At 44.5% G+C, this 121,896-nt stretch overlaps 1 protein-coding gene across 1 annotated transcript; it reads left to right on the forward strand.

Moving 5' to 3' along the window:
• Window positions 1–64,304: 64,304 nt before the first annotated feature.
• On the forward strand, window positions 64,305–112,986 carry LDLRAP1 (low density lipoprotein receptor adaptor protein 1). Its single transcript, XM_077481893.1, has 9 exons — window positions 64,305–64,509; window positions 91,139–91,281; window positions 93,260–93,372; window positions 95,993–96,107; window positions 99,250–99,322; window positions 101,603–101,695; window positions 107,737–107,861; window positions 109,171–109,205; window positions 111,564–112,986. Exons 1-9 carry the CDS (start codon window positions 64,425–64,427, stop codon window positions 111,706–111,708), a joined length of 927 nt encoding a protein of 308 aa, XP_077338019.1. The 5' UTR covers window positions 64,305–64,424; the 3' UTR covers window positions 111,709–112,986.
• Window positions 112,987–121,896: the final 8,910 nt, after the last annotated feature.

The following is a 121,896-nucleotide window of genomic DNA, read 5'->3' on the forward strand; positions in this document are numbered from 1 at the left end:
GGCAGTGCTGGCGGGGAGTTGGGATCAGTGGCAGTCCTGGGGGTAGTTCTGATCAGCCAACTTGATTAAGGTCATCTGCTGATCTGAGAACTGTAGTGGGGACTTTTAATGGCAACTGTAACAGGTATTGTTACTCAGTATTCTCCGGATTCACTGTCTCTGACTTTGTGGTGTCTCGTAGCAGTGACACCTATGCCGAAATCAAGAAATAGGGTCTTCTCCAGTCCCTCCCACTTCACATTCCTCAGTTGACCTCTGGTCTCTACCCCCCCAACCATGCCGTGAACTGAATAGGTGGCTGAAAAGAGGTTGAGCGGGCGGTCGCGGGCTCCAGGAATAATCCAGCTGGGCGGCCACAGGCTCCAGAGACAGCCCTGCTAGGTGGCCACAGGTTCCAGGGACAGCCCTGCTGGGCTGCCGCAAAAAGGCTGGGAGAGTGGTGCAGGCTTCAGGAACTGCCCAGGATTCGGGGACTTCTAGCAAAACGTCATTCGACCCACAGGTTGAGAACCACTGTTTTAAAGTGACCACACACTGCTGAAGAAACCCATTCGCTGTCCAGCTATGTGGATTTAAAACATATTTCTTGCAGATTTATATTATTAAACTTTGAACATTAAATTAGCCTAATCTGTTGTTTCCCTTTCAGCAGCATAAAGTATTTTATCAGAACGATATCTATGCCAACATACTGTATAAACCATGTAGCGGTGTGTTGCCACTAGTTAGTAACATCATACCACTCTACTGCAAGACCTCCATATATTACCTCTGAGACAATGAACAGTCATTTTCTTTGTTTTGTTTTTGTTTATGGGGGGGGAAAATAACTTGGTTGGGGTAAAGGGATATACATAGCCCCCAACTGTCCCTGATTTCGAGGGACTGTCCCTGATTTGAAGCAATGTCCCTCTTTCCCCCTCATTTGTCCCTCATTTTGGTCTGATCTATATAGTTGTAAATAAAATGCACTTTTTGTCTTTCAAAAAGTGTTTCCCAGTGCTAAACGTTTCATCCAAATTCTAAATTGTAAATTTTAAAAGCCAATATAAAGGAATAGTAGTGGTAAAAAAAGGCCTTGTGTATTTTATTAACCTTTTTTTTTGTTACTTCTCCTTTAAGGGGGTGTGGCAGGGGTAGTGTCCTATGCCTACATACATTTGCTAGTAGGTGTCCCTCATTCCCATCTTATTATGTTGGGAGGTATGGGTATATGGGATGCCCATAGATCAAATTACTTTGCCATCATATTTATCAATTACAACTTCATTTGAGCCTTGAAGAAATGATGCACATGTATAACATCTACAGCCTTTTCCCTGCATCTCCATGCAGATTATTGCTCCTCCTCTGTGTAACTCCTGCAGACTATTGCTCCCAGGAATCCTTCCCTCCTGCACAAACTTATTCTGTAGCACATTATGTTTCCTGTCACATCCTCTGCTATATGCAAAATATCCAACTCTGAATAGTCTCTAATGCTGACTCTGATTAGTTGCTGCTACTAGGCCAGAGGTCTGCAGTACCTTTCCCCAGAGGCCTAGTAGATTAATGGCATGTGCTGAACGGTGGACTACTGTTCCCAGCTAGTCCAGGCTGTAAATCATCTATTTGACACTATTCCCCACAGTCTCTCTTCTGCTCCAGGACTCACTCCTCATCAATGACCGAGTAAAGATGAGGACTTCATCCATGACCGTGTAAGGATGAAGTTCCCGTACAGACTCCCTGGCACGTCTCCACATCTAGCACTCCGCTGTGGCACACTCACCAACCATTCTCTGCCCCGAGTTCATGGTGAAGAACTTAACCAGATCGTATGTTCCAAAAGCTTCTCCTGCTCCTCTGCTTCAGGAACTCATCGATGACCGTGCAATGATGAGGACTTCACCCATGACCGTGTAAGGGTGAAGCTCCCTCACAGTTCTCCCAGGCCTCCTCCCATGATTGGCGCACTCCCCCCCAGATGCCCTCCTGCTGCGACAACTCCTCCCAGTGGCCTGTTACTTCAGCTTATATGGGAGGCCTGCCCCCTGTCAATTATAGTTGGGGATTAGTCAGGGCTCCTCAGATGAGCTGCCTGCCACTCCAGTTCTGGTCCCTGCCCCTCTTCCAGAACATTCTCACTAGAAGCAGGGAGGTGCCTCAGAACTAAAGTACAGGTGGTCACACCCACTGCTACACTAACCACTCCCTGCCCCCAGATCAAAACAAACAGGCCTAGCTTGCAGCATAGGCCTGCTTAAATTTACCTGTACTGACAGAACCAAAAATCCTCACCCTAGCACCTACCTATGGTAGAGGGTGCTACATTCATATTCTATATACTGTATTTATTGGCATATAACACACACCTTTTCACCCTGAAAATTGGGTGCAAATAGTGTGTGTGTGCGTGTTATACGCCAATACTTCAATTCTAGCTTCCTTGGAGGGGACAGGGAGGGGGGCGGGACGAGCGCCGTCAGATTATATAAAGTGAGAATCTCCTATTCACTTGGCGGCCTCTGTAATAGGAAGTCCCGTCTCCTGGGCCGCCATTGGACCACTGTTCTGTTTATCATAGGAGATTCTCATGGTATGTAATTGGTCAGGGCACATCCCTCCCCCCCCACCCCGTCCCCTCTAGGCTGCAGATGGGCATCGATCAGGCTGCACTGATGGCAATGGTGAGGCTGCTGCATTGAAGGCAATGGTGAGGCTGCTGCATTGATATCAATGGTGAGGCTGCTGCATTGATGACACTTGTGAGGCTCATTGATGTGGACTGATGAGGCTGCATTGATGGCACTTGTGAGGCTGCAGATGGGCATTGATCAGGCTGCATTGATGGCAATGGTGAGGCTGCAGATGGGCACTGACCCTTATTTTGCTTCAAAGTTCCTACGTACATATACTGTGGCAGGGCAGCCCTTAAGCGCGAAATCACATACCTGTACATGGTTCCTGTCATCACCACCAGAGTCACGCTCCTGCTGTGATTGTACACAGTGGGAGCCAATCAGCAGGTCCAGTGGCCTCGTACACAGTGGGAGCCAATCAGCAGGTCCAGTGGCCTCAATGGCTGCCATGACCCGTCATTCGTTTACAGGAGAGGCAGAGTGGCGGTCTGCCTATGTAAACAAGGCAGACGCCAATACTTAAATTTTAGCTTCCTTGGAGGGGACAGGGACGAGCGCCGTCAGATTATATACAGTGAGAATCTCCTGTTCACTTGGCGGCCTCTATAATAGGAAGTCCCGTCTCCTGGACCACCATTGGACCACTGTTCTGTCTATCATAGGAGATGCTCACTGTATTTAATCTGTCTGGGCTCATCCCGCCCCCTTCCCTGTCCCCTCTAGGCTGCAGATGGGCATCGATCAGGCTGCACTGATGGTAATGGTGAGGCTGCTGTATTGAAGGAAATGGTGAGGCTGCTGCATTGATAGCAATGGTGAGGCTGCATTGATGGCAATGGTGAGGCTGCTGCATTGATGACACTTGTGAGGCTGCATTGATGTGGACTGATGAGGCTGCATTGATGGCACTTGTGAGGCTTCTGATGGGCATTGATCAGGCTGCATTGATGGCAATGGTGAGGCTGCAGAGGGGCACTGACCCTAATTTTGCTTTAAAGTTCCTTATTTAAAATGTACGTATTTTTCCTGAAACTTCCCTCTTACAATGAATGTGTGTGTTATACGCCTGTGCGTGTTATACGCTGATAAATATGGTATGTAGTTGTCTGGATGACGGTTGATCCAAGTCTCCTGATCTGCCAAGCAGTAATGTTAAAGCTGAACTTCAGACAAACCGATAAATGCACAGATAAAGTATATAATGAAGTTGTTTTACTTACCAAAGTATTTGTATTTCTTTCCATCCTGTTCTGAGATAGCAATGGTGAGTCTGTTGCATTGTTGACACTTGTGAGGCTGCATCGATGTGGACTGATGAGGCTGCATTGATGGCACTTGTGAGGCTGTAGATGGGCATTGATCAGGCTGCCTTGATGGCAATGGTGAGGCTGCAGATGGGCACTGACCCTTATTTTACTTCAAAGTTCCTACGTACATATACTGTGGCAGGGCAGCCCTTAAGCGCGAAATCACACACCTGTACGTGGTTCCTGTCATCACCACCAGAGTCACGCTCCTGCTGTGATTTTACACAGTGGGAGCCAATCAGCAGGTCCAGCCTCAATGGCCCGTCATTCGTTTACAGGAGAGGCAGAGTGGCGATCTGCCTAGGTAAACAAGGCAGACTGCCATTCTGTGAGGGCGGAACATGGATATCTTGTGTTTCTACTAAGCCAGTGTATTTTTTGTAGCACTGATTACTGTATTGGTGTCACGGGTCCCCAAAAAGTGTCACTTAGTGCCAGATTTGTCCGCCGCAATGTTGCAGTCTCGCTAAAAATCACTGATCGCTTCCATTACTAGTAAAAACAATAAAAAAATTAATAAATAAGTACATAAATCTATCCCATAGTTTGTAGATGCTATAACTTTTGCACAAACCAATCAATATACGCTTATTGGGATTATTTTTTTACCAAAAACCATGTAGCAGAATACATATTGGCCTAAATTGATAAATAAATTAGATTTTTTTACATATTTTTATTGGGTATGTTTTATAGCAGAAAGTAAAATTTGACAGTCTTTTTAAATATATCACCAAAAGGAAACTCTATTTGTGGGGGGGGGGCATTTATTTGGGTACAAAGTCACACAACCACGCAGTTGTCAGTTCAAATAATGCAGTGCCATATCGCAAACAAATGGCCTGGTCAGGAAGAGGGTAAAACCTTCCGGAGCTGAAGGGGTTAAGGAAAATTCACCAAAAATGTAGGACATAATAGAAGTCTATGGGAAACTGGCAGGAAAACCATGGGTACACCTGTGCTGCAGCCAAACCGCAGTCTGGTAGTGTGGAACCAGGCTAACAGCTTTGGACTGTAGAAGGATTACAGAGGTGTCCTTTTCCCACACCCAACTTCAAGGCGACCTGTCCATTAAGGGAGCACGGGCGCCACCCCCTCTCTCCAGCTACCCCCTATATGTATCATGGATAGGTTCATGCAGTGTTTTTTTGAAACACCTGATTAGCACCATAGGCTCTAATATGCTTCAAAAAGGATGGACTCATAGCGCAGAGCATTGCGTTCGGAATCCACCCAGATGTATTAGAAAAGCAAATTAATATTCACTTTTCTAAAACTGAATTGCCTTTCAGCCAATCAGGAGGCGTGGGTCTAATGCCGCGTACACACGAGCAGACTGTATGACGTACTTAGTCTGGTGGAAAAGTCCGCCAGACTGTCCGTCAGACTTTCCGAACGGGCTACTTGCCTACACACACCACTTTTTGAGCGGACTAATACGGCGTACTAAGTCCGCCATACTATCCGTCCTACTTTTGAAATGAACGGACTCGCCCACACACGCGGAGGAAAGTCCGCTCATTTCGAGCGCGTCTCCAGATAGGCGGGGCCCGCGAAGGAGACTTCGCTGACCCCGCCGCCTGGTATGGACTTAAAGGGGAACCCCAACGCCGAAAAAAATCAGCGTGGGGGTCCCCCCCAAGTCCACAACAGACCCTTGTCCGAGCACGCTACCCGGCCGGCCAGGAAAGGGGGGCGAGCGAGCGCCCCCCCCTCCTGAGCCATACCAGGCCCATACCCATGTGACATAAAGCCATGTGACACCGCCCCTTGTCCCTATATAAGTGGCCGCGCAGTGTGTCCCTGGCATTCCGGCCGGAGAGATCGTCGAGGCAACATCTCCTGGAGAAGAAGAAGAAGAAGAAGAAGAAGAACGGAAGGCGGCGGCGGCGGCAGCGGCGGCGACAGAAGACCGGGCCACCGCCTGTAAAAGAGCTATAAGAAGGCGCGGTGGCCCGGCAGAAGAACCGAAGAGGGGGACAAGACCCCCGAAGTCGGGAGAAGAGGCCGGCGGCGAGGAAGAAAGCCGGACTCCTCCGCTAGCAAAAGAGCTACAAGAAGATAGCGGAGGAGTCCGGCGAGAAGACCCCCGAAGACGGAAGACCCCCGGAGCTGTGCAATAAAGTATTTTATCTCGTGTGTTGTGTTTTTTTTGTACTTTTATTTTACAGGTGAATGGGTAGGGGTACATTGTACCCCATACTCATTCACATAGGGTGGGGGGGCCGGTGTCCGGGGGCCCCCTTATTAAAGGGGGCTCCCGGATTCCGATAAGCCCCCCGCCCGCAGATCCCGACAACCAACGGCCAGGGTTGTCGGGAAGAGGCCCTTGTCCTCATCAACATGAGGACAAGGTGCTTTGGGGTGGGGGGGCCGCGCGGCCCCCCCTTCCCCAAGGCACCCCCCCCCATGTTGAGGGCACGCGGCCTGGTACGGCTCAGGAGGGGGGGGGGCGCTCGCTCGCCCCCCTTTCCTGGCCGGCCGGGTAGCGTGCTCGGACAAGGGTATGTTGTGGACTTGAGGGGGACCCCCACGCCGATTTTTTTCGGCGTTGGGGTTCCCCTTTAAGTCCATACCAGGCGGCGGGGCCAGCGACGTCTCCTTCGCGGGCCCCGCCTACCTGGAGACCCGCTCGAAATGAGCGGACTTTTCTCCGGGCGGGAAAAGTCCGTTCATTTCAAAAGTACGGCGGACTGGCACATACACGGCCATACTGTCCGCCGAAATGCGAGTACGACGGACAGAATTTCGAAAAATCCGAAATTCTTAGTACGCCGGACTGCACGCTGAAAAAGTCAGCTGAAGCCCACACACGAGCGGACTGTCCGCTGAAATGTGTTTCGGCGGACTAAGTAGGCCATACAGTCCGCCCGTGTGTACGCGGCATTATACCCGTAACCTGATTGGCTGAAGGCACAAGCGATCCCATTGGCTGCCTAGCAGAGGGCAAGAAGAAACCCAAGGAGGGCACAGGAGCCGCCACCTGACTCGTGCTACCCGTCCCACAGCTTGCCACCTTCACCCACTGCCTGACCCGCTGGGGTAAGTGCTGGGCAGACAGCGAGCGGGCGGCTATCAGTGGCTGCATATAATGGGGCACAGTTGGCTGCATATGATGGGCACAGTTGGCTGCATTTGATGTTATTGTTTCAGTATTTTTCAGAATTTTTCAGCTCATTTGCGCCCCTCCGAAATTTTGAGCACCAGCTGCCACTGCCATACTTGTTGATTAGCCAATAAAAAAAGAGTATCCTTAAACTGATTGCCTGACCCCTGTGTTCAACACCTCCTATCAGCAGGTCTCTTGTCAGCACCTTTGATTGAAACACCTCATTGCCTCCCTATTGTAGCCTCCCCCCGCTCCCAGTCTAAAAGCTACTGTAAAGAAGATTGCTAGAGGCTGATTTTACATTAGCTGCATTTAAAAAAAACACGTCATTATTTATTAAGGGATATCTACCTGCATTCATTTTTTATGTGCCTACAGTTCAGCTTTAATCACTGTTCTGCTATGTGAAATGATATGTTTCTGCAGTTTATAACAGTTACATAATATATTATTTACCATAAATAGAACAGTGTTTGTAAAAAGGTAGATATGAATCTCTGATAATTTCATTTTCTGGGGAGAGGAAGCAAGCATCTTTTCTTATGGGATCAAGGAAGGAAGGGCGGTGAACTCTACAATATACACAAACTCAGGTTCTCACAAGAAACATTTATTTTAAGAATGAGAACTCTAAAGAACAGTATAATCAAAAACATTTCTGCAAATCTGTAATAAATAAAAACCTAGATCTATAATTGATACTATGCTATACTATAATTGATACTATTATCTAAAGTTGTAATTTCACCATATAATTAGACACTGTATAATGATATGTTTAAAATATTTTAATCTATTTTCATTCTTTTTAGCTAACCTAGAAATACATAATTAATCAGTTTTTCTTCAGCTATGGAGAACTAACATCAATAAAGTGCATTCCACCAGGAACTTGATCACAAGAGTGGCATTTAGTTCTACCATACAGTGGTGTATTTTGGTTTGTGCTGCCCTAGACAAGACTAAAATCGGGTGCCCACCATTTGAATTTGGCACACCCCTTCCTGTTTAAGTGCCACCCCTTCATCTGTAAACTCCACCCCTTCCTCTTTAGGCCCCACCTCTTCCTATTAGAGCTCCACCTCAGGAGTTGGTCAAAGACTGCAGACATGATACAAGAGATGGACAGAGACTGTAGACATGATCAGAAACTGCAGACACGATACAGGAGATAATCAGAGGCTGCGGGCATGGTCAGAGACTGCAGGCATGGTCAGAGGCTGTGGGTATGGTCAGATACTGCAGACATGGTCAAAGGGTGCGGGCATGGTTAGAGACTGTGGGCATGGTCAGAGACTGCAGACATGGTTAGAGGCTTTCTTCTAATACATTTGTTGGTTATTACTTACATTACAGTGAGTGTCCCCTCAGTGAGCCCAGCCAAGCTGAGGTGAGTCAAGATCGCCCACTCCCCTGCCGGAGCACAACCAAACCCAGCTGAGGTGAGCTGAGAACCGCCCTCCTGTCCAAGCACAGCTGAGGTGAGCTGAGACCGCCCCCCCCCGCCTGAGTACAACCGAGCCCAACTGAGCCCAACCAAGGTGAACTGAGAATTGCCCCCCACCCCGAGCACAACCGAGGTGAGCTGAGAACTGCCCTCCCGCCCAAGCACAGCTGAGGTAAGCTGAGACTGCCCACCCCACCTGCCCAAGCACAGCTGAGCCCAGCCAAGGTGAGCTGAGAATCGCCCGCGCCCGAGCACAGCCGAGGTGAGCTGAGAACCGCCCCCCTGCCCAATCCCAGCCGAGGTGAGCTGAGAACCAACCCCCCCGCCAGAGCCCATGGGGGGTGAGCTGAGAATCATCCCCGCCCAAGCACAGCCGAAGTGAGCTGAGACCTCCCCCCCGGAACTTGATCACAAGAGTGGCATTTAGTTCTACCATACAGTGGTGTATTTTGGTTTTGTGCTGCCCTAGACAAGACTAAAATCAGGGGCCCACCATTTGAATTTGGCACACCCCTTCCTGTTTAAGTGCCACCCCTTCATCTGTAAACTCCACCCCTTCCTATTAGAGCTCCACCTCAGGAGTTGGTCAAAGACTGCAGACATTATACAAGAGATGGAAAGAGACTGTAGACATGATCAGAAACTGCAGACATGATACAGGAGATAGTCAGAGACTGCAGGCATGGTCAGAGGCTGTGGGCATGGTCAGATACTGCAGACATGGTCAAAGGGTGCGGGCATGGTCAGAGACTGCAGACATGGTTAGAGGCTTTCTTCTAATACATTTGTTGGTTATTACTTACATCACAGTGAGTGTCCCCTCAGTGAGCCCAGCCAAGCTGAGGTGAGTCAAGATCGCCCACTCTCCTGCCGGAGCACAGCCAAATCCAGCTGAGGTGAGCTGAGAACCGCCCTCCTGCCCAAGCACAGCTGAGGTGAGCTGAGACCGCCCCCCCGCCCGAGCACAACCGAGCCCAACTGAGCCCAACTGAGCCCAACCGAGGTGAACTGAGAATTGCCCCCCGCCCCAAGCCCAACCGAGGTGAGCTGAGAACTGCCCTCCAGCCCAAGCACAGCCGAGGTAAGCTGAGACTGTCCACCCCACCTCCCCAAGCACAGCTGAGCCCAGCCAAGGTGAGCTGAGAATCGCCCCCGCCCGAGCACAGCCGAGGTGAGCTGAGAACCGCCCCCCCCCGCCAGAGCCCAGGGGGGGTGAGCTGAGAATCATCCCCGCCCAAGCACAGCTGAAGTGAGCTGAGACCTCCCCCCCGGAACTTGATCACAAGAGTGGCATTTAGTTCTACCATACAGTGGTGTATTTTGGTTTTGTGCTGCCCTAGACAAGATTAAAATCGGGCGCCCACCATTTGAATTTGGCACACCCCTTCCTGTTTAAGTGCCACCCCTTCATCTGTAAACTCCACCCCTTCCTCTTTAGGCCCCACCTCTTCCTATTAGAGCTCCACCTCAGGAGTTGGTCAAAGACTGCAGACATGATACAAGAGATGGACAGAGACTGTAGACATGATCAGAAACTGCAGACATGATACAGGAGATAATCAGAGGCTGCGGGCATGGTCAGAGACTGCAGGCATGGTCAGAGGCTGTGGGCATGGTCAGATACTGCAGACATGGTCAAAGGGTGCGGGCATGGTCAGAGACTGTGGGCATGGTCAGAGACTGCAGACATGGTTAGAGGCTTTCTTCTAATACATTTGTTGGTTATTACTTACATCACAGTGAGTGTCCCCTCAGTGAGCCCAGCCAAGCTGAGGTGAGTCAAGATCGCCCACTCTCCTGCCGGAGCACAGCCAAACCCAGCTGAGGTGAGCTGAGAACCGCCCTCCTGCCCAAGCACAGCTGAGGTGAGCTGGATCTCTGGACAATTAAGTATCCTTATATTGGGACATGCCCGCATTAGTATCATTGGCTCTCAGGTCTAGGCATGCACAAGTGTCTTTTTTAAGCTGGGTTTACACTGCTGCAATACCATTTTTATCCGACTTTCAGTGCGATTATTTAGTGCTACTTGGATGCAGCTTTGATTAAACTTTGATAAGGTTCCTATATTCTATGGGGCTAAAATCGTACTGGAATGGCGCCAAAGTGGTACAGGAACCTTATGCAAAATTGCTCCGTGCTGAGTCACATTAATGTGAACGGTCACCTTTGAAAACAATGTTATTTGCATTGTCATGCGATTCTGTCGACTCATGTCTCATCTGAAATTGCACTGGTGTGAACCAGGCCTTAGGCACAGGTACATAATTAACTCAAGGCCTATTCTGACACATCTCTCATATATGTAAAAAAACTTTTTTTTGCTAGAAAATTACTTAGAGCCCTCAAACATTATATATCTATATTTTTTTAGCAGAGACCCTAGAGAATAAAATGGCAGTCATTGCAATTTTTTATGTCACATAATATTTGCGCAGCGCTTTTTTCAAATTAAACTTTTTGGGAAAAAATACACTTTAATGAATTTACAAAAAACAAAGCACAGTATAGAACCTCATTTTTGTAATATGAAAGATGATGTTACAGAGTCGTGCTTTAAAACTTGCTTCCACACTCGTGGAACGGCGGCAAACAGTACTCCATAGGCGACACTTTAAACATTTCTATAGGTTACCAGGTTGGAGTTACAGAGATTATCTAGTGCTAGCATTATTGTTCTCGCTGATGTTTGCGGCGATATCTCACATGTGTGGTTTGAACACAATTTACGTATCAGTTCACCACTGCATGCAAACACTGGGAGATGGGAGCTCTTTAACCACTTTAGGACCGGAAGGATTTGCCCCCTTAACCACTTAATAACCGCCCTATAGCCAAATGACGGCTTTAGGGCGGTTTCTTAACTGTGGGAGGCCGTCATATGACGTCCTCCCAGAATTCCGCTCTTGCGCGCCCCCTGGGGCGCGCACTCGAGAGCATCCGTGACAGGACCCGGCGCATCACGGATCACGGTAAACGGCCGCTCGTCGCGGCCGTTTACCACGTGATCGCTCCGTCAAATGACGGAGTGATCACTTGTAAACAAACCGGCGTCATGTTATGACGCCGGTTCCTCCCTCCCCCTCTCTGTACAGATCGGAACAGCGGAGGGGGAGGAGATCGGTGTCAGCAGCGATGTGGGCTGCATCTGCAGTGCCCACATCGCTGCTCACCGAAAATCAACCCCTCAGTTCCCTGCAAATACTCTGCCATTACTCTGCAATACCCTGCATTACTCTGCATTACCCTGCATTACTCTGCATTACTCTGCATTACTCTGCAATAGTCTGCATTACACTGCAATACTCTGCAATACCCTGCCATTACTCTGCATTACTCTGCAATACCCTGCAACACTCTGCAATGCTCTGCAACACCCACCAATACCCTGCAACACTCTGCAATGCTCTGCAACACCCGCCAATACCGTGCAACACTCTGCAATGCTCTGCAACACCCTCCAATATCCTGCAATGCTCTGCAACGCAATACTCTGCAACACCCGCCAATACCGTGCAACACTCTGCAATGCTCTGCAACACCCTCCAATATCCTGCAACGCTCTGCAACACTCGCCAATACCCTGCAACACTCTGCAATGCTCTGCAACACTCTACAATGCTCTGCAACACCCACCAATACCGTGCAACACTCTGCAATGCTCTGCAACACTCGCCAATACCGTGCAACACTCTGCAATGCTCTGCAACACCCTCCAATATCCTGCAATGCTCTGCAACGCAATACTCTGCAACGCCATACTCTGAGATACCCAGCCATACTCTGATATACCCAGCCATACCCAGCCATAGTCGGTGATACCCTGCAATACCCAGCCATAGACACACCCCCCCCCCCCCTCCCGCCGCCCTCCGGTGCTTCTACCGGCTCGCCAATACTATCAAATCCAGAATCTTTTTTTTTTTTTTTTTTTTTTTTTTCAGGCTTCCCAGCTTAGAGGTGAGATGTGGGGTCTTATTGACCCCACATCTCACTGTAAAGAGGACCTGTCATGCCATATTCATATTACAAGGGATGTTTACATTCCTTGTAATAGGAATAAAAGTGATCAAAAAATGTCAAACTAAAATAAATAAAGTAAAATGAACAATAAAAATTTTTTTTTTTTTTAAAGCGCCCCTGTCCCCATGTGCTCGCATGCAGAAGCGAACGCATACGTAAGTCCCGCCCACATATGAAAACGGTGTTCAAACCACACATGTGAGGTATCGCTGCGTACGTTGGAGCGAGAGCAATAATTCTAGCCCTAGACCTCCTCTGTAACTCAAAACATATAACCAGTAAAAAAAAAAAATTAAATCGTCGCCTATGGGGATTTTTAAGTAGCGACGTTTGGCGCCATTCCACGAGCCTGTGCAATTTTGAACAGTGACATGTTAGGTATCGATTTACTCGGTGTAACTTCATCTTTCACATTATGCAAAAATTGGGCTAACTTTACTGTGTTTTTTTTTTTTTTAAGCACAAAACAGTTTTTTTTCCAAAAAAAAGCATTCGAAAAATTGCTGCGCAAATACCGTGCGAGATAGAAAGTTGCAACGACCACCATTGTATTCTCCAGGGTGTTTGCTAAAAAAACATATATAATGTTTTGGGATTCGATGTAATTTTCTAGCAAATAAATGATGATTTTTACATGTAGGAGAGAAATGTCAGAATTGTCCTGGGTGCTCCAGAACGCCTGATGGCACTCCCTGCATGTTGGGCCTCTGTATGTGGCCGCACTGTGTAAAAGTCTCACACATGTGGTATCGCCGTACACGGGAGTAATAGCAGAATGTGTTTTGGGGTGTAATTTGTGGTATGCATATGCTGTGTGAGAAATAAACTGATAATATGACAATTTTGTGAAAAAAAAAAAAAAAAGTAAAAAAAATCTTGATTTTGCAAAGAATTGTGGGAAAAAATGACAACTTCAAAAAACTCATCATGCCTCTTACTAAATACCTTGGAATGTCTTCTTTCCAAAAAGGGGTCATTTGGGGGGTATTTGTACTTTTCTGGCATGTTAGGGTCTCAAGAATTGAAATAGGCCGTCAGTCCTTCAGGTGTGATCAATTTTCAGATATTGGCACCATAGCTTGTGGACTCTATAACTTTCACAAAGACCAAATAATATCCACCAATTTGTACTTATTTTTACCAAAGATATGTAGTGGTATAAATTTTGGCCAAAATTTATGAAGAAAAAATTACTAATCTGCTAAATTTTATAACAGAAATGAAGAAAAATTCATTTTTTTACAGAATTTTCTGTATTTTTTCTTTTATAGCACAAAAAATAAAAAACCCAGCGGTGATTAAATACCACCAAAAGAAAGCTCCATTTGTGTGAAAAAAAGGACAAAAATTTCATATAGGTCCAGTGTTGCATGACTGAGTAATTGTCATTCAAAATGTGAGAGCACCGAAAGCTGAAAATTGGTCTGGTTATTAAGGGTGTTTAAGTGCCCAGTGGTCAAGTGGTTAATGACCAAGCCATTTTTTGCGAATCGGCACTGCGTCGTTTTAACTGACAATTGCGTGGTCGTGTGATGCTGTACTCAAACAAAATTGACATACATTTTTCCTCACAAATAGAGCTTTCTTTTGGTGATATTTAATCACCTCTGTGTTTTTTTTCTTTCTATAAACAAAAAAAAGGAGCGATAATTTTGAAAAAAACATTTTTCCTGAAAGGCTCCATGGCAGCATACGTGTGGGTAGCCCCGCCTCCACGATTACCCAATAGGACCCAACTCCCATAAATCTTTGCTCCTGGCCACTATCAGTGTTCCTTTTTTGTCCTCCCCAGTAGGACCAGATGGTTTCTTTCCTGGAAATAAAACTTCACGACGATCGATTGGCTGATTGACTGAGAAATTTTCCTCCGATAGGCCCTGACTGTTAAGCAGGGTATGGAGAGTATTTGCAGAGTAGCGCTGAAGAAAGGATTTCCTACCTGAGTGCGCACGGTCTGTGTCCCGTTGTTATGGGTGACCATTATCTGCTGGAGGTATGGCGTGTGTGTTCCAGTCCGTTCGGCCAGGTGATCGTTGGTGGAGTGGTGAGCCTTTTATCTATCCATGGCAGCATTGTATTTGTGTGTATTTCTTTTGTTTGTCTTGCGGTCTCCTCCATGCCGTTTGCGTTCGCTTCCGCGTTCCAGCAAACCTCTCTCCTACTTCCGGGTTATGCAGGCGTTCTGCGCATGTGCGAACCCGGTATGAGACCGAGGCTTGGTTCCCGCGCATGCGCGCGAGCGCCTCGCGTCTGACGTCGGCGATGATGTCACGGGCGCCAAATTTAAAAGGCTTTGGAAGCTGTCAGAACCCTGGGAATGTTTGCAGTGGTCGCAGCGACTTCCCGGGGCTGTCAGCGCGGCGGTTTAAGGTAAGAGCGTGTCCCTTAGGCTGGGGAAATGCTTTTAAAAAAAAAAAAAAAAAAAAAATGTGTGTTTTATTTTTCTCTTTAGTTGCAGTGTTTCTTAAACTGTGGGTTTATTGTGAATATGGACGCCTTACTGCCTCCTAGTGGCCAGCCCGCTCATGTTAGGTAGGTCTTTAGTATTTATGCTTTTTATATATTGGAGAGAGTGTTTGGCATAGGTAGGATTGACTGTATATCCTTTTCTCTCTCTGTCTGTTTTACCCTTACAGCCCTTCTGGGTCTGATCCACAACCTAACACTTCTAGACGCAGTGGATCATCAAGATCACACCGCCATAAATCCTCCTCAAGATCTAGCCAGCATAGGTCAAGATCTGAACAGCATAATAAGAATTATTCTCACCCCCCTGCTGCTCACTCCAGCAAGCGTACGGAAAAATCATGCTGGGGGTGCAGGATGCCTGTTCCTTCGGACGTATCCTTATGCGATCATTGCTTCTCCAAAGCTGCAGATGAAAGGGATGATGCAGACCAGCGTTTGGAGTCAATAGTAAGACGGGTTGTGAAGGAGTCTCTGCAGGAGAGGGACGCTCTACAGCTGTGTGAATCCCCGTCAGAATTATTGGCTCCTCCACCTGGAGAGAACCCATTGCAGGAGACATGGGAATCCTCTCAGCCAAGCCGCCTATCTGCTCCCATCTCAGATAGTGAATCTGACTGTGAGGATCCTGGTTTAGGTTTTGACTATGGACTGGTGCCTTCATTGGTCAAAGCAGTGAGAGAGGCTCTGAAGTGGGAAGACCCTGTTACTTCCCCACCAAAGCAGAGAAAGTTCTTTAAACAGCTCAATAAGGAGCGACAATTTTTTCCCTTCCTTTCAGAGTTGGGTGACATTATTACCGAGGAATGGAGCAAGGTGGATAAAAAGGGTTCCATGCAGTCAAAAATCCTGAAATTATATCCCTTTAAAGAAGAGGATGTGAAGCACCTGGAGTCAGCACCACTGGTGGATGCAGCGCTCATGCGTTTGGTGAGATATGTAACCCTACCCTTAGAGGATACGGTATCCTTTAAAGATCCTTTGGAAAGGCGGATCGATTCAGACCTTAAGAGGATATATCTGACTTCTGGAATGGCTTGCAAACCAGTGCTTGCAATGGCAGCGGTATCCAAGGCCATAGAATCCTGGGCTGATTCTGTAGAGGAATTCCTGAGGGGTATTTCTATTGAATCAGCAAAAGACTCCCCTATTCAAGAAATCAGGATGGCGTCTGCCTTTTTGGGGGAGGCATCTATTGATGTTATCCGCCTGATATCTCGGGATATGTTAGCAGCAGTCTCAGCTCGCCGTGCGTTATGGCTCCGTCCATGGCTGGCGGATCCAGCATCCAAACAGGCCTGGTGCCGTATTCCCTTTGAGGGGTCATCTTTGTTTGGTAACAAGCTGGATACTGCCATATCCCGGGCTACAGGTGGGAAATCTGGGTGTCTTCCCCAGGACAGACGTCTTCAAAATCAAAGGCGTCCATTTCCTAGAAGACAAGGCCCTGATCGTGCCAGGGAGGCGCGGAGCTATAGACCTGGTCGAGAATTCTCAAGGTCATGGAGATCCAGGCAATCTTCTTTCAAAAATACCTCAAAAGGGGGTTCGTCCGGCAAGCAGGATTCCGCGAAATCCTTTTGAAATTGGGCCCGCTCAAACTTGTCAGGTGGGGGCTCGTCTTCTCCACTTCAGGCATGTTTGGGCGGCCTCAATTCGGGATTTTTGGACTGTAAAAACAATTTCCTCAGGTCACAAGTGGGGTTTTATCAGCACCCCAAAGCTAAGATTTATTCCCACAAATCTTCCAGAATCAAAAGAGAAGAAACAAGTCCTATTGACCTACGTGAACTCTTTACTGGATCAAGGCGCAGCCGTTCCCGTTCCAGAAGAAGAACGTGGAGAGGGCATGTATTCCCCTTTGTTTCTGGTTCAAAAGAAAAATGGCACATGGAGGCCGGTAATAGATTTGACCCATCTCAATTCCTTCATTCGCAAAGAGAAGTTCAAGATGGAATCTCTGCTTACCATCCAGCAGTCCGTGTATCTGGGGGACTGGATGATATCAGTCGATTTGAAGGATGCTTACTTCCATGTTCCCGTGGCAAAGGAGTTTCAACAATACCTCCGCTTTGCAGTAGGCATTCAACATCTTCAATTTACATGTCTTCCCTTTGGGTTAACAACGTCCCCACGGGTCTTCTCCAAAGTTCTTTTGGCAGTTGTGGCCTTTCTCAGAGTCAAAGGTGTTCGTCTCCATCACTATCTCGACGACCTTCTTCTGCTATCCCAGAACAAAGATCAGCTCTTGGAGCACAAAGACCTAGTCATCTCCACTCTACAGGAGTTCGGGTGGCTTCTGAACTTAGAAAAGAGTCACCTAGATCCAACTCAGTCTCTTGTTTTCCTAGGGGCGCAGTTCAACACAGCAGAAGGTACTATCGCCCTTCCAGAAGAGAAGGTTGGAGTCATACGAGACAGGATTCATGCAGCCCTTGCAGCATCCCATCTCTCGGCTCTCCAATGTCTGAGGGTGATTGGCACAATGTCAGCCACCATTCCCATGGTAAAGTGGGCCCAGTGGCACACTCGTCCCTTTCAGAAGGGGTTTCTACAACAGTGGGACTTATCCAGCCAGACACAGCGCATATTCCTCACTCCAGCCATGAGGACGTCTCTTCTTTGGTGGCTACAGGGGAAGAACCTGCGCAACCACCATTCAATCATTCCCATCTCATGGGTCACGGTAACTTCAGATGCCAGCAACCGAGGATGGGGCGCTCACTGCCTTTCGGAGGTCGCTCAGGGCAGGTGGACGTTTCCATCACAGAGAGTCGTCTCCAATGTTCTGGAGCTAAGAGCGGCCTTCCAGGCGCTTCGGTCATTCCATCATCTGACAGCGAATGCCTCGGTCATGCTAAGGTTGGACAACACAACCGCGGTGGCTTACGTAAAGAAGCAAGGGGGAACTCGCAGCTGGTCCCTGTTACAGGAGACGGAGCCAATAATGAATTGGGCTCAGAAGAATTTGTCCAACCTTTCTGCAGTCTACATCCCAGGGGTGCAGAATGTTCAGGCGGACTTCCTATCGCGTGTCGAGTTGGACAACAACGAGTGGTCTCTACACCGGGAAGTATTCGATTGGCTCCTGACCTTAGGATTGTCCCTGGAAGTCGACTTGTTCGCTTCCCCGTGCAATCGGAAGCTTCCGAAATATTACTCAAGGTTCAGGGATCCCCAGGCATATGGGATAGATGCCCTCACAGAACATTGGAAGTTTCAGACAGCTTACGCCTTCCCTCCAGTTCCGGTGATCCTGCAATTCCTTCGGAGACTCAGGTCAGAGAAGGCGGAGATTCTCCCAGTAATTCCTTTCTGGCCCAACAGACCTTGGTTCCCTCTACTGCTGCTCCTCAGTTATCAAGAGCCAGTTCCCCTGCCTCTCAGGTCGGATTTGCTATCTCAAGGCACAAGGTTACATCCATGCCCATCATGTCTGAACCTCAAGGTATGGTTTTTGAGAGGGAAAGGCTAGAAGCTCTTGGTTGTCCGGAAGAGGTCATCCCAACCCTTCTCAATTCCAGACGCGGGAGTACTAATAGGGTATATGAGCGTATATGGTCCAAGTTTTCGGCCCATATGTCCTCCAGAGAAAATTCTTGCAGTTCTCCAACAATACAAGACATACTAAGCTTTCTTCAAACAGGCCTTGATTTACCTCTAGCTATCAGTTCATTGAGAGTCCAAGTATCGGCTATTTCAGCCTTTACGGGTATTTCCTGGGCAAACCATGCACTGGTACAACAATTCTTCAAGGGAGCTACTAGGCTCAGACCCCAAAGAAAACCAAGGTTTCCTAAATGGGACCTCCCTTTAGTGCTGGATTTTCTCTCAAACCTTGGAAAGGATTCTACGGAGCCTCTGTCCATAAGGGATCTCACTCTCAAGACCATCTTCTTGGTAGCTATAACCTCAGCCAAGAGAGTTTCTGAGATTAGGAATCTAGGTTCGGAAGAACCCTTTCTGACTTTCTTTCCAGATAGGGCAGTATTGATTCCCATGTTGGGATCGCATCCCAAAGTAACCTCGGTCTTCCATGAGAATCAGGAAATTGTGCTTCCCACTTTCAAAAACTCAGAGAGTCAGGATGTTCATCCTCTGGACGTAGGACACGCGCTGAAACAATATTTGGAAGTCACAGCTCCCTTTAGACAAACGAAATTTCTTTTTGTTCTCCCTCATGGCAAGAATAAAGGATTGCAAGCTTCGGCTAGATCTATCTCTACCTGGATCATTCAGATCATTCAGAGGGCGTACAGAGCAAAGGGCTTGGCTCCTCCTGAGGCATTAACAGCTCATTCAACACGGAGTATTTCAACATCGTGGGCAGCTTCTCGCCATGTGGCGCCTGAAGTTATTTGCAGAGCGGCCTCTTGGTCTTCTATTAATACCTTTGTTTCTCATTACTGTGTAGAGCCAGCGGCTCTGTCTTCTGTTAATTTTGGTTTGCAAGTTTTGTCGGTTGACAATGCTAAATAAACTTTTGTTCTTTGCTCGACATTTTGCCCACCCGGGTGTGTTTGGCGAGTTATTTCCCACACGTATGCTGCCATGGAGCCTTTCAGGAAAACGGAAAATTTATATCAAATACTTACCGTAATTTTCCTTTCCTGATAGGCTCCATGGCAGCAGGAGTTCCCTCCCAAATGTCTGGAGTCGGCTAGTTACGGAACACTGATAGTGGCCAGGAGCAAAGATTTATGGGAGTTGGGTCCTATTGGGTAATCGTGGAGGCGGGGCTACCCACACGTATGCTGCCATGGAGCCTATCAGGAAAGGAAAATTACGGTAAGTATTTGATATAAATTTTCCGTTTTTTCACTTTTTGCTATAATAAAATAGCCAAAAAAAGTCTTCATTTTACACCAATATATATATATACTTCTACATATTTTTTGCAATAAGAAAAAAAAAAATCACAAAAAGTGTATATTGATCGGTTTGCTCAAAAGTTATAGCGTCTACAAAGTAGGGGATAGATTTATGGCATTTTTAATTTTTTTTTACTAGTAATGGCGGTGATTTTTAGCGGGACTGCAACATTGCAGCAGACATATCGGACACTTGACACTTTTTTTGGGACCAGTGACATTTATATATCGATCAGAGCTAAAAATAGCCACGATTAATGTATAAATTTCACTGGCAGGGAAGGGTTTAACACTAGGGGGCAATCAAGGGGTTAAACGTGTTCCCTCATGTGTGTTCTAACCCCAAACTCGCTCATCCATGTCTTTATGGACCTTGCTTTGTGCACTGGTCCAAATCATTTTGTGCAGGGGGGATTATGGTGTGGGGGTGTTTTTGGGCTTGGCCCTTAGTTCTAGTGAAGGGAACTCTTAAAACGTCAGAATACCAAGACATTTTGGACAATTTCATGCTCCCAACTCTGTGGGAACAGTTTGGGGATGGTCCCTTCCTGTTACAACATGACTGAGCACCAGTGCACAAAGCAAGGTCCATAAAGACATGGATGAGCGAGTTTGGGGTGGGAGAACTTGACCTGCCTGCACAGAGTGTTGATCTCAACCCGATAGAAGACCTTTGCAGAGACTGCGAGTCACGTCTTCTTGTCCAACATCAGTGTCTGACCTCACAAATGCGATTCTGGAAGAATGGTCAAATATTTACATAGACGCACTCCTGAACCTTATGGAGAGCCTGAAGAGTTGAAGCCATTATAGCTGCAAAAAGGTGGGCCAACTCAATATTGAACCCTATGGACTAAGCCCTTGTACACACGGTTGGAAATTCTGACCACAAAATCCGTCAGATTTTTTCCGACAGATTTTGTGCGAAACTGGTGTTGCATACACGCGGTCGGACAAAGTTGTCGGAAAATCCAATCGTTCAGAACATGATGACGTTAGTTTGTTACGACGGGACTACGTTCAGCCTAGTAGCCAATAGCTTTGCTCTCATACTTTGATCTGAGCATGCGTGGCACTTTGTCCGATCGGAATTCTCTACAAATGATCGGAAAAAGACAGATCGGATTTTGTTGTCGGAAAATTTGAGAACCTGCTCTCAAATTTTTTCCGTCGGAATTACAGACGGAAAAAGTCTGATAGAGCCCACACACGATCGGATATTCCGACAATATAATCCGATCGTACCTTTTCCGTCAGAATTTCCGACCGTGTGTAAAAGGGCTAAGACTGGGATGCCATTAAAGTTCTTGAGCGTGTAAAGGCCGAGTGTCCCAATACGCTTGGTAATATAGTCTATATCAAAAAGATTGCTATGATGAATTTCACTTCTGCTTACTGTATATGACTGTGTGTAGCCATTAAAGTCATTTTCGACAAGCAAATTCACATATATTTTTCTGCAATTCAAACTAATGAAAGCAGCAATATCCTGAAAGCATACATTTTATATCAAGATGTACTTTACAAACCCCAACACGGGTAACAAAAGCCGTGTTTGCTTAACAGTGACTGGATAGCTAAGAGGCCTCTCATTCTTTTGAACCTTGCTATTTACAGTTCAGTAGGGTAAAATTACAATAACAAGAATTACTAGACATTACTAGACTCAAAAGTTTACTTTGTGCCAATGGAACAACTAGGAAAGCTGGAAAAAAAAAAATTCTGCTGATCTAAAAAAAGATAACATTAAAATGTACTTGGCAATAGCTGCTGAACTCAGTTCTTAAAATGATACGAAAACCCAACAAAAATAGAATGAAACATATGTAGTTTTTGTTAACTGAAATGAATATATTCATGTGCTGAAAAATGAATGCTATAATCATCCCCTGTAGGATCCAAACCACAAGAACAATACAGCTTTTATAATAATAGACAAAGACAGGATTCCAATGCAGGATGCTGAATGTACAGAGACATCATTGATAATGGGAAGACTATTTCTATTGTATGCATTGCAAAAAAAAAAAAAAAAAAGCACATCACAATGTACAATCTGTTACAAATTCACCAGTATACAATGTACTCACCCCTTTAATAAAAAGGAAGGTAACCATAAACCTTTACTGCATTAAAGTGGTTCTAATGTAAAAACATTAAACTAAAAAATGTCCCACCACATGGTATGCCCCACCCTCCCTTAACACTTACCTGACTCCTCCATCGATCCAGCACTTTCTCATCCACAGTATCACTCCTTTTCTTCTCCAGAGGCCCCTGCTACTGTCAGTCAAATCCTGAGGAGGGGTGGGTGGAGCCATGCTGTGTGTGTGTCTATGGACACAGACAGCCCGGCCCAGGAGAGTGCACACACGGATGTCCCATAGATCAGCTGGCTTAGCTGAGGGGTACTCAAAAGAAGATTAACGAGGGCTGGCAGGGGACTTCCAAAACAGAGTTAAAGGATTGCTCTGTGCAACTGTGCAATATTGTTGCACAGAGCAGGTAAGTATAACATTTAACAGGCTACTGATGCACATTTTTTTTCTGCAAAGTTATGTCCATTTATTATTTTTTCTGTAAAGATCAGCTATTGCTATGCAAGCAAGTTATAGCAAGCTAGCTATAGCTTTATAGCCATCTGGCTATAAAAAAAAAATGAATCTGATTTTCTTTTAGCATTAATCATTGTAAATGCCTCATGCAGATACAATTTTTTATTTTTTATGCAGGAACCCTGCTCAGTGTCAGTGTGTGAGAAAAATAATCTCAAATAAATCAGCAGCAGGGTAGAGAATTTTTTTCCCCACAAGTGCAAACTTCAGTGAAATTGCAAAAAAGGCTGCCTTGGCCGCCGCAGTACAAAGGCAAGCAGCTGACATGGCTGTTAATTAAAGGTTTTGAAGAAGGTTTTTTTGCTTTCTAAGTTTAAAGGGGTTGTAAAGGTTCGTGTTTTTTCACCTTAGTGCATCCTATGCATTAAGGTGAAAAAACATCTGACAATACCGGCCCTCCTAGCCCCCTCGTTTTACTTACCTGAGCCCATTCACCTGCTGCTCTCGCCCGATGTCTTCTTTCGCCGCTCAGCCTGGCCGTTGATTGGCTAGAATGGATGGATTGAAAGCAGCACAGCCATTGGCTCATCCAATGACGCGGTGCGCCGTGGGTGGGGCCTAGTGATACAGTGAGCAGCTATAGCCGCCAGCCGTATCACAGAAGCGCGCCCGCAAGAACTAACCACCATGCGAGAGAGCGAGCATGAAGGTGATTAGTTCTTGCGGGGAGGAGCTGAGACAGCCGCCAAGGGACCCCAGAAGACCAGTTTCGGGGCCACTCTGTGCAAAACAAGCTGCACAGTGGAGGTAAGTATAACATATTTGTTATTTTTAAAAAAAAATTGTATTCTAAAGTCTGTTGAATGTTTATCTCATGTAGTTTGGGATTTTCTGGTCCCTTTGGTCCTTCCCTTTAATTCCAAAAGAGTATATATATATATATATATATATATATATATATATATATATATATATATATATATATATATTATAGGCTTGTTCATAATGTACTGTATTTTTTTCCAAGAGAAAGAGGAGCTCCAGTCTCCTGTGTAAAAATTAAAAGTCAGCAGCTATGAAAAATCCAACGAGGTGCTCACCCCAGCTGTTTTCACCTCTCATCTTTTGTGTTCAGAGCTGGCATTTTAACTGTGGGCGAGCAAATGAGCCACGCTATGCATTGTGAATGGTTCCACAGGCTTCTGGGACCTGTCACGTGTCCCAGAGAATAAAAGTTTGCAAAAAAAGCACTATGGTTCTCCCTTTTTTATCTCATGTTATGTACTAATGGATGAGGAGCAAGTATAAGGGTACACCTGAATTGGATCCAAGAGGAGGAAGGGTGGTATTGAGACACCCACAGGAGCAGTGTAAAAAAGGCAAATGAGACTCTGTAGTGGGGTCTGATTCTGGAGGTGAGCGGACATTTTGTACAAGAGTGGTGGGTTACAGGACACACTTGACAAATATTTGCTTGGTCATGAGTTTTGAACACAGCGGTGTGATCTTTAAAGATATTATATACATAGACATTTTAGAGACTATTAGAGACACACATTTATTTATTTTAATTTTAGTTTAGTTTTTTTTCTTGTGCAGTGATGATTAGTATGTTGATGGAAGGAATTGCTGTGCACTGTATTAATATAAAATATGCATCACTTGGGGTGGATTAACATAGGGGCTATTGGAGCTGCAGCTCCAGGCCCCTTACCTAAAAATAAATAAATCACAAAAAAAAAAGAAAAAAGGATTGACTTTGAGGGTCGTGGCTCGACGACCAGGAGTCACATAGAGCCCCAATTTAGGAGGTATGTAGCTGAAGGTCTACCCCATTACTGCTCAAAATTTGGAGCTCCTATCACCTATGGTCCTGGAGATGCGGGGCTCCTTGCGCAGCCTGTCAGAAGCTACATACAGAGCGGCCAGTTTAAATACAAGCTGGCACACTCTGTTTGCAGCAGACTGAGGATGAGCTCACAGTACCTCACCAGTACCTCATCTCACTTCTTGTCAGAGGCACTGAGCTCTATGGACAGCATGGAGCCTGCAGAGTTTTACAGGCAGCACCGCCTATCAAACTCGGTCGCAGTAGCAGCATAGTCCAACAATGTAAAACTGCCATTCAGCAATGTAAAAGAAAAAAAAAAAGGAGGCGGCAGTAGCACCTCATGAATGCCTGTCAGCTGCTGCTATACTACTCATTGAAAAGCAATACACCACAGATTACTTTTCAGAGGGCAGTAAGCATTACTGCAAATGTGAAAGAAACTTGAAACACATCATCCATTTCACACTCACCACCAACCAGGTCACTCCCCAGCCACTTCCCATGTTAGCCACCTCCCTTCAACTTATATCACAGGTGACCATTTCCCAACCCACAGATGACAGTCCCTACTCCAAAAGATATCACTCCCAGTTACTCCCCCCACCTGCTGATTGATATTCCTCCATGACCACCTCACACCCCCCTGCTGACAGACCTCTCTGCCCAGCCTGTCCCCACACACCCTCTCACCTGCTGACCTGTGGATGGGGGAATCACTCCTGCAATGTTATTGTGTTCAGCCAGTGGGGAGCCTTCCCTACCCACAGAATACAATGTGTTGCTAACTATAGCTGGCAGCACTGATTGTTTTGGGAAAAACCTGACAGGCTTGTTGTACTCAAGTTGATTAATAGAATGACTTGAGTACAACCAGCTAGACCATACATAGATCAACTATGGCCCTAAACATCCTTTCACAAACCTTTACATTTTTTCCTTCCCAGATTCCCTAATCCTCCTCTCCTATACATAGGTGCCCATGGTCATACTCTCCACACTCCTCTCCTGTGCATACTGCTCATTGTCATACCCTCCACATTCCTCTCCTGTACATACTGCCAACTATCTTTTTTCCCACACTCCTCTCCTGTACATTAGACATGGGCGCCGTCAATAAATTAGTTTCGTTCTGTTCCGTTTCGATTCGTAATAAAATTATATGTACTTCGTATTTCGTGTCCGAAATTCCGTTCTGTCTCGTACGAAATACGAATTGTCGTTAGGTTCATTAACGTGTACGAACGTTTTTTACGATGAATTTAAAGGCAAAAACATTGCTCATTATGCTTATTATGACTTGCAAAAGACTTCTGTAATAGAAGTCAATGTAAGTTGCCTGAAGACATCAGTGAAGGACTTTCCTCCTCTCTGGGCAGGCTGCCAAGAAAAGATCAAAGTGATACAATGTTTCTTCTTCAATGGGCTGAACTCCTGTGTAGAAGTTCTCAGTTTAACCATTTAAAGACTAAATCTTTTCTGACACTTGTTGCTTACAAGTAAAAATCCAGTATTTTCTGCTAGAAAATCACTCAGAAGCCCCAAAAATTATATATATATTTTTTAGCAGAGACCCTAGGGAATAAAATAGCGGTTGTTGCAATATTTTCATCAGCAGCGTGACATACATACATACAGTGCTCTATATCACGGTGCTGGTGATCATCTCCTGCACCCTCTTCTTTGCCTACCCTCACCTTCCCTCGCCTCCATTGTCTCAAGAGTCCTGAATTGTCAGAATTTCACATATAAAAAAAGAATGCTTGTAGTTGTCGATCCCAGATTCACCTCATACATGTGTTATGTCATTGGCCATGTGGTGGGACTATGTGTGCACAGCTAGTAATTATTTTGTGGCTGCAAATATGACCTGTAGGTTTGTAAAGTTCACCATCCCTGTGCTGTGCTGACTTCCTCCTGGGGCTGCTTATTATGAGGGGCTACCACCATCCCTGTGCTATGCTGACTTCCTCCTGGGACTGCTTATTATGAGGGGCTCCCACCATCCCTGTGCTGTGCTGACTTCCTCCTGGGGCTGCTTACGGTGCAGGTGTCAGTGCTGTATATCACGGTGCTGGTGTCAGTGCTTTATGTCACGGTGCTGATGTCAGTGCTTTATGTCACGGTGCTGATGTCAGTGCTCTCTATCACGGTGCTGGTGTCAGATCACTCTATCACAGTGCAGGTGTCAGTGCTCTATATCACGGTGCTGGTGCTGGTGATCATCTCCTGCACCCTCTTCTTTGCCTACCCTCACCTTCCCTCGCCTCCATTGTCTCAAGAGTCCTGAATTTTAAGAATTTCACATATAAAAAAAGAATGCTTGTAGTTGTCGATCCCAGATTCACCTCATACATGTGTTATGTCACGGTGCTGGTGTCAGATCACTCTATCACGGTGCAGGTGTCAGTGCTCTATATTACGGTGCTGGTGCTGGTGATCATCTCCTGCACCCTCTTCTTTGCCTACCCTGACCTTCCCTCCCCTCCATTATCTCAAGAGTCCTGAATTTTCAGAATTTCATATATAAAAAAAGAATGCTTGTAGTTGTCGATCCCAGATTCACCTCATACATGTGTTATGTCATTGGCCATGTGGTGGGACTATGTGTGCACAGCTAGTAATTATTTTGTGGCTGCAAATATGACCTGTAGGTTTGTAAAGTTCACCATCCCTGTGATGTGCTGACTTCCTCCTGGGGCTGCTTATTATGAGGGTCTCCCACCATCCCTGTGCTATGCTGACTTCCTCCTGGGGCTGCTTACGGTGCAGGTGTCAGTGCTGTATATCACGGTGCTGGCGTCAGTGCTGTATTTCACGGTGCTGGTGTCAGTGCTTTATGTCACGCTGCTGATGTCAGTGCTCTCTATCACGGTGCTGGTGTCAGATCACTCTATCACGGTGCAGGTGTCATTGCTGTATGTCACGCTGCTAATGTCAGTGCTCTCTAGAGGTCGACCGAAAAAAAAGGGCTAACTTGCGTTTGAAAGACCTCTGCGCAAATACCGCGTCACATAAAATATTGCAACAACTGCTATTTTATTCCCTAGGGTCTCTGCTAAAAAAATATATATAAGTTTTGGGGCTTCTGAGTGATTTTCTAGCAGAAAATACTGGATTTTTACTTGTAAGCAACAAGTGTCAGAAAAGATTTAGTCTTTAAATGGTTAAACTGAGAACTTCTACACACGGAGTTCAGCCCATTGAAGAAAAAACATTGTATCACTTTGATCTTTTCTTGGCAGCCTGCCCAGAGAGGAGGAAAGTCCTTCACTGATGTCTTCAGGCAACTTACATTGACTTCTATTACAGAAGTCTTTTGCAAGTCATAATAAGCATAATGACTGAGTCGTCGTCGATTCGACGACAACTGATCCGAAATCCGAAATCCGAAAGACGCACGGCAATTTGTATTTCAGATCTTCCCGAACGTACGAATTTTGGGAAATTCGTACGAATTTGAGATTCGTACAAAACGAATCGCACATGTCTACTGTACATACCGCCCTCATAATACCTTCCACACTCCTCTCCTCTACATACTGCTCCTATCATACCCTCCACACTTCTCTCCTGTACATACTACCCCATCATACTCTCCACACTCCTCTCTTGTACATACTGCCCACTGGCATACCCTCCACACTCCTCTCCTGTACATACTGATCACTGTCATGCCATCCACACTCCTCTCCTGTACATACTGATCACTGTCATACCCTCCACACACCTCTCCTGTACATGCTGCCAACTATCTTTTTTTTTCCCACACTCCTCTCCTATACATAACTCCCTCATAATACCTTCCACACTCCTGTCCTGTACATACTGCCCCTATCATACCCTTCACACTCCTCTCCTGTACATACTGCCCCATCATACTTTCCACACTCCTCTCCTGTACATACTGATCACTGTCATACCCTCCACATTCCTCTCCTGTACATAGTGCCCACTGTTATAACCTCCACATTCCTCTCCCTCACCTGCACATACTTCTCACTTTTATCCCATCCATACTCCTCCCCTATGCCTCTTACCCACAAAAACAGTTCTTTACAATTATATTGAATATCCTCAATGTTACCAGCTCTAGAATGGCCACACTTTTGTTCCATCTTCACCCTGTCTTCCTTCCAGGTTCTGTACCTTCTATCACTTGCCTTGGCCGGGCTGTGTTGCTGTCACTTCCACGCATGCTCATTCGCATCCTCGCTCTCTCTCTCTCACCCCCCTCTCTCTCTCATCCTCCCTTCTTTAGCCCTCACCCCTCTCTCATCCCCTTTCTCTCTCTCTCTCTCTCTCTCTCTCTCTCTCTCTCATCCTTCCTCTCTCTATTTAATTTAATTTGTTATAACAAAAAATTGTTTGCAATTTTAATTTTTTTTTTTAATTATAAAAAGCCCCACCATAATCCTCAGCACTAGGCCCATGATGTTCTTAATCTGTCCCTGGGTGGAATAGTGGAAACACTTGAGTGTGAGCGGCTGTTCATTAGCCTTGGAGATTAGGCATGAAAATCATTTTGGAGAAGTTGTTTTCACATATTGAATTATGTTTTAGTTATTGATTGCGCTGATTGTGTTACACTATTTTCATTTTGCAAAGCTTAGTATATACCTGGCAAGAGCAAGGAGCTTGCTCTTCCTTGTTTGCAGATGGATCATTTCTAAATGCTAATTCCAAATGAAGACGAGAAGGAAATATTGTGTCCTCAGCAGCACCTACCTTTGGGAATAGATTTAGGCTTCATCTCTGAAAGTATTAAGAGATCAGTTGCACCTTCTATGTGGGATGGTAATTATCTGTGTGGTTATCATGGCTGTCTGTAGCCTTTTATGCAGCCTTATGGATTTCTGGGATTATCACTGGAAACAAGGATGATAAGTTGGGTCTTTTCTTTAAAGAGGTATTAGTGGAGGCTAAAAAGGGTACGAATTTTTATTAGACAGGAAACAAGTGACCAAATTGGTAAAGGAACTTGGCTTTGTTTAAATTTCTTTTGTGTTTCTGACATTTCCCTGTCTTATTATTAAAAGAATTTTTAAAGCTTAGGCACAATGTCAGCAAGGTATTTTTTATTCTTGAACATTGGCTTCCTTTAACTAAATATCAGTTTAACAGTATTTTTTAAAAATGCTTATAGGCATTAAAACTAGGTCACATTCATTTCTCATCTTTCTTTGTATATAGGAGCAGCTACTTGAAGCATCTATATTGGGCTTCGAGACAGAGAATATTAAAAGATTAGGTAGGTGGCGTTCAGATAGTTATAAGCTTTACATTTGCCCTAACTCACATATTTGAATTGTTTCTGTTAATTTTCTTTTATGGATAATTGGATATTCTTACATATTATGAACCCAAAGTAAAGCTCCAGGAAAATCTTATACTTAAAATGTATCTTTAAATAAATAAATATATATATATATATATATATATATATATATATATATAAAGACTATTGTATAAAAATTCTTTTGGATTGGCCAGAGGTCAGGGGAGGGAGGTGTGGGGAAAGGCTAGTTTTGTAACAAGTTCAGCTTATAGGGACAGTTATGATAAAGTGACTGGGCTGAGTTTGGTATTCTGACACAGGTTTAGTCACCTTGTTATTTGTTTAAAGTTTTATATTTTTAACAAAATGTAAAAAATAATTAAAAAAGGAATGAGGCCAATTGATTGCAAATCATTGTTGTTTGTGTTTATTTCTTATGGTATGTTTGCCTGCTTTGTTGCTTATGAACCCCTAAACAAAAGAAAGGAACTTGCCTTAAAGCTCTCTGCCCTCTTGGGATTGTCACAGCTGGTAGTTTCCTTGACCCTCCCTTCTTATGAACTGTTTTACCTGTAATTTGAGAGAAACTCATGGCTTTCAGCTGATTTGATGGAAAGATCTAGAGGAGGTTTGGGACCCTTTATAAAGCCCATGACGATCTGCTGAGGGCACCAGTCAGCAAAGATGTACAACTGTGAGCACCCTACCACCTGCCCTGTCACCGCCTTTATTATTTGATCTGCCACCTTTCTTGTAAAGGGGACAGTCATATTAATGTCAATGATGCTGTTTACAGCATGAGACATGGCAACTAGCCTGGGTTTGATATTTTGCCAAACTTTGGTCACATGGTTATTTCATTACTTGTTAAAGGTTTTATACTTCTAAAAAATGTAAAACCATAAAAATATAAAGTCTGCCACCAATTTATTGCCTAATGTCTGTTTGTTTATTTCTTATGATGTACCTGCTATGTTATCTACCATTCCATGATTGTGTTTTGATACAATTCACATACAGGTAAATAGGGATGCACCGAATCGTTTTTTTGGTGCCGAAACCGATACCGAAAATTAAAAATACACTAGGCCGAAAACCGAAACCGATACCGAAACAGCACTGATACCGAAAATGACTGTTTTTAAAAAATATTTTTAAACAGGAGGGGGTCAGAGACTGGGGACATGGTACAGGAGGTGGTCAGAGACTGGGGACATGGTACAGATGGTGGTCAGAGACTGGGGACATGGTACAGGAGATGGTCAGAGACTGGGGACATGGTACAGGAGATGGTCAGAGACTGGGGACATGGTACAGGAGATGGTCAGAGACTGGGGACATGGTACAGGAGGTGTTCAGAGACTGGCGACATGGTACAGGAGGTGGTCAGAGACTGGCGACATGGTACAGGAGGTGGTCAGAGACTGGCGACATGGTACAGGAGGTGGTCAGAGACTGGCGACATGGTACAGGAGGTGGTCAGAGACTGGCGATATGGTACAGGAGGTGGTCAGAGACTGGCGATATGGTACAGGAGGTGGTCAGAGACTGGCGACATGGTACAGGAGGTGGTCAGAGACTGGCGATATGGTACAGGAGGTGGTCAGAGACTGGCGACATGGTACAGGAGGTGGTCAGAGACTGGCGACATGGTACAGGAGGTGGTCAGAGACTGCATGCATGGTATAGGAGATGGTCAGAGACAGAGGACGTGGTACAGGAGGCATCCCCCATTGCAGGCCAGTGTCCCCTATTGCAGCCAGTGTGCCCCATTGCAGCCAGTGTGCCCCATTGCAGCCCATTGCAGCCAGTGTGCCCCATTGCAGCTCATTGCAGCCAGTGTGTCCCATTGCAGCCCATTGCAGCCAGTGTGTGCCATTGCAGGCTGTGTGCCATTTTGCAGCCAGTGTGTCCCATTGCAGCCTGTGTGTCATTTTGCAGCCAGCCTGTGCAGGGAAGAGAGCCGCCTCCGCCGCCTGTTTGATCACAGCGCCGGGAACATCACAGCTTTCATTTCAATAGCTGTGTGTTCCCGGCCGCGCGCCGTCACAAGCAGCCCCTCCCCCTTGTCGGGGCACTTTGATAGACAGATCATCCGTCCAATCCTGTGGATGATCTGTCTATCTAAGTGCCCGGACAAGGGGGAGGGGCTGCGTGTGACGGCGCGGCCGGGAACACACAGCTATTGAAATGAAAGCTGTGATGTTCCCGGCGTTGTGATCAAACAGGCGGCGGAGGCGGCTCTCCTGCGCTATACACCCCCCATGATGGGCATTACCAGGGGCGGGGGGCAGAAGCCCAGGCCACTCCCCATTTTCGGCTCCATTATCGGCCGTTTTTCTCTTTCGGCAAATTGCCGAAAAGGGCATTTTCGGCCGATATGTTTCGGCAGCCGAAATTTCGGTGCATCACTACAGGTAAACTAACAGGCTTGTCAAAAAAGGCAAACTATAATTTGCAAATAACAGTAGCCTAGTACAATATTAATAGCTCACCTGGTATTGATGTTCAGTGTTTACTTACCGGATCACCTGCTCCCACAATGAGCTCTTTCTTCCAGTCAAGCTGCGACTATAGTTCAACTGTTGGGTGGAGATCACTCTGCTTGACAATTTCAGCTTCTGAAAGTGCCATGTGCTAGAATGTAGAATGCTTTCCAACATCTGGCACATCATTGCTGATGCAGCTGGCATCCAAATCGAAACACCCTTTAAATGATTGTACCCAATGAAGACCAACCCTCTTTCCCAGGTACTCAACTGCTGCTGGGAACAAGCTCATCTTTAGAAATTAAGGGGCCCTACACAGTCTATCTTACAAGGCCCTTTCCCTTGGTCCACAGGAAGCTCCTGCTAGGCTCACATGCTGTATGCCTACTTCTTTTACATTCAGTACACAGCAGTGTTGTAGTGTTTATCCTGAATTAGTACAAACAGCGCTACACTACAGCAGTGGAAAAAACAAATGCTCCCATTACCAGATAATTCTGTAGCTCACTTCCCAAAACACTGCATGGGTCTACCTTCTCCTGATGTCAGCTCTACCCCGAACCCCCTCCATGGGAGAGTGTAGTGGGGAGATCAGAAAGCGTAATTTGCAGTATTCAGGTTTCTCCCATGCTCATGATGTGCAGAATGAATGTTGAGTGCCGGACCCAGGGTCATTGCTGGCAATGTTTGTTGGCTGGGGACAGACCCCACAAAATAGTGATAGACCTCACAATTAGAGACAAATGATAACCTTAAGGGGACCAGGTGTCAGGGCTGGGCTCAGCCCTTCCTTCTCTCAGCTGTCAGCTAATTGCCAGCTCCTATCTCTCCACAGTGACTAACCTGTTGATGATATCCTGCTCGCCAGTCCTGCCTACTTAAGCCGTCCAACCCAGATAGTCTCTGATGTTGACCAAGGCAAAGGCAGAGATCATCTCCTGCGTTCCTGTTAAGACTTGCTTGGCTGACATTCCTTCTGGCTCCAGATCCTGCTTGCTGTTCCACTATGCTGTTCCCTAGCTTCCTGACTTTCTGTCTTGTCTGACTATCTGTTCCGGTTAACAAACTTTGGCTATGTTTTGACTAAGTTTGTTCTATTTACTTTTATTAACAAGTGTGATTTGACTGTACTTCTGTCTCAGTCTGATTAATGGTTTCTGACACCAGGACTTGGTGAGTGTAGAAGGGAATAAATACTAGTGGTGGTTGGGTGTGGGGGAAATTCTGAGTAGAAACAAGCTTTAAAAATGTAGAAACCGAGTCTAATGTATCAAATGCATCATAAAAGAAAGTAGTTAGTGTGGACAATTCCTTTAATTTTACAGTTCTTTCTAGGGAAATTACTTTAGGAAATAGATTAATCACATGACATAACACAGAAATTTTCCTTTCAAACAGTCTTCTACACAAAAAAAAAACGATGAATGGAGAGCTCTGGACAGGTTACTATTTTCAGATCTGGATTAGTCAGAATTTGCAGTTCAGGAATAAATGCTATGTTTATAAATTGTCACTATTATTGCTTCATCTCATATAAAGAAACATGTTCACCATATGTGACTCATAAAGGAGCAGTGCTTTAGTGTCTGCAAAATGCAAACTGAAAACTGAGGTTCAAATCTCCTCAGTTCCCCAACAATCTTTTAGGTGTATTTATGTTAAAGGGGTACTTATCCCCCCCCCCATCCCTCTTACCTGTTTTGCTGAATTCTCTTGAAAATACAACCCCAGAGGATCCAGTGTTGCACTGCAGTTATCCACTGTTCAGCTGTCTGTGCCTGTGACCTGCACTGCCATCTTGGTCCTCAGTCAGCTGCTCAGACAACTTGTCCTCCAATGACACATGAGGCCTCCTGTCTGCTCTGTGAATGGGCTCCCACAGTCACCTTGTATATATGATGGGGTCTCCCTGGGGGCTGCAGGAGCAGGACATATCTTAGTGGCCTAGGCCAGAATAGCGATGGGAGCGTGGAGCTGGAATAGTTCCTCCAGAGAAAAACAGGCGGCTATTATTATCACACGGGGGAGGGGGGGACGGAGGGGTGTCAGAGAAAGAGACTAAAAGTGTATTTAAAGTTTCAAATTCCACAATTAGCACACTGAGTATATTATAATAAATGCATAGGCATGTGCACAAGGTGTGCTGAGTGTGCCTGGGCACACCCTAATCACCCTGTGCAGTGCCAATTCCCCCTGCTTCCTGGTGTCCCCTGTCTCTCTTTTTTTTAAATAACAAAATGTAAAAAATAATAAAAATAAAAACTACTGACACCATTCTACTGCTCTAGTGACACCAATCTCTGCTCTACTGACACTGTCCACTGCTCTGCTGGTGTACACACATGTGTTTGTGCTCTTGGGTGCACACCCTAATAGGCTGTGCACACCAATGAATAAATGTTTTTTTACTTTGTGATGTGCTGTTCACTTTATGCCGCCATTCTTTTATGAGTGAAAGAGAAAATGCACCTCACTTGTGTTTGTGCAATGTCGTGCCATTTTTTCGAAATTGCAGGCCAACACACCTTGATGTGCATGCGCGCCTGCACTTAGAGACATTCAACATGCATCGGTTCTTGGAAATTTCTGGTGCATCAGGTAGCCCAATCAAATGAATGGCTATCCTACTGAAATGAACATTAACACAGGTGTGCTAAATACAACGCAATAGGCTGCCCCGAAGGATTATGCATCACCCTGCTAGTGCATTTAAGAGCTGCCTTTTTTTTAAAAGCTTATTTTTACATGTAGGGCTCCATCACACCACACAGTGGTGAGTGCACAATGTTTGTGATAACCCGAAACAGTGCTTGTTTTTTTTCGTGTCTTTTTTTAGTATTTTTTTTGTAATTTTAGATATTGCAATGCGTTGTAATATGTTATAGGACATTGGTACATGCAGCACAAAAATGCTTTTTTTTCAGCTCGAACCAACACAGCAACTTGGTGTGAACTGCAGACAAAGCATATAAAACAAATAAACAAATTGTCGTGTTCTTGCATTGGCACTGTGCTTGGCAGCACTGCCCAATGCAGCTAACTGCTACTGGGGGTGAAAGAGCAAAGATCTCAAGCAGGTTTGCATAAGGTTCTAAAATCTGACTGCATCCTGCAGCAATTTTCCAGCCTCCCACAACTCATGTATTATAATTGCATTCCCTATTTCTTCTAGTATGTCTGAAGTCAATTTTCTGTAGCATTACATATATTATGTGTAGCCCTTTGGTGCTTTTAGTAGCCACATTTAGGGCAAACATAACATTTCATATTTATATTCAATTTTTATATCCTTCATATGTTTATCAAGTAGTATTTAATTTGTGCAAGTGGTTGTAAATATTCCCTGTGATGTTATCCAGATTGATCAGTGAGTTTTATAATAAGTTAAATACCGGTAGATGGTTTGAAGTACCCCTGTGGTCACACATTTAACAGAATGGGAAATCGTTTACTGCATTATTAATAGCAACTTGATCTTTTTCAGAAACCATGAATCAGACTGAGACAGAAGTACCGTACAATTAAATCACACTTGTTTATTAATAAAAAGGTAAATAGAAAAAGCGTAGTCAAGCATAGCCAGAGTTCAGTAACCAGATCGGTTAGTCAGCCAGGCCAGAAGTCAGGGATACAAGTAGAGCAACAGCAAGCAGGATAAGGAGCCAGGAGGGATGTCAGCAAGCTAGTCTTTAACCACCTCAATACAGTGCAGTTACACCCCCTTCCTGACCAGACCAATTTTCAGCTTTCAGCGCTCTCACAGTTTGAATGACAATTACTCAGTCATGCAATACTGTACCCATATGATTTTTTTCCCACAAATAGAGCTTTCTTTTAGTGGTATTTAATCACTAGTGAGTTTTTTTATTTTTTGTGCTATAAATAAAATAAAACGTAAATTTTGTGAAAAAAAATGCCTTTTTCTTTGTTTTTGTCATAAATTTTTGCTAATTAGTAAATTTTTCTTCATACATTTTGGCCAAAATTTATACTGCTACATATCTTTGGTAAAAATAACCCACATTAGTATATATTATTTGGTCTTTGTGGTGCCAATCGCTGAAAATTGATTACATCTGATCAGGCCTTCAGTACATCAGGTGAGTCTCATTTCTTGAGACACTAACAAGTCAGGAAAGTACAAATACCCCCCAAATGACCCCTTTTTACAAAGTAGACATTCCAAGGTATTAAGTAAGTAGCATGATGAGTTTTTTTAAGTTGTCATTTTTTCCCACAATTCTTTGCAAAATGAAGATTTTTTTTTATTATTTTTTTTTTACAAAATTGTCATATTATCAGGTTATTTCTCACACACAACATATGCATACAACAAATTACACCCCAAAATACATTCTGCTACTCTTCCCGAATACGGCGATACCACATGTGTGAGACTTTTACACAGCCTGGCCACATACAGAGCACCAACATTGATGTAGTACCTTCAGACGTTCTACGAGCAAAAATGACGCATCTCATTTCTCAACCACCTATTACACTTTTGAAGGCCCTGGAGTACCAGGACAATGGAATTGCCCATAAAATTACCCCATTTTGGAAAGCAAACACCCCAACGTATAATCTGTGAGGCATAATGAGTCTTTTGAATGGTTAATTTTTTTCCAGAAGTTTTTGGAATATGTGGAAAAAAATTAAAACGCATTTTTTTTTTACACAAAATTGTCAATTTATGAGATATTTCTAACACATAGCATGTATATAGCAAAAATTACACCCTAAAACACATTCTGCTACTCCTCCCGAGTATGGCGATACCACATGTGTAGGACTTTTACACAGCCTGACCACATAGAGAGGCCGAACATTGAAGTAGTATGTTCAGGCGTTCTAGGAGCATAAATGACACATCTCATTTCATTCCTACCTATCACACTTTTGAAGGTCCTGGACCACCAGGACAGTGAAATTACCCACAAAATGACCCCATTTTGGAAAGCAAACATCCCAACGTATATTCTATGAGACATGGGCTGCAAATAGGTACTGGGGTACTCTGATGGGCTGGAGATAGGTACTCTGGTACTCTGATGGCCTGGTGACAGGTACTCTGGTACTCTGATGGCCTGGTGACAGGTACTCGGGTACTCTGATGGCCTGGTGACAGGTACTCGGGTACTCTGATGGCCTGGTGACAGGTACTCGGGTACTCTGATTGCCTGGTGACAGGTACTCGGGTACTCTGATGGCCTGGTGACAGGTACTCGGGTACTCTGATGGCCTGGTGACAGGTACTCGGGTACTCTGATGGCCTGGTGACAGGTACTCGGGTACTCTGATGGCCTGGTGACAGGTACTTTGATGGCCTGGTGACAGGTACTCTGATGGCTTGGTGACTGGTATTTGGGTACTCTGAAGGGCAGTGACAGGTACTCATATGGACTGTGACAGGTACTCGGGTACTCAGATGAACTGTGACAGGTACTCAGATGAACTGTGACAGGTACTCGGGTACTCAGATGAACTGTGACAGGTACTCGGGTACTCAGATGAACTGTGACAGGTACTCGGGTACTCAGATGAACTGAGACAGGTACTCGGGTACTCAGATGGACTGGGACAGGTACTCGGGTACTCAGATGGACTGGGACAGGTACTCGGGTACTCTGATGGGCTGTGACAGCTACTCGGGTACTCTGATGGGCTGTGACAGGTACTCGGGTACTTTGATGGGCTGTGACAGGTACTCGGGTACTTTGATGGGCTGTGACAGGTACTCGGGTACTTTGATGGGCTGTGACAGGTACTCGGGTACACTGATGGACTGTGACAGGTACTCGGGTACCCTGATGGACTGTGACAGGTACTCGGGTACCCTGATGGACTGTGACAGGTACTCGGGTACTCTGATGGACTGTGACAGGTACTCGGGTACTCTGATGGACCGTGACAGGTACTCGGGTACCCTGATGTGCCGTGACAGGTACTCGGGTACCCTGATGTGCCGTGACAGGTACTCGGGTACTCTGATGGGCCATGATAGGTACTCGGGTACTCTGATGGGCCATGACAGGTACTCGGGTACTCTGATGGGCCGTGACAGGTACTCGGGTACTCTGATGTGCTGGGACAGGTACTCGGGTACTCTGATGTGCCGGGACAGGTACTCGGGTACTCTGATGGGCTAGGACAGGTACTCGGGTACTCTGATGGGCTGGGACAGGTACTCGGGTACTCTGATTGGCTGTGACAGGTACTCAAATACTCTGATGGACTGTGACAGGTACTCTGATGGACTGTGATTGACAGGTACTATGAGGGGTGGTGACAGGTCCTCTTTATTGGGGGGGGCGCAATCAGTGTGATTGGTGTACACTAGGCGGTAACAAGATGTTACCGCAATCTCCTCCTCACACACGATCGGTGTGTGAGGAGGAGAACAACCCGGTAACATCTCGTTACCGCGGTTTGTTTACATTTTTGTGATCGGCTGTGATCGTTCCACAGCCGATCACATGGGTAAACAGCTGGCCAATGGCTGTTTACCAGCATCGGTGACGAGCAGTGTTCCCGGGGAACACGCCGCCACCGACATGCGCTCGCGATCGCGCGCATGCGCCGTGCACAGCCGGGGTGTGACCATCTGTGATTGGCCGTGACTTCATCACGGCCGATCACGTGGTAAACAGCCATAACCAATGGCTGTTCACCCCCTTCGGTGGCGAGCGGTGTCTCCGTGACACGCCGCCACCGAAGAAACAGGGATGCGCGCGCACGATCGTGCGCATTCCCTGTTTAAACGGGAGGCCATCATATGACGGCCTCCCGCCACAATAGGTGCGCCGCCTGGCCGTCATTTGACGGCCGGCGGTCAGCATCTAGTTAAACAAACCGCAGGAGATGGTTTCTAGTGATGTGACCAAGGCGAAGGCAGAGGTGAAGTGAGCTGGAAGTAGGCAGGTCATACGAGCATCATCAGGAACAGCTGGTAACTGTGGAGAGAGAAGAGAGCTGGCATTTAGCCGACAGCTGAGCGGCCAGCCCAGAGAAGGAAGGGCTAAGCCAGCCCTGACAATCTTTTTCTACTTTGAAGTACAGAGAAGGGAATCTTTTAAAACAGGAATGTGTGAGAATTAGTTGGGGGAACTACAAGTTCTAGTGGGCTCTAGTGGGCTCTGCCAAAGATGCATAAAAGTGTCTAGGATCTGGGCAGAGGTATTCTGAAAGATTCTAAGGAAGCCAGACTAAATTTGAAGCCTAGACCCTGTACAAATACATAGTTCTGCCTCCTTACTTTCCTTTTTATGGTGGTGAAAACGAATTTTAGCCAAAGCTTGGTGTTTCTCCACACCCTGGTGACCCAGCTAAAGAACAATATCACAAGTGATACAATTACGTAACGTGTAGGGAGTGTAACAACTGAAAGTGTGCGGAATGCCATTTTGGGAGCGGTACCATAGGCTGCCTTAAAGGAAAGCATGAGCTTTATATTATTGTATTTATGTGAGTGGTATTTTCAGCATTATGCTCAAAAATAAAGTTTAACACACAGTGAGCACTATTAGCACTATTCCTTTTCAGGTGAAATGTGCAACTATCTGGTATGATGGCCCAAGATGGCAATTGATTGACTTTCCAGACTTTCATAAATGAAAATGCGCTATTGACCTAATTTTGAGTCATATTTAGAAGGTGAGAGCAATAGTGTATCAGTGGTGAATTGTAAACGTATTGCATAAATGCACCACAGGGTTAATCGCCATTATTAAAATAGATTATCAATAGTTCACAATAAAGAAGTTAGGAAAAATAACTAATAGTTTAATGCACTATAATGAATGTGTGAACCGGCCGAGATTCGAACTGTGTGTGGGCAGGCTGAATGTGCCAATCTGATTGCTCCTTGTATGGCCGGCCTTAGTCTACAGATATAATGTCAACAGAAGGTGGGTAATCGTATAATTTAAGCTCTGTACATTCATCGTACTTAGCAACACTCGCTTGACCAATTACTGGTGATCCTGATCATACTTAGCAACATTTCCTTCTCCAATTACTATGAATGTAGTTTTAAATTCATTTGTTTCTGCTCTGTTATATACATCTTCGATGATGTTCGCTGTTACAATACCATAGCAAACTGGAGTGAGCATTGTGCACCATATTAACTAGGCAGATATATATGTTTCAGGACTATCTGTTCCACTAGAGCCAGTTTCTTTAGAGTGATGATGTAGAGCCTGCACCTAATTAAGGAAGAGAATGCGGCAGTTATCAACATAGAAAACTGCCGAAGAACCCCGCCAGGTTGGACCTCTCTCTGTATGAGTAGAGCTTGCAGTTAACAGCCCTCCTATACCCTTCCACACTTAGCTGAGCAGAGGGACAGGAAAAGAGATCCAGAGAATGCAGCTCCTCCTGTTGCACTTCTCTATGTGCTGCGACTGGTACAGACACATTATAAAACAAGGCATAGATTGATCCTAATTAACAGAGGGACTTGTGCCCCTTTTGTTAATTATGAGTGGCACTTACTGGGTTCTCTAAGTTTATTTCCCCCATGTTGTTGGATGAAGACTATAGTTAGTGTTCTGCCCCACTTTATGCATTTTTTGTGTTGTATTAACCTGCATCAGATTATGCTTGTTTAGTAGTATGCTGACATCTAGTGGCAGTTTTGGGCCACTAACTTGTTTACTATGTGATTTTGATTTCTCTCTATGTCTGTTGCTCCTGTGTAGTGTTAGTTTAGTACTAGCTAGACCCCCCTGTTTCTTCCATATTCCCTCTGTCAGTGTTAGCACTTTGCTTAGAAAACTTATTGTGTTCATATACTTAAAAAAACTGCAAAAACATCCTCTGTACTGCAATTAGCAGAAGTAGAGTTGTTTCAGTTTAAACTTCTTATTGAAGAGTTAAAAGAATTGAAATTAAAGTACCATGCCACTGCTAAGAGGTCCAGACACAACTTTTTTCCATTAAAGGTCAAGAGTACAATTCAAAAGAGAACTATAGGTGGGAGGCAATAATTGTACTGTTTTGTGTGCCACATCCAAAATTGTAGACCAAAAAATTGAGGGACCCCTAGTGGTGGATTTTTAGGCACATACAATAAATATCAAATTCATAAAATACAAAAAGATTTTTTATTAAAGAAATATATTAAGAATACATATAAAATAAGGAATGTACGAACACAAATTGATAATCAATATACACACTGGTTGCTCAAGATACCATATGCGTTTCGGAGAGACTGAACCTCCTTCTTCAGGGGTGTGTATAGATATGTGAAACAGGTCTATTAGAGAAGAATAGAATATATAATTAAGAAAGGCTATTTATCTTAACAGATATATATATATACATTGTACATAATTCAATATTATGGTAAACACATATTCAAAACAGTGTGTTGGGTAGACATTCCATAGAGCTTATAATTAAAAACATAACAGGATACCGGGATGGATGTTACCGATGGCTGTTTTCTCTTTCGGATACTTCTAGTGTGGGCGCCCCAGCAAAAACGGCTGAAGAAATTGCAAGATGGAACAAAGAAACCAACCCCCTAATACAGGTGGACAAATGGGGGAGAAAACCTCCCCCCCCCCCCCAGGAAGAACACTGGGGCAAGGCAGTCGGTCAAAAGAGAACTAACGTGTTTTAGGAGTCTAATCAGGGCTTGACTGGCAACAAAGTGAACAAACCAGAACTTAAAGTGTTTGTACAATCTTGTTTTTTTTTTTAGTTAAAAATAACAAACATGTTGTACTTATATGCTCCGTGCAGTAGTTTTGCACAGAGCAGCCTGTATCCTTCTCTTCTCAGGTCCCTCTTCTGTGCTCCTGGCCCCTCCCTCCTGTTGACTGCCCCCACAGCAAGAAGCTTGCTATGGGACACCTGAGCCGGGTCACAGCTCCCTGTGTCCATTCAGACACGGAGGCACGGCATGGCCCCGCCCTCTCTCTCTCTTCTCATTAGCTGACTGACTTTCATTGACAGCAGCGGGAGCCAATAACGCCACGCTGCTGTCTCAGCCAATGAGGAGGGGAGTCCCAGGCAGCCGACACACCTCACTGGAACTAGATGGGGCTCAGGTAAGTATTAGTGGGGCTGCTTTGCTCAGAAGGTGCCTTATATTAATACATAATGCATTAAGATAAAAAAACCTTCTGCCTTTACAATCACTGGACCTACATTTTACTTGGGGTGCGTTCAAAGCACAGGCCTAGCCAGCAGCTTGTTTGGCAGCCTATTATTGAAGAGGTAAGCTTCCTGTGAATGGTGCCAAATCAGCAGGTGACTATACTGTCTGGATAGACTGAGTCTAAGGACGTATGTCAATGCATAAAGAGTTATTTGAAACAAGACAGTTGTATTAGGTTGAAAAAATGTGATGGGCTGGCAAGGTGGGCCCCCCAGATCCTACCTTTCTCTGGTAGCCCCCAGAGTCCTGGTATACCCCTGGCTAATATTATTCAAAGCCGACTGCCCAGGTCTCAAATACAGTGCCTTGAAAAAGTATTCACACCCCTTGAAATTTTCCACATTTTGTTATGTTACAACCAAAAACATAAATGTATTTTATTGGGATTTTATGTGATAGACCAACACAAAGTGGCACATAATTGTGAAGTGGAAGGAAAATGATAAATGATTTTCAAATTTTTTTTTTCAAATAAATATCTGAAAAGTGTGGTATGCATTTGTATTCAGTCCCCCTGAGGCGATACTTTGTAAAACCACCTTTCGCTGCAATTACAGCTGCAAGTCTTTTTGGGTATGTCTCTACCAGCTTTACACATCTAAAGTGACATTTTTGCCCATTTTTCTTTGTAAAATAGATCAAGCTGGGGGAGCGTGGCCTGACACAGTATGGAGTAGGATGTGTGTGCCCTGAGCTCTGTCCATTACTCCTGTTCTAATTGATCCTGCACTCCGCAATCTACAGCATCCACCTTGGAAACCTTCCTGGGGATTCCTAGCACACCCTGCATTAACGCTACAGGCCTCCAGGCAAATGGCGGCCTGAACAGAGCAGCAATCCCCCACACGGTGGCCGCATTCTGGAAAGTCCGTGGCTTTGGCCTACTCCCGGAGGTCTGTGGCCATCTTGGTACACCCAAACCCCCAGCCTGCATTATATCCTGACCCTGCTGCCTTCTGGATCTGCTACCACTTTGGAAACCTCCCTGGGGACCATCAACACATCCTACCCTGGCCTTGCAGACCTCCGGCCATACGGCGGCCCAAACAGAGTAACGGTCTCCCACGCTGCGGCCACACTTAAGAAAGTCTGTGGCTTTGGCCTACTCCTGGAGGTCCGCAACCATCTTGGTAATCCTAAACCCAAGGCCAGTGCTATATCCTGCCCTGCGGCCTACTAGATCTGCCCACACAAGACTGGAGATCCACAAACTGACACCCCAGACTCCCCCAGCATGTCACCAACAAAATCTCAGAAAGTGGCGAAACTCGAGCAGTACCACTGACAAGACAAGGAGGACATGGAGGAAGATGGCGCCCCTGAGAAGGCAGGGGGGGAAAAAGAATGGCAGGCAATACTGACAGATTACTCAAAGCGATCACTCTCTGCAGAACTTCTGTCACGGTCCCTACTGTGCCATGCTTACCGCCAAGTGTGTTCACACCCCAAGTAACTCAAAGAGGTATTGAACCTATGACTACATGTTTGGTGCTCCTGTTACCTTGCCTCTGAGCCGCACCACAGTTCCTTTCAGTCTGCTTTCCAGCTTTGCACAGTTCTGCATAAAATACTAGGACCATACTCTGGATCTTGTTGCGATTAGTACCTTTCACTCCTGGTTCAGCTGAGGCAGTTTATCCAATCAGCTGGCTATAAAGCACTGCCTCACTCTAAGGGCTTTGTCAGTTCATTGTCTCTTGTCTCCTGTTTTGCCTAAGGCTCCAGTATTCCTGTGCTCCAGTTACAGCGCTCCAAGACTGACTCCGGCTTCTGACCCTGGTTCAGCGTATCGTTTATTCTGACTTCTGAAATCCCTGACTATGGCTTTACTTCAACTATTCCTTGGCTATTCCTGTCAAGCAGAAAAAAATATAAACCGCGCTGGGAAAAATAGTGAAAAAAACAAACTAACAATATGTAATATAGGCAGCAGCAATAAATGCGATATGGCACTCAACAACAATACAAAAATAAAAAGCTGCGCCAACCCTCTAATTAATTATATACCAGAAATAAGATATTAAAATATGTGAATAATTAATATATGTATGATTAATACAATCAGAGAAACACCTCAAGTGCATAAAAATCTCAAAAAGTGCATAAAAAATGATACAAACAAAAATCCAATCATAAAAAGTTCATATGTGTGTCCAGATAATAAACGTTTATGTTCTTAAATGGCAGCACCCCAGTGGTTCAACACACTCCGAAAGCGCATGAAGTGCCCGTCACCATATAGTGAATGCGCTTACCAGAAAATATATAAATTGAAGCGTTTGTATATAGTCGGTAGGTCACATCAAAGATATCCTCCTTTCAGTGGGTCAGCACTCCATCTCTTAACAGTACTCCCCAGACAGTGATCTGTTCCGTGGTCCCAATAGAGAACTCAGTGGTCCACAGAGAAGAAAGGAACCGACATAGCATAATATCGTAGAGACAATTTATTAAAAGTAAAAGTAGCACACTTACATGTGAGTAGATAAATCACAGCGTATAAGAACAACATAAAAAGCCGGCCGGCAAACAAGAGCCCGTCCTCCTCTCCTACAACGTGGTGGCGTCACTGCGTGCTTTCCCAGACGCGTTTCGTCATAACTGACGTTGTCAATGGGGAACGGGCAGCGCAGTGACGCTCCGCCTAATAAAGCTAGTAATGCGTACCAAGCCTCGTTCTGAGATGCAAGACTTAGTCTCAATGCGCCATTGAAAGTAATGGCAAATAGCCCTAAGACAAGCACAGTCTATCCGATGCTAATAATGCAACAAACCCGCTTGTAATATGGATCGCTAAACATCTTAGGCAATGGCTATATCCCTCGGATGTGTCTAATAATCAAAACAAAAATAACATTAGAATGGTGCACATGTGTGTTGGTGCACCGCAGGCGCAAAATAAGCAATGCACCGACCGTACATCACCACACAATATACAAAAGAACAGAACAAAAACCAAAAAAAGGGGAATCAACCTAATTATGGAATGAACAACATCTAATCCTTTAAAAGAATTGATGCAAAAAACATATACAAATTAAATGTCATATGTCTATCCTATGTGTATTAATAATGATTAAAAAATATATATCACAAAAAAGGGGATTATTTAGAAGAATTTAATTCTTATTAGCCTATGGATATAGTGTTTTTCCTAGTGAGTAGAAAAAATATGGGAAGTGGGGGATGTTCTATGCGTATAGATCCAACCAAATAATCGCATAAAATTAATATCCCAATTAATACCCAAAATTCAATCAGAAAAGTGAAAATAAATAAAAATAAAACTAAAAATAAAAATAAAATTAAAATTAAAAATAAAAATAAAAATAAAAATAAAAAATAATAATAAAAATAAATATATAAATATAAATATATATACATGTGTAGTGAAAATATCACACATATCTAGATTCTATAGACCAGTCTAGCATCTCAAAACCGGCAGGGCCAAAAAAAGTTAATAATGCATATGTAAAACAAATTAGACCCACAGGATACAAAGAATATATATGAGTAAAAAATCAGACTCAAGTACATGAAGTAATAAATGAAAAAAACTAAGAATTGTCAATAAAAGCATTGACATCGGTGTCAATATTGAGCCCAAAAGGGGCATAGGTTTTAAGGCGATGGACCCAAGACATCTCAAGTTTTGAGATTTCTCTCACTAAAGAGCTACCCCGCCAGTGAGGTTTATATTTATCAATCCCCAGGAAGAGGGTCTTAGAGGGGTCTTTATTGTGAAATCTCAAGTAGTGCTTAGACACAGAGTGGTTGGGAAAACCAATGATAATATTAGTTACAGTGGTGTGAAAAAGTGTTTGCCCCCTTCCTCATTTCCTGTTCCTTTGCATGTTTGTCACACTTAAGTGTTTCGGAACATCAAACCAATTTAAACAATAGTCAAGGACAACACAAGTAAACACAAAATGCAATTTGTAAATGAAGGTGTTTATTATTAAAGGTGAAAAAAAATCCAAACCATCATGGCCCTGTGTGAAAAAGTGATTGCCCCCCTTGTTAAAACATACTATAACTGTGGTTGTCCACACCTGAGTTCAATTTCTCTAGCCACACCCAGGCCTGATTATTGCCACACCTGTTCACAATCAAGGCATCACTTAAATAGGAGCTGCTTGACACAGTAAGGTCCACCAGAAGATCCTTAAAAGCTACACATCATGCCGAGACCCAAAAAAATTCAGGAACAATTGAGAAAGAAAGTAATTGAGATCTATCAGTCTGGAAAGGGTTATAAAGCCATTTCCAAAGCTTTGGGAATCCAGCGAACCACAGTGAGAGCCATTATCCACAAATGGCGAAGACATGGAACAGTGGTGAACCTTCCCAGGAGTGGCCGGCCGCCCAAAATTACCCCAAGAGCGCAGCGACGACTCATCCAAGAGGTCACAAAAGACCCCACAACAACGTCCAAGGAACTGCAGGCCTCACTTGCCTCAGTTAAGGTCAGCGTTCATGCCTCCACCATCAGGAAAAGACTGGGCAAAAATGGCCTGCATGGCAGAGTTCCAAGGAGAAAACCACTGCTGAGCAAAAAGAACATCAAAGCTCATCTCAATTTCTCCACAACACATCTTGATGATCCCCAAGACTTTTGGGACAACATTCTGTGGACCAATGAGACAAAAGTGGAACTCTTTGGAAGGTGTGTGTCCAAGTATATCTGGCGTAGATGGAACACTGCATTTCATAAAAAGAACATTATACCAACAGTAAAATATGGTGGTGGTAGTGTGATGGTCTGGGGCTGTTTTGCTGCTTCAGGACCTGGAAGACTTGCCGTGATAAAAGGAACTATGAATTCTGCTGTCTACCAAGAGATCCTGAAGGAGAATGTCCGACCATCTGTTCGTGTACTCAAGCTGAAACGAACTTGGGTTCTGCAGCAGGACAATGATCCTAAACACACCAGCAAGTCCACCACCGAATGGCTGAAGAAAAACAAAATGAAGACTTTGGAGTGGCCTAGCCAAAGTCCTGACCTGAATCCTATTGAGATGTTGTGGTATGACCTTAAAAAGGCCGTTCATGCTCGAAAACCCTCTAATGTAACTGAATTAGGACAATTCTGCAAAGATGAGTGGGCCAAAATTCCTCCAGGACGCTGTAAAAGCCTCATTGCACGTTATCGCAAACGCTTGGTTGCAGTTGTTGCTGCTAACGGTGGCCCAACCAGTTATTAGGTTTAGGGGGCAATCACTTTTTTCACCTTTAATAATAAACACCTTCATTTACAAATTGCATTTTATGTTTACTTGTGTTGTCCTTGACTATTGTTTAAATTGGTTTGATGTTCCGAAACACTTAAGTGTGACAAACATGCAAAGGAACAGGAAATTAGGAAGGGGGCAAACACTTTTTCACACCACTGTATGTGTTCATTAAGTCTCACCTGTAGGGGGCGTTTCGTACGTCCCACATATTGCAGCCCGCAAGGGCACTGCAACATATAGACCACTCCCGTAGTAACACATGTAATACACGGTTTAATAATATGGTCTAATCCTGTGGCCGTACTCCGAAAGGTGGTGGTCCGTCTCTGAAGACAAGAATTCAAAGAACAGACCCTACACTTTCCGCATTTATAAAATCCAGTGAGTTGATCAAAAAAAAACCTACCCCCTGACTGGAGGGTCAATAACATTTGGTGCTAGACGGTTAGGCACTGATGATGCCCCTCTAAACACCACTTGAGGTTTCTCGCTCACCACATTTTTCAATGTGGCATCGCTATTGACAATGTGCCAATGTTTATTTATCAATTTTTTTACACTCTTCTGTTGGAGAGAGTAGGTAGTTATGAAGGGGACTTTTCCCTGAATATCATTTACACGTGGGCCCCTTTCTACCAACAAATCACCACGATCGATGTTAGTTACTTCATTAAGGGTCTTGATCAGGAACTCCTGTTGGTACCCCTTTTCTAAAAATCTCAAAGTGAGAACCTCGGCCTGCGCCTGAAATTCATCGACTCTAGAGCAGTTGCGCCTCAGTCTGATGTATTGACTCTTAGGGACTGCTCTAAGCCAGGGAATGTGATGGCAACTATCGATAGGGATGAAAGAGTTCCTGTCTGTGTCTTTAAAGAACGTTGAGGTGACAAAACGGTCCTTTACCACAGAAATATTCAAGTCCAAAAAATTGATTCTCACCTGGCTTATCTAATAACTAAGATGTATGCCCCTTTCATTGTTGTTCAAGGACTCCAGAAAATTCCTCAAATCTCCCTCTTGGCCGTCCCAAAGGAGGAGGATGTCATCTATGTACCTAGCCCACAAACCAATCTGAGGTATATTGTGGGCATAGATGACATCCTCCTCCCACTTGGCCATAAAGAGATTGGCCAAGCTGGGGGCATATTTGGCCCCCATAGCTACACCCATAGTCTGTCTATAGTACTGGTTCCCAAACCAAAAATAGTTATGGGAGGCCGCAAACCGCAGAAGAGACATAAGGAAAGTCACCTGCTGGGTGGAAAGCCTAGGGTCTCTACCAAGATGTAAATGGACCGCATCAAATCCCAGGTTATGCGGAATGCTCGTATACAGGGAGGCCACATCTGCCGTGACCATCCAAGTATCAGGCCCTGCAGACAGATTTTCTAGAAGATTGATAACATGTCTCGAATCCTTAACATAGGAGGGGGTCCTTTGGACCAAAGGCTGTAAGTATGAATCTATATATCTGCCCACCCGGGAAGTGATAGAGTCAATACCACTAATGATAGGTCTTCCCGGGGGGCAGACAGGATTCTTATGTATTTTTGGCAAATAGTACAAGATCGGTGTACGCGGAGCTCTAGGAATCAAAAAAAGGCTTTCCTTATGATTCAAAAAACCCGCCTCCTGTTCTGCCTTTACCAACTTGTCCAGTTCTTTTGTATAGGTAAATTTTGGATCAGAAGGTAGTTTGGTGTATGTGTTGGTGTCGCTCAGAATTCTATTGATTTCAGCCTCATAATCAACCCGATCCAACACTACAATTGCGCCACCCTTATCAGCTGGCCTAATGACAAGATCTTTATTCTTGCAAAGGGAGTCCAAACCTTCTTGTAAATCCTTCTTCATTTTACATTTTTTCACTTCCATTGCGTCTAAATCCCTTAGGACGACATCCCTAAATACACATAATGCGGCAGGAAGAGTGCCAGGGGGGTTAAAAAGTGAGGCATATTCCTGTCAAGCCCCTGTGCACAGATTCACAGCCCAGATAGCTTATCTCTTTGTTACTGTGGGCTGTGTGTATTAGCAATGGTGAGCGTACATCTCTGCACCATGGACTCCAACCTAGGTAAGCCCTCACAACTTCCCTCACAGCACAAATTGAGGTGGTAAAGATGGCTATTTCCCATATCAGGCAGGACTTCCAAAAGCTCAGGGACCAGGTGAAGGGAGCTGAGACCAGGCTGAGCACAGTGGAGGACGCCATTCCACCCCTACAGACATCCTCAAACCGCATGCAACAGCAAATACACCAAATCCTCACTAAACAAGATGACATGGACAACAGGCTGAGAAGATGTAATTTAAACCTTATAGGTCTGCCAGAGGGGACTGAAGGCAAGGACACTACCACGTTCTTGGAACAACTCCCAATTAACACCTATGGGAGTGAAGCCTTCTCCTCCATGTTTGCAGTGGAGCGAGTGCACCGCATGCCAGTCAGATCCCCCCCACAGGAAGCCCCCCCGCACATTTATAGCTAAACTCATCAACTACAAAGTCCAAGATGCAGCTCTGAGAATGGCGAGGGAGAAAGGAAACATCCCAGTGGAGAATGTTAAAGTAGCCACTTTTCCAGGCTTTTCAGCAGAGGTACAACGCCGCTGCCAGAGCTTTATGGAGGCCAAACGCAGGCTGAGGAACCTACATTACAAACATTCCATGGTCTTCCCTGCCCACCTCAGAATAGAACATGATGGCCGTGCGGTCTTCTTTGAGGATCTAGAAGAAGTGATTTCCTGGCTGGAGCACCGTGCTATCCCTGAAAGAGCCGATTGACCAAGTCCCAGGTATACAGCTATAACTATTTGTGCCCACAATCATTTATAGTGCAATTCTTCTCCAGAGTCGCATGGCCGCATTGACCCCTGAAGTCGTATGGTACTTTACTTGAAACCACCCACTTCTGCACATGGAACGTCTTGTGCCACACACACAGCTAGCTCCTGCGTGCGACATGGAACCGATTATGCACCAACGTGAGTACCAAACACAAACCCCAGACATTTGCCATACAGGAGACCAATTACTCATGCCCACTATATCACTGGAACCTTACACACTACTCCAGACCACACTGACGACAGGAGCACCAGAGACACAGAAGTCCTACCAGCTGCATGTATTGTACTGTGAGACTTTGTCCCACACACCACTGGGAAACAATATCATGTTTGCTGGAGTTTTTTCTGGAGCACAACCGATGCCTTTTGCAGAAAACAAGAGGATTGAATAACTTTGACCCACCTTGACCTATTAATATAGGAGTTATTCCTTGCCCTAACCAGACCCCAGAGACTCAACCAGTTGTACTGCCTCTTCTACACAATTTGGAAGATGGAGGATTTCCCAGTTGGAGCACACAAGTTAAGGGAATACGCCCGCACCAGTTTGGAAAGATGCAGGGCAGGGAGGGGGTGGGGGTTATTTCGTTTACAGTTTTGTTGAACTTGATTGGGCATACTAACTTCAGAAAACAGGTAACATTTCGAGAGCTATGTTTATGTGAGTGTTCATATATATGTTGTGTGATACAATATTGCTACATCCATGTCTGAATATTGGGAACCTAAGTACTTCACGCACAGAGGAGAAATTGCCTAACATAACTGTGTCATTTGATTCCAAAAAGTTCTGCCCATGGCATCTTTAAAATTTCTTACGTGGAATGTGAGGGGCATGCGTGAGAAAATTAAGCGTGCAGCAGTCTTCACATTCCTCAAGAAACAACATGCTTATGTAATAGCCTTGGTGGAGACACATGTTGAAGGAAGCATCCAGATGGCACTTCGCCGCCCATGGGTTGGATGGGCGTTTCATTTTACCCACACATCTCATGCCAGGGGATTCTAAATCTTGATAACTAAATCTGTACATTTTGATTTATGTGAACTATCCACTGATTCACAGGGACGATACGTATTTCTCCTAGCTAAATTATTCAGGGAACCCCTCCTCATACTGGCCTTTTATGTGCAACCTGTTCAACATTACCAAAGAGGGACTGTTGTTTTTGGCCTGCCGCCCTGCAATATCTGCAGTCTGGCTGGGGGACTTTAACACCACACTAAATCCAACCCTAGACAAGTTACAACTGACTCCACCCACCCCAGACACTCCCAACGAAACTACATTTTATAAGCTCATCTCCACCTTTCATTTAACAGACACATGGAGCCACAAGTTCCCAGATACAAAATTGTACTCTTGTTTCTCATCCACTCATAATTCCATGTCCTGCATAGACTTTATACTCATGTCTCACAGACTGACACTGCGTCTGCTAGAGGCCGCATTCTATCTCAGAATACTTTCAGACCATCAATAAACCACCAAGACCCTGGCATTTAAACCCATTTTGGCTCTCACTCCTACTAGAGGATGATGAGCTTGCGAATAAATGGAAACTATACTTTGTGGAGAATGACAATTCAGCATCACCCTCTGCAATATGGGACTCCTTTAAGCTATTTGCTCACTCAACGCTAACTACCAGTATCAATAAAATTAAGGCAGACTCCGCCACTGCCCTCGATAAGGTGATGGAGAACCTGTCCTCCTCTGAGAGAGACTTTGCCACCACCCGACTCCCGCAAAAGCAAACCAGCTTAAACTACAAACCAGAGTAGTCACCCAACTCCAATTTCAAAAAGCAAGACAAAAACTTTTTTTCTCTCGCAACAAAAAATTGAACATGGGGGAAAAGCAGGCAAGTTATTGGCATGCTTGGTATACCATGAAGATAGGCCCCCGGTGGTTATCACACTATATGGCCCTGGAGGACAACAAATAACAGACCCACCTATGGTAACTTCCATGTTTAGAGACTTCTTTGCTGATTTGTACAAAACGACAGCTCCCACTGAGACACAATTGATGTCCCTCTTTCTTGAGGAGGTCACTTTCCCACAGCTGACAAAAGAACAGATAGACCTTCTAGAGGCACCCCTCACCACAGACGAAATCACAATTGCCATTGCCAGTTTCACCAGGTCTAAATCCCCAGGATCAGACAGACTCCCAATTGAATTCTATTCACAATTTAGCGAAATGCTCACCCCTAAATTACTCGTTTTGTACAACCATCGATTCGAGTCTGGTACACTACCTCCATCCATGATGGAGGCAACAATGGTCCTCATCCCCAAGCCAGGAAAAGACCCCGGGATACCCATAATCTTTCCACCCCATATCCCTATTACAGGTAGATATCAAAATACTGGCCAAAGTACTATCTTTCAGGCTCAATCAAGTCATCTTATCCCTAATACACACGGACCAAGCAGGCTTCAGGCCTGGTTGCAATACCTAGTTTAATCTCAGGAAATAATACATAAATATACAGGCCACACATGTGGAGGTTGGTTCACGAGTTGTAGTGACATTGGACACAGCAAAAGCTTTCGATTCGGTGGAGTGGAGGTATCTCTGGAGATAAAGAAAGAAAGAAATAGAAAAAATCTGCGCTTAGTAAAAAAACAATAAAGAAATCAGCAGCTGAACACCATAACCAAGATACTAGGCACAAAAAAAAAATCTTAAAAAAAAGTGCAGCGCTTAACCAATAAATATTACTGTGACCATTGAAAGAAAAAAAAGAATGCCAAAAAAACAATGAAAATGAAAACACAAAAACTATTAAAGATGAATCAAAAAATATGAATTCAAGTGTCCATATATAAATTAATACAAAAAATATGTGAAATATAAATTCAAGTGTCCATATATGAATTAATACAAAAAATATGTAAAATGTCCAGTGTATGTGTAGTAATAACTGAAGCTTGATTGTTCAATCAAATTGTATTTGACCACCTGGACCCATCACCTCTAAACACCACTATTAGATGGAGGCTTACCAGATCCCCAGTGACCCCCCTATTAGGGGAGGTCGAACTGCACAAATTCGATCTCAGGTCCCATAGACGTCCAGATACCGGAGATTATCCCGATCATTCAGATGTCTCAAAACCTTTGGATTCGCACGACTGCTCTCAGCAGGCCTCCAAACAAAGTATCGCCATAAAAAACAAAAATGCGCTAAATCGTGTGATATGGTTTCAACAAAAATTAATTAGAGCCGAATGCTCAAGCGCACATAAAATGACTCCACCGAGTCACAGGAAAAATGTACAAGTGCCGTTTAAAAACAAACAGAAATGCTAGCAAAAAAAACACCAAAAAAAAACAACTCCTCAATGTGAGTTTGTATTGCGATCGCATATGCGCAATGTTTTCTTTCAATAGTCACAGTAATATTTATTGGTTAAGCGCTGCACTTTTTTTAAATAATTTATCCCTGGAGATGCTTGGAGGGCTATGGCTTTGGTCCCAAATAAAGTGGGTTCAACTACTATACCAGGCGCCCACAGCCAAGGTGCTAGTCAATGGGTGGCCGTCTCGGATATTTGACCTCAGTAGAGGCACGAGACAGGGCTGCCCTCTATCCCCACTCCTAAATGCCCTTGTGGCAGAATCCCTTGCAATTTCCATCCGATCAAACCCAGAGATTAAGGGATTGAGAATGGGCTCCTTAATTGAAAAAAATCAGTATGAATGCAGATGACACGCTGTTATATTTAGCAGACTCTACATACTGCACTCCACACGACTGAACAATTTGGAATATTTTCAGGATTGAAAAACAATTAGAATAAGTCCCAAATTCTGCCAATCAACAGCTTCCCACCCTCAGAATCCCAAGCCAGACTACCATTACAGCAAGTGGATGTCATTAAATACCTAGGGATTCATATATCGAAATACCCTGCAGACTATATTTCCCTCAACATAGAACCTCTCCTCTCCCTGGTTAAAACTAAAGTAAGGATCTGGTCCCGACTCCCACTTGGGATCTGAGGCCGCATAAATTTAATTAAAATGGTCTTACTCCCTAAGATACTATATGTTCTGTGGCCTATCCCAGTTTACCTACCCCTGAAACATTTCAAATCTTTGGAGGCCCTCCTTAAAACCCTTTGTGTGGGGAATCAACAGACACAAACAAGCGTGGCAAACTCTCAAAAGAACCCAACTGACCTTGGAGGCACAGCTCTCCCTGACTTCAATCTATATTACATTGCATCATAATTGTCACAGCTATTTCACTGAGATAAGATGGATAGCGAGAGATTCCTCACGCTCTTATGTTCAAAATGGGCACAACACACCAAGGACTCGATATACACAATAGCATCGGGCTCGCGAGGAATGGAACCAGGGGAAACTAGACAAACAATACTATATCACTAAAGGAAAATATGGGACTTAGCCTCTTCGAAACTTGAAATTCTACAGTACAAAGATTAGATGCCGATATGGCATAACAAGAACCTCCTTGAGTTCACCAAAATACATGACACAAACATATGGTCCACGCAGGGAGTATTTTATCTACATCACCTCCTAAAAGACGGACACCTCAAAACTTTCGACTCACTTAAAGAAGAATACAATTCAAAATCAAATGTTTCTTATATTTTTGCAACTTCTGCAACTCTGTCCCACACCCTATACCCAGTGTCATTATGGCAGTAATTAAGAGCACGGACCACCACAAACTAATTGCAGCATTTTACAATATGCTCTCCACCCCCATCTCTACCAAAATAGCATACGATCTGAAACCCAGATGGGAGAGAGAGGTGGGACCAATAGAGGATGAGGAGTTGGAGGAGGCACTGGAGTTCAGTAAGGCTGTATTCCCCCAAACTATCTGATCTACTATCACAACTATATATTCTACATAGGGCATACCTCACACCCCTTAGAGTGGCAAGATACAAATGCACCCAATCTACAACATGCCTGATGTGTGGACATTTTTCCACCTGATCTGGACATGCCCCAAGATACAGGGCTTGTGGAAGCAAATCATTACATTTCTACACTATACAATAGGTTCACCCCTAGCATTAGACCCAAAACAATGCCTTCTTGGTATATTACCAGACACAATTGATAAATATACAAAAATATTTCTTCATGAGACGCTGTTTGCAGCCAGGAAAAATATAGCTTAAAAATGGATGAGACAAACATCTCTCAAGATAGTAGAAGGGAAAATAGAAGTGAATACTATCCTGCTGTATAAGAAATGCATATATATTAACAGAGGTTGCTACAACAAATACAACAAGGTATGGGACTGCTGGCTACAATAGTCTGATACCTGTGTATAATAAAAACGTATCAGCTTGGAATGACTACTCAGACACATGTCTCACTATGTAGTCTTTATTTACAAAATGTGTACTTATAGAACATATCCAAATAGCAAAAAACAATGTACCTGTTCTCTTAATTACAAAATGTATAACATTCAATGTATCCAGTTACCAAGTTTATATGCAAAGGAAACATAACATGTATGCATCATTTGATCAATAAAAACCTTTGTTCAACGTTAAAAATAGATCAAGCTGTGTCAGATTGGATGGAGAGCATCTGTGAACAGCAATTTTCAAGTCTTGACACAGATTCTCAATTGGACTTTGACTGGGCCATTTGAACACATGAATATGCTTTGATCTAAACCATTCCATTGTAGCTTTGGCTGTATGTTTAGGGTCGTAGTCCTGCTGAAAGGTGAACCTCCACCTTGGTCTCAAGTTTTTTGCAGACTCTAATGCCGTGTACACTCGGTTGGACTTTCCGGCAGAAAAAGTCAGACGGAATAATTTCATCGGATATTCCGATCGTGTGTGGGCTTCAGCAGACTTTTTTTTTTTTCGAAAATTCTGACGGACCTAGAAATAGAACATGTTTTAAATCTTTCCGGCTGAATCAATTTCTATCGGGAAAACCGTTTGTCTGTATGCTGTTACGATGGACCAAAAATGATGCAAAGGCAGCTATTCGCTACTGGCTATTGAACTTCCTTTTTCTAGTCCCATCGTACGTGTTGTACGTCACCGCATTCAAAATGATTGGACTTTGGTGTGATCGTGTGTAGGCAAGTCCGTTTCAGTGGAACTCGGTCGGAAAAGTTTATTCTGACGTAAAAACGGGTCGTGTATACGCAGCATAACAGATTTTCTTCTATAACTTCCCTGTATTTGGCTCCGTTCATCTTCCAATCAACTGTGACCAGCTTCCCTGTCCCTACTGAAGAAAAGCCACCAGCATGTTTCACGGTGGGGATGGTGTGTTCAGGATGATGTGCAGTGTTAGTTTTCTGCCACACATAACATCTTGATTTTAGGCCAAAAAAAAAAACAACTTGGGTTTTACCTGACCAGAGCAAAATAGGCAGGGTCTGGAGGGAAAATTGCACAAAGCGGAGTGGTTTCTTCCATGGCAACGTCACTAACCACCGACTCCACTGGCACATGATCCTTTTCCAGCCACTGACCTGATACCTGACCATTATTACATACACCTGTGCCATCTGGCACTTCTGCCCAGACTTCTGTCCTGTCCAACAGTACTCCAGAGTAACTCTCATACATAACCTCTGAATGACACAATCCAGCCCACAGTGAGACCACTTTTCACATGAACACGAGACTTGCATTACATGCTTCCGCCATTGGCAATCTCTGCACAACGTACAATTGCGTGGTCATGCGACGTGGCTCCCAAACAAAATTGACGTTCTTTTTTTTCCCACAAATAGAGGTTTCTTTTGGTGGTATTTGATCACCCCTGTGGTTTTTTGCGCTATAAACAAAAAAAAGAACGACAATTTTGAAATAAAAGCATTATTTTTTACTCTTTGCTATAATAAATATCCCCCAAAAATATATAAAAAACATTTTTTTTCTCAGTTTAGGAAGATACGTATTCTTCTACATATTTTTGGTAAAAAAAAAATCGCAATAAGCGTGTATTGATTGGTTTGCGCAAAAGTTATAGCATCTACAAAATAGGGGATGGCATATTTCTGAATATTTTTTTTTTTTTTTACTAGTAATGGCGGCGATCAGCGATTTTTATTGTGACTGCGACATTATGGCGGACACGTCGGACAATTTTGGCAAATTTTTGGGACCATTGGCATTAACACAGCAATCAGCGCGATTAAAATTGTATTGATTATTGTAAAAATGTCACTGACAGTGAAGGGGTTAACACTAGGGGCCAGTGAAGGGGTTAATGTGTGTCCTAGGAAGTGTTCTAACTGAAGGAGGATGGGGACTGTGTAGGGAAACTAACAGATCGCTGTTCATACACCGTATCGTGAGCTGGAGACACAGAAGAGGGACAATTGTGTATAAACACACACTTCCCTGTTCTGACAGGAGTGACAGATCGTGTATTCCTATTAGCTAAGAACCACGATCTGTCACTTCCTGTAGTTAGTCCCCCCCCCTTCAGTTTGGATCACCTCCCAGGGAATACAGTTAACCCCTTCACCCCCCACCCCCGTGTTAACCCTTCACTGCCAGTGACATTTTTACCGTAATAAATGCATTTTTAATCGCACTGATCGCTGTATTAATGCCAATGGTTCCAAAAATTTGTCAAAATTGTCCAATGTGTCCGCAATAATGTTGTCACAGTAACAATAAAAATCGTAGATCGCCGCCATTACTAGTTAAAAAAAAAAAATGCTATAAATCTATCCCCTATTTTGTAGACACTATAACTTTTGCACAAACCAATCAATATACCCTTATTGCAATTTTATTTACCAAAAAATGTAGAAGAACACATATCAGCCTAAACTGAGGAAAAAAAATTTTTTTTTATATTTTTGGGGGATATTTATTACAGCAAAAAGTAAAAAACAATGCGTTTTTTTCAAAATTGGCTCAAAAAATAAAAACCACAGAGGCGATCAAATACCACCAAAAGAAAGCTCTATTTGTCGGAAAAAAAGGACTTCAATTTTGTTAGGGTCCAACGTCACACCACAGCGCAATTGTCATTTAAAGCGACGCAGTGCCAACTTGCAAAAAGTGCTCTGGTCAGGAAGGGGGTAAATTCTTCCGGGGCTGAAGTGGTTAATGTAGAAAAATGTAAAATAATGCATTCGGTTGGCAAAAATATCAATCTATACACTGCGGGAGAACCTATGGAGGAATCTAGGATGGAAAAGGACCTGGGGGTCCTAGTAGATGATAGCAGCAGCTTGGCATTGAATGCCATTGCTGAGCCTAACAAAGCAAACAGAATATTGGCATGCATTAAAAAGGGATCAACTCCAGAGATAAAACGATAATTCTCCCGCTCTACAAGACTCTGGTCCGGCCACACCTAGAGTATGCTGTCCAGTTCTGGGCACCAGTCCTCAGGAAGGATGTACTGGAAATGGACAAAAAAGGGTAACTAAGCTAATAAAGGGTCTGGATGATATTAGTTATGAGAAAAAGGTTGCGAGCACTGAACTTATTCTCTCTGGAGAAGAGACGCTTGAGAGGGGATATGATTTTAACTTATAAATACCATACAGGTGACCCCACAATAGGGATAAAAACATTTTGCGGAAGAGAGTTTAACAAGACACATGGCCACTCATTAAAATTAGAAGAAAAGAGGTTTAACCTTAAACTACATAGAGGGTTCTTTACTGTAAGAGCAGCAAGGATGTGGAATTCCCTTCCACAGTGGGGCGCATCCATAGTTTCAAAAAACTATTAGATAAGCACCTGAAACGACCGCAACATACAGGGATATACAATGGAATACTGACATATAATCACACACATAGGTTGGACTTGACGGGACTTGTGTCTATTTTCCTCCTCACCTACTATGTAACTATGTAACAGTCACTCCAGACCAACTTTGCACAGTCCAGTAAAACAAAAAACAAAAAAATTAGAACACGTTGCTTTTCTCTTGCTGGTTCACCCAGATCGTGTAATCTCATGCACTAACACACAGTTCATATAACAGATGAACATACTTGATTGCAGGGATCTCAGATTGTACCCAAAGCACTCCTCCACTAACTGTAAAGGGTTCACTCCAAGTGTAGAGCTTTAAGGACATTGCCACATGTTTTTCCTTTGTTTGAGGGCTGGTTTTGCCCATTTTCATTTAAAACAAAGTTCAACAAATACTGCAAATCCCCTTGCAGGGGAATTCAGCATTACAATTTTGCTACACAAATAAACGACATTCAAACCATTTGGCTAATCACCACAGCTCTCCTGCTCAGGCCTTGTGCTTTAGACCTTGGTCTGTCTCCCACAGACCATGCGCTCAGCACCTCCGTGCGTACAGCAAGTATCCTCGTGCTACACTGTCTCCCACCTCTCATCTAGGTGGAGCCCTCCTGACTCCTGTGTAAGTACTTCCTATCTGCCAGGATGGAGCCATCTCCAACTGGGAGCCTAGAGCCTTGGTCTGGCCATTACTTAAAGCCCAGAATAAAGCTGACTCATTAGTAAACTGGCTATTTACTAGACCTGGACCCTGGCAGGGTACAGCCCTGTTACTATATATATATATATATATATATATATATATATATATATATATGTGTGTGTGTGTGTATACAGTATCTCACGAAAGTGAGTACACCCCTCACAGTTTTGTAAATATTTTATTCTATCTTTTCATGTGACAACACTGAAGAAATGACACTTTGCTGCAATGTAAAGTAGTGAGTTTACAGCTTGTATAACAGTGTAAATTTGCTGTCCCCTCAAAATAACTCGACACAGTCATTAATGTCTAAACCGCTGGCCACAAAAATGAGTGCACCCCTAAGTGAAAATGTCCAAATTGGGCCCAAAGTGTCAATATTCTGTGTGGCCGCCATTATTTTCCAGCACTGCCTTAACCCTCTTGGCCATGGAGGTCACCAGAGCTTCACAGGTTGCCACTGGAGTCCTCTTCCACTCCTTCATGATGGCATCCCAGAGCTGGTGGATATTAGAGACCTTGTGCTCCTCCACCTTCCGTTCGAGGATGCCCCACAGATGCTCACTAGGGTTTAGGTCTGGAGACATGCTTGGCCAGTTCATCACCTTTACCCTCAGCTTCTTTAGCAAGGCAGTGGTCGTCTTGGAGGTGTGTTTGGGGTCATTATAATGTTGGAATACTGCCCTGCAGCCCAGTCTCTGAAGGGAGGGGATCATTCTCTGCTTCAGTATGTCACAGTACATGTTGGCATTTATGGTTCCTTCAATGAACTGTAGGTCCCCTGTGCACTCATGCAGCCCCAAACCATGACACTCCCACCACCATGCTTGACTCTAGGCAAAACACACTTCTCTTTATACTCCTCGCTCCTCTGGTTGCCGCCACACATGCTTGGCACCATCAGAACTTAATAAGTTTATATTGATCTCATAAGGCCACAGGATATGGTTCCAGTAATCCATGTCCTTAGTCTGCTTGTCTTCAGCAAACTGTGGGCTTTCTTGTGCATCATCTTTGGAAGAGGCTTCTTTCTCGGACGACAGCCATGCAGACCAATTTGATGCAGTGTGTGGTGTATGGTCTGAGCACTGACAGGCTGACCCCCACCCCTTCAACCTCTGCAGCAATGCTGGCAGCACTCATATGTCTATTTCCCAAAGACAACCTCTGGATATGATGCTGAGCACGTGCACTCAACTTCTTATGTCGACCATGCCGAGGCCTGTTCTGAGTGGAACCTGTCCTGTTAAACTGCTGTTTGGTCTTGGCCATCATGCTGCAGCTCAGTTTCAGGGTCTTGGCAACCTTTATGTAGAGCAACAATTCTTTTTTTTCAGATCCTCAGAGAGTTCTTTGCCATGAGGTGTTGAACTTCCAGTGACCAGAGTAAGAGCGATAACAGCAAATTTAACAAACCTGCTCCCCATTCACACCTGCGCTGCATTCATTCCCAAAAGTAGTTTCTGTACTACTTTTTGCAACTTCAGTGTGCAATTTCCATTGACATCTGTGCAGCAACTCGCACAGATGTCTCTGAAATTGCCCCCCGAAGTCGGAACGGCAAAGAGGGAATGAAATTGAGGGAGTTCAGCTGCACTCGCACGATTTAATTCTCGCTATCAGTGTGAACCTGGGTTAAAAGGGATTTATATTGCTTCTTATAGGCATGCACAGGGGATGTGCCGTGTGTGCCTGGGCACACCCTAATAGCCTCATGCGGTGCAGATTCCCCCTGCTGATATTTCACCAAACCATTACACACACATGCGCGCACACGCCTGTTTGAGCTTTAGGGTGCACACTTATGTTGGACGTCATATGACGTGATCAGAATTATGAGCCGCTGCGCGTCAGTCTGACACCCGGCAACTACGATCTCGGTAAAGAGTCTCCGATGGAGACTCTTTACCACGTGATCAGCCGTGTCCAATCACGGCTGATCACAGTGTAAATGGGAAGAGCCGGTGATCGGCTTTTCCTCACTCGCGTCTGTCACACGCGAGTAGAGGAGAGCCGATCGGCTGCTCCTCTGACAGGAGGGGTCTCTGCTGATCGATTATCAGCACAGCCCCCCCGAGGATGCCCACAGGGGACCACCAGGGACGCCACCAGACCACCAGGGATGCCCAGAAAAAGGTAATCCTCCCTAGACCACCAGAGATGCCAGTCAGCACACTGGATGCCAATCAGTGCCCATAATGGATGCCAATCAGTGCCCACAATGGGCATCACTGATTGGCATGCATTATTGTTTGGCACTGATTGGCATCCATTAGTACAGTATAACACCAATGCCGCCTATGAGTGCCCACCTGTGCCGCCTATGAGTGCCCACCTGTGCCACCTATCAGTGCCCACCTGTGCCGCCTATCAGTGCCCACCCATGCCCATCTGTGCCGCCTATCCATGCCCATCTGTGCCGCCTATCCATGCCCATCTGTGCCACCTATCCATGCCCATCTGTGCCAATTTGTGCCACCTATCAGTGTCCATCCGTGTCGCCTATCAGTGCCGCCTATCAGTGCCGCCTATCAGTGTCCATCAATGCCACCTCATCAGTGCCACTTCATTGGTGCCACATCATTGGTGCCCATCAGTGCTGCCTTATCAGTGCCCATCAGTGTAGCCCCATCAGTGCCCATCAGTGAAGGAGAAAACGTACTTATTTACAAAGTTTTGAAACTGAAACAAAAAAAACATTTTTTTTTTCAAAATTTTCGGTATTTTTTTATTTGTTTAGCAAAAAATAAAAACCGCAGAGGTGATCAAATACCACCAAAAGAAAGCTCTATTTGTGGGAAAAAATGATAAAAATTTCATTTGGGTACAGTGTAGCATGACCGCGCAATTGTCATTCAAAGTGCGACAGCGCTGAAAGCTCAAAATTGGTCTGGGCAGGAAGGTGTTTAAGAGCCCGGTATTGAAGTGGTTAACCACTTACCGACCAGCCACTGTATATATATCTATATATATGGTGGCAGGTCAGCTCTCATGCGTCAACCGCCGTACTCGTACGGGGGTCTGTGCACTTGTAACTGTGAGCGCATGCGCCCGTGGGTCCCCTGGGCTCGATGTCCACCAGCCACCTGCGATTGTGGTGAGGAGAGGCAGAACCGGGATCTGCCTATGTAAACAATGCAGATCCCCATTCTGACAGGGGACAACTCTGAGATCTTCTGTTCCTAGTGATCAGGAACAGGATCTCTGTGTTGTCCCAGAAAGCTCATCCCCCTACACAGTTAGAACACACCCAGGCAACACAGTTAACCCCCTAGTGTTAACCCCTTACCTGACAATGTCATTTATACATTGATCAGTGCATTTTTATAGCACTGATCAATGTAATAATGTCCCTGGTCCCCAAAAAGTGTTACTTGGGGTCATATTTGTCCGCTGCAATGCTGCAGTCCCGCTAAAAATTGCAGATCGCCCCCATTACCAAACAATAAAAACAATTTAAAAAAAATAAAAGTCACAAAATCGTTCCCATATTTTGTAGACGCTGTAACTTTTGCACAAAACAATCAATATTATTGTTCTACCAAAAACATGTAGCAGAATACATATTGGCCTAAACTGATGAATAAATTAGTATATATATATATATATATATATATATATATATATATATATATATATATATATATATATATATATATATATATATATATATATATATATATATATATATATACATTTGGATATGTATTATAGCAGAAAGTAAAAAATACTGTTTTTCTTTTTTTCAAAATTGTTCTTTTTTTGTTTATAGCGCAAATTTGGGTACAGCGTCACACGACTGCGCAACTGTCAGTTAAAGCGTCGCAGTGCCGTATTGCAAAAAATGGCCTGGTCCTTAAAGCGGAGTTCCACCCAAAAGTAGAACTTCCGCTTTAAGCACTCCACGCCCCCTTACATTTGGTTTATAATTTTTTTGGAGGGGGTGGTTGCTTCGTTTTGAGTGGTACTTCCTGCTTCTGAGTACGGGCCGCCTAGGCGATTCCTTCTCTTGGCAATCTTCTGGTACACGTCACAGGTCCCAAAGGAATTGCCTGTCCACTCGGAGAGCGCAGCGCGACTCGTGCATGTGCAGTGCAGGTTCCAAGCTGTCACGGCTGGGTGCCCACAGTTTCAATGCAGGTGCTACGGAGAGGGAGAGGAGCGAGGCTTTGTGCGGCCGCATCACTGCACCGTAGGACACGTGAGTGGTTGTTTATTAAAAGTCAGCAGGTAAACTTTTTGTAGCTGCTGACTTTTAATAAACAATAAAAAAAAGTCTGGAACTCCGCTTTAAAGGGGGCAAAGCCTTCTGGGGTTGAAGTGTTTAATAAAATGCAGCCTTAATTTGATAATAGTGGCAAGAATAACTGATGTTGGGCCAGTCTTTTCCCATATATGCTGTTTATTAGCAGCAATGAATGGACTAGACTAGAAGCTGCAGAATGCGCCCGGAGGGTGACACGTGACCTACTAAACTTGAACGACAAACTTGTTGTCAGAGAAGTAACAAAGAGGCGTGGTCGAGCCGTGTCAGCTGACACCATTTACATTAAATATCCCCGCCCCGTACAGACGTGATCATTCATCGACTCCTCTGCCAAGGAAGGTGGGAGGGGGGAGCGAGAGGAAAGTTTTGGTGAGCTGGGAAAAAAAAAAAAAAAAGTTGGAGCCGGGGGCTGTGGTCGCTGGTCGGGGAAGATGGACGCACTCAAGTCTGCGGGACGGGCAATCATTAGGAGCCCCAGTCTGGCCAAGCAGTCGTGGGGAGGCAGCAAGCATAAAAGTAAGTGGACGAGTCCGGCCATTCCCATGGGACGTCCCCGACAAGCCGCGTTCTACAGCTGATGGCTGAGCTCAGCATACTTCTTACTGACAGCCTGCTAATGGCTGGAGTGTGTGATCAGTCTGACTTCTCATTGTACAGGAAGGGACACTGACTACACACCTAGGGATGGCCTAATACTGTACAACCTACCTCGCCACAAGCGTGACTTACCTATGCATCGAAGTTTGTCATTGAAACCTACCTGAAATGAGAGTTGTAGAATGCTGGCTCAGCAGTAGATTCTATAATGCCATAGGTAGTTTCATCAAGAAATATTGTCCAATTAGGTAGCCACACAGTTAAGAGTAATGCCCCGTACACACAGTCGGATTTGCCAATGGAAAATGTTCCATGGGAGCTTTTTGTTGGAAATTCGGACCGTGTGTAGGCTCCATCGGACATTTTCCATCGCGCAAAATTTGAGATCTGGTTCTCAAATTTTCCGACAACAGAATCCGTTGTCGGAAATTCCGATCGCGTGTAGACAATTCCGACGCACGAAGTTCCACGCATGCTCGGAATCGAGCAGAAGAGCTGCACTTGTTATTGAACTTCAATTTTCTCAGCTCTTGTACGTCGCCGTGGTCTTGACGTTTTGGCATTATCGACATTGTGTGAGCGTGTGTATGCAAGACAAGTTTGAGCCAACATCTGTTGGGGAAAAAATCCCATCGATCTTGTTGTTGGAGTGTGCGATCGTGTGTACGCGGCATTAGCAGGTCTTGGTGTATTTATCCCTTAAAGTGATATTGAAGCTTTGGGACCCTTTCACACATGCCGACTGTCCATCTGTTGCTGGATGAAAAGACATCAATGCATCTCTAGTGAAAAACTGATCTAAATGGGTGAACATTGTGTGTAATAAAATGTATTTTTTTTTTCCTTCTCTCCAGCATTACAAGCTGTGCTGTAGATATGTCAGAGGGTTAGGACAAACCATATACCAATGACAGGTGCTAACAATCAGCAATTTATTTAAGTCCCCCTTTTGACACAGATGTTCCAATCAGATCTGCCTGTTTGTTAGTTTTTCAAACCCATGTGATTGGACCCTGCAGGCTCTTGTAAGGCACGGTGGATGTCAGCAGACCTGCCACTCTGGCAAAAACTGACAGATGGGATGACATTTGGATGGAAACTGACATGCAGTCCTGTTTCCATCCGAATTGCCCAACAGAGGACTGGGTTGTGTCCGCTTTGCATAGCGGAGAGGACATGAACCTGTTATCCACCTGCTCAACAAAGACACACTCGCTCACTCTGAGCAAGTGGAGGTGCCTGTAATATTTACTATAGTCCCAAAAGTATTAGGATGCCTGCCTTTTCACGCACATGAACCTTAATGACATTCCACTCTTAGTCTGTAGGGCTCAATATTGAGTTGGCCCACCCTTTGCAGCTAGAACAGCTTCAACTCCCCTGGGAAGGCTGTCCACAAGGTTTAGGAGTGTGTCTATGGGAATGTTTGACTATTATTCAAGAAGAGCATTTGTGAGGTTAGGCACTGATATTGGACGAGAGAGCTTGGCTTGCAGTCTTCACCCTAATTCATCCCAAAGGTGTTCTATTGAGTTGAGGTCAGGACTCTGTGCAGTCAAGTTCCTTCACCTCAATCTTTCTTGTCTTTATGGCCTTTGTTTGTGCACTGGTGCATGGTCCTGTTGGAAGAGGAAGGGACCATCCCCAAACTGTTCCCACGACATTGGGAGCGTGAAATTGTCCAACACATTTTGTTATGCTGACGCCTTTAAAGCCTCGTACACATGATCAGATTTTCACACGGGTCCTAGAGACAGCAGGGACCATCCGGATTGCGTAGCGTGACTCGCGCATGCACAGTAGGGAACCAGGAAGTGAAGCCACAAGGCTTCAGTCCCTCACCGAAGATGGTGGCGGCAGCACCCATGAGTTGAGTGACAGATCGGCTTCGGGTGCCGACATCGTGGGCCCCCTGGATAGGTAAGGTGTCCCTATTTTAAGTCGGCAGCTGCAGTGTTTGTAGCTGCTGACTTTAAAAAAAAAAAAAAAAAAATTATAAAACATTTCGGCAGACCTCTGCTTTAACTGGCTTGCGGAGTATATATTTCACTGTTATTTTGGTTTGTCTGTGTTGCCGCTGCTGAAATGCATTGGCTGTATTGTGAACAATTAGTGGCAATAAGCCCAAAAGCAAACCCTTTTATTTTGCAGATTACCATTTCTTGGATGTAATGGTTACATCTGTGTGGGTTTTATTTATTTTTTCATCTGGTGGTCCATCCAGTAATTCTCTTTAATCAAAAGAATAAGCTCTCCAGAATGTATGTTACAGAGATCTACTGCTGACAGGGAGCTTACAACGATCAGTTTTTTTTTTTTATTTCTGTAAAACCTTTTATCCCAAATGGGGAAACCGTTTTCTGGAACTGATTTATAAAGGGTAAGATGGCGTTTGGCTTCAATTTGTTACTCTAACCCGGCACCCCATCCTCTCCAAGACTGACTGCTGCGGTCCAAAGGTGCCCTCTGTGCTGTTTCATCTAGAGTGGGGGACTCTAATACAGGAGTGTTACTGGCCAGATCACCAGGTGAAAGCTTAAAGCAGAAAACTAATGCGGCTAACACATTTAAGCATTAATAAGCTGCAATATTGCATTTTTGGGTTTAATTCTTTTAAAGGCACATTAGTATGTATGTTCTATATCTAACTGTCCCTAAAATTTTCTAAATCACTGATCGTTTAAATTACTGCACCTTGCTTTCCTTGTAATCAAAAAAATGTTCAGCCCCAGTGACATCATAATATATTCACTTTACGAATTCTCACCTTAATGCATTGAGGTGAAAAACCTTCTGTGCTGTAGTGGTGGTGATTAAATGCCCATCCATGCTGTCACCAAGTAGACCATGGCATGGGTTTTGCCTAGAACAACTGTTCCTACCCTCGGCTGAGGCTGGCCATACACGGCGCAAATTTCTGTGGTTGCAGGAAAATTTTACACCATTTGCAAGTCATGAGGTACATCCTTATGAGACCATTCATAAAACATGATTCATGCCAAGTAGAACGATGTAAACCAGAGTCGCATGTTCATGCTATGCGTCCGATCCTTCCCATCACAGCCCTATCTTGAGTTGGGTTCAAATCAGGCTGGGGAACTGCCATCCACAGAGAAATGCACTGCACTTTAACAGATGGCTGGCAGGTGCCATTAATTCTTAGCGAAGCATTTTATTTAAAAGAGGGTTAAAGAGTTGAAGACTTTTCCTGTTGCTTACGGGTATGGTAGCTCAATAAAATACATGGTCTGCCTTACCTATGGCGTAGGAGGTGCGATTCAGCATCCTCAGTCACTCCTCTTCACATTAAAACCCCCCCCCCCCCCCCCCCATTACTGTCTTTTTGCCCCTCCAACAGACGGGGAGGGTGGGAGCTGAAAGCTGCTAGGACTGTTCTGCATTCTAGCAACCAAACCCCTTAACTTGGGCAGGCCTCCCCTCCATTCAGAGCTGTCCTGATTCCTTTTGGCTCCTAAATGGCGGGGCTGCGATACTTGGTCTGGATAGAACACTAACCTGGTCTGCCACTTGGTTGTGCTCATAAGTTTACATACCCTCACACCCTGGTTGACAAATTTGCTTTGAATTTAGGAGCCAGTTTTTTTTTTTTTTTTTTCCTTCTCCAGCTCCCGGGGGTAAGGCCACTCATTTTCACCCCCTATCCCTAACTCACAATGGAGCACCCAGTCAATAACTCCATTGAAACGCTGTTACATCAGGGTTATGGGCTGACCAGAAAGAGTAAGGCTGGCAACAGATGGAAGTGGCAGGTGGCACTGGTTGGTGGTGGCAGATGGCACTGATTGGCGGTGGTATTGATGGTGGCACTGATTGGTGGTTGCAGGTGGTATTGATTGGTGATGGCACTGGTTGGCTCTGGCAGGTGGCACTGGCAGGTTTCACACGGAGCACTCTGTTACTGAAATGTAACAGAGGACCTGTCAGAATTGAGCTTAATGTCGGAATGGGCGGGACCCAGCCGGGGTGTGAAACTGACAAGTAACAGAGCGGATATGTCAGATTTCAGCCTGATGTCGGGGTGGGCGGGACTCGGCTATCAAACACCAGCCAACGATTGGACTGCTTAAGAAAAGGGGCGGGCCACATACACGTAGCGGCCTGCCCAGATCCCATTGGCTGGTGTTTGATAGCTGCTGGGTCCCGCCCACCCTGGCCGGGTCCCGCCCACCCCAACATCAGGCTGAAATCTGACCGATCCTCCTCCGTTGCTTGTCAGTTTCACACACTTAGCGCGGCGCCGCTGAGTGTGGAGGAGGACGGCAGTCAGTGTTCATGCGCTGCATGTCTGGGGCATGGATAGTGAGTGGGCTGGTGGCAGCTTAGGCGCCAGGTTGCGACTTCTGGTCGCATTGGCAACCTGGGGTTTGTCGAGCCCTGCCCTGGCAGAAGATCATATGAACCACAAACTTTTCTTTCACTTATGTTGGTTTGGCTGAAGACATTTATTCAACTGTGTTTTACTCTTTAAATCGTCACAACAAAAACTACCCAAATGACCCGATCAAAAGTTTATATCCCCAGTTCTTAATACCATATATTCCCCCCTTTAACCTCAATGACAGCTTGAAGTGTTTTTGTGGATGAGTCTCTTTTAGAGGTCGACCGATATGGGTTTTTCTCTGGCCGATGCCGATATTTAGAAATCATGGCGGCCGATAGCCGATATATGATGCCGATATTTTTTATTTTTTATTTTTTGGGGCCGATATGTTAGGCCGATTTTTATTTATTTTTTTTCCTTTTTTATTTATTTTATTTTTTTTTTTTTTAATCCCCCTTAATCTAACACACCTTTCCCATTGGGGCATTTTTCAGGCGCTTTTGGGCTAAAAATAGCGCCTGTAAAGTGCCTGCAAAATGGCTCCCCTGCAGTCTGTGTGAAAGACAGAGTGCTTTCACACTGAGGCGATGCGCTGGCAGGATCTTAAAAAAAAAAAAAAAAAAAGTCCTCCAAGCAGCACGTTTGGAGTGGTGTATACCGCTCCGCCACCACTCCTGCCCATTCATATGAATGGGCACCACTGCCGAAGCGCATGCAATGCGATTTGGCAACAGTGCTTCATGGGTGCATTTAACCTCTTCCTTGGCCGCTAGCTGGGTTATATGTGCCCCACTAGCAGCCAAATAGCACCGCTAAAATGACGGTAAAGAGCCGCTAAAACTTGCGTTTTACCATCAACGCTCCAGTGTGAAAGCAGCCTTCATAAGTGATACAGAAAATTTCTTACATTTTAAACATTTATTAAACAAAAAAAACCTCCAATCAGTTTACTTGTATGTATGATTTAGATTTAAAAAAAACAAACAAACGTATGTATTAAATAAAAACAGGTAGTCAAAACTTTAGGACGAAAAAAAAAATGGGCTAACTTTACTATTTTTTTATTTTATTTTTAAATAGTGTATTTTTTTCCCAAAAAAATGCATTTGAAAGACCTCTGTGCAAATGCCGTGTGACATAAAATATTGCAACAACCGCTATTTTATTCCCTAGGATCTCTGCTAAAAAAAATATAATTTTTGGGGGGTCTAAGTGATTTTCTGGCAGAAAATACAGGATTTTTACTTGTAAGCAACAAGTGTCAGAAAAGATTTAGTCTTTAAATGGTTAAACTGAGAACTTCTACACACAGAGATGACCTCCTTCATTGAAGTGTAAACATTGTATCATTTAGTTCTTTTCTTGGCAGCCTGCCCAGAGAGGAGGAAAGTGTTGCTATGACGACTCAGGCAACTCACACTGACTTCTATACAGAAGTCATTTCAAAGTCCCCCTGTAGTTCTAAATCGGCTTTTTATCAGCACAATCGGCCGATGCCGATTATTTAAACGGCAAATATCGGTCGACCTCTAGTCTCTTTATCTTGGATAGTAAAGCTGCCCATTCCTCTTGGCAAAAAGCCTCCAGTTCCTGTAAATTCTTGGGCTGTCTTGCATGAACTGAACATTTGAGATTTCCCCAGAGTGGCTCAATGATATTGAGGCCAGGAGACTGAGATGGCCACTCCAGAACCTTCACTGTAGTCTGCTGTAGCCAATGACAGGTCGACCTGGTTGGCCTTTGTTTTTGGACCATTGTCATGTTGGAATGTCCAAGTACATCCTATATGCAGCTTCCTGGCTGATGAATGCAAATGTTCCTCCAGTATTTTTTTTGATAACATACTGCGTTCATCTTGCCATCAATTTTGACCAAATTTCCTGTGCCTTTTGTAGCTCGCTAGTTGGTGATCCACCTCACCTTTCATCATAGGCCTTGTTGACTCCTCTCCCAAATATAGCATTTGGTTGTGGCCAAAAAGCTCAATTATTTTGATCTCCTCACTCCAAATTACTTTGTGCCAGAAGGTTTGAGGCTTGTCTCTGCTGTTTGGCGTATTGTAAGCGGGATGCTTTGTGGCATTTGTGTAATGGCTTTCTTCTGGTGACTTGATCATGAAGCCCATCTTTGAGTGCCTCCTTATTTGTGCTTCTTGAAACAGCCACAACACATGTTTTCAGAGTCCTGAAGTTATTTATGTTTTTTTTTTTTTTGTTCTTCTCTCTTCGTCCTGGCACTTGTGGCAAACAGGTTCGGCTTCACTTGGCCACCTGACAAGTAGTGCCCCGTTCTGTACAATGGAACCGTTCTAATAGGAGCAACCTGCATTGACTTCTTTACAGAAGTCGTTTTGCAAGTAGTCACATCGGTTGTGTCCAGGTCGCTCTGCAACTCGTGCTGCCTCAGTGTGAACTGAACCTAAGGCCCCTTTCACACAGGGCGGATCAGTAATGATCTGCCCCATGATCTGCTCGCTCAGCGGGGATCGCTCCGTTGTCCCCACTGAGCCGGCGGCGGACGGGGCGGTCTCCGCACACTGTGCAGGGACCGCCCTGTCAGCTCTCCGCTCTCCTCTGTGGGGATCGGATGAGCACGGCCCGTCTGTCCATGTTCATCTGATCCGCTCTGCAGACGGATAGAAAAATAGGATTTTCCTCCGTCTGCAGAATCGGACAATAGTGGGTGTCTGCATATGCTCATCCGCAGACACCCGCTATCCCATAGGGATGCATGTATGTCTGTATTTCATCCAAAAACGGATGGATGAAATACGGACATACTGTCCGCATGTGTGAAAGGGGCTTTAAGAGGGATGGTGTAGAAATGGTGCTAAACCTCTAAAAGACTAAAAATCGATATTGGTTGTTAAATGATGCGCTTATTAAAAATTAGTATCTATGACTGAAATTGCCTGATGGGGTTCTGCTATAAGAAAAATAACGTGAGATCAAAATGCTAAAATCCAAAATCAATAAATACCAAATTTGACTGTGGTGTTAGACCCTCCTGTCTAGTGTGTGAACGTTATGACCAAAGGATTGGCTGAAGAGAGAAGGAATAATTAATGTGCTTTACCTCCAAAAAGAAGAGAAATGGAGATAAGACCCTTTGGAATGTGTTGGACCCTCTGTCTCAAGTTCGTGTTGAAGTAATAAAATGGTGGTGTCTGTGTGAAAATGAGGTGGCTTTGTTGTCTCTCCACCCAACTGTTTGAACCTCAGTAGTAAAACTTATTCTGATTTGCCACCTATAGAAAACGTGTGAGAACGAATCGAACCACGTTAAGGAAAAAGGGAAAGAACATCCTTTATTCCTTATTGGATATACTAGAGGGGGGGGGGGGGGGTGTGTGTGTGTGTGTGTGTGTTTCCCCTGAGTGTTAAATGGTGTCGAATGGAGTGAAATGACATAAATAAAAACATTTTTATTTTTTGTGCCGAATGTCTAAAATATATATATATATATATATATATATATATATATATATATATATATATATATATATATATATATATATATATATATATATATATATATATATATATATATATATATATATATATATTAAAAAAAAAATTCTGAAAAATACCTGATGCTACTATGGCGAGTTGTGGCAAACGGATCACAGGTGAGGATGGTTCATTCAAACCCCTTTGTGTCAACTTGTGTGCATGTTATCAGGCCAAAATCATCAGGGTCGTTGCTGTTGTGATTCATGATATAGGCCCCTTTCACATGGAGGATCAGTGTACAGATCCGCTTGTGGGTGGGGGGGAGGGGGGGTTTGCGGACTTGAACTGACACTCCATAGAGGTCTATGGAGAGAGGAATGTCAGCGGTGACATGTCCGCTGACATCCGATCTGAAAGTGTGACGGAGCAAAAACCTTAAAGAGGAAGTAAACCCTGATGGGTGTTACTTTCTCTTTGATTCCCTGCAAAGGTAAAGCATAATGGACTACTATGCATCGTTTAGTCGTCCATTATGTGTCACTTACCTGACACAGGAGCCAGCGATGTCACCGCTGTCCCCTGTAGTCCGGAGCATCCATCTTCTCGGTGGGTCTCGCTGCTCCGCCGCTGTCATTCGACGAAGCCGCGATGACGTCACTCCCGCGCATGCGCACAGGAGCCGCCACATGCGGCATATCGCCGTTAACAGCGGCACACTCAGTGCGCCTGCGCGACGCTGTGTACGGTGCATGCGCCGTAGACGGCGGTGCCTGTGTTTTGGCAAATATTGCCTAAACCTACACGGTTTAGGAGATATTTCTTGGACCTACAGGTAAGCTGTAATCTAGGCTTACCTGTAGGTCAAAGTGGTTTGTAAGGGTTTACAACCATTTTAAGGGCTCTTTCACATGGACATGTCCATGTACGGAGCCCGTTCTGCTCAGTGGGGGAATCGCTCTGTCGATTCCCCCGCTGAGCAGAAAGATGACAGGTCTGTCTCTGCACAGTGTGCAGGGACGGACCTGTCAGAGTGCCGATCTCCTCCTCTATGGGAGATCGGATGAGGACAGACCGTAGAGTCCATTGTCACCCGATCCTCAGACGGATGGAAAAAATGTTGTTTTCCTCTGTCACACTTTTTTTCGTATCGGAGTGGGTTGGATGTCAGCGGACATGTTACCACTGACATCCATCCCTCCATAGACCTCCTATGGAGTGTTTGTTCAGGCCCACCAAAAAAAAAAACACCTGACAGGCGGACCTGAATGGATTGCCCATGTGAAAGGGGCCTTAAAGAGTAAACACAGTTGATTAAGTGGCTTCAGCCAAACACTAACCATGAGTGAAAAATGGGTTCTGTGTTTATCATTCATGTTCTCTTAAAAATGGCCAAGAAATCACAAATTATGCCAGGGTATGTAAAGTTATGAGCACACCTGTATATGTTGTAAGTTGGGGGAGCCCTACAATGAACACATGGTCAGTGGTGGATATAGTCTTAAAGCGGGAGTCCGCCGGGACGTTTTTTTTTTTTTTTTTTTTTAAAAAGACTTTTAAAATAGTGACACTTACCTGTCCAGCGCGCCCGCGATGTCGGCACCCGAAGCCGATCTCTAGATCGTCTGTCATGTGCTGCCGCCGCCATCTTGGGTATGGGAATCGGGAAATGGAGCCTTTCAGCTTCATTTCCCGGTTCCCTACTGCGCATGCGCGAATCGCGCTGCGCAATAAGGACGGTCCCCGCTGCCTCTGGGATCTGTGTGTTTCCCAGCAGGCAGCGGGGCACTTGCGGAAAGGGGCGTAATCTACGCCCCTTTCCGCAGAGAGCTATCCCGGAATGGGTGCAGAATACCTGTACTGTACAGGTATCTGCACCCCCCCTCCCCCCTGAAAGGTGCCAATTGTGGCGCCGGAGGGGGGGAGGGTTCCAATGAGCGGAGGTCCACTTTAGGGTGGACCTCCGCTTTAATATTTGCAATGTCATTGCAGTGTCCGTATCCCGCATGTTATAGCTGTCATTGTATTGCTGTCATGACCTGCACTACAAATTGAACAAAACCAGTATTTGACTACACATGTTACACCATGTTGTCATGCTTGTTCATGAATCTGAACAGACCTCGCCCAATAAACAATCAAGTCTTATCTACAAGTTCATGTGGATCCAAGAATACATTTAATTCAGTAGGGCTCGGAGCCAGTCAAATGTTTTAGATTGGGGAAGGGGAGCAGTATCCTTAGTCAGTTGGCAACTGAACATTTTCATTTTAAAAACCTATTCACATGATACCACACAATATGTGGATGCCGTTACACAGCCATTTGTGTAAATAAAAAAAACTGCACCTGATTAAACAGGGTTATGTCGAGTTGAAATGCCTCCTTCATTTAGTCACCCCCCCCTATGTTTTACATGTTGAGTAATGCGCTGTCATTAATTATGCAAGCAGCCCAAAGCTTGGCAGACTGGCTGTAGATTTAATCAATCGGATAAAGTGTAGCGTTGCTCTTGGTACAGATGATGGATAATACAAAAGAAGCATTTTTGATGTCTTTGTAGTTGGGACAGTGCATCGCAAAGACAAGTGGATACTATAGAACAGGATCGAGGAATGCTGTAAAAGTTAACCATTTTAAATGGGGAAACTTGTCTTTTTGTAGGGATGATCTTGTGACTGGCACTCCAGAATAGATGACTTGTACCCAGAGTCCGCCTGTCGCAACCATCGTTTGTCTTCCAACAACTACATACAGTATGTTTCCAATTTTTATTTTGAAGCCCCACAATGGTACAACTAATTGACTGGAACACTCTTAAAGTGCTACTGCATAATTTTTATTTCTTTATTTTTTTGGGGGACTGAGTATATAGACCAGGGCTCGACAAACCCCAAGCACAGGTCGCCATTGCGACCAGAAATCGCAACCTGGCGCCTAAGCTTCCACCAGCCCACTCACTATCGATGCAGCAGCATTAACACTGACTATCCTCCCTCCTCCACACTCAGCAGGGCCGCACTGAGTGTGTGAAACTGACAAGCAATGGAGAGAGGAGGATCTGTCAGCCTGATGTCGGGGTGGGCGGGACCCAGCAGCTATCGAACACCAGCCAATGGGATCTGGGCGGGCTGCTACGTGTATGTGGCCCGCCCCTATTCTTAAGCAGCCCAATTGTTGGCTGGTGTTTGATAGCTGCTGAGTCCCGCCCACCCCGGCCGGTTCCCGCCCACCCCGACATCAGGCTGAAATCTGACATATCCGCCTCTGTTACTTCTCAGTTTCACACCCCGGCAGGGTCCCGCCCATTCCGACATTAAGCTCAATTCTGACAGCTCCTCCGTGTGAAACCTGCCAGCGCCAATCAGTGCCACCGCTAATCAATGCCACCGCCAACTAGTGCCACCACCAATCAATACCACCTGCAACCACCACCCAGTGCCAGCGCCTGCCAGTGCCACCGCCAATCGATGCCACCGCCAATCGGTGCCACCTGCTAGTACCACCTGCAACCACCAACTAGTGCCACTTCCAAACCAGGGCCACCTGCCGGTGCCATCTGGCAGTTCCACGTGCCACCTGCCAGTCTTAGCCAGTTCCATCTGTTGCCAGCCTTACTCTTTCTGGTCAGCCCATACCCCTGATGTAACAGCGTTTCAATGGAGTTATTGACTGGGTGCTCCATTGTGAGTTAAGGATAGGGGGTGAAAATGAGTGGCCTGACCCCTGGAGGTGAGAGAAAAAAAAAACTGGCTGATAAATTCAAAGCAAATTTGTCAACCCCTGATATAGACCAAGGATATGTAATTGGCAGACCTCACAGCTGTTGCTAAACTACAGGTCTCATCATGCCTCTGACAGCCACAAGCATGACACCTAGAGACAGTCTTGCTATGCCTCATGGCACTTGTAGTTTTACAATAGCTGGTGGTCTGCTAATTGCATATCCCTGATATAGACTGATGGACCTTTTTAGGGGTGGTTGAATTTGGGCTGCTCTGCTGCAAGACTGTGTGTGTGTGTGTGTGTGTGTAGTTTATTTCCTGCAGCTTTGTCAAATGCACCCACCATATGTTAACTTGAAGCCTAATGGTCAAAGCCTGTGTGAAGCTGGAGGCCAGCTTTTAGTTCCCGTTTGCCAGCTAACATTTCATACTGCTCGGAGTAAAGCCCCGTACACACGATCAGATTTTCTGCTGATTTTTGTCTTCAGATTTACCAAAACCATGTAGTGCAAGGGCCTGCCTGATTGCATACAAATTGAAAATCCTAAGGTTTGACCTGGTTTTGGTAAATCAGCAGAAAATCTGTGTATGAGGCTTAACAGCAGCATTTTAGTGTTGCACTTTCTCCGCTTGTAGAACAGGTGCCCCTATGAACAAGCTGTGATTCCCTGTCATGGAACCAGCCTTGCTAAAACTGAAGTTCAGCTTTACACAATACTTCCTGTAAGCGGATATGTGAAATTTTATGAAAGATTTTGGTGGGGACAAGAGTCCCCAGAAAGCAAAATAGAAGGGAAGGATCAACCACAGCTTATGGTACAAAAATATATATAATGGGCATTATTGAAGATTAGGGGGAGGGGTTGGTAAATGCACAAAAGTTAAAGTATATGCAATGAAAACAGTGTATCCTAATTTAACACAATTTTATCTTGCTATACTCAACCAAAAAAATAAAAACAAGGGTTCAAGAAGGAGACACTCAAGCTCAATTCATGGTTCAAGCCTATCTGCTGAAGGGTCCTAAACCTGAAAATCCAGGTCTTCTTTTACATAAGAGCACCGTGCCGAAATCGCCTCTACAGTCTGTCAGAAAAGGAACGAAATCCCTTAACTGTCAGACCTGAGGTTTTACCTTGATGAAAATCCAGGAAGGGTTGGGCCACCGGGGTTTCTCCCCTGCCTTTTTTTTTTTTTTTTTTTTTTTTTTTTTTTTTTTTCCACCGAATGATCTTCAGATGTTCACCAAATCAAACGCGTAGCTGTCTCTTCGTTTTACCCACATGAAGTTTATGGCATGGGCATTCAAGGACAGAGTATTCTAGTTATGGCACAGTTTATAAAAGGACCTGATCTCAAATTCTTGACTACCATCAGTTTCTAAAATCTTGGGGCGATCAACGTATTTACATGTGCCACAGTGGCCGCATGGAAACATGCCTCAAGTCAATGGCATATCTGTTGGCCAACTTCTATTTGGGGGGGGGGGGGGGGGCTGTACAAATTCAGATTGCATGTCGTTAAGATTTTTGGCTACCATTGAAGGTCTGTCTCCAACAGTTTGCCTGGAATCAACAGCATGCATCAGTATAGGCCAATGTTTGGTTAGAATTGTGATCACTTGGTGCCATTGGGGTAATGAACCTCACAGGTCCCTCAGTCTCTTGTTGCATCTTTGTCTGGGGTAGGAGTAAATCCAACCTCATGCTTTTTGCTCTCTTTAGGACACGGTGAGGGTATCCCCTTTCTCTGAATCTCCGATGGTGGTTTTGATTCAGACACGGGAGACATCTCTGCATTGCAGTGGAACAGAATTTTGGAACTGGTCTCGCTGGCTCCCTCTGAGGTTGTCACATTTGTTGCTCTATAGAACCTATTATACCCCTCAAACTTTGCCAGTCCAACCGTCGGCTAGATTCAAGATGCCCTAGGTGTGGGGAGTCAGAGGTGAATGTATTCCATATTTTTTGGAGGTGCCTGAAGATCCGTTACTGAACAGGGGTGACGGGAATCGGATGACGTTTTGGAACCTCCCCTCAGCTGGAGAAACATTGCTTACTGGGCTTTCTGGTGGGAGTTGGATACCCAGGAAATACTCGGTTGCCAATTTTAAGACGCTTATTCCAAGCTAGGAATCTGATCACCCGGAGATGGCAGTCGCTGTCACCACCATACAGTGGGGAATGGCTAAATAGTATGAACGGGGTAATTCTCAAGGAGAAATCTGTGTGTGTGGCATTCAAGAAATAGTACTCGCCCTGAAAACCCTGGTGGAAAGCAAAAGGGTCTTTATAGATTTTTCTCAGCGCAGTAAACACGCAAATGGTGGCCTATGACCCTAAAGAGTCAGTTTTAGAGATTGCTAGATGAGTGAATGAGGAATGGGATGAGACTTGGATTATAATCCAAACTTTAGACAGGGCCCCCCCCCCCCCCCCCCAAAATCCAGAAACTACCCATAAAGTGCCTTTCATACCATCTACACTGCATATCTTTAGGATGGGGGAATACTGGTAAGGGAGGTGGGGGGCCTTGGAGGTAATGTCTGTACTGTTTCATGGTGGGCTGCTTTTATTTTATTTTTTACTTTAAAGCAGTTTCTCAACTCCAATCCTCAAGGCGCCCCGACAGGTCATGTTTTCCATTATTTGGCACAGGTGATTTGATCAGTTTTACTGCCTTGGTAATTACCACAGCCATTTCATCTGAGGAAAATCATGAAAACATGACCTGTTTGGGCGCCTTGAGGACTGGAGTTGAGAAACACTGCTTTAAAGAAATAAAGTATAAAAAGGTCAATTTCTGAGGAGAATACTTGCTTTTGCTTGCGGAGTGCGTTGGGTTCTGTACTCTGAATAGTGGCGGCCAGCTTGGATTTTTCCTCAACCCTGGGACTTAAACTAAGGTCTGGAGTCCTTCCTAAATGAAGTTTGGCTATTAACCACTTAACGACCGCCGCATGCCATTGTACGTCATCCCAATGGCATGTACAGGCACAAGCACGTACGTGCTTGCCTTCCAGCGGGTGGGGGGTCCGATCAGACCCCCCCTCCCGCTGGATGCGGCGGTCTGGTTCGTTTCAGGAGCGATCCGGGATGAGGGGATGGCCGTTGGTTTCTGGCCATCCCCTCTCGATCGCTCCTGGCGAATGGGAAGCTTCCTCCCACTGTGTATTGTATATAAGGCAGGGAGGAAGTGATGTCATTCTCCTCGGGGCGGTCTTATTGACCGGACTACGAGGAGAGGACACAGTAAGTCTGCACCAAACACTACACTGACACTAACTAACACACAGGGGTGTCTACTTTCCAAAATGGGGTCATTTGGGGGGGGGGGGGTTGTACTGCCCTGCCATTTTAGCACCTCAAGAGATGGGCAGTCGTAAATTAAAAGCTGTGTAAATTCCAGAAAATGTACCCTAGTTTGTAGACGCTATAACTTTTGCGCAAACCAAAATATATACGCTTATTGACTTTTTAGTAATAAATAAAAAAAGACATGTGGCTGAGTACATTTCGCCCTAAATGTATGACTAAAATTGAGTTTATTCGATTTTTCTTATAACAAAAAGTAGAAAATATCTTTTTTTTAATTTATTTTTTTCTCAAAATTTTCGGTCTTTTTCCATTTATATCGCAAAAAATAAAAATCGCAGAGGCAATCAAATACCACCAAAAGAAAGCTCTATTTGTGGGAAGAAAAGGACGCAAATTTCTTTTGGGTACAACATTGCATGACCGCGCAATTACCAGTGTAAGCAGTGCAGTGTGAAATTGTAAAAAGACCTCTGGTCCTTACGCTGTTAATTGGTCCGGGGCTGAAGTAATTAAGGGGTGCTCCCAGGTTAATACGGAGTCTGCCTGTAAAATCTTCAGGTTTGTGCGTTTGCTGGTCTCTGCCACAGGTGCTGTCATGCCAGGCTGGAGCTGAGCTCTTGCCTCAGGCAGCCATCCTCGGAGCTCTGTGCATGCGCACCCTCTGCTGTATATGTATTTTGATGTGCGGTCTGGGAATGTAGTGATCTGCCCGTGGACATCCACTTGCTTAGCAGGGATCGCTCCGTCGCTTCCCCACTGAGCAGGAAGCGACAGCACACTTGGCACACTATGCAGGGACGGACCTGTCAGAGCGCCGCTCTCCCCTATGGGAGATAGGATGATGGACCGCAGAGTCCGTCATCCAATCCACAGACGGATGGAAAAGTAGGTTTTTCCTTGTCACACTTTTTTTGTATTGGAGCACCGCTGACATCCGATGCTCCATAGTCTATGGAGCATCCGTTCAGGTCTGCCTAAAAATCAAAAAAAAAAAAAACTCAAAGGTGGACCTGAATGTTCGTGTGAAAGAGACCTAATTCTTTTAAAACATGCAAGAAGAGGAGAGAGAAATCGAGTTCGTTTTCTACCTTTTTTGTCTTTGACACAACACAGCTCTGAATTTCTATGCAGGTGGTGTCAGCCCTGCCTACTTAATTTCTGAACTACAAAAAGAACATCTCATCTCCATTATGTATTCTGTACCAGAGAGCGGTAATGTTATCAAGTCACAAGATGCATATCAATGGACTTTAAAAAAAAAAAAAAAAAAAAAAAAAAACATTTGCCGACCGTTGCATGCCGATATGTCGGAACAATGGCAGTGCTGGGCATACCTGTACGTTCCCCCCTTTAGAGCTGGGGATGGCAGGTGTGCGCCCGTCACGTACAGTGTGACTGGCAGACTCTGTCTGGCAATCGTGACACAGCGCCTTAGAACAGTGAAGTGCCTATGTAAACAAGGCACTTCCCTGGTCTTGCTTGTGTCAATACAGATCACCACTCCTTGTCATCGGGAGCAGCGATTGCTGTCATGTGACTTGAAGCCATTGCATATCAAAACAACGCAGTGCCGAATGGCAAAAAAGTGCTCTGGTCAGGGAAAATTATCTTCTGGGGCTGAAACAGTTAAACTACACACTTCTCAAACCTAACTATTGAGCAAGCCAAAAGATCAGATAAGAGGAAGAATGGGGTTTACAAACAAAGCTTTCTGGCCTTCATGTACATGGTACTTCCAGGTTCGAAGGGCCTATCTAGTGATTTGCACATGTATAGCATTAGGGCACTAATTGGGCTGCATTTATGGGCACTGACCCTTATTTTGCTTCAGTTCTTTATTTACAATTTAAGGTGGGGGCTCCCTAAAACTTCCCTCTTAACATGAAGGTGCACGTTATATGGTATAGCTAAATAAGGTTAATGCTATACTAAAACAAAAATATATATATTTTTTTTTGATGGGACACTTGTGTTGGATGATGGGACATATTAAGGCTATCTTCACACTGCAGTGTACAGCACATTAGCCACCCTTTTACTGCATGTGACTGTTGGAGAAGATGCTTTGTTTGCATGTGAAGTGTGACATGTATACAGTAGTGTATATAACGGTCAGCTGAGCGCAGCAAAATGCACTGAGACCTTTTTAAGAACACTTAATGCTTTTAACAGAGCAGCTTTATGTAGTTGATGCATTGCAAATGTAGACTAGTAAAATGTGACCAAGAAATCTGAGGTGTGGGTTATTAGGCATATTATCATTTTGCAGCAAAACGGCTGAATTGCTTATGGTTAATGAATTTGGTTGCCACGATGGCTGCCTCAAATCCTTGTCTATTCATGTAATCCCAGACACTCCATGATGTGGTACAGGCTCCCTGGGAGCCAAACCATTACTTCCAGAACTCCTTGGTCTTTATGCTGAAGACTTCTCAATGACATTGGCTGTAGGCTTTCAGGGGCCATTGGCCAGCCGTAGAATAAATGTGGGGCCAATCGCATGCCTCCCTGATGGTGACATGATGGATAAATATCTGCTTGTATTTCACACCAATGAGGACCCAATTGATCCTGACCAAATCCCCCAACTCCATTAGTAGAAATGCAGCCCCAAACTTGCAAGGAACCTCAACCACTGTCGCTGTTGCCTGCAGACACTCATTGTACCTCTTTCCAGACTCCTGCTACAGCCAAATATGTCAAAAATTGGCAACCGATAAGCCCTGAGCAGGAGGCTGCCACGTTAATCACAGCTTTCCACAAGTGCAAGCATGCCCCATTCTGAGTCTGTATGTAATTTCTAGTTGCTCTTATTGAATTTGTCTGTGTTCAAGCAGGGTAGAAAAGCCAGCAGAATTGATGAGAACAAGAAATTGCTATTTTTGTTTGCTGTATCATGTCTTTGTAGATGTGTTCCTAAATCTCCATCAAGGTAAATTCTATACAAATACTTGCACTTTGGCCCTCTTTCTGTTTGCATCTAGTTAAAGGTCATGGCTAGTCTGATGCACATTCCTGTTGGCTGACCATTGTGCAAGTGCTTTAAGACCCTGTCACCAATTTAATGGCAGTATGTGCCAAAATCTGCATTTTGTGTTATTTTGACATCACATTTCTATTTTGGGTTTTGATCAGTCTTTTGACTAAAATGCCATTTTTAGTTGGCTAGTATCTCCTTTTTTTTTTTTGGTGTAATTTGGCATTCTCTAGAATTTCCAAACTCCTTATACAGTATGCTGAAGTAAAAATCAAATCTGTTTTGTGGTTGTAAAGCCTTAAGGTTTTTCACCCTAATGCATTCTATGAACCGTGTGTGTGTGTGTGTGTGTGTGTGTGTGTGTGTGCGTGCAGCAGCTCCCGCTGCTGTCTCTCGCCTCATTGGGCAGATTGACAGCAGTAGGAGCAAATGGCCCTCTGCTTCAACCAAGCTATGATACTGGAGCGGGGGGCATGTGTCGAATCGTGATGTCTGTCAATGGATGCCCGACCGGGTGTCCCAATGGAGAACACCCAATGAAGAGGGGTGCTGGGGGGGTCCCAGAAGAGTATCAGGGCTGCTCTGCAAAACCATTGCATAGAGCAGGTACAGTGCATCTAGGAAGTGTTCACAGCACTTCACTTTTTCCACATTTTGTTACAGCCTTATTCCACAATGTATTAAATACATTTTCCTTAGTTCTACAAACCATATCCCATAATGACAACATGAAGGAAGTTTGTTTGAAATCTTTGCAAATGTATTTAAATGAAAATCCTATGTACGTAAGTATTTACAGCCTTTGCCATGACACTCAAACCTCAGCTCGGGTGCATACTGTTTCTACAACTTGATTGGAGTCCACCTGTGGTAAATTCTGTTGCTTGGACATGATTTGGAAAGGTGCATGCACACAACTGTCTAGATAAGGTTGCACTGTTAACTGCAATGTCAGAGTACAAACCAAGCCATGAAGTCCAAGGAATTGTCTGTAGACCTCAAACATGATTGTATCGCAGCATCGATTTGGGGAAGGGCACAGAAATTTCTGCAGCATTAAAGGTCCCAGTGGCCTCCATCTGTAAGCTGAGGTTCACATTGCTGTGGGTTAGAAATCAATCGAGTTCAGCTGGAATCGCACCATTTCAATCTGGCAATGCAGTTTGACTTTAGGGGCAATTTGCCAGACATCTGTGTGGGTTCATGCACAGATGTCTATATAAATCACCCCCTGAAGTGGCCAAAAGTAGTACACTAACTACTTTTGGAAAACCGTGCGCCGCCACCCATTTGGGATGTGATTTGACATATATAATTGGACCAATGTGAACCTAGGCTAAATGGAGGAAGTTTGGAACCACCAGTACTGTCTGAAGCGGGCCACCTGCCAAACTGAGTGGTCAGGGAGGTGACCAATGTTTCTCTGGAAAGGAGAACCATCTCTGCAGTACTCCACCAGACAGAAGCTACTCCTCAGTAAAGGGCACCCAAGACTCAGGCCATGACAATCAAAATTCTGTGGTCTAATGGAACCAAGATTGAACTCTTTGGCGTGATTGGCAAGCGCCATGTGCTGGAGGAAACAAGTCATCGCTCCTCACCTGGCCAATACAGTCCCTACAGTTAAACATGGTGGTGACAGCATCATGCTGAAGGGATGGTTTTTAAGCAACAGGAACTGGGAGACTAGTCAGGATTGAGGGTAAGATGAATGCAGCAATGTACAGAGGCATATTTGATGGCAAGCTGCTATGGACCTCAGACTGCCGTGAAGGTTCATCTTCCAACAGGACAATGACCCCAAGCGCACAGCCAAGATAACAAAGGGGTGGCTATGGGACAACTCTGTGAATGTCTGAGTGGTCCAGGCAGAGACCAGACTTGAACCCGATTGAACATCTCTGGAGAGATCTGAAAAAATGGCTGTGCGCTGACATTCCCCATCCAACTTGATGGGGCTTGAGTGATCCTGCAAAGAATGGGAGAAACTACCCAGAAATGGGTGTGCCAAGCTTGTAGCAGCATACTCGGAGATGAGGCTGTAATTGGTGCCAAACAAAGGTGCTTTGATAAGTTTTCAGCCTTTGCTCAATACTTATGGGGATTTTAATTTTGCAAAACTTTCAAACCAACTTCTTATGTTGCTGTCATGGGTTATTTGTAGAATTTTGAGGAAAATAATGAATTCCATTTTGAAATAAGGCTGTAACAATGTGGAAAGTGAAGTGCTGTGAATACTTTGCAGATGCACATGGTGGTTAACTTGACCTCTTCGTGCCGGCTGCATGCATGCATACCGCCCTTTGTGCTGGAAGTGCGCCACACAGCGTACTCTAGTCAGACTGGGGTCTCCCTGAGGGCCTCGTACTAACAATCAGCTACTGGGACTGTTGGTTCTGGGTCACCTGATTGGTGTGATGGCCTAAAAGTTTACAATCACTTAGGTTTGAACACTCCAGACAGATTGGCTGTTGTGATGTAACCGCTTTATAAATGAAAACACAAGTTTTTTCATAAATTGATTTTTTTAATCAGAAGTATTTTGAAATGTATTAAAATATTTGGATGTCATTATGTATGTATCTTCTGCTCTCCTTCCAACCTTGCCAAGCCATAAACCAGTTTTTGAGCATTGCTTTATATTTTATGTGATTTCTAACAGGTTGGCTCTAACCCCTGTATGCCCCCAATAGACTATGTAGTTGTAACGCTTCTGCAATAACTAAGTTTATGTGCTGCAAGAAGGCAGAGCCCACTCCTTATTTCAGTGCCTGGGATAGGCTAGTTCTTGGCAGTAACTCTTGGTGCACCAGCAGATGGACATCACTGTACTACTGCCTGAACACCATATTGTAGCTAATGCTACATAGTGCCAACTCATTTCTAGGTGAGGTACAGTAAAACCTAGAATGAGCAGGTCTGGGTACCACTCATTAGTCCAGTTGAAAGACACAAGTCCATTTAGTTCAACCAAGAAGCTGGAGAATGCAAAACAAAATCCTATATACGTAATCCCATATCCCAAGTTGATCCAGAGGAAGGCCACAAAAGCAAAGCATGATCCAATGTGCTTCAGCGGGGGGGGGGGGGGAAGAAATACCTTCCTGATCAATCTGATGTTTCTTGGATTACCTTTACCTGTAAATGTTAGAATCCAGTTATCTTATGTACATTTTAGGAAAGAATTCAGACCTTGTGTTAAAGCCATCTATGTAACTGGTCAGAGCCAGCTCCGGTTGAACGAAAGACTACTGGCTCCAGTCGATCCAATGTTGATCTCCCCCGCTGAGCTATTGTGTTCTCAGTGTGGTGGCCCCCTCATAGAACACTCTGGTCAGCACTCTCAGCCATTGGCCATTTGGCTGGCTTCTGTCAGATGAGCATGCTAGAAAACCAGCTGACTGGCTCCCGATCAGTGCTGTCAGACCGGCGTGCACACACACATCGTAGAAATAAAACAAGTGTTTTACTACTGTACTTGGCCATTCTTATTTTTGCAACTGTTGCATCTTTTCAATCGAGTAGTTCATTGTGGAATGGTCTGTAAAGCTAGGAATTCCAAATATGCATGTTTTAACAGTTATAATCTTGGCTCTATAAAACCTCCTCCCCCATTTTTCAGTCGGTGAATTAAAGATGTTGGCTTGTCTGGGGGTGGTGTAGGGTATTTGGGCAAGGGCCAGCTGAAAGTGGTGCTACTAATTGGCATATAACGCGCACCTTCATTTTCAGGGGAAAAAATTAAATTGTAAATAAAGAACTGTGAAGCAAAATGAGGGTCAGTGCCCATTTGCAGTATCGCATTGCCCTTCTGCAGCCTTGCGTGCAATCAATGCAGCCTCATTTTTATTAAGGAAAGGATGGTTTACAAATTTCAAAGTGTACAGGAGTACCGCAAATATTTTGTCAATGGGGCGAGTATGAAAGTTGTTAGTGTCTATATGAGAAACTATGACTTTTAATCTTCTACAGTGGTGAACGTTCAGTCAGTGTTTCAACCTACTAGCGGTGGTAAAGATTAATGTTCTAAGATAAAAATTATGGTTTCAACCCGCAACTATTGGTCAGAGTACCGGACACCACCCAGGGAGACCATAGCTTGTTAAATTTATTTCAAAGGATTCCCTAGCAATGACTGTTTCCTCCATGTAATATGTCTCCTATGGCATGGAGCCATTCAGAGATGGTGTCCTTTGATTTCCAGTGTCTGACAAGACGCTTGCTAAAAGCAGCAAAATCCTGATTTACAAAGGCTTTTTGTAACGTATCATGGAGCAATATGCAGCACAGGGTGTGAGGGGATTTTGGTATCTGTAATGAGTTTGATCAGTTCACACACTTTATTCCAAAAGGGCCTCAGTAGGGGACAGTCCCACTAGATGTGTAGTAACATGCCCTGAGCTTGCTCACATCTGCAACAAGAGTCCGAGGCCAGTGGGTACCACTTTTTAACCCTAACTGGTAGGGGTGCAACGGATTGTCACCGATCCATGATCTGAACGGATCACTCTGTACGTATCGGCACACGCCACGGAGCGTGCCTCGGCCTTGGGAAAGGCCGCAGCTTCAGCCTAGCTCCGGAGCGGTGGCCATCTTTGTACACCCGGTGGCCGTTTACAATGTGATCGCTCTGTCAAATGACTGATCACTTTTAATCAAACCAGCGTCATGACGCCGGTTTCTCTCTCCCCTCTGTGTACAGATCTGTACAGTGGAGGGGAGAGATCAGATGGCAGCGGTGCTGTGGGCTGGATCTGTAGTGCAGTCACAGCCATCCCCCCCAATACTCTGCCATACTCTGGGAATATTACAGTGGGGGAGATGACACGGGGACTATATGGTGGTGGAATTTTCACAAGTTTTTGCAAATTCGGTTATTTACTGACCTGAAAAATGATCCATTACTTTTCTTTAACCACTTGCCGACCGCCGCACGCCGATGTACGTCGGCAGAATGGCACGGGCAGGCATAAGGGCTTACATGTACGTCCCTTGCCTCCCGCGGGTCGGGGGCCCGATCGGGCCCCCGCCCGGTGCCTGCGGCGGTCGGTATTCATTCGGGAGCGATCCCGGACGAGGGGACGGCCATTCATTCATGGCCACCCCCTCGCGATCGCTCCCGGCGAATGAAATTGTCCGGTGACATCACTTCCTCTCCTGTAATGTAAACACAGGAGAGGAAGTGATGTATTCTCTCCTCCGTGTCGGTAGTTTTCGTTCCGGCACCGAGGAGAGAGCATCGGTGAGTTGCACAAGCACTACACTACACAGTAGAACATGCCAGGCACACTCACACCCCCCCCTTGCCCCCCCAGTCACAGTGACACCAATTGCTTTTTTTTTTTTTTTTTTGCATTGGTGTCATTTGTGACTGTAATAACTGTTAGGGCAGTTAGGGTTAGCCCCCTTTAGTTCTAATGTGCCCCCCTAACCCCCCCAATAAAGGTTTAACCCCGTGATCACCCCCCGTCGCCAGTGTCACTAAGGCAGGGTTCACATTGCAGCGGTTTATGAGAACGAATGTGATTCGCACTGCAGTGCAAATCACATCCGATCTCTGTGCGATTCGAGTTCAGCCATTCGCCGCACCCGCCGCAAATTCGCACGGGACCCTTTTTTTGGCCCGCAGCAGAATCGGATCGCATGGGTGTTCACACCATGCGATCCGAGTTTGCAGATCACACTGCGATATGCGAACTGATCTGGGGGTGTCATTAACATTTCACTGACACTCCCAGCAGTTCGCATAGGGCAGTGTGAACTGCCGCCGGGAGGCATGCGATGCGGGAACCCGCCGCGGATTCGTGGCGTTCCCGCATCGCTCCAGTGTGAACCCAGCCTAATAAGCGATCGTTTTTCTGATCGCCGTATTAGTGTCACAGGTGACGCTAGTTAGGCAGGTAGGTATTTAGGTTCGCCGCAGCTTTTTATAGCGCCAGGGACCCCCATATACTACCGCATAAAGCCCCCTGATTGCCCCCTAGTTAACCCTTTCACCAGTGATCACCATATAACTGTTACAGGTGACGCTGATTGGTTAGTTATTTTTTTTATAGTTTCAGGGCACCCGCCATTTATTACCTAGTCTCACTAGTGTACCCCTAAATTTAGGGGTGTCTACTTTCCAAAATGGGGTCATTTGGGGGGGGGGGGGGTTTGTGCCATCTTGGCATTTTATGGCCTTCAAAACTGTAACGCCCTTAGAAAGCCTGAAGGCGGTGCTTGGTTTTCGGGGCCCCGTACGCGGCTAGGCTCCCAAAAAGTCCCACATATGTGGTATCCCCGTACTCAGGAGAAGCAGCAGAATTTATTTTGGGGTGTCATTTCACATATGCCCATGGCATGCGTGAGCAATATATCATTTAGTGACAACTTTGTGAAAAAAAAAAAAAAAAAAATTTGTAATTTTCCCGCAACTTTTGGCAAAATATAAAATATACTCAACATGCCTCTCAGCAAATAGCTTGGGGTGTCTACTTTCTAAAATGGGGTCATTTGTGGGGGTTTTGTGCCATCTTGGCATTTTATGGCCTTCAAAACTGTAATAGGTAGTGAGGCGTGAAATCAAAAATTTACGCCCTTGGAAAGCCTGAAGGCGGTGCTTGGTTTTCGGGGCCCCGTACGCGGCTAGGCTCCCAAAAAGTCCCACATATGTGGTATCCCCATACTCAGGAGAAGCAGCAGAATTTATTTTGGGGTGTCATTTTACATATGCCCATAGCATGTGTGAGCAATATATCATTTAGTGACAACTTTGTGTAAAAAAAAAAAAAAAAAAAAAAATAAATAAAAAAAAAATTTTTTTTGTCATTATTCAATCGCTTGAGGCAAAAAAATTAAATATTCAATGGGCTCAACATGCCACTTATCAATTTCCTCAGGGTGTCTACTCTCCAAAATGGGGTCATTTGGGGGGGTTTTGTACTGCCCTGCCATTTTAGCACCTCAAGAAATGAGATGGGCAGTCGTAAACTAAAAGCTGCGTAAATTCCAAAAAACGTACCTTAGTTTGTAGATGTGACAACTTTTGCGCAAACCAATAAATATACAATTATTGACTTTTTTTTTTTACCAAAGACATGTGGCTGAATACATTTTGGCCTAAATGTATGACTAAAATTGAGTTTATTGGATTTTTCTAATAACAAAAAGTAGAAAAAATAAAATATTTTTATAAAATATTTTTATAGAATAAAATATACCATCGTACTTGGAAGGCCTACATCTCCATGTGTGAGGAGATGGAGAAGGAGGGTGGCATCCACGCTCGATCTCCAGGTTCCTGCTGTTTCTTCAGCAAGGTGTAGACCAGGGTTGGCGTTGAGCACCATCAAGGGGCAGATTTCAGCTCTGGCTGTCTTTTGGGGGGGGGGGGAAGTCCCCTGGCATCTCACTCATTAGTGAGTACCTTTTGTGCAGGGGGTGCGATGTAGTCCCTCCGTCCTCCGTTACCTCCATGGGATTTGAACCTGGTGTTGGCGCTTCAGAAGCCACTGTTTGAGAATATATAAGGGAGATTCCTCTGCTGACCCTTTCACAGAAGGTGGTCTTTGTAGTGGCCATCACATCGGCCAGGAGGATTTTGGAACTGGTGGCAAGTGGTCTTATCTGGTCACCCACAGGGATAAGGTGGTGTTGCGTCCGCAAACGTCCTTTTCTACCGAAGGTGGTTTTGGCCTTTCACATCAATGAGGACTTTGTGTTTGCCATCATTTTGTCCTAAGCCGAAGCACCCCAAAGAGGTGGCCCTTCACGCTCCTAGATGTGATTAGGGCTCTGAAGGTGTACTTGTCTGCCACAGCTTCTTTTCGGAAGTCGGACTCACTGTTTGTTTCGGTGGCTGGTCCTAAGAAGAGCATGGCGGTCTCATCGGCCACCATTTCCAGGTGGATCAGACAGATTGTAGTCCAAGCCTATGCCTTGAAGGGGCAGGTCCCCCCCCCCTTTCCAGTCACGGCCCACTCTACAAGAGCAATCGGAACATCTTGGGCCTTCAGACACCAAGCGTCTGTCGCTCAGGTGTGTAAGGTGGCGACCTGGTCGTCTGTCCATACGTTTACCAAGTGCTACAAGGTGAATACACATACTACAGGAGAGAGTCAGAGTGTGGACATTACTGCACAAGATTACCTGTGAATTGGGGCCCCGATGACAGCTTTGCAGAGGACACGGGAGGCTGTATTTGTGCGCTAGCTGAGGGTGTGTGTGTGTGTGTGTGTGTGTAATCTATGAATTCTAAGCTCAATGACCTGCATTGATGCATTCACACAATTTCACAGTAACCATGATGTAAAACTAAGTTCAGGAATATTCCTTTATCCCATTGTTTTGCAAATCTATGCACACTATAAACTGTATGATTATATCGGTTCTGATATCGCTGTTTTACTAACTTGACAGCTTATTCTAAATGGAGAAACCTTTAATTTTGTTTGCAAATGGTAGAGCTTCAAACTACCAGCAACAAGGAGTCCTTACATTTTGAAGAGCTCCTGTCATTTCAGATCAATCATGGCAGTGCCTGTTAGCGGGCACCCGCCTGCTGCCACCATGTCCCTCACCTTGTGGGACTGTTGAGTTAACAGTGGGTCAGAGGAGGAGCTGCTGTGGGGCAGATGACAGTTGCTCATTAAAAAAAAAAAAATCTAAACACTAGCTATTTAAATCGACGATCCACCCTGTTACACAGTGAAACCGTCCGTGATTTATTTATTTTTTATTTTTCCTTTTCCCCCCAGAGCTTCCAGAAAATTGGACTGATACCAGAGAAACGTTGTTGGAAGGAATGTTATTTCACATAAAGTATTTGGGCATGACCTTGGTAGAACAACCGAAAGGGGAAGAGTTATCTGCAGCTGCAGTGAAGAGGATTGTAGCAACAGTAAGTGTAGTATTTCCAAATGTCACTTTTCAACTCCAATTGCAAGATGATATTCCAGCCACAGCTGTTTAGTAATCTTAAATTGAATATCATGGTTTGCTGACAGATGACTTTTTTGTTTTTTCGTGTCAACAAACTTGGTGTTTCTCCCTCCCCCAACATGTGGCTTGATTGGCATTGAAAAAAAATTAATGTAAACTGTTCTGTTATGTGATGAGCCTGTTTGAAAAGCCTTCCTGTCCCTTCTGTATTGTAATTGTACTGACCCCTCTCCATTGTAAAGCACTGCACAAACTGGCGCTATATGAATGCTGTATAATAGTTCAACCAATGGAGAAAATATTTACATAAATTGAAAAACCTACATACAGATGTTTATACTTTGAGCCTGATCCGATTTGCTGCAACGGGACAACAAATTCCTTCTGATCTCCTCCTAAATGATACTAAATATACGTGGTCCATTTACATTGTCTGTCTTTCTGTATGCCATCTAAACCGTTTTTTTGTTTTTTTTTCCATATCGATCTACAGCTGTCTATACACGACCCAGATCTTTTCCCAGCCTGTTTGCAGAGACACGCAAGCAGCAGGGGCTTCTAGTCTTCAGATGCAAGGTGTTCCCTAGTCACACCATACAGTTGTTGTATGAAAAGCACAATGCGTTGGGGCACACATGCAGATTATTGCAATGTTCTGTTGTGCTGCATAGGGTTAAATTAAAATTTTAAAATACAAAAGGTAAGCCTTGTTCTGTAGGCAGGCTAGAGCTTGCCTAGAAGATTTTTTTTTTTTTTTTTTTTTTTTTTTTTTTTTTTTTTTTTTTTTTTTTGTGCTAGTATGTGTTGTATATTGGCACATTATGAAAGGCTTGCTTTGAAACTAAGCCCTCCAGCGGATTACTGTCACTGCTGCAGAAGCTTCATCTTCACCTGGTCTTCCTTCTGGGTTTGAAGGCTTCAGATGCTTGAATGGCCGAGCTGCCATGTCGTCACTTCTGTACCTGCGCGTGGTAGTTGGCTTATGGCAAAGAGCTCTGAAGAAACTGCACAGGTATGCTGTGCCTTCAGAGCGTGTGCTCCGGTGACATCACTGGCTGCTGTTCCCTAGAATCTCTTAAACGGTGCACTTACCTGTAAGTTAAAATTAATAATCCGAGTTTACTACCACTTTAACCCCTTGCTGCCACTTAAAATGCATATCTGCAACCCCACTGCACTGGGTTTTTTTTTTTCTCCTCTGGGGGCTGCATATATCCTTTTGTGCTGGTAACATGCTGCCAACACAGAGACCTGGGTCTTACCAAGGGCCCCGTACTAATGATCAGGACTCGGAACTCCTGATTGCGGGTCACCTGATCGCTGTGGTAGCCTCTAATTTGGCACACCAGTTGCTGTTAAGCCTGTCTCTAGGGCAGGAAATGAGGGTAGCTCTCCAGTGGCGAGGTATAAATGCTTTTTTATTAATCGTACATTACAGGACACAAGCTCTTGGTCTGAGCCATAGGTTATGCAGCTACCTTCAGTTGATTGTACACTGGCAAACAAAGTTGTAAGGACAGCCCTAGCTTAATCTGTCTCGGCCTGGCCTTTGGGTGGAAGATGCCTGGGGCTAGCCTTTCATTGATCTGGAAGTGGGGGGGCCCCTCCTCCACAGCCCCAGATCACGCTGGGCCATGCAACCTGTCAATGGCTGCATCCACCGGACACAGCTGGTGACTGATCACCATGTGACTGCTGTAATGGTATGTGTGTTTTTTTTTTTTTTTTTGTTTTTTTTCCCCTCTTTCGGTAATTCTTTTGTTTACATTCAGCCATTGGTTGTCAAGAATGCAGTGTCTGGCTTGCCTGGCCCACTCTGTAAAGTGGCAGTTCATGCAAATTCTAAAATCGCTACATCTGTAGACACCAGGGATGTAACGCAAACCTCTGTCCTTGTAAAGTAAAGATTATAATTATTTATTTTTTTTTTTAAATAGGCCAAAGCAAGCGGTAAGAAGCTACAGAAGGTTCTTCTAAAAGTTACTCCTAGAGGAATAATTCTTTACGACAGTATCACAAACCAACTAATTGAGAATGTGTCGATTTACAGGTTAGTAGATTTGTGTAAAATTAACCCTGGACATGTCATGCTTTCTCAGTTCCCTTTCCTAAAAGCACATTCACACTGGGGCTGCCCGTGCATTAGCGGTAAAGATGCGCTTTTTGGACATTAGCTTGGTACTTTTAACCCCCTGCTGGAGGTTGAAGGGATTAAATGCCTGTTTTGCAGCACTGCCCATTCACTGCAATGGGCAGGGGTGTTTTGGGGGCGTAGTGTAGTCTTTTGCAGACTCTGAAGGCCTACAAAGGGGTGTGTTCTAATCTAGAGATGAAGGAAGGGACACTGTACCAAGTGACAGTGTCTAGTCTGGATATAGACTGAGCCTTGGTTAATGAAGAATATCAGGGTGTCTGCAGACAGCAGAGCAACATGATCTATGCTGGGACTGATCACTCCATTCAGCTCTAGTGAAAAGAAAGGGAGTTCAGATTTGAATATCTTGGAATTGAAAGTGTCTATTAAATGTTTTACTTCCTTGCATTGAGGCTATAAAAAACAAACTTATGCTGTGGTTGACACTGGCCCTTACTGTAATGGACAGATTTGAATTTGAATTATTTTTTTTTTTTTTTCTACCAAAGCTAGGATGCATACTTTGACTCCCCTAATGTAACAAAAAAAACTGTTTTACAGGGGAAGACTATGCTTTCTCTTTCGTTCATTTATGGACACAGCACTTCAATCTTGACCTTAGGGTTATATCGCCACCTTTTAGGAGAGGACTAGGCTAAACACTGCACCGCCCAGGCGTGGTCCTACTGGCTTTAAGCCCTCACTCTGCTCTCAGCAACTTGGGTTTTCTTTTTTGTTTTCTGCATAGTCTAGAAGGACCTGGCTCCCTGTGGGGACCATTTTTGATTCCTGGGATCTACAATCAACAGCCGAGCTGGGTGACAGGCTCTATAATATAGATCCTGGTAGTCTCCCCAGCCTGGCCATGAAGTGTGTGCAGACCTTGGCTATGCACTGGGTTGGCCGCGTCAAGCCCCGTTCTGGTCCAGGGGCGGCCAGTGAGCTATATGCTCCGGGGCACACATGACTGGGCTACTGCTATCCGAGTCGATGGCCACCCTGTACTGCTTGGGTAATGGGTCTGTCTGTGGAGTGTCCAGCAGTCCCTGCAGGAGGGGCAAGTATGGTTCCACCTGTTTAGGCAGGATGGAGCAGCTGGGCATTCCCTGGGAAGTTGATTAGGGGATGCCTATACCGCTGTTGGAAAGGTTTCAGGGATTCTACTCCAATCTGTTTGTAGTTCTAAAGAAGGAAGGGGTCTGTCCACTCCTGGATCTCAAGGCTCTCGATTGCTTCGTGAAGGTTCAGGATGGATAGAAAGCATACTTGCATGTCCCCATATGTGTCAGACACCAGAGATTTTTGCTGTCGTGGACGAGCACTAACAGTTGGTAGCTCTTCCCTTTGGCCTGGCGACGGCTCCAATTCTGGTGTTGCTGAGACGAGGGATCGCAATCGTGGGTTGCCTGGATGTCCTCCTGAGAGCAGCTTCTGCCTCAGAATTGAGGCTGTGGCGATCACCATACAGAATCTCCAGGCGTTTGGGTGTTGAACCTCCCAGAAGTCGATGTTGGTGCCAACTCAACGCCTGGAGTACTTGGGGTTGATTCTGGATGACTCAGAGGCGAGAGTTTTTTCCTCCCTTCAAGCAAGCTGCAGACTCGTCAATCTGTGGTGCAGTTATTAATGTCCTGCAGGTTGTCGCTGCATTTTTTTGCATGAGAGTTCTGGGTCTCATAGTAGCCACTTTCGAGGCGGTACCGTATGCTCAATTCCACACTCGAGTCTTTCAGAAAGATCCTGTCCAAATGGAACAAATCTCCAACATCCCTGGATTATCAAATGCGGGTAGGTCAGCTAGTCAGGCATTCGCTTCTCTGGTGGCTGAGGCCTCCGGCCCTTCGGTCCAGGAAGTCGTTCTTTCCTCTTCATTGGACGTGATCACGACAGGCACCAGCCTGACTGGCTGGGGGGGGGGGGGGAGTTTGGGGCTTTGGCTCTGGCTTATTGACGCTCTCTCAGAAAGTAGTCTTTCTAGTGGCTATTACATCTGCAAGGCGGGTTTCTGAGTTGGTGGTCTTGTCATGCAAGTCTCCCTACTTGGTATTTCACAAGGATAAGGCAGTGCTGCATCCGCAGCCTTTTCTGAAGGTTTTCGGCCTTTCATCTAAATGAGGACATTGTACTCCCAGCTTTGTCCTCAGATGTCTCGTCCCAAGGAGGTTGCTTTACATTCTTTGGCTGTGGTCGGGGCTCTGCGGGTGTATCTGTCTGCTATGGCTCCTTTCTGAAGGTCAGACTGTTTGTGTCGGTGGCTGGTCCGAAGAAGGACCTGGTGGTCTCGTCGGCCACTATTTCTCTGTGGTTAAGGCTTATGACTTAACCCCAGTTGTTAATGCCATGTATAGTTTCTGCAAGAGCTGGAGGACCACCAATTTGAGACCCCTGCTTTAAATCTTTGGTTGCCAGTGCCTGAATCGCCTGAGGAAGGCAGCATAGCCCTAAATCTTTGAATAACATCCTGTGTACTTTTAGTGTAGGTTGGTGGTTTTTTTTTTTTTTTTTTTTTCCCCTAATTTAATTTTTTTTATTTCAGGATATCGTATTGCACAGCTGATAAGCTACATGATAAAGTTTTTGCCTACATTGCTCAGAGCCAGCAGAATGAAACCTTGGAATGCCATGCATTTCTCTGCGCAAAACGGAAAATGGTAACCTTGCTATCTTGTATGTGAATTGATGGACAACTTGATATAATCATGGATTTATGGAGCCTAGTTTGTGACCTTCCTTGATGCAGCTTTTGTGTAGTGCTTCATTTGCCTTTTTGGTTCTTGTAGGGTTGTTGTGTGTGTGTGTGTGTGTGTTGTTTTTACAAAAAAAAGTGTGCAAATGATTGCATTTTATAGTAAGGCTCCATGCACACTGAAGCTCAAAAAAGCTATTTCTGGACGCCAGATTGCTGGCAGAAAACGCTGGTTGAAAAACCTGCTTTTAACAGCGTTTTATACTAGCGTTAATGAGCGTTTTACAGCGTTAGCGTTAATGGGCGTTTTTTATAAAAAATACACAGAGGACACTCCAAAAATCCCACAATGCATTGAAAAATAGAATGCCGAACACTAATGAACGAGCGTTAATGAGCGTTTGTCATTTTTTGCCGCTGAAAAACGGCACTTTGAACGTGAATTTCTGGCGTTCAGAAAAAAGCCCATAAACTCCACTGCTCATTAAAGCTGAAAAACGTCCATGTGTGCATGGACACATAGGCTAACATAGAGTGGAGTTTATGGGCTTTTACAAAAAACGCCCAAACTCCAATAAACTGCAGTTTATCAGCTTCAGTGTGCATGGAGCCTAAAACTGTAATGGGAAGGGGTTCTTTGTGCCAGTCCCACTGTGGGCTCAGTGGGACTTGACTGTATCAGAGCACCAAAAAATGCAATTTTTTATTTGAAAATATTCAAAGCAAACTTTAACTTTAATTTTTTTTTTGCAAAATCCCTTAACCACATCAGCCCTGTTAAGAATTTTCCCCCTTCCTGACCAGAAGATTTTTTGCGATTTGGCACTGCATCGTTTTAACTGACAATTGCATGGTCGTGCGACATTGTAACCAAACAAATATTTTTTTTATTTTGTGCACTATAAAACATTTTTTGGAAAGCTTTTGTTTTTTTTCTGCTAAAAATAAACTAATCCCTGCCACAGTTTAAGGAAATACGTATTCTTTGCAGTTTAAAAAAAGTGTATGTGTATACTCTGCTCTATATCGGACACTTTTTTTTTTTTTTTATTTTTTTTTTTTTAATTTCTCCCCCCCCCCCCCCCCCTTTACTACACTATTTTGGAAATCTTGACATTTTATACAGTGATCAGAGCTACAAATAGCCACTGATTACTATATAAATGACACTGGCAGAAAAGGGGTTAAACTCTGCATTTGCTTGGCTGAGAGCCCCTTAAAGATGAGGAGAAATGCTTATGAAGACTTGGATGCATTCAATTTTGACCTAGGCCAGAAACCAGTAAGCAGTTGAAAGGTGGCGGGAACAAATTTAAAACTAGTAAATGTGATTTCCTATCCTAGCCAGTTAGGGCTAGGAGTAAGGATTGAAAATACTTGGGACTCATGCACACTGGACATTACTAGTGTGTGTGTGTGTGGGGGTTTTTTTTTATTTATTTTTTATATAATGTTGGCTATAGAAAGCTGTAGAGGTTTATCAGTGTTTTTTAGCAAAACTATACTCCTTAAAAGCTTGTACTTCAAGCTTTGAATAGCTGCTGGTGTGTGGGGGAGGGGTTCGGTATGTGGGGGGGGGGGGGGGTGTTTTATTTTTTATTTTATTTTTTTTCCCCCCGAGTTGGAGGTGTGTTACAGCTGAAGCTTCTCTCAAAATCCACTAGTTCTGGGTTTTTTCCAGCCAGAAAACTCCTCTGCCCAAAACGAACAGCCTATGTGTGCATGGATACATACAGTTGTGATTATAAGTTTACATACCCTGACAGAATTAGATTCCTTGGCCATTTTTCAGAGAATATGAATAAGACTCTTCTTTCACTCATGGTTGGTGTTTGTTTGAAGCCACTTATCAACTGTGCTTTTTTTTTTTTTTTTTTTTTTTTTTTTTTTTTTTTATCATAATCCCACCAGATTACCCAAATGACCCTGATCAGAAGTTTACAAACCCCAGTTGTTAATGCCATGTATTGCCCCCTTTTTTGACATCAATGACAACTTTTAAGTCTTTTGTGGCTGAGGCTCGTTATCTTCTCAGATGGTAAAGCTGCCCATTTGAGATCTCCCCAGAGGGGCTCAATGGTATTGAGGTCAGGAGACTGAGATGGCCACTTGAGGACCTTCACTTTATTCTGCTGTAGCCAATGACAGGTCAACTTAGCCTTTTGTTCTGAATCATTGTCATGTTGACATGTTCGTTCGTCCCATGCGCAGCTTCCCGGCTGAATGCAAATTTTTTTTTTTTTTTGACAACCTACTGCATTCATCTTGCCATCAAAATTTCATCTCTTCAAATGACTTTGTGCAGAAGATTTGAGGCTCGTCTCTGTGCTGTTTGGCGTATTGTAAGTGGGATACTTTGTGGCATTTGTGTAGTAATGGCTTTCTTCTGGCGACTCGACCAGGCAGCCCATCTTTCTTCAAGTTCCTCCTTATTGTGCATCTTGAAACAGCCACGCCACTTGTTTTCAGAGTGTCTTGTAATTCATTTAAAGAGGTTTGTGAGTTGTGTGGGGTGTGGGTTTTTTTTTTTTTTTTTCCTGGCGGTTGTGGCTAAAATTTTAGTTGGTCTACCTGACTGTGGTTTGGTTTCAACAGAACCTCTCATTTTCCACTTCTTGATTAGTTTGGACACTGCTGATTGGTGTTCTCAATTCCTTGGATATCTTTTTATATCCCTCTCCTGTTTTATACTGTTCAACCACCTTTTCCTGCAGATCCTTTTGCTTTCCCCCATGTCTACACTGGATGAAAGATGCAAAGGTCTGTCAGGAGTCCAGAAACACGCTGACCTTTCTCACACAAGCAAACAGATCACAGGTCAGGATTTTTGCCTTTGAATAGCTATTAAAATCACTGTGTGTCAACTTGTGTGCATGTTATCACGTCCAAATCCCCAGGGTATGTAAACTCTTGATAAGGGTAATTTTGTTTTTGATTATGCTTTAAAAAGAGTAAACCGTTGTTAACAAATGGCTTCAGCCAAACACTAACCATGAGTGAAGTGTTTTGGTTTATTTTTATTTATGTAAATTTGTTACATACTTGTATAGTGCAAGTTGTGCATACCTTCTTCTTCCTAAACAGAACTTCTGCTCTTTTTGTTTTAGGCCCAAGCTGTTACATTAACAGTAGCTCAAGCTTTTAAGGTGGCTTTTGAGTTTTGGCAAGTATCTCGGGATAGTGAGTATACCATGTTAATTTTATTGTAATGACCTGCTTACAATCTAGGTTGTCTTTCAGGCATATGTGTAAAAAATAAATTAAATAAAAAAAAAAAAAAAAAAAACCTCCAAGTATAATTTGACTGACACTTCTAAACTTGTCTTAAGCTGTGCTGTGTTGCCCAATTACCAACGAGATGTATAAAATATCTATACACAGGTCTTTTCATTGCTGATTTATTTTGCATTCAGCTGCATTTTTTTACTGCTAAGATGAATAAACTCCATTAGTGTTCGTATGAGATGACAACCCTGGACCCAATAGGCTCAGTTCTCCTAGTTATAATAAACCTTATACACAATAGGATAGCACACGCACAAAGGAAGAAAAACCTGCTCAGCCCAAACGGATATAACCTGTAATTTATGTGCTTTACTTGTGCTTATTTTTCAAGAATACTTTCCAATCAAATACTTTCAATCAAATTTAAACATGACATTGAGTGAGAAGTGGGTTTGGTTCTCTTATGCAATGTACCTATTCAGGTCCTGTAACATTCTATTATCATAGTTTTGAAAAGTTGAAACCCATTGAACATTCTGGAAGCCACCAAAAGTTTTGTACTCTGTCTCAAAATATCCCAAAATGCATGTCAAGGCATCTACACTGAAGTGAGGCCTATATGAATTCAGTCCAGTATCTGCTTCTTCTGGTAATAGAGCCCAATTCCTCAGCTTTCAATGCCTCAGAGGCGTTTAACAGTATAAAATGGAAGCATATTTGGGCAGTTCTTGATGGATTTGGGTTTGTCAACTTTTGATCTTGGGTTCATCTGTTGGATGCTAAACCTCAAGTCTCTGTGTAAATGGCTGCCTTTACCCCACTTTTGTTAGTGAGGGAGGAATCAGGGCTGTCCCCTTTCTCTGCGTCTCTTCAAAGTGGCTATTGAACCACTGGCATGCTTGCTGCAACAGACTACTGGAGTGGTTGGATTTCATAGTCCAGAAGATTTGTGAGCGAAGCGCTCTTCTGTCCGATGTATACAATCCTCTTCCATGAGGTTATGTCCCTCACTGCTGAATTTGGAAGTTTCTTAATTGGTTATATTTCTCTCTCTCTCTTCAGGTTCCCCTAATAGGTCCACTTCCCTTCTTCCTTTTTTTTTTTTTTTTTTTGATAGTTTTCGCTCAGATTTAAATACTTGGGTATTTATCCCAGTGTTTCTGATGTTTCTTTGAACCTTTGTAATTTTGCTGTCACTAGTCATTTCCTAGGACATATATTTGGCCTCTGAGATTCACTTAAAGCATAGTTCCACCCATAAAATTAACTTTACGGTATTCATCAGCAACATTTGGAGAATTTTTTTTTTTTTTTTTTACTTGTTCATGGCCGTTGCTATGGGGTCTCTTATAATCTGGCCCTTCCTCTCCGCAGCGCCTGATGTAATTTCCCTCGGCGCCTGTGCTCACTAGTGCTCCTGGGAGATGTCGTCATTTCCCAAGATTCACTGGGTAGCGCAGAGGGCTAGAATCAGTATTTGATAGGCTTATGGTTGCTTCCGACAACTTTGCCTGTGATGGCAACATGAGAAGTTTCCTGTGCATGCTGGTAATACAGCAGCGCCATCTTCCGGCAGTTTATGCTTGTAGGCTTTGCCTGCCCACAAGATGGGAAATGTTTGTTTATTTTTTTGTAAAATATTCATAAACTGTGCTATTTACAATACTATCCATTGCTAAATGGACATTAAATTATTGTAATATTTACGAAAATAAAAAATAATGTAGTTGGAACTCCACTTTAACATCACAGGTTACACTAGGCTTACTCCGCTATATAATTTTAATGCTTGATCTCTGAACTTGGAAGCTACAGGGTTTCATAGTTTGGCCACGATTGGCATTCTGATTTCTCACTTCTGCAAAAAGCAATCCTTAAAAAAAATCAAATGTTCTCTAGTGCTTCTACCAATACTTCCAAATCAAACATGCCTTCATGGCTCCCTTGGCTCTTGAATTGCCCCACTATTTGATAGAATCTTTAAGATTCAGGATTGCACCAGCCTATGGCACCCTAATTTCTACCCTGTCGTGACTTTAATTTTCACATTTAATTGAACTCCAGGAAAAGTGCTGGCGTTGGCTTTGTGAATTGAGACCATTGTCCTATTGGTGCTTTGGGAACACTTTGTATTCAGTTGGACGGCTAAAATTTCAGTAGATTTTGGGCCATGCATATATTGGTTTATGGCCCTTGTGATACAGTTACTACCACTTTTTTTGATTGCTGTTTCAGATAAAGAAAAGCGAGAAAAGTCTGGTTCTGATGGTGAAGTGGCAAGCAGCTCTCAGTCAGAAAGTTCATCAAGTCTCACCAGTGTTAAAGGAGGTGAGTTCAAAATTCCTCATGAGGGTAAAACCAGTCTTAACACCTAAACAGTTCTGCAACTTTGCCATGCATTTAGTAAAACTATACCTAACATATTATCATCACAACTACTTTGTTTATCCAGGTGAATGTTAATGGATATTTCCCAATTGTTGGGTTTTCTCCTGCCTAAAACACTGGCACCTAAATCTCTACTAAGTAATCCCTTGTTTCCACATACCTGTGGTGTGTTCTTCCTGGGCAGCGCAGTGTCATGGGCGTCCTCACCTATGGAATGTCAGTTGCACGCTGACCAGTTGGTCCCTTTCATGGAGGCAGCAGAGACCTCCAGCTATCTATATACTCTTTGACACGCTGTTGGTGGTCCTTGGGTTCTTCGTTTCCTTTTGTGTGGAGGTGAGCTTGGATGCAAGGTGAGTAAAAGGCATCCCCCATTCAGTCCTTCCGCTTTGCGTGATTCTGAGATAGTCTCTGCCATAGGAGGACATGGGCCTTGAACACTTGCATAGCGAGGATGACTACATTTTGTTGCTTGAGAAAGGGCACTGGTAGCCGCACATGTTACCTCTGTGCAGGAATCTCTAAAGATTGACGATTCCTCTTAGCCAACCTGAGGAGGTGGCTGTCAATTTGGTACTTGTGAGCAGTCTCGTTTTTTAATAAGGTTTTTCCTTACCTTGCCTACTTTAAAACATTTTACTAGGAATGTCCAAAGTGGCCTTTTGTAGTTCCATAAATGTATTTGGTACGTTACTCTTCTGAAGTGCATCTCCTCCCCGTCATAGATCCTCCTATTTCTTGGTTGAATAAGGCAACTGTGATTCTGGTGGAGGACTCCTTCCTTTTTAAGGACTGACTGGAAGGTAGAATTGGTCACTTGCTTCATTTACGGCTGCTGGCTTGAACCTACGCCCTATCTTGGCTACAAGCCCTCATCGAGCAGGCAAAACGGTGTACTTCCCTGCTCTTTGACAACTTGGTTTGCAAGTTGGTATCACTTGAGCTACAAAATTAGAATTTTTTTTTTTTTTTTCTCCTATTCACCAGACAAGTGCTTTAATTACAATCTCCATTTCTCCCCATCTTATCTACAAAATTTTTACATTGCATTACATGACATGTTTCTTCGGGGTGTGATGGCCCCAGAACAAGAGATTTTGGTTATTATTTGTCAACCTGTCTTACAATTGTAAGAAGGAAGTGGCCTGGTCGATCCTGGACCTCAAGTCCCTGAACTGTTGAGGTACGAAAAGTCAACAGAATCTATCAGTTATGCGGCAGCCTCTCCATCAGGAGATTTCCTTGCCATAGACATCATGGACACTTGGCTACATGTCCTACCTGTGCCAGGCACCAGGCCTTCTCTGCTTTGTGGTAGAGAAAGTGCTTTAACAAATTGTGGCTCCTCTCTTAAGACTAGCAGCCACCTTCCAGGTGTTCAAGGTACTGGCTCCAGTGCTGGCATTACTGTGACAACGGGGGATTGCCATGGTTGGCTATCTGAATGACTTCCTCCTCTGGGTGGAGTCTGTCTTCCTTGCTGGACAACGTGGCGATCAGTTTACACTTGAAAGGAGTTCGGCTGGATTCTGGTGTTCAAGGAGTCTGCTCTGACTCCAACCAGGTGACTGGAATACCTGGGTCTAACTCTGCATTCCACATGGGCCAAGGTGTTTCTGGCGCTGGACAAAGCTCCAGAGTGCTGTTCAGTCATTGCTTTTCCACAAGTAGTCTTTGCAATTTACCATGTAGGTCCATGGTCTCATGATGTCCACCTTCAAGGTGGCACCCTATGTACAGTTCTGTAATAAGGTCTGCAGAAGGAAATCCTGTCCAAATGGGCCAAGTCTCCTGTATCCTCGGACAGATCCGCATGGGACACTCAATCAAGTCCTCCATCCTGTGGCTTAAATCTGTCTCCTCTTGCCATGAATAATTTCTCCCTTTCCATTGGACAGTGGTCCTGATACCAGCCTAGGGCCAAGGCTGTTGAACGACAGTTATCCCGACTCCCTATCAATATCCTAAAGCAGGGGTAATGAATTAAAATTGAAGGAGGTCTGTCATTAAATTTTCCGGCCGAGGTCCGAATTGCAAATCTGTGCCCTGAAAAAATTTGTGTGCGTGTGGTGGGTTTTTTATTTATTTTTTTGTGTTTTTTATATATATATATAATATAATTTAATTTTTTTTTTTTAGTAAGCCGCACCCTGGTGCTTTTTTCTTTAGGTTTCCATGTAAATGTCCAATAGTGTTTCCCCTTACATTGGGTGCCCCTACCAGAGCAATTCATTACATTGGGTGCCTTCATCAGACTGCCCCATAAATCACTTGCCACCATCGGGGTAACCCCTTATATCAGATATTCCCATCAGGCTCCCTTACATCTGTCACCCATCAATATGCCCCCCTTACATCAAGTGTCCCCTTAACATAATATATGTGCACATCAGCATGCCTTTTATGTTAAGGAGCATCCTGAAGGGCACACTTTTTGCCCCTTAACATAAAATGTACCGATCAGCATGCCCATCTTAAGGGGCACTCTGATGGGCATATTTTGTTGTGCCCCTGTAAATGTCACACCCACATGCCTTGAGAGCAGGCCAGGAGGAGAAGCCAGCAGAAGTAGTAAGTTTCAGGGGGTGAGGGCCGGTCCAGGAGTCTTGTTGAAGGGGGTGGGCATGCATATCGCATTACAATATACCTCGTGGCCAGCAAGGAGTGGGAGCCGTAAGAACCAGCAGAAGAGGGTGTGCATCTGACATCACACCATACCTGGCTGAGAGCTGCTAGAGTCCGTGGCGTGACTCACACTGGCTGCAGGGGCGTCTGCAGTTCCAGCAACCAATGACTGATGAGCAGTGGAATGGATGCACTTTACACTGGCGGCCTGAAAGTCCGAACAGGAGCCATTTAATGACAGCTGTCCTAGAGCTTTGTGAATCAGGCTTTGTCTAGCTCAATGGATGGAGCATCTTCAGCGGTGTCTCTTCAGGATCTAGTCCAACACCACAGCAGTGGCCTATGTCAATAGCCTAAGCAGGGCGAGGACTTTGGCAGTGGTGCTGGAAGCCTCGCTCGCACGCTCTTTGTGGGTCTAACTTTATGCTCCAAATTTTTCTGCCGTTTAAGGTCTGCCCATAAATTGAATGGTGAATTATCTCGGCCATCAAATTGTGGTCCCTGCTTTCAGATATGCCTGCGATGGGCACCCTTTACGTGGATCCTCTGGTATCCTGTCTCAACAGGAAGGGGTAATTATTTTTTGGCAAGAACGACTGATTCCCTGGCAGATGCAAAGATCACTTGTGGCACCATGAAGCCATTAGTCTCACTTTATGCCTATAGCCCTCTCAGAGCTTCACCCTTGTCTGTTGCACAGGACAGAGGGCGAAGGAATTCGGCATTCTGGTGGCTCCTGATTGGCCTGGTTGATCCTGGCACACCAATGTGGTGTGTTGGGTTGCGCATATGAGCGATTCATGACCATATGGTTGCGATCTTTCCCTGGACTGGCTCTGAGGTCAGCTAACAGCCTGCTAAGCTACGCTCACCGGCCGTCCCTAGAGCTGGTCGGCCACGACATGCCCCCCAGCTCTAGGGACGGCCGGTGAGCGTAATGCTCCGGGCACACACATGACCATGCTACTGATGTCTGCGTCCGTGTACCAGGCCAGCAGCCACGCCTTACTGATCGGAGAGTGGGTCTGCGATGGAATGTTCCCCAGCTTGTCAGGACTGGTAAGTACAGCTCTCTCTGCCTCGGTGGGGCTGGGCATTCCCTGGGATGTCTATTTGGGGGTCCCTCAACTCCCTGTGCATGGGCAGAAGGGTCCCCGGGGAGAGCTCTGATGCAGATTCGGGCCCCGCTGAGGCTGGTGACCCTGCTGTCATTTCAGATGACACTGACCAGGACCAATCGGACACTGAGGATGAGTCCCTGTCCAGATCTGTGCGTGACAAAGCGATTGTTGGAGCACTTATCACAGCTGTGCGGGATACCATGAAAATTCAGGATACAGCAGATCCCTCTGATGTAGTGGTCCCCGAAAGCCATCCCGTTCACCAGCCGCTGCACAGGAGGGCGCACGCATCCTTCAGTGGGCAGAGCGATATGTATCGGCCATTTACATCCGGGGAGTGGAGAACTGGCAGGCAGACTACCTAAGTTGCCAGATGCTGGACCCAGGAGAATTGGCGTTGCATCAAGAAGTGTTCAGGCTACTGTGCCTGCGATGGGGCACTCCAGATGTGGATCTTCTGGCCTCCCATCTCAATCAGAAGGTGCAGAGTTTCGTGTCCAGCACAAGAGATCCATGGGCAGACGCGTGGTGGTGCGCTGGTGGCTCCGTGGGGGTCAGTGCCAGCTGATCTATGCCTTTTCTCTGCTAAAACTGTTACCATGTCTGCTCTGCAGAATGGAGGCCGAGGGGATTCCAGTAATACTGATTGGCCCCAGCGTCCCTGATATGCAGATCTAGTGTTCCTGGTGGTGGACGGCATGGCTATTGAGAGCCAGGTGTTAAGGAACTGGGGCCTTTCGGACTCGGTGATTCCAACTATGTTGAGCAGGGAAATCCTCTTCTCAGATATATTGTCGTACCTACATCTCCATGTGTGAGGAGAAAGGAGGATGGCGTCTGCGCTCCTACTCTATATCCAGGATCTTGCTGTTCTTACAGCGAGGAGTAGACCAGAAATTGTCTCTAAGCACCATTAAAGGACAAATATCGCCCCCCCCCTCCCGGCGACCACTGGCATCTCTAGTGAGCACTCTTGTTCAAGGGGTCTAACATGTAGTTACTCCAGTGCGTCCACCATTGCCCCCATGAGATCTGAACCTGTTGGTATCTGCGCTTCAGATACCGCCAATTAAGAATGTAAGGTATTACTCTGACTTTCCTAGAAAGTGGTTTTCCTAGTGGGTTTGGCACTAGCGGCTTTGTCTTGCAAGTCGCCCTATCTGGTTATCCGCAAGGATAAGGTGGTGTTGCGTCCAACCTTTTCTGCCGAAGGTGGTTTCGGCGTTCCACATCAATGAAGACATTGTGTTACCATCTGTGTCCTAAACCGACGCATCTTAAAGAGGCCCTCCATTCCCTGGACGTAGTCCGAGCTCTGAGGGTGTATTTGTCTGCTACAGCTCCCTTTCGGAAGTTGGACTCCTTGTTTCAGTGGCTGGTCCAAAAAAAGGCATGGTGCTCTCATCGGCCACCATTTCCAGGTGGCTCAGATGGATTGTAGTACAGGCCTACGCCTTGAAGGGGCAGGTGCCCTCCTTTCCAGTCACAGCCCACTCCACCAGGGCAATTGGGAACGTCTTGGGCCTTCCGACATCAAGCGTCTGTCGCTCAAGTGTTTTAAAGTGGCGACTTGTTTGTCTGTTCACACCTTTACAAAATTCTACAAGGTAGATGTCAGTGCATCGGCTGATGCCTGTTTTGCAGGTGGCCGTGTAACTTATAATTGCAACTTAACTTAATTTTCCTTTTTTTGACAAAAAGTATTTTAAGTAAATGCACTGTTGCATATGTTACTGTAAGTTTTTGAGGTGGTTTGTAAAGGTAGTGACTCCCAGATTGGGGAGCACTTTTTACCCACAAAAAAAAATAAAAAATTCTTGCTGTTCGCACTGCTTGGGGACATCCCGATTTGATTTAAGAAAGGAGCAGTCAGTGAATGTAAGAATGGGATTTTTTGTACTTGCCATAAAATCCTTTTCTCTGTAGTTCAGACTGACACAGCACCCTCCCCTCCTATTTTTTACATGTTACTGCTTGTTGGCTTACTGAGGCTGCAGGATGCAGGCTGGGGGCTTGTTACCTAAGGGACCGCCCCTTGGGCAGAACTAGAAAGTTCTGGTTTGGTTTTGTTGTACATGTTCTGCCTAGTCCCCTCCTGAAGGTGGCCTAACATGATGGTCTAAGAAAGGAGCTGTGTCAGTCGGTGAACTACAGATTTTTTTTTTTTTTGTACTCGCCATAATGTATGTATGTGCCTTTTTAGTATAACCTGGCTTGTTTCTGTAATGTTTATAGCTGCAGGTAATCTCTTGGAACTAGATGAAGCCAGCAAAGCTTTGGATATATTGAATGCCAGAGACAATCACTTTGAAGGTCTGTTTCAACAAGATGCTGCTAGTGAAAACAACAACATTGTATGGGTAAGTTGACCACTTCAATATCAGACACTTTCACACCCTTCCTGTCCAGGCCAATTTTCAGACTTCGGCACTGTCACACTTTCACAATTAGTCATGCAATAACGTAATGAAATGTATAATTTTGACAGCTTTGTTTTTAGTGTATTTTAATCACCACTAGTTAGTTTGCTATGAGCAGAAAAAATGCTGAAGGTTGGAAGAAGAGAAAATTATTTTTTGTTTATGAAATTTTGCTAATCTTCATAAATTTAGGCCAAAATGTATTCTGCTACATTCCTTTAGTAAAAAATTACCCAAAGCAGTGTATTTACTTTTGTTAAAGTTGGTCTACAATCTAATTGGCATGGAAAGTTCTCTATACACTATGCGTAACCAATGTCTCCTGTGCTAATGAGAGCCCTTTTCAGCCTTTTGGTATAATGCATCTGTAACGTCACCCAGAGTATGAAAGGAGTTAAAGCCATTTAGGACGTTCCATTTCTAAACACTCCAATCAGCCAAACAAGAAACCCATACGAATAATTTGCCCCACCTTTAGAGCAGGTCTCAGCAGAAAGAACACTGGGAGACACTGACAATACCTATTGAATACAACTTAATAACACTTCCACAACATAATGCAGGTTTGTTTGAAAATTGATCAGTCATAATGTACTGGCTGCCCATCTTATTTCCTGCAGCCCTTAAATGCCAGGACTGTACAAATACCCCAAAATTACACTTTTTTGGAAATGATTGTTCTTGCATACTGTCACCAGAGTAGTACAGTTTCACCATAGTGATGCTACTGCTCTGGGAGGTGACCCAAGTTTGTGGTGTGGTCCCCCTCCTCCCCACATGTCTATTTCCATCCAATTGTCATACAATCTGCCGGACAGATGGCAAACTCATCCGCATCTGTTTTTAGTGGACCAGATCAAATGCCAGCAGGTGTCGGTGGACCCATGTCCGCTGACATCTGCCTCCCCATAGAGATCCAATCGGTTCTGCCTGAAAAATGGACAGGCAGACCCAATCCATACACTGGTATGGAAGGGGCCTTGGCCATAGGCAAAAGCACAATTAGCCTGTGCTTTCATATAGGCATTATAAAAGTGACCTAACTAACACCTTGACAGTGTCAAATGTTCAATGAAAGCCGGACATGGCATATGGTTAATCTTTGCAAAGGTTTCCTTTTTTTGTGGGTTCATTCACACACACCTCCCCCACCCCACAGGTTTTTAATGGAGTTCATGCGCTTTTTTATTTTATTTTTTTCCCCTCCCCAGTTTTTGTTTACAGTTTTGTTTGTTCTTTATTTGTGCAGGAACTAGATGATGGGCTAGATGAGGCTTTCTCAAGGTACTGTAATCTATGAGCATTACTTTTACTTTCTTTTGAGATCCATACTGTGTTAAAGCCTAACTCCATGTTTTAGTGAATGTGCTGCTCAACCATTCACAGGAATCTTTTGTATTTTTGAATGCTTACAATTCTCCTTCTGGCTGAGGCAGACAAATGACCTCTTAATCTCCACCTTTTCATTCAAAAAGTTTCCTGTGAATCTCGCCCCAACTAATGTTTCCGGAAGCAGAATGGGACTTCCTGATCCTGCTGTTGGCACAGTGCTGTATGCAGTTCATACAGTGCTGACAGACGCTGCATGCGTTGGTTAAGGAAATGGTTCATTTAGACCAGTTTGGTCCAAGTGGACTATTTTTTAAAGTTAAGTAAAACATGGCTGTAAGCCAGGGATACATCCACAGTGCAAACTAGGGGAAACTGCTGCAAGCTGCCCACAGAAATCCTAATATCGGTACTAACCGCTGATTGCATTTCTCCACTGAAATACTGAGCCCCTGGGCAGGAGTAACCCAGGGACACCCAGCCAGAAGAAAAGGAACACAAATGCGCTCCAACTGCTATAGACTGGAAGACATTAGAGCCAGAGAAGAAACCAACAAACTGCTGTCATGGCATATGTGATACATCACTGCACACAGCAAATTCAATCCTGCTTCCACGATCAGACTGGGCCAGGTAGGTTGATCACACCGGGGTTGGCAGATAGCCCAGCTGTTAGCAGATGGCCCTATCTGGCCGTTGTGCTGCTTGCCTGCCAATAGCCTGGCTTTAGCTCTTTCAGCGCCTCCTTTTTGTTTGCCCATTCTATACCCTGCTAACAGCCAAGGCTTATCAGAGTATTTTCTGGTTTAGCTCGCTCCATACCCTAATAGCCTGGACTTGTTGAAGTATTGTGACGATTCGTCCCAGTGCTTGCCACCGGTCTTGATTGTGGAGAGAAACTTCAGGTAGACTAATAGCCAAACCAGTCCTTAGAAGGGCAAACATGGCTGCTGGGTTGGAGCAAAGATTTATGGGATAGGGGTCCTATATTGGAGGAGAGGAGGTGGGTTTAACCCACACATGCTGCCATGGAGCGAAAAGGTGATTTTTGGAATTGATTGCAGCAACACTTCTCAAAAGTTGGGGCAGGGCAACAAAAAGCTGGCAAAGCACTAACCAGGAAGAGCTGAAAGAACATTTTGCAACTAATTGGGTTAATTGGCTACAGGTGAGGAACATGCAGTATATAACCAGCAGCTGCAAAAATGGGCAGAAGTCTGGATTTTGGGGATCGGATGTCAGCGGACACGTCACCGCTGACATCCGACGCTGTATGGAGCGACCATTCAGATCCGCCTGAAAAAACGGACAGGCGGAATCTGAACGGTGCACACATTCAAAGGCTTTTTACGTTAAGGCCCCTTTCAGATCTTAATATATACTGTAGATGGTGATATATTTAGAGAATATGGAGAAATGTCTATGCGAAATGCAATATTGGATGCTCGTGATTTTTGGGCCCTAACATGACACTGCAATAAACGGGCATGATTCTGTGTGTGGGCTCAGGAATGCATCCAAAAATCACTGTCTGAATACTGTTCTCCAAGCCATCCAAAATATATGCTAAAGCTCTAATGCAAAGAATTGGCCATATCTGAACATGATCTGAAAAGGTGCAGTCTTCTGTGTTGGCCAAAGCTAATTTTAAAATGGTCTGTTGCAAAACTGTTATGTTTTTGTTTTGACAACTATGGGCACTGCGTCCTCTGGATTAAAGAGGGGAGTGACCTTCCGGCTTGATATCAGTGCTCAGTTCAAAAGCCTGCATTGCTGATGGCATGGGGGTGTGTTTGTGTATAGGGAGTGGGCAGCCTGCACATTTGGAAAGCCATCAATGCTAAAATGGATATCGAGTTTTAAAGCAGAATATTCTCCCATACAGACTGTCTTTTTCAGAGAAGGCCTTGCACATTTAAAGACAATACCACACCATGTACTGCATTTATGATAGCAGCATGGCTTTGTAGTAGAGACTCGGGTGCTTAACTGACCTGCCTGCACTCCCAGACCTTTCACCAATTAAAAATATTTGGCACATCTTGAAACCAAATGACAGATCCAATGCTGTTGAGCAGTTAGAATTCTATTTTGTGCAAGAATGGGACAATATTCCTCTTCCAAAACTACAGCAAAGCAATTTATCTATGCCCCTTTTTGTCCATTCTCATGTTTAGAGCCTTTTAAAGGGGAATGATACACTTTTTTTTTTTTTTTTTTTTGCAAATCATTCTTTATGTAGATTTTACACAGTATTGCAATGTTTTAGGAAGTGTACATTTTAACTGTTTGCCTATTTGCTGTTCCCTACAGACTGGCAGAGGCTAGGACCAATCCTCAGGTTCTTGATATTGGGCTGACGGCAAATGATCTTCAAAGTGAAGACTGCTTGTCTCCTTGCAACTGGGACCGACCGGAGCTGAGTCCAGCAGATGGAGACGAACTGTTTATGTTCTGACATTTGTAAAGCACTCTGACAGTTTTCAGTGCAATAGTCCCAAAAAAGAGCTTATCACACTTCACTTAAAATGAATACAAGTGGGACCCCTAAAACCAAAGTTTTAACATGTACTTTAGATATTTTGTCATACAAGAACAAAGAGAATGTCAGCAAATATTTTATATTACCAGTGTGCTACAGCTTACTTATTCTGGAGCAACTTCAGAACATTTCACTCAAAGAATACCCAAAGTGTTTTTCTCTTAGAAATGTTGTTTTCAGTTTTGTTACAAAATTGTGTTATCAGTATTTTTTCTAATCTAGCTGATGCAGCACACCATGATGGATTTATAACACGGCTTACTCCAGTTTTTCTGTACTGGGAAATATATGCATCACTTTTTTGGTTTTCATTGTATTCAGTCCTGTGTGGTAACCATTATGGCAGCAAGTCTGAATATGGCTTTCTACAGACTGTTATTCACAGCATGCTAACTTATTTGTTCTCAATCTCACACCTTCCCTGAACAAGTGTCAGAATCCTGATGTAGTATAGAAATCGCGCCCTTAATTCCTTGATGGCTGTACAATATTCCTGTTGACTGGATATCTGGCCAGTTATCATCCAGGTCCTAAAAACGGAGCTGTTGTATGTAGTGGCCTTCATATTGGCTAAAGCCTCCATTAATTTATCCAATTCATTGAAATATGTGAGACCTCAAGATGGCTTCCTTCCATTTCTTGTATGGATGGCCAATCTCAGTACATTTCAGTGATTTGACACTTAAAATTTCGCACTTAACTTGGCTCTGTACTTACATTTTACTAAGAGGTTTAAAATACCTTTTTGTGTCCCTTGTTGCCTATTGTGGGCTGGTGTGGGAGAAGAATTAAATGGAACCGTCTCAAATATTCATGATTACATGTAAGGAGTGGAGACTGTCAACCATGAGTGGTGATTCCTATATTGTATCATTTATACAAGTAAATACTATACTGTTTTATTTAATGACCGTACAACAAATGATCCCATTTAGTAACTCGGAACACCTAACAAGATATCCTTTTTATCTGTGTGGGTGTTAAATGGACAGCAGCTGATTTCTAATTGGTTGCTAGCAGTCGCTGTACAAAGCTGCTTGTCGTACCAAACTATAGTGCTTAACTGTGATGGCAGTAGTGATTGGCCCAAAAACGCAAATACTTTTTTTTTTTTTTAGTTAACTGGAACTACCCACAACACTTGGGCAATTTCTTAAATGGTGGAGGGTTTGATCATATATATATATATATATATATATATATATATATATATATATTTATATATTTTTTTTTTTAACACTACTGTCTTAAAAAGGCTCACACATGTTACACTTTATTTATTATTATTATAATTTTTTTTTTTTAATGTCGGGTACCCTTGGTGGTTTCCAGTATGGCGACTGACTGGTATGCAATATGTTATGGTTTACAAGGTGGAATTGCTTCTCATTACGCTTAAAACATTTAATACAAATCCTTAAATGCTGATGACCATTTATGTTGGAGTGTTTTTGTCTTTTTATTTGTTGAAATTAGCGATTTATAATGTAAAAGTATATGCAGTATTTTGAAAATGCATTTTTTTGTATGCTTTATTATATGTAATATTTTATTAATACCTATACTATAAGACAATCATCTTGTTTGAATGGTCTGCTGTGGAGAAAATGTGGAAAATTATTGTGAAAAGGTGTTGCGTTTTTTTTTTTTTTATGTCATAAAGCTCTTGATCTGGCCCTGCAAAAAACTGTGGGGGGCGTGGCCTTTCATCTGATGAATCTCCACTCTATAGGCTGCATTGTCATTGTTCATAGTATGCCAAATATGCACTTTGTTCAGCCTCTGATTGCAGGCCCATTTTGTAGAGATGCTAGTTTGCATCTACAGAAGCATTACTGGCAGCTAGAACTAGCAAAATCAAATTATTTTTATAAAATGAGAACCCCTGGTGATCAATTTTCTATTTCCTCAGACGATTTTACTTAATCAGTATATTGATGGGGAACTAGGAAAGGCCTATTTGTAACATTTAAATATCAAACCCCCCACCCTTAAGGTCAGTGGTCTGTCTGCATTTCACTATAGCAATTTTTTTGGAGCCAGATTCCTGTGTGGAGAAAGAGTATGTATGTGTATATCTCACACACCTGTCTAGCAATGACATGTTCTACAAGTTGCATCCCAAATTATATTGCTAATGAATATTGTAGTAATCAATATTGCTTCAATGAGAAATTTATTTTTGTAAGCCCGCATCTGCCAGACAACTTTATTAGAATGGTGTGCCTTTTGTGGGTTTAGATACATAACGCTTTACTGGTTAATGCAGTGTACATGAAATATTTTAATAGCATTATTTTCCATCTTCAGATTCACTGTAAATGCTTTCCAAACCAAAATTAAAACTTTGGTTTAATGCACATTTAAGTTTCTGTGTGGATTTCTTTAACTGTACAGATCATGCAGGCACTAATAACTTGCATTCCTCCTTGGTGTAATTTGGGGGGGGGGGGGGAGAGGAGGGAGGAAGAAGAAATATAATGTCACTCATATTTGAGTATGGTGTTGCGCGACAGTAATTCAGTTAAAGCAACTCTGTGCCGTATTGTAAAAAATAAAAGCCTGGTCATTTAAGAGGGGGTGTGTTATCCTTCTGGGGCTGAAGTGGTTAATATGGTAAAGGTAAACTCCAGTGGTCAAACTCGCATTGTGTGAAGAGAGACGCGGCATAAAAGATTCCCTTGTGGTTGCACTCCTAAAACAACCTCAAAATCCCAATGGGCAGGGAGAGGGAGGCGGTCCCTCAGGTCCCTGGTCAGTCATTTGTGTTTCATCTGTCGGAACATGTTGCCAGGAACCTGGAGGCCCCTCTCAGGGGCTGCCTGAGAACCTGTAAGCCATAAGGGACCGGGTCCTGTTTTTTGGCTGCAGTTGGGTCCATACCTTTTTTCTTGTGGCTCGGGTACTGTCCAGCTGAATCGGAGCAGACCCGTTACCCTCCTCCTTCCAGTGCCGAGGTGGCCAGGGGCAGAATGACACCGGTTTCCCCCAGGAGCGGTGAGTGGAACCTTCCATCTCTGCTCCTTGTTGCGGTGGGGTCGGAGACGCCGAGCGTCATTTCCGGCGGAACCGCGTCATCACTGTGTGCCGAGACTTCCGGTTCCGGGTCTCTAGGGTACAAGGAGGAGAGGGAGAGCCAGCGCTGTGCCTGTACAGTCCCGACCAGCGTCCAGCAATACCGGACTAGCGGCGGGATCCGGAGCGGCAGAGGGGGACCATGGAGGCTATTCCCCAGGACACTCTGGCGGAGACAGGCACCAGCCAATCCCAGGTAGGCTGCTGGGCATGCTATTACTCTGGTGGAGTGGTGGTGTTTGTAGGCTGGGTTCTGTAGTGCCCCACAGTGGTGGCTTAACTCAGTTAAGGATGTATGCAGTTGGGTGATTCTAAGGAGGGACATGGAGCTGACGCTAAAAAACTCTCTTCTTATTTTCAGGCTAAAGAGCTACCAAAGGAAGACAAGGCAGGCCGCAAAAAGTGCCCTAATTGTGGGAATAGGTTGTCCTCTGGCTCTAACAAAGCCCTATGCAAGCAATGCATTGCAAGCTTACTTAAATCTGAGGCAGATTCCCCCTTAGCAAAATTTTTGGGCTCTTTTTAAAGAGGAAATGGCGTCGACCTTTAAATCCCTCCGGGAGTTAATCACTGACGTAGGGTCAGCTGCCTCCACGAGTAAAACTGCAATCTCCTCCTCACCATGCCTTACAACACCCAGCTCAGGGGAGCCCCGTATGGTCAGGGAGCCTAGCCCCACGTTGATTAGCCCCGATTCCTCTGACACAGACTCTGATCAGGAAGAGGAGCAAGCAACATCTAAAGCCTTAAAGTATAGATTGTCTCTTGAGGAAGTTGATGAGCTAATGGGTGCTATCTATGATGCACTGGAAATTGAGGAGGAAGAAACTCGGTTATCCAGACATGATCAAATGTATGAGGCTCTGGGGAAAAAGAAAGCAAGGGTTTTCCCTATACATAAGGTGCTTTCTGACCTTGTCCTTGAGGAGTGGTCTGAACCAGATAAAAAGGTTTTCTTTCCTAAATCCCTTAAGAGAAGGTTCCCTTTTTGATGAGAGCCCAGAGGCGGTCTGGAATAAAAATCCTAAACTAGACGCCCCTCTGTCCAAAGTCTCAAAGCAGGCTGATCTGGCCTTTGAGGATATGGGCCACCTGAAAGGTCCCATGGACAGGAGAACAGACATTGTCTTAAAGAGGGCCTGGGATGCCTCTATGGCAGGCTTAAAACCAGCTCTAGCCACTTCTTGTGTAGCTAGTAACCTGGAGTTCTGGTTGTCGCAACTACAGGAACATTTAAAAGCAGGCACTCCTAGGGGGGAGCTTCTGAAATCCTTCCCTATGCTTTTTAAGGCCACCAGTTTTATCTCTGACTCCTCCACGGACTCCGTAAAATTTACGGCTAAGTCAGCAGCACTTTCAGTGGCAGCAAGGAGGTCAGTATGGATGAAAACTTGGGGGGGAGACACAGCGTCTAAAACCCGCCTGTGCAGCGTCCCTTTTACAGGAGACTTAGTCTTTGGGCCTGAATTGGATTCCGCCTTAGAAAGGACGGCGGATAAAAAGAAAACCTTTCCCGCAAAAAAAGAAAAATTTCCAAAGAATTTTTTCGTCCCTTTAAGGAACCCTCTAAATCAGAGAAAAGTTCAACCCCCAAAAAACATTGGTCGGGACAGAAAGGGAAAGGGGGCATACTGTTTAGCCGCCCCAATCAGGATCCCAAACCCCAGTGACGTCAGGGTTCCTGTGGGAGGAAGATTAAGCAAATTTCTTCCACAATGGGAAGAGGCAACCTCGAACGAGTTTGTCTTAAATATAATAAAAAGGGTGTCATGCGCTGGAATTCCACAGCAGCCCTCCCTCAAAGTTTTTGGTGACAAAGCTTCCCAAGTCACTCAGAAAAGGCCAGGGCCTTACCTTTACTGATGGGGGAAATGGTGGATCAAGAGGTATTGACACCAGGCCCTATTCAGGAACAAGGAGACGGTTTTTACTCGCACATTTTCGTGGTAAAAAAGCCGTCCGGGAGGTTCAGACTAATTATGAACCTCCGACCACTGAATCGCTCCATCTGTTACAAGAGATTTCGGATGGAGTCCATTTATTCCATAAAGAACCTTCTCCAGAAAGATATTTATGGCCACCCTGGATCTAAGGGATGCTTATCTGCATATTCCAATAAGGGCGGAATGCCAGAAATTCTTTCGGATGGCAGTGCAGATAGACACAAAAGTTTACCACTGTCAGTGCAGAGCGCTCCCCTTCGGTCTGTCATGCTCCCTGAGAATCTTTTCCAAGGTTCTCGGAGAGGGTTTAGTTCCACTGAGGCTTCAATCGGTCTCAATTATTCCCTATCTAGACGACCTGCTCCTAACAGCACACTCATTCGTCTTTCTCAGGATCTGGAGTTGACTCAACTCAGCCTGAGTCGATTAGGGTGGATTGTCAGTCAGGAGAAATCCAAGACAACCCCAACACAGGAGATCCTGTATTTGGGTTACTGGATCAAGTCTGTAGATCAGAAAATTATACTGCCAGAAGAAAAGATTTTGAAATGTACGGTGAGGGAAGTAATGTCGGTCTTAGGTCTTATGACGGCAGCCATTCCAGCCGTACAATGGGCCAGGTTCCACCAAAGAGACCTTCAGGGATTTCTGTTGGAACAATTAAAGGGCAGAGATCTGGAGGAGGAGGTATCGATCCCCTCAAAGATAAAACGCTCCCTCTGGTGGTGGAAGGACAGGGAGAACCTAAACAAAGGGGTTCATTGGGTCCTTCCTATCACTTCAACACTGACAACGGATGCGAGCAGCTGGGGCTGGGGAGCCCACCTCGGCTCAAGCTGGGTCCAGGACAAGTGGACCCCGGAAGAGAAATGTTTCTCTTACAATTGGAAGGAGCTAACAGCGATCCTAAGAGCTGTTTTAGCCTTTCACCCCACAATACAGGGTCACCATCTACAAGTCCGTTCAGACAATATGACGGCTGTAGCATACATAAACAAACAAGGAGGTACCAGAAGTCCTCGTTTGATGTTGGTAGCCAGACGCATTTTTCAGTGGGCAGAAGCCAATCTGGAATCCATTTCTGCAGTTCACCTGAACAGCACGGCGGACTTCTTGAGTCGACAAAAAGTTTCGAACCAAGAGTGGTCCTTACACCCAGAGGCATTCAATCTCATAACTCACTGGGGAAAACCAGAGGTAGACCTTTTTGCGAGCAAAGAGAATGCAAAAGTTCCCAATTTTTGCTTGCTAAACCCAGGAGATCAGCCCCTGGCTGTAGATGCCTTGCAAACTCCATGGACTTTCAGTCTGGCTTATGCATTTCCCCCCTCTTCATCTCATTCTGAGGGTCCTAGCAAGATTCCTCACGGAAAAAACCTGTTTGATTCTAGTAGCACCATTCTGGCCCAGGAGACCATGGTTCACAACGTTGCTACAATTAACAGACTGTCTGCCTCTAAGGCTTCCCTGCAGACAGGACCTCCTGTCGCAGGGACCTCTTTATCATCCACAGGTGGCCACACTGAAGCTTTCAGCGTGGTTACTGAGGAGGAAATCTTAAGGAGTTAAGGGCCTGACAGATGAGGTAATTGCGACCTTACTACAGAGTCGCAAACCAGTCACGAGGGCTATTTACAAAAAAGTCTGGAAAAAATTGAATAGCTGGCTGAATAGCCGTGACATAAATACGGCTAATATTCTACAGTTTTTACAGGAAGGTGTAAACAAAGGATTAACCCTAAGTACTATTAAGGTTCAGATAGCTGCCTTAAGTGTGTACCTAGATGAACGCTTACAGGAAAATCCTTTTGTTGCTAGATTCTGTAAGACAATCGCTAGATGTAAGCCGGTTAGAGTCAGCAAAGTCCCATCCTGGGATTTAGCAGTTGTACTAAAAGCTTTCTTGGGGTCACCCTTTGAACCTATCTCAGAGGCCTCCCTAAGGCTTATTACATTTAAGACAGTACTCCTGGTGGCAATCACTTCAGCCCGTAGGGTCAGTGAAATCCAAGCTCTTTCCATCAGGGAACCTTTTCTACAGATCCTAGAAGACAGTCATACTAAAAACAGACCCTGGGTTCTTACCAAAAGTAGCTTCTAGCTTTCATAGGTCCCAAGATATTGTCCTCCCCTCATTTTGTCAAAATGCAGCAAATGAGAAAGAACGTTTTCATTTATTGGATGTGAGGAGGTGTATTCTAGAATATCTTAAAGTGACAAATCCTTTCAGCATCTCTGACTCCCTTTTTGTCCTTTTTTCCGGGCAGCGTAGGGGGCAAAAAGCTTCAAAAGTAACCATAGCTAGATGGATTAGGCTAGCTATAGCAGAGGGGTATAAGGCCTTGAATAGAGATCCTCCTGAGGGTGTTAAAGCTCACTCAACTAGAGCGTTGTCTGCATCCTGGGCAGAAAGAGCTGGTGCCACCCCGGAGCAGGTATGTAAAGCAGCCACATGGTCAAGCTTTTCCACCTTTACAAGGCATTACTGTCTGGACCTAATGTCTAGTCAGGATCAGGCCTTTGGGAGGAAAGTCCTCCAGGCCGTGGTCCCCCCTAATCTGGTAAGTACTTGGGGATCCTCTCAAGGGCTGTCCTGGAAGAACACTTGGGAAAATTGGAGTTAGTACTTACCGGTAACTCCTTTTCCGGTGGTCTTCCAGGACAGCACGATCCCACCCTTTATTTGATTATAGTTATGTACGAATGTTATTACCTGTTATGGTTTATATGTTTTTCAGTTACATCCTTCGGTTCTTGGTGAATGACTGACCAGGGACCTGAGGGACTGCCTTTTGAACTGTGGCAATGTGTGTCCTGTGTCGATGGGAGGAGCGCCATCTCTCAAGGGCTGTCCTGGAAGACCACCGGAAAAGGAGTTACCGGTAAGTACTAACTCCAGTTTTCATAAACCTAATCTTTCCCAAGGCGTCTTTCAGGACAGCACCTGAGAGATGGTGACTCCTCCCTCATCCTTAGTAAACACCTTCTTCCTCCAAACTTTAAAGGGAGGCACCTCCCTACCACACCTCAGTTCTTGCGTTTCCTCCGGCCAGAGGGAACCTCTGTTTGGGAGGGAGTCAATGTCTCTTGGGTGTTCCTGAGGGACAAGGCTTCCTTCCCTTTTTTCCTACTTTTAGGGACCCGCTGTCCTCCCGACCTACCCAGGCCTCGGCAGCTAGCGGACTCCTCTTCCCCTCATGGTGCTCGGAGAGAGTCGAAGATTCAGTGGCCCGCACGTTCTTAGGAGAGGCGGCTCGCGTTTGCAGCTGCCATGTTCTTTCGGCGGACGCACCGGAAACGACAAAGCAGGTCATGGGCTTGGCGAAAACGTTTGTTTCTGGCGTGGACGCAGGAGGGAGGACAGGAGCTGGTGTCTATTTCCTGTCTGGTGCAGATGCATTATGGGAGTCTGAAGGCAGCGTGTGAAGCCACAAGTGGAATTCTGCACACCTGCTATGGAAGAATCAGCATTTGCAGCAGTGGGGACAGGCACCGGCACCAGTAAAGTCCAGGTAGGAGGCAGCGGTTAAAGTCTGCCTTTTTCTCCTATTAATCAAGAGGGGGGGGGGGAGAAACACTGCGCTCCTTATATAAGTGACAGAAATTGTGATATAACACAAAACAGCAGCTAACATACAAACTAAGTCAAAATAACAAATGGTAACAAACAATGTAGCGTTATAATGTCAAAAAATGTAACCAAAACCTAGATATAAATCCCCTAATGGTTTGGTAGTGAAATCAAACTTAAAGGGCCAGCACACATTACATGTTGTGCTGTCCAGTGAAAAATACAAAAAAGTGCTAAAGTGAACTAACAACATGGACATAGAAAAGTCCAGCTATAACCGAATAATGTGAAGCGTGAGTCCAGATATTCTGTTGGTATGAACTATGTATAGCCTTCTGTTCACAGCCAGAAATTATTAAAAAAAAAAAAAAAAACGGTGGATACTCTTACTGGAAGTGATGGACACAAACTGCTATATAGTAAATGTGTCATGCAGGCTTATGTGCGTCACACACGATTGGTATACATCAAGTCCTGGATCACCATCAGAATAATCGCTGCCTTCTCTGTTCACCCACTTCAGGATTGGTATACCTCCGATCTCAAGGAGTTCTCCACTATCTCTTGAAGGTTCCAGTCAGCGAGGGGCTTGGAGCAGGTTCACTATAAACGAAAAGTAAGGAAACCATGCCTCGCATAGTGAAATTCCACCATTGAAGGTTTTATTTGTAAAAAAATTCCAAATTACATAAAAAAATATATAAATCACCAACAGGAGGCTTAAGGACACCTTATCACAGATAGAAATGCGGATAACTACATTTGCAGCTCTGCCACAAAATTCACCAATAGCACTTGAACTGTGCTCCCAAACCAGCTGATTGGCACTCAACTTTTTTGCACAATGAGAGAATTTTTTTTTTTTTATACAATGGCACACTATGATCTAAGCAGACATATATATTTTTGGGGAGAGACTACTTTGTTTCCTTGTGTGATCATCCAGCCCTACTGTCTTTGTTGCCTGCAATAATTTTCAATATAACAAGCACAACAGTGGTGTTCACCATGTTTATTTCTGGACAGGTTTACTTTAACCACTTGCTTACTGGGCACTTAAACCCCCCTCATGCCCAGACCAATTTTCAGCTTTCAGCGCTGATGCACTTTGAATGACAATTGCGCGGGCATACAACACTGTACCCAAATGACATTTTTATCATTTTTTTTCCCACAAATAGAGCTTTCTTTTGGTGGTATTTAATTACAGCTGGGAGTTTTATTTTTTGCTAAACAAACAAAAAAAATAAAAAATCATGTTTAATAGTTTGTCATAAAATTTTGCAAACAGGTCATTTTTCTCCTTCATTGAAGTGCGCTGATGAGGCGGCATTGATGGGCTGCACTGATAGGCATAGTTAAGGCGGCACTAATAGGCACAGATAAAGCGGCACTGATGGGCAAAGATGGGCACGGATGGGTGGCACTAAGGGGCACTGATGGGCACAGATATGTGGCACTGGGGTGCAGCACCTTTGTTGAGGCAGATTGTGGGCACTGCTGGGTGGCACTGTG

This window comes from Lithobates pipiens, unplaced genomic scaffold, assembly GCF_037356315.1.
Source record: "Lithobates pipiens isolate NorthernLeopardFrog02 unplaced genomic scaffold, aLitPip1_a1.2 Scaffold_16, whole genome shotgun sequence".
NCBI lineage: Eukaryota > Metazoa > Chordata > Amphibia > Anura > Ranidae > Lithobates > Lithobates pipiens.

Coding starts and splice junctions, on each gene's coding strand:
- LDLRAP1 (XM_077481893.1), top strand. CDS start 64,425: ATGGACGCACTCAAGTCTGCGGGACGGGCAATCATTAGGAGCCCCAGT. Junction 64,510..91,138: donor GGGAGGCAGCAAGCATAAAA/GTAAGTGGACGA, acceptor TTTTCCCCCCAG/AGCTTCCAGAAAATTGGACT. Junction 107,862..109,170: donor AAAACAACAACATTGTATGG/GTAAGTTGACCA, acceptor TTATTTGTGCAG/GAACTAGATGATGGGCTAGA.